Raw genomic sequence first — 121,896 nt, 5'->3', positions numbered from 1 at the left:
TGAGCAGTGCATGGGACATAGCAAAATAACACGCATCCTCTTATACAAAACTAAATAAAATCTAGAAAATGTATCTAAAGAGCCAAGTAATGCTTTTGTTATGAATATAAAAACTTAGAATTATATCACACACCCTTTGATAGTCATTTTTATGTTAATTTATCATTGCAAATGAGTTATTTATGTACAGGACACCAAAAGGCACCCTACAGTGATATTGACCCAGCTATAGTACACAAAATAAACAATTTAAAAGATGAATGCAAGTATTTCTAATATTATGGACCTTTTATTAAGAGTAACCCATATTTACCTGTTGAGGCGTGCCTTCACAAGTAACCGTAAGAGCTTTTGTGATGTTTGAGTCGACGGAGGCGCGACATTCGAAAGGTGCGTTTGCAAAATATGCTGTATTTTTGTAATCCGCTAGCTGCCGCTAGTGTCACAGAAACGTGATACTTCAGGACACAGATCCATGCAATAAGACCATTCGTAAAATTTCCTCACTACTAAATATTCCACGGTCAACTGTTAATGGTATCATAACAAAGTGGAAGCATTTGGGAACAACAGCAACTCAGCCACAAAGTGGTAGGCCACGTAAAATCACAGAGCGGGGTCAGCGCATGCTGAGGCACACAGGGCACAGAAGTCACCAACTTTCTGCACAGTCAATAGCTACAGACCTCCAAACTTCATGTGGCCTTCAGATTAGCTCAAGAACAGTGCATAGAGAGCTTCATGGAATGGGTTTCCATGGCCGAGCAGCTGCATCCAAGCCTTACATCACCAAGTGTAATGCAAAGCGTTGGATGCAGTGGTGTAAAGCACGCCACCACTGGACTCTAAAGCAGTGGAGACGTGTTCTCTGGAGTGACGAATCACGCTTCTCTGTCTGGCAATCCGATGGACGAGTATGAGTTTGGTGGTTGCCAGGAGAACGGTACTTGCTTGACTGCATTGTGCCAAGTGTGAAGTTTGGTGGAGGGGGGATTATGGTGGGGGGTTGTTTTTCAGGGGTTGGGCTTGGCCCCTTAGTTCCAGTTGAAGGAACTCTTAATGCTTCAGCATACCAAGACATTTTGGACAATTTCATGCTCCCAACTTTGTGGGAACAGTTTGGGGATGGCCCCTTCCTGCTCCAACATGACTGCACACCAGTGCACAAAGCAAGGTCCATAAAGACATGGATGAGCGAGTTTGGTGTGGAGGAACTTGACTGGCCTGCACAGAGTCCTGACCTCAACCCGACAGAACACCTTTGGGATGAATTAGAGCAGTTGACTGCGAGCCAGGCCTTCTCGCCAACATCACTGCCTGACCTCACAAATGCGCTTCTAGAAGAATGGTCAAAAATTCCCATAAACACACTCCTAAACCTTATGGAAAGCCTTCCCAGAAAAGTTGAAGCTGTTATAGCTGCAAAGGGTGGGCCAACTCCATATTAAACCCTACGGATTAAGAATGGGATGTCATTAAAGTTCATGTGCATGTAAAGGCAGGCGGCCCAAAACTTTTGGCAATATAGTGTAGAACTAAAATGTAAGACATTTGGGTTTATCCAGAGTTTAGTATCTGATAAAAAACAATCCAGTTTTTTTAATATCTTCATTTTAAGATGCTTGAAAGTTCCACATGCAGAGTTTTATTTGAATATATAGACTTTATATTTGAGACAAAGTTTTTTTTTTTTTTTTTGATGTCGTAAGGGGGTTAAAGTATTTGATGCCTAGAGATTTGTGTGCATGCTGAGAGTCTAATAATAATAAATCTAATAACAAACTCAGGAGATAAATAAATATAGATAGAGTTAATAAACGGAAAACAGAACAGATGTGTGGGACTAATTAACAACCAAGGAAACTAACTAGGGAACACAGACAAACTCAGGCAGACGGGAGCAGGGAAAACAGAACCAAAACACACTATACACGTGACAATAACTTAGTAAAGAAACTCGTGCAAATATGTAACATTTTTTAGCAATTACTGCAGCTACATTCTCTGTAAAATGAAGAAAAGTCCTAGTTTATTAAGCACAATGATAGATGCTAAGCTTAAATCATGCAGATAAAACCATGTTGAAAAACCAAGTTATAATTGACACATCATAAGTGGTAGTCAGAAGTTTGTCTGGTGAAGGAGACTAATAAGGCACATTAGAAGAGGATTCTAATGTTTTTTCATTCGGATCATAAACTGGTGCAGATGGAGTCGGATGGAAACCAGGCAGCATTGCATTTGGATCTGGATAAACCCCTGCAGCAGCTCCTGGATGGGGTAGAGCTGTAGATTGGGGTAAAGTTCTGCATATGGAGGTGGTTGTTCACCAGGATAGGGCACAACGTTAGGCTGAGGTAGCAGATATGACTGGAATCCTGCAGGTGGGCCTTGACAGGGAGGACATTGTTGGTCAGCTGGAAGAATTACCACAGGGAATCTGACTGCTGGATCTGAGGCGAAAGACACATCCAGATAGACCTGAAAGACAAAGCAAGTGAACTGGAAGCCAACATCTACTACAAGTACAAGTAACAAAAGAGACAAAACAGATCAAATGATTTATTTTTGGTTTACTCTTTTATAGGAAGCTCTTTTATTTTTAAGCTCTAAAATCATTGTTGACTTTTTACTGCAGAAACAAACATTTGAGAAATTTGTGAACATTAGTTCTCTCAAAACTGGAAATTCTGTCATCATTTACTCACCCTGGTGTTTTCTTAAAATGTTCTTTCTTCTAACACAAAAAATTTTGAAGAATGATTGAATGATTAATTCAATCCAAAACAACATGAATGGACCCAACTGACTTATATCGACGAAATAACACGGAGACATTTTTCAGAATACTTTTTGTCTACCATGAAAGACAGAAAGAAAGAAACAAACAAAGAAAGAGCCATACAGGTTTAGAAAGACATGCGGGTAAGAAAATTTTGCCAGAATTTTCATTTTTTTGGATGAAGATCCCTATCCCTTTAAATATGGCAATACTAAGGAAGACGAAATAGCACCTTGAGTTGGTACTGCACTTTTATAATTCTGCAGTTTTCAAAGGTGACAGTCAGGTCACGTAGAAGCTTCAGGTTCACTATGAAATTTTGCTTTTCTCCAGATGGGATGCGATCTTTAGTCTCTTGGACTATGTATCTTAATCTTCTTTTAGTTCTCCCACCAGCAATGAACTTCTGTTGCTGCATGAGGCTGTACTTTAACTTGATGTCACGAGATGAAGAGTTGTCAACATCAACAAAAAATGCGATTGTTTCACCTGCAGAAATAATAAGGAAAAACGGAGCAATTCCAATAGGGTCCTCACACCATTGGTGCTCGGTCCCTAATTAGAGACAATATATATTAGTAAAAAAAACAGAAAAAAATAGACAAACTGAGATTGGCATTATAGACTCTTCAGTTTAGGCAGCTTTGACTGAGGTGTTTGAGAGCTACACAGGTGATCACCTTGCATATAGCCAGATTTGTCTGTTGTTGCAGTCAGTGATATTTATCCTGAGCTGAATAGTTTAATCTTCTTGTCTTGCGTGCCACATTGTGGTTGCTGCATGAACAAAAAAAAAAATAAAAATCAAAACAAAACAATATGTATATATATATATATTTAAATCAAGTAAGCAGTTACATAATCTCTCTATTTATCAATAGATGAGTGCCAAAGAGTCAAACATGGAATTATAATTCATACCTGTAAATGATAATTGGTCCCATCATTCCTGGGCACAAAGGTTAATTCCCTTCCTCTAGTAGATGTTGGCTTCCAAGGCCTCTTCAGCTTTACCATCAAGATGTACCTAACCCAGCCATGAAATTCTTTGAAAGATGGAGGCATATATCTGAAATTAAGACAAAATAAAAATCTTTAGTTTCTTATAAATAACTGACAAGTATTATAGTGCATAATATGGTCATGCATATGCATTAGCAAGTAAATAAAACCATTGTCACTTGTAAAATAATAGGTTTTGAATTAGAAAAATAGTTGTTCATATTTTACTATTAGCACATACTATTAAAGCAAACATTCTAGAATAATAAGCAAATAATATGATTTTATTAAAGCAAATATTGTCTAATACTATGCGGTCAATATGACTAGCATCTGCTTTTTCAGAGGATTATGATTTGGGGGTTAGTTTTGCTCTTACTATCATAACATACTGATAGGGATTGTTTTCTGTACATTGTGTTTATGGGCTGTGAATCACACCTGGCAAATATTGTTTTTATTTCACTGTGCACATATTTACACAATAAATAACAACAACCATTGAAGTACCATTGAAGATCGTATTTTGTCACTCACTTTTGAGGCAGCTGAAATCTGAATGGAAAAACATGACATCCTGGTCTAATGACTGGTCCATCTGAGAAACATAAGGCTTAGTATGGGTTAAAAGAGAGGTGTGATATTGTGACTTTTTCAACTAGCATAATTAGTCTGTTGTCACTATACACTCTTTTCCGTTTTCATGCGACTTATGAATATAAAAATTATGAATATAAAAATTATAAATATAAAAATGTGACCAATGGAATATAAAAAAAGATTATATAAAAGATTTATAAAAATACCCATGTATGTGTGGACTAGGCCTTAGTTCAGTTCATGGAGCTCTTTCCTAACGATCATTGAAAGCTAGTGGTTGAAATGGGTACTGCAGTCGAAATTCAACATATTGAAGAGAGTTGTCCCCCGTTGTCAATTGAACTGAGTTTGCGTTTTCAATATTTATTTCCAACTCACACAGGAATGCCTATCCTTCCCCCACATTTCTATTTCATAGTTCTATATTCTTAACTTCATATTTGAAATATAAATTTAATGCAACTGTTATTCCTGTTTAAAACCACTTCTGTTATACTTTGTGTAACTACTCATTTCCATGGTATACAAGCTTCAGTATCACCTTTGTAAAGATGCCATAAGGAGAAAAAGCATAAATAATACTGACGTCATTATTATAGATGAGGTTGATTTTCATAATTTCACTTGCAGATTTATCTGCCGTGTAGACCTACAGTACATGTTGGTTCAATCTGTGAAAACTGATGCTCCACCCTGCGGCTGCAGGAACTCTTGCTTTCTTCTGTGTCTTGCTTTAATCGCTTGTGTGTGAACGAATTACGATGGGTTCTGCTGCCCTCTAGTGGTTTGTTGGAGAACAGTAATTCGAAACCAATTTCGAAACCAAAGATATAAACAATAGCCTCTAGTTATAATTTTCCTGGTCGGAGCTGAATTATATTGTTTACATTAACTTATTTTTTCTAAGAAGATCGTTTCAATGTGAGTCTGTGTAACCTATACAATACAAAGTCACATAGCATATGACAAGTAGCCTACCGGTCCCTGTGAAAAGTAAATTGCTAAAATGTTAACTTTAAACATTTTCACGTTAAACAACTAGCAACAAGTTTAGCAACTAACATTAATGTTAAAGTAGACTAAAAGTGCTTTAGACTCTGAAAATGTTTACCTGGTGTGTGCATGGTTGAAATATGGTTGAAAAACACAGCACAGTTTTCATAAATGAATTCAATAAACTAGAAGACATTGTTGAAATGGTCAGTAGAGAAAAGTAAACATGGGTTGGGCTGATCTGTCAGAGACTGTTGACATCAAGGAACTTTACTTTGTGTGCAAGTGTGTTGGGGGATGAGGATGTATGATCAAAATCTCATTTGAATTTACCTATGCATGGTGATATAGATGCATAATTACAACACAGAACTAAAACTTAAAATGTTTTGAGTTTATGTAGAGTGTAGTATCTGCTTCTTCTTTTTTTTTTTGATGAAAAACATTCCAATGTTTTTGATATCTTCATGTTAAGATGCATGAAAGTTTCAAGTGCAGAGATTTATTTTAATATTTAGACTTTATATGTGAGATAAATAATTTTTTTGACATAGGGGGTTAAAGTATTTGATGCCTAGAGATTTTTGTGTATGTTGAGAGTCTAATAATAATAAATCAGAACAGATGTGTGGGACTAATTAACAACCATGGAAACTAACTAGGGAACACAGGCAAACTCAGGTAGACAGAAACAGGAAAAACAGAAACAAAACACATGCACTATACACATGACAGTAACTTTGTAAAGAAACTAGTGCAAATATGTAAAGGTTTTTAGCAATTACAGTTCATAGATCATTTTAACATGAAGGGAGGTCAAAAGTGAAAATTTAGAACAACAACAGCAACAAAAAGCTGCAATATGTTCTAAAAAGAACAGCATGCAGTACTATCAGATTCAGCTAAATAAGTTTTAGTTGGAGTGGTTAGAGATAAAGTCCCAAGAACTGCAGCTAGATTCCCTGTAAAATGAAGAAAAGTCCTAGTTTATAAGGCACAATGAAAAATGCTGAGCTAAAATTATGCAGCTAAGACCATAAAGTTATAATTGACAAATCATAAGTGGTAGTCAGACGTTTGTCTGGTGAAGGAGACTAATAAGGCAAATTAGGATAGGATTCTAATGTTTTTTCATTTGGATCATAAACTGGTGCAGATGGAGTCGGATGGAAACCAGGCAGCATTGCATTTGGATCTGGATAAACCTCTGCAGCAGCTCCTGGATGGGGTAGAGCTGTAGGGTCATACAGATTGGGGTAAAGTTCTGAATATGAAGGTGGTTGTTCACCAGGACAGGGCACAAGGTTAGGCTGATGTGGCGGATATGGCTGGAATATAGCAGGTGGGCCTTGACAGGGAGGATATTGTTGGTCAGCTGGAAGAATAACCACAGGGAAAATAACTTCTGGATCTGAGGAAAAAGACACATCCAGAGACACCTGAAAGACAATAAGGGACAGAAGTCAAGTGAACTGGAAGCCAACACTGGAAGCCAACTACAAGTAACAAAAGAGCCTACAGATCATCCACTGGCTCTGCACCACTATACCTAAACCCACTACTTCAGACTTATGCGCCCTCCAGAAGCTTGCGTTCTGCAAGTGAATGGCGTCTTGTGGTGCCATCCCAAAGGGGCACAAAATCACTCTCACGGACCTTCTCCTGGTCTGTTCCTGGTTGGTGGAATGACCTACCACGCTCTATCCGAGCAGCCGAGTCTTTAGCTATTTTCAAAAAACTGCTAAAGACATATCTTTTTCGTCAACACTTGACCCAGTAATATAGCACTTTTTTAATTTATATTTTACTTTTCTTTTCTCAATTTTCTATTTTTTTCTACATCTATTTGCGTATATATTTATAAAAAAAAAACAAAAAAAAACAACAACAACCTTGCTACGAGCACTTTACTGATGAAACTGTGACATGACACAGCACTTACATACTGTTGTACTCATGTTGATTTGATTGCTTCTACTATTCTCATTTGTAAGTCGCTTTGGAGAAAAGCGTCTGCTAAATGACTAAATGTAAATGTAAATGTGAGAGAAAAGAGATCCAATTTTTTTTATTTTTGCTTTACTCTTTTAGGAAGTCATCTTTTTAAGCTCTAAAATCAATGTTGACTTTTACGGCATGAAGTAACAAACATTTGAGAAATTTGTGAACATTATTTCTCTCAAAACTGAAAATTCTGTCATCATTTACTCACCCTGGTGTTTTCTTAAAATGTTAAAATCGTCTAATACAAAAGATTTTGAAGAATTGTTGAATGATCAATTCAATCCAAAACAACATGAATGGACCCAGCTGACTTATATGTACAAAATAACACTGAGACATTTTTCAGGATACTATTTGTCTTCCACATAAGAAAGAAAGAAAGCCATACAGGTTTAGAAAGACATGAGGGGGAGTGAATGAAGAAAATTTTGCCAGAATTTTCATTTTTTGGATGAACTATTCCTTTAAATATGGCAATACAAAGGAAGACGAAATAGCACCTTGAGTTGGTACTGCACATTTATAATTCTGCAGTTTTCAAAGGTGACAGTCAGGTCACGTGGAAGCTTCAGGTTCACTATGAATTCTTGCTTTTCTCCAGATGGGATGCGATCTTTAGTCTCTTGGACTATGTATCTTAATCTTCTTTTAATTCTCATGCCAGCAATGAACGTCTGTTGCTGCACGAGGCTGTGCTTTAACTTGCCGTCACAAGATGAAAAGTTGTCAATATCAACAAAAAATATGATTGTTTCACCTACAGAAATAATAAGGAAATAGAGACAACATACATTAGTTTAAAAAAAAAAAAAAAAAACAGATTGGCATTATAGACTCTTCAGTTTAGGTAGCTTTGACTGAGACGCTTGAGAGCTACACAGGTGATTACCTTGCATATAGCCAGTTTTGCCTGTTGTCACTGTCATTGACATTTTTCCTGAGCCAAAAAGTTTAATTTTCTTGTCTTGTGTGCCATATTGTGGTTGCTGCATGAAAAAAAAAAAGGGGGAACATTTTTTTGAAATGATTAAACTAAAATTAGATTTCTTCTAAGCTCTAACTTTAATTTGAAAGCAAATGATTTAAATCACATTACTTGAGTTCTGATGACAGCATAAGCAGTTACATAATCTCTCTATTTATCAATAGATGAGCGCCAAAGAGTCAAACATGGAATTATAATTCATACCAGTAAATGATCATTGGTCCCATCATTCCTGGGCACAAAGGTTAATTCTGCACATGTTGCAGATGTTGGCTTCAAAGGCCTCTTCAGCTTGACTGTCATGACGTATCTAACCCAAGCATTAAATTCTTTGAAAGATGGAGGCATATTTCTGAAATTAAGGTAAAATAATAATCTTTGGTTACTCACAAATGACTGACAAACATTATGGTCATGCATGCAATTCATATGTGTTAGCAAGTAAATAAAACCATTGTCACTTGTGTGATAATAGGTTTTTAATTTAATAAGAATAACAGTTTGTTCATATTTTACTATTAGCACAAGTACAATATTATTAAAGCAAACATTCTAGACTAATATGCAAATAATATTATTTTATTAAAGCAAATATTGTCTAAAAATATGCAATCAATATGACTGGCATCTGCTGTTTGGGGGGTCTTATTGATTTGGGGGTCATTTAAGATCAAAACTTACTAATAGGGAATGTATTCTGTACATTTTGTTTATGTGATGTGATTCACACTTGCCGAACATTTTTCACACTGAACATATTTACACAATAAAGGAAAACTACCATTGAAGATGCATTTTGAAAGACACAGCAATTCTCACTTTTGAGGCAGCTGAAATCTGAATGGAAAAACAGAGTTGTGATATTGTTAGTATTTCAACAAGCTAGTCTACTGTCACTAAATGCTCTTTTCAAGTTTTGTGTAACACACACACACACACACATATATATATATATATATATATATATATATATATATATATGCATATGTCCTGCAATTTATTAAATTAATCAATAAATATAATGTACTAATTAGTGCAGAAATTGAAGTTATGAAAAACCTTACTTACAAGTTTCTCCACTTACAAGTGTGATATTCCTTTCTTGTCCTGTATAGATGTCACAGCCATGAAATACTAGTCAAATATTATTTCCATTCTTACTACATCATTTCTTTACTCTTTAATTTTTTTTTTTCAAAACATGATCTGTCCCTACTTTGGCTTGTAAGTTCACTATGAGGATTTATGATGTCCTGTTGTATGAATATACACATAATATTTTATGATAAATAATACACAACTAGAAGTACTACTATCAATGCTATTATATATATATATATATATATATAATATATATAATATATATATATATATATATATATATATGCGCAACTTCACCTTTCTTCGAGCTCTCTTGAATGAAGTATTGCTTTAGTTTGAAGTATCTCTCATGGTCACGGTAGGTTCTTTCGTTATCACCTGATTTTTCAGTCCAGCGCACGTTTGCATCTCCCTTCAGCTTCACAAAAAAAAAAAAAAAAAAAAAAGAAAAAAAAAAAAAAAAAAACTGTCCACATCTATTTCTTTGGTCACTTCCAAAACAACTTGATCCTCCACAATGTCCCCACTAGTAAAAGTATTGCTTTCATTAATCTTGTTGTAATGAAGACTGAGGACTTTGATGGATCCAGACATTTTTTGTTTCTATGTACGTAAACTAGACATTCAAAGACAGCTACACAGAATGTTTGCTCTTCCCGTTCTCGTGGACGAAGCAGGAGTGACAAAGTTCATGCTTCGGAAAAAATTAAAAAAAAAATGTTTTGAGGGTGTGGCACTTCCTACACCTGGTAAGCACATATCTTTTAGTTCAGAGTTCACTGTGATAGATGGAGACCAGATTGAATGGGGGACCTGATGGTTCATCTTCTGTTCTGGTAAACATTGTTTTTAATAAGGGTTACACCCCATCTAGGGGTAAAGGACGCAACAGGAAAAAAAGGAAAAGAACTTGATAATTGTTACAGAACACAGACTCACAACGAAGTTGTAATGAATAAGACAGTTTATTTTGTAGAAGCAGATAACGGACACAAGCAGGTGAATATGGTAATTCCAGCAGTGAATGCAATAATGATAGGAATACTGACAGTTCGTTTCTTTGTAGATGGTTGATGAGGTCGTGGATAAGAGCAGCTGAAGAACACACTTAGGCAAGGCTGGAGAATGGTCGGAGTCCAGAGGAGAAGACACTGGAGATACGGGAACACAGGACGACAATGGAGACACGGAGGAACAGGAGAGACGATGGCGGGATATAGCATACACAGTCCACAGGTAAGTGAAAAAAGGTGAGTCCTACTCAAAACGAGACCAGACAAAGTGCCAGAGTGAAGTGTGTGCTTATATGCTGCTGTTGTGATGAGGAGATGATGATCAGGTGCAGGTGATTAGTACTCTGGTGACAGTGATCTCTGTGATTGGGTGGTGATGGAGCCTTTTTGACCTCTGTCAATAATAAAACTGTAAATGTTTAAAATAATAATAATAATAATAATAATAATAATGATAAAGTCATAGAAATTGGGGTTTTGACTTGAGGAGCAGACAAGGCTAAAAACAAACAGAAAAGCTAAACAGCATTTCCCTTTATCCAAACTTCACAAAAGAAAATACAATTTCCTTAACTCCCTAAGCATAAACAATAAATAAAGTCAAAACAAAAATGGTGTCAGACTCCCTACTTCCTAAATCTTATGTAGCCTACAAATGGAATATTTACAAAGACAATACTAAAATCAAGGTCAGTAAACAGACAGTAGTTGTAATCACAAATATCCAAACTATTCAATCATGCAAACCATCTTTCAAACAAGCAATCACACAAAACACTCTCTCAAATCACTCAAAATGACTAAAACAAAATACTAACAAACGTAAATAAGAACAATGGCAACTGCAGCAAGCGAACAACAAGGCTGACAAGAGAAGTAAGGACAGGTTGTTTTATAGCAGTGCTTCTTAAACCTGTCCTGAGGACTCCCACCACTGTACTTTTTGAATGTCTCCCTCATCTAACACATCTGATTCAACTCATTAGTTCATTAGTAGAGACTGCAAGACTAAAATTGGGTGAGACCAATGAAGGAGATATAGGCTACAGCCTAGTTCGCTGGTTTATTTCACAGCACAGTGAGCAGGCATTTGTTCAGTATGGCACAGTGGGTATTGCATTCCTGCGCAGCGTCGAAGTTCCACTTTGAAGGATAACATCTTAGGTTACGTATGTAACCCAATTCCCTGAAAAGGGGAATAAGGCGCTGCATCATGTTTACATACTTCAAGGGTTAGCTCACCCAAAAATGAAATTTCTGTTATTATTTTCTCACCCTCATGTCATTCCAAACCTGTAAGACCTTCGTTCATCTTTGGAACACAAATTAAGATATTTTTGATGAGATCCGAGAAGTTTTTTTTTTTTTTTTTTAAATCCCCCATAGCAGTGGTTCCCAATCACGTTCCTGGAGGCCCCCCAACACTGCATATTTCGTATCTCTAGTTTGTCTGACACACCCATTTCATGTCTTGAAGTCTCTACTAATGAGCTGATGATCTGAATCAGAATTGTTTGATTAAAGAGACATGGAAAACATGCAGTGTTGGGGGGCCTCCAGGTTGTGGTTGGGAACCCCTGCCCCATAGAAAGCAACGTAATTACGGTCATTCGTAGTCCAGAAAAGTAGTAAAGACATCGTTAAAATAGTCCATTTGACTACAGTGGTTCAACCTTAATGTTATGAAGCAACGAGAATACAAATAAAACAAACCTCTTGGATTTCATCAAAAAAATATCTTAATTTGTGTTCTGAAGATGAATGAAGGTCTTACGGGTGTGAGAACACGTCTCCACTGCTCTAGAGTTCAGTGGCGGCGTGCTTTACACCACTGCGTCCGACGCTTTGCATTACACTTGGTGATGTAAGGCTTGGATGCAGCTGCTCGGCGTTGGAAACCCATTCCATGAAGCTCTCTATGCACTGTTCTTGAGCTAATCTGAAGGCCACACAAAGTTTGGAGGTCTGTAGCTATTGACTCTGCAGAAAGTTGGCGACTTCTGAGCACTGTGCGCCTCAGCATGCGCTGAATGATTTTACGTGGCGTACCACTTTGTGGCTGAGTTGCTGTTGTTCCCAATTGCTTCCACTTTGTTATAATACCACTAACAGTTGACCGTGGAATATTTAGTAGTGAGGAAATTTCACGAATGGACTTATTGCACAGGTGGCAACCTATCACGGTACCACACTTGAATTCACTCAGCTCCTTAGAGCGACCCATTCTTTCACAAATGTTTGTAGAAGCAGTCATGCCTAGGTGCTTGATTTTATACACCTGTGGCCATGGAAGTGATTGAAACACCTGAATTCAATGATTTGGAGGGGTGTCCCAATACTTTTGGCAATATAACGTACCTGTTGCTGTCTGTCATTAATGTTAATCAAAGAACAAAAGAAAATCATTTACTGATCTTGACTGAATACCTTTTGTAGCTTTAGCAAAAAAAATAAGTTATTGTAAAATAATCAAGGCTGAAATCAAGACTGAGAAGTAGTGACATGGATTAAAACAATTATTTTATCATAATTTCACATCGTAAGTCTGGTGAAGGAGACTAATAAGGCACATTAGAAGAGGATTCTTTAGTGCTTTGATTTGGATCATAAACTGGTGCAGATGGAGTCGGATGGAAACCGGGCAGCATGGCATTTGGATCTGGATAAACCTCTGCAGCAGCTCCTGGATGGGGTAGAGCTGTAGGGTCATACAGATTGGGGTAAAGTTCTGCATATGGAGGTGGTTGTCCAGCAGGACAGGGCACAAGGTTAGGCTGAGGTGGCAGATATGGCTGGAATCCTACAGGTGGGCCTTGACAGGGAGGACATTGTTGGTCAGCTGGAAGAATAACCACAGGAAATTTGACTGTTGGATCGAAGGCGAAAGACACATCCAGATAGACCTGAAAGACAATCAGGGACAGAATAGTTTAAGAGAACTGTGACACTATGTGTTGAAGTTACAAAGGAGAGAAAACAAATATTATTATTTTTTCTTTACTCTTTGTTAGAAAATCTTGTCTATGCTGTTAAATCAATGTTGTTATAGCCTCTTTTAGCTCACAAATTAAAAAGCATTTGAGAATTTGTGAAAATTAAAGGCATGGTTGCCTAATTTCTTTCATTTACTCGCCATTATGTTGTTTCAAACCTGTATGACTTTCTTTCTTCTGCAGAACACAAAAAAAGATATTCTGAAATTTAAAAAATGTTTCAGCTGTTTCAATTATTATTATTATTATTATTATTTTTTTTTTTTTTTTTAGTGTTCCAAAGAAGAAAGAAAGTCGTACAGGTTTGAAATGACATGAGGGCGAGTAAATTTTAATTTTGGGGTGAACTATCACTTTAAATATGGCAATACTAAAGAAGATGAAGTAGCACCTTGAGTTTATACTGCACTTTTATAATTCTGCAGTTTTCAATGGTGACAGTCAGGTCACGTGGAAGGTTCATGTCCACTATGAATTTTGTCTTTTCTCCAGATGGGATGCGATCTTTAGTTTCCTTGACTATATCCTTAAATTTTATTTTAGTTTTCCCTTCAGCCTTGAACTTCTGTTTCTGCTTGAGGCTGTACTTTAGCTTGACGTTACGAGATGAAGAGTTGTCAACATCAACAGAAACTCGGATTGTTTCACCTGCAGCAATTACAAGGAATTAGAGACAACATTTATCAATAATGGGAAAAAAAAGACAAAATGACTATAGCTGGGTTTTCCATCCAAGTTGCTAATTTAATTTAAGTAAAATCTATTTGCAGATAAAGCAGTGTTTCCATTCAGTGTGTTCAGGAGAACAAAGCAGTCACATTCAGAGAAATTGGAGTTAAATATCAATGGAAATGGAAGTCAAAAAAATTAGTTGTCAGCCTTTCACTTCAGTATTTCAGAATTACTATTTTTTAGATTTAAGATACTATGCAAAGTTATTGCTCTACTGTTGTCTGAATTATTTAGTCCCATGACTTTTCTGATGCATATCAAGGAATTTATTCAGTAAATTTGTTTTAATCACAGTTTATGCCCATGTCTTCTTACCTAATAAAAAATTTACCCACCTTCAGTGACTGTATATTTTTTTATGCAAATTTTATTTGTGACCGTACATGTTTTTATGCAAATTTGGGACATTTTATTTGTATGTTGCTGTCTACATCCAGGATTTTTATGCAATATCTCAAAATGTGTATACAACTATGTTGATGGAAACCCGGCTATTGGCATTACAGGCTAGTTTAGGCAGCTTTGACTGAGGTGTTTGAGAGCTACACAGGTGATCACCTTGCATATAGCCAGTTTTGTCTGTTCTTACTGTCATTGACATTTTTCCTGAGCCGAAAAGTTTCATCTTCTTATCTTCTGTGCCAGATAGTGGTTGCTGTATAACAACATATTGAAATGAGTAAACTAAAATCACATTACATTTCCTCTGAGCTCTAGGTCACAAGCAAATGGTTTAAATCACAGTTCTGATGATAGTATAAGCAGTTACATAATCTCTCTATTTATTAATAGATGAGTGCCAAAGAGTCAAACATGGTATTATAATTCATACCAGTAAATGATCATTGGTCCCATCATTCCTGGGCAAAAAGGATAATTCTGTACATGTAGTAGATGATGACTTCCATGGCCTCTTCAGCTTTACTGTTATGACGTACTTAACCGAGCCATGAAATCCTTTAAAAGATGAAGGCATATTTCTGAAATTAAGGTAAAATAAAAATATTTAGGTTCTCACAAATGACTGACAAGCATTATAGTGCATAATATTGTCATGTATGTATTAGCAAAAAGTATGTATGTATGTATGTATGTATATAATATTTTTTAGCCATTGCCACTGTATGATAATAGGTTTTTAATTTATTCCAAATAATTTGGAATAATTTAACATACCTGCATATACTTTATAACTTTTTTACGTCACAACACATGCAGAATATTATTAAATCAAATATTCTAGAATAATGAACAATGAATATGACTGACATTTGCTTTTTCAGAAGATGATGATGCAGTAGGTCATTGATAATACAATCAATGACCTACTGATTGAATTGGGTGGAAGTAGGATGCAGCAAAGGGAGTTTCCCCATCCAGGTAGTCAGCTTCGACGCAATGTCTCATTCCCTACTCTCTGGGAACCATTACATGAGTAACTCTTACTTATTCTTATTGTAAGCTCTTGCTTATTCACCCATTTGTTCTCTATATTGTGTTTATGGGTTGTGAATTACACATGCCAAATATCGTAATTATTTCACTGTGCACATATTTAAAAAATAAAGAACAACTACCATTGGAATACCATTGAAGACTGTATTTTATCACTCACTGTTGAGGCAGCTGAAATCTGAATGGAAAAACATGACTTCCTGGTCTAATCACTGGTCCATCTGAGAAGCATAATTGTTTGTATGGGTCAAAAGAGGGTTGTGTTCCTTTTTAAACAAGAATAATTAGTCTACTGTCAGCAAACAATCTTTTCAGGTTTCATGCAAGATTTTATGTCATTTAGTTTTATGTAATTTATTTATTAGTGCAAAGTATAAATGAAAACCCGTCACTTACAAGTCTCTCCAATTACAAGAGTGGTATTCTTTTCACTTTGTCCTGTAGACATCACAGTAAGAAATACAAGTAGTCAGTTAGGATTTCCCAATCTTATTACACACACACAACTTCTCTTTTTTTCCCCAAACATGATCAGTTCCTACTTTGAAAATTCACTATGAGCATTTATTTTATATATGTCCTGTAGTAGTACATGTGTGTATTATTTAATTATATAATAATTTAATATATTAAATAGTATGTAGTATACTACTACTACGATTTATAGGCCCGGTTTCACAGACAGGGCTTAGCCTAAACCAGGATTAAGTCTTAGTTCAATTAGGGCATTTAAGTAGCTTTTATAAACGTTCACTAGAAAAAAAAACAAAACAAAAAAAAAACACATTACTGGTGGTGTGCATCTTGAGACAAAACATGGTACAACAGTTCAAACATGCATTTTAATCTAGGACTAGCTTAAGCCTTGTCTGTGAAACCAGGGGTATAATCATTTAATATTTTGTGCAACTTACCTTTTTTCGAGCTCTCTTGAATGAAGTATTGCTTTAGTTTGAAGTATCTCTCATGGTCGCTGTAGGTTGTTTCGTCATCGCCTGATCCTTCAGTCCAGCTCACGTTCGCGTCTCCCGTCAGCTTCACAAAAAAACGATTCACCTTTATTTCTTTGGTCACTTCCAAAACAACTCGCCCCTCCACAATGTCCCCACTAGTAAAAATATTGCTTTCGTTAATGGGGTCATAATGGATATTAAGCTCTTTGATGGATCTTGACATTTTATGTACATATACACAATAGCTACACAGCACGCAGGCTCTTCTCGTTCTCGTAGGAGAAGCGGGACTGACATTCTATTTACAATAAAGCACAGGTTGAGGGAGTGGCACTTCCAATATAATTGCATAACTATATCTAACTATTACTACATTACACAGTGGTTTGTTATGTTCAGTGCAGTCTTATGGTTTAGTCTGCGTGGTGTCAACCAGAGCCGTTGAAAAACAGAGTTGCGACACTCCCATAGACTGCCATAAAAACTTTGGAATGCGGTAGTAACGCGTGTCGTGGAGCAGCCAATAGTTCCAAACACTGATAGTTCCAGCACTGAACTCCACACATTTTCGATGTTTCTGAAGTACGCTCGCTGGTAAGTTGATGAAATTACTGTATTTTCGATATTTGAACGCATTAGCCGACCTCTCATGAATCTAAATAATAGTTGTATTTTATGTAGCCAGCTTTAGTTAATGTTTATTGGAGGTAGGTAGACTCTTAATTGCTGCTAGCTTAAGTAATAATCTGATATTGGGCTACATTTACCTCAAATTTTCTTCAAGTTCGTTGGCATACAACGTTTATCGTCGGCTATATGATTTGTTGTTAAAGTGATTAACACTTGTTTGCGACCGTGTAAGTACACCTGATTACAATTAACTTTAGCTAGCTTAACTAGAATGTTTGTTTGAACATATACAGTATAATTCTAGAAATCTAGGTTATTGGAAACTAAATAATTCACTTTTGTACCATGAAGATTATGTGAAACAAATCCAATCATTAATAAATAAATACTGGAAACAGGCAAATATTAAAAAGGAATATGGCAGGGTATGGGAACTATTAAAATTTGAAGTAAGAAAATGTAGTATTCAATTTCGAAAAAAATTGGCTATGAAAAAAAGAACACGTATTCAAGACATAATTAAAGAGATTTCAAATTTAACTCAAACACCCCACCCACCCAATAATGATATTTTAGAAAATTTGCAGAAGGAACTAAACCATATTTATCGAGAAAAAGCCAAAGGTGCTTTTGTAAGATCTAGAAGAAAATGGATGGAAGAAGGTGAAAGAAACAGTAAATATTTTTTTAATCTTGAAAAAAGGAATGCAGAAATGTGTCTGATTAGAAAGTTAAAAATTAATGACATTGTTACTGAAGACCTAGTTATGATTTCTGAATTTGTTTCTAAATATTATACAGATATCTATTCATTAGAAGAAGATCAAGATAATTCCATTCTTTTTAAAACAATTAGAAATCCAAAAATACTATCTTTAGAAAGTCAAATTGAATGTTCCCAAAATCTTTCTCTAAATGAAATTGAGTTATCCATTAAAGCACTAAAAAATAACAAATCCCCTGGAAATGATGGCCTTACTTCAGAATTTTATAAAGCTTTTATAGACGATATATCTAAATTCCTCTTAGCGGTATATGAAGAAGCCATCAACAAGGGATCCTTACCTACATCACTTAGACAGAGCGTCATCACCTTGATCCCTAAACCTCAAAAAGATAAACTAATACTAGAAAATTGGCGACCTATCTCATTATTAAATAATGATTATAAAATAATGGCAGCAGTTTTTGCCAAACGTATGAAAAATGCTTTAAATAAGATAATTGATTAAACTCAATGTGGATTTATGAAAGGACTTCATATATCCTCTAATATTCGTTTAGTTATTGATTTAGTACAATATAGCAATTTAATAAATGGAGATCCTTTAATACTTTTTCTAGATTTTAGAAAAGCTTTTGATACAGTAAGCCATAAGTTTATATTTGATTCCCTAAAACTCTTTGGTTTTGGACAATATTTCATCAAAAGTGTAAAAACTATGTACTATGGTAGTAATAGCTCTATTAAACTTGCTAATGGAACATCTCCCAGATTTGAAATAAACCGAGGCATCCGCCAGGGATGTCCAATTTCTGCATTTCTTTTTTTAGTTGTAGCTCAAGTGTTAAGTAATATGATAAACCAACACCCCTTTAAAGGAATTGAAATTCACGAAAGACAAATTAAAATATCGCAACTTACTAATGACACAACAATTTTTCTTGGTGATAGTACTGATGTACCTTTGGCTCTGAATATAATTAATAGCTTCTCAAAATTCTCTGGTTTGAATTTAAATTTGTCTAAATGTGAGATCCTACAACTCAAAAACTACAACCTATCCAATGTGTGTAATATTCCTGTTAAAAGTATAGTAACCTATTTGGGAATTAAAATTTCTAAAAATACTGATGTAATGGTCAACTCTAACTTTATTCATGTTATTGAACAAATGCAAAAGAAATATAACTCATGGTTAACAAGAGATCTTTCTATTCAAGGGAGAATTCTATTGAGTAAGGCAGAAGGTCTCTCGAGAGCAGCATACCTTTTTTCTTCTCTTAGTGCTCCAAAGGATATATGCTCACAAATGGATAAATTACTCTTTAATTTCATCTGGAGAAATAAACCTCATAAAATTAAAAAAAAATATCCTTGTTAATAAATTATCTGATGGTGGGTTAAATGTTCTTAATTTTACTATTTTCAACCAAATTCTAAAAATGAATTGGCTTAAAAACTTTTTAAAAAATCAAACAAGTATTTTTAATATAGTCCCTTATTTTTTACTTGAAAAACTTGGGGGTTTAAATTTTTTGTTGCAATGTCCTTATATAACTTGTAAACTTCCTATTGCTTTGGCAAATTATCATAAACAAGCATTACTCTTCTGCTCACTTTTGTACAAACACAATTTTTTGTGCTTATATGGAACAATGGTAGTATCATTCATAATAAGAAGTCATTGTACATGGATAATTGGGTTCAACACAACATTTTAATTGTTAACCAGCTTATTGACAAAAATGGGCAATTATATACATACCCTAACTTTATTTCAAAATATGTTTTTTTTGTGAATGAAAAAGAATATAACAAAGTAATTAAGGCTATCCCCAATGGCATAATAATGTTAACCAAATTCTCAGACATAGATGTTAATAATACAACCTTACAAAATCCTCAACTTTTTGTAAATGGTCTATCCTTTTTTGATAAACATTTTAATAATAACTTTATAAGAAATTCCTTTAATGTTGGATCCATTCCTTCATGTCAATCAAAATGGCTTAAACCTCATAGTATATCTTGGCACAGCATTTGGACTTTACCATATAAATATATCATTTCTAATAAAGTAAAAGAAATAATTTACAAAATTATTCATAGATGTTATCCTGTAAATGCAGCTATTAGTAGATATATTCATACTGTCTGTGATAAATGTACTTTTTGTAACACATCATCTGAGGATATTGAACATTTATTTCTTTATTGCCCTTTTTCTATTTCTTTTTGGATTGACTTTAAAATAGACATGACAAAAAAAATAAACAGAACTCTTAATTTAGAACCCCATGACATTTTACTTTGTTTTCAAAACCCACATTTTTCTCAAAAACAAAATTATGTTATTAATCTTTTAATTATTTTGGCAAAGTTTTATATTCATAAGACAAAAATAACTCAAAAGAAACCCTCATATATTACTTTTTATAACACCGATCTCACAATATATTTTGAAACTCTAATGAGATCACAGAACAAAAAGCTTATAAAAACAATACAAATTCTAAAGCTTTTCAAATTCATGTAACTGCCCTATATGTAGCACTTTTTATCCTATTTTTTTTTATTATTGTTTATTTTTTTTTGTATACATTTTCTTTTTGTATTTTAGTTATTGTTTGTACTCTTTGTTTTATATGCTTATGCTCTGATATGTATTACAATGTCTTATATTTGTCTTGTAAAATAAAAAAAAAAGACCCCCGTTGTCAATTGAACTGAGTTTGCGTTTTCAATATTTATTTCCAACTCACACAGGAATGCCTATCCTTCCCCCACATTTCTATTTCATATTTCTATATTCTTAACTTCATATTTAAAATATAAATTTAATGCAACTGTTATTCCTGTTTAAAACCACTTCTGTTATACTTTGTGTAACTACTCATTTCCATGGTATACAAGCTTCAGTATCACCTTTGTAAAGATGCCATAAGGAGAAAAAGCATAAATAATACTGACGTCATTATTATAGATGAGGTTGATTTTCATAATTTCACTTGCAGATTTATCTGCTGTGTAGACCTACAGTACATGTTGGTTCAAGCTGTGAAAACTGATGCTCCACCCTGCGGCTGCAGAAACTCTTGCTTTCTTCTGTGTCTTGCTTTAATCGCTTGTGTGTGAACGAATTACGATGGGTTCTGCTGCCCTCTAGTGGTTTGTTGGAGAACAGTAATTCGAAACCAATTTCGAAACCAAAGATATAAACAATAGCCTCTAGTTATAATTTTCCTGGTCGGAGCATTAATGTTAAAGTAGACTAAAAGTGCTTTAGACTCTGAAAATGTTTACCTGGTGTGTGCATGGTTGAAATATGGTTGAAAAACACAGCACAGTTTTCATAAATGAATTCAATAAATTAGAAGACATTGTTGAAATGGTCAGTAGAGAAAAGTAAACATGGGTTGGGCTGATCTGTCAGAGACTGTTGACATCAAGGAACTTTACTTTGTGTGCAAGTGTGTTGGGGGATGAGGATGTATGATCAAAATCTCATTTGAATTTACCTACGCATGGTGATATAGATGCATAATTACAACATACAATGTAAGACGTTTTGAGTTTATGTAGAGTGTAGTATCTGCCTTTTTTTTTTTTGATGAAAAACATTCCAATGTTTTTGATATCTTCATGTTAAGATGCATGAAAGTTTCAAGTGCAGAGATTTATTTTAATATTTAGACTTTATATGTGAGATAAATAATTTTTTTGACATAGGGGGTTAAAGTATTTGATGCCTAGAGATTTTTGTGTATGTTGAGAGTCTAATAATAATAAATCAGAACAGATGTGTGGGACTAATTAACAACCATGGAAACTAACTAGGGAACACAGGCAAACTCAGGTAGACAGAAACAGGAAAAACAGAAACAAAACACATGCACTATACACATGACAGTAACTTTGTAAAGAAACTAGTGCAAATATGTAAAGGTCTTTAGCAATTACAGTTCATAGATCATTTTAACATGAAGGGAGGTCAAAAGTGAAAATTTAGAACAACAACAGCAACAAAAAGCTGCAATATGTTCTAAAAAGAACAGCATGCAGTACTATCAGATTCAGCTAAATAAGTTTTAGTTGGAGTGGTTAGAGATAAAGTCCCAAGAACTGCAGCTAGATTCCCTGTAAAATGAAGAAAAGTCCTAGTTTATAAGGCACAATGATAAATGCTGAGCTAAAATTATGCAGCTAAGACCATGAAGTTATAATTGACAAATCATAAGTGGTAGTCAGACATTTGTCTGGTGAAGGAGACTAATAAGGCAAATTAGGATAGGATTCTAATGTTTTTTCATTTGGATCATAAACTGGTGCAGATGGAGTCGGATGGAAACCAGGCAGCATTGCATTTGGATCTGGATAAACCTCTGCAGCAGCTCCTGGATGGGGTAGAGCTGTAGGGTCATACAGATTGGGGTAAAGTTCTGCATATGGAGGTGGTTGTTCACCAGGACAGGGCACAAGGTTAGGCTGAGGTGGCGGATATGGCTGGAATCCTACAGGTGGGCCTTGACAGGGAGGATATTGTTGGTCAGCTGGAAGAATAACCACAGGGAAAATAACTTCTGGATCTGAGGAAAAAGACACATCCAGAGACACCTGAAAGACAATAAGGGACAGAAGTCAAGTGAACTGGAAGCCAACACTGGAAGCCAACTACAAGTAACAAAAGAGCCTACAGATCATCCACTGGCTCTGCACCACTATACCTAAACCCACTACTTCAGACTTATGCGCCCTCCAGAAGCTTGCGTTCTGCAAGTGAACGGCGTCTTTTGGTGCCATCCCAAAGGGGCACAAACTCACTCTCACGGACCTTCTCCTGGTCTGTTCCTGGTTGGTGGAATGACCTACCACGCTCTATCCGAGCAGCCGAGTCTTTAGTTATTTTCAAAAAACTGCTAAAGACATATCTTTTTCGTCAACACTTGACCCAGTAATATAGCACTTTTTTAATTTATATTTTACTTTTCTTTTCTCGATTTTCTATTTTTTTCTACATCTATTTGCGTATATATTTATAAAAAAACAAAAAACAAAAAAAAAAACAACCTTGCTACGAGCACTTTACTGATGAAACTGTGACATGACACAGCACTTACATACTGTTGTACTCATGTTGATTTGATTGCTTCTACTATTCTCATTTGTAAGTCGCTTTGGAGAAAAGCGTCTGCTAAATGACTAAATGTAAATGTGAGAGAAAAGAGATCAAATTTTTTTATTTTTGCTTTACTCTTTTAGGGAGTCATCTTTTTAAGCTCTAAAATCAATGTTGACTTTTACGGCATGAAGTAACAAACATTTGAGAAATTTGTGAACATTATTTCTCTCAAAACTGAAAATTCTGTCATCATTTACTCACCCTGGTGTTTTCTTAAAATGTTAAAATTGTCTAATACAAAAGATTTTGAAGAATTACTGAATGATCAATTCAATCCAAAACAACATGAATGGACCCAGCTGACTTATATGTACAAAATAACACTGAGACATTTTTCAGGATACTATTTGTCTTCCAGATAAGAAAGAAAGAAAAAAAGCCATACAGGTTTAGAAAGACATGAGGGGGAGTAAATGATGCCAGAATTTTCATTTTTTGGATGAACTATTCCTTTAAATATGGCAATGCAAAGGAAGACGAATAGCACCTTGAGTTGGTACTGCACATTTATAATTCTGCAGTTTTCAAAGGTGACAGTCAGGTCACGTGGAAGCTTCAGGTTCACTATGAATTCTTGCTTTTCTCCAGATGGGATGCGATCTTTAGTCTCTTGGACTATGTATCTTAATCTTCTTTTAATTCTCATGCCAGCAATGAACGTCTGTTGCTGCACAAGGCTGTACTTTAACTTGCCGTCACGAGATGAAAAGTTGTCAATATCAACAAAAAATATGATTGTTTCACCTACAGAAATAATAAGGAAATAGAGACAACATATATTAGTTTAAAAAAAAAAAAAGAAAAACAGATTATAGATTATGGCATTATAGACTCTTCAGTTTAGGTAGCTTTGACTGAGACGCTTGAGAGCTACACAGGTGATTACCTTGCATATAGCCAGTTTTGCCTGTTGTCACTGTCATTGACATTTTTCCTGAGCCAAAAAGTTTAATTTTCTTGTCTTGTGTGCCATATTGTGGTTGCTGCATGAAAAAAAAAAGGGGGAACATTTTTTGAAACGATTAAACTAAAATTAGATTTCTTCTAAGCTCTAACTTTAAGTTGCAAGCAAATGATTTAAATCACTTTACTTGAGTTCTGATGACAGCATAAGCAGTTACATAATCTCTCTATTTATCAATAGATGAGCGCCAAAGAGTCAAACATGGAATTATAATTCGTACCAGTAAATGATCATTGGTCCCATCATTCCTGGGCACAAAGGTTAATTCTGCACATGTTGTAGATGTTGGCTTCAAAGGCCTCTTCAGCTTGACTGTCATGACGTATCTAACCCAAGCATTAAATTCTTTGAAAGATGGAGGCATATTTCTGAAATTAAGGTAAAATAATAATCTTTAGTTACTCACAAATGACTGACAAACATTATGGTCATGCATGCAATTCATATGTGTTAGCAAGTAAATAAAACCATTGTCACTTGTGTGATAATAGGTTTTTAATTTAATAAGAATAACAGTTGTATATTGTTCATATTTTACTATTAGCACAAGTACAATATTATTAAAGCAAACATTCTAGACTAATATGCAAATAATATTATTTTATTAAAGCAAGTATTGTCTAAAAATATGCAATCAATATGACTGGCATCTGCTGTTTGGGGGGTCTTATTGATTTGGGGGTCATTTAATATCAAAACTTACTAATAGGGAATGTATTCTGTACATTTTGTTTATGTGATGTGATTCACACTTGCCGAACATATACACACTAAACATATTTACACAATAAAGGAAAACTACCATTGAAGATGCATTTTGAAAGACACAGCAATTCTCACTTTTGAGGCAGCTGAAATCTGAATGGAAAAACATGACATCCTGGTCTAATCACTGGTCCATCTGAGAAACATAAGGCTTGTTAGAATGGGTTAAAAGAGAGTTGTGACATTGTTAATATTTCAACAAGCTAGTCTACTGTCACTAAATGCTCTTTTCAAGTTTTGTGTAACACACACACACACACACACACACATTATATATATATATATATATATATATATGTCCTGCAATTTATTAAATTAATCAATAAATATAATGTACTAATTAGTGCAGAAATTGTGGAAATCTGCCTGCAAGGTATATGTATGAAAAACCTTACTTACAAGTTTCTCCACTTACAAGTGTGATATTCCTTTCTTGTCCTGTATAGATGTCACAGCCATGAAATACTAGTCAAATATTATTTCCATTCTTACTACATCATTTCTTTACTCTTTAATTTTTTTTTTTTTTTTTTCAAAACATGATCTGTCCCTACTTTGGCTTGTAAGTTCACTATGAGGATTTATTATGTCCTGTTGTATGAATATACACATAATATTTTATGATAAATAATACACAACTAGAAGTACTACTATCAATGCTATTATATATATATATATATATATATATATATATATATGCAACTTCACCTTTCTTCGAGCTCTCTTGAATGAAGTATTGCTTTAGTTTGAAGTATCTCTCATGGTCACGGTAGGTTCTTTCGTTATCACCTGATTTTTCAGTCCAGTGCACGTTTGCATCTCCCTTCAGCTTCACAAAAAAACTGTCCACATCTATTTCTTTGGTCACTTCCAAAACAACTTGCCCCTCCACAATGTCCCCACTAGTAAAAGTATTGCTTTCATTAATCTTGTTGTAATGAAGACTGAGGACTTTGATGGATCTAGACATTTTTTTTTTCTATGTATGTAGACTAGACATTCAAAGACAGCTACACAGAATGTTTGCTCTTCCCGTTCTCGTGGACGAAGCAGGAGTGACAAAGTTCATGCTTCAAAAAAAAAAAAAAAAAAAAAAAACTTTTGAGGGTGTGGCACTTCCTACACCTGGTAAGCACATATCTTTCAGTTCAGAGTTCACTGTGATAGAAGGAGACCAGATTGAATGGGGGACCTGATTGTTTACCAGAACAGAAGATGAACCTTGTTTTTAAATAAGGGTTACACCCCATCTAGGGGTAAAAGACGCAACAGGAAAAAAAAAGGAAAAGAACTTGATAATTGTTACAGAACACCGACTCACAACGAAGTTGTAATGAATAAGACAGTTTATTTTGTAGAAGCAGGTAACGGACACAAGCAGGGGAGTATGGTAATTCCAGCAGTGAATGCAATAATGATAGGAATACTGACAGTTCGTTTCTTTGTAAGATGGTTGAGGAGGTTGTGGATGAGAGCAGCAGAAGCACACACTTTGGCAAGGCTGGAGAATGGTCAGAGTCTGGAGAAGACACTGGAGATACAGGAACACAGGACGACAATGGAAACACGGAGGAACAGGAGAGACGATGGCGGGATATAGCATACACAGTCCACAGGTAAGTGAAAAAAGGTGAGTCCTACTCAAAACGAGACCAGACAAAGTGCCAGAGTGAAGTGTGTGCTTATATGCTGCTGTTGTGATGAGGAGATGATGATCAGGTGCAGGTGATTAGTACTCTGGTGACAGTGATCTCTGTGATTGGGTGGTGATGGAGCCTTTTTGACCTCTGTCAATAATAAAACTGTAAATGTTTAAAACAATAATAATAATAATAATAATAATAATAATAATAATGAATGTTATAATTATATTGAGAAAGTCATAGAAATTGGGGTTTTGACTTGAGGAGCAGACAAGAAATTTCATTGTCTGACACACCCATTTCATGTCTTGAAGTCTCTACTAATGAGCTGATGATCTGAATCAGATGTGTTTGATTAAAGAGACATGGAAAACATGCAGTGTTGGGGGGGCCTCCAGGAATGTGGTTGGGAACCCCTGCCCCATAGAAAGCAACGTAATTACGGTCATTCGTAGTCCAGAAAAGTAGTCCATTTAGTCCATTTGACTACAGTGGTTCAACCTTAATGTTATGAAGCAACGAGAATACAAATAAAACAAACCTCTTGGATTTCATCAAAAAATATCTTAATTTGTGTTCTGAAGATGAATGAAGGTCTTACGGGTGTGAGAACATGTCTCCACTGCTCTAGAGTTCAGTGGCGGCGTGCTTTACACCACTGCGTCCAACGCTTTGCATTACACTTGGTGATGTAAGGCTTGGATGCAGCTGCTCGGCATTGGAAACCCATTCCATGAAGCTCTCTATGCACTGTTCTTGAGCTAATCTGAAGGCCACACAAAGTTTGGAGGTCTTTAGCTACTGACTCTGCAGAAAGTTGGCGACTTCTGCGCACTGTGCGCCTCAGCATGCGCTGACCCCGCTCTGTGATTTTACGTGGCGTACCACTTCGTGGCTGAGTTGCTGTTGTTCCCAATTGCTTCCACTTTGTTATAATACCACTAACAGTTGACCGTGGAATATTTAGTAGTGAGGAAATTTCACGAACGGACTTATTGCACAGGTGGCAACCTATCACAGTACCACACTTTAATTCACTGAGCTCCTGAGAGCGACCCATTCTTTCACAAATGTTTGTAGAAGCAGTCATGCCTAGGTGCTTGATTTTATACACCTGTGGCCATGGAAGTGATTGAAACACCTGAATTCAATGATTTGGAGGGGTGTCCCAATACTTTTGGCAATATAATGTACCTGTTGCTGTCTGTCATTAATGTTAATCAAAGAACAAAAGAAAATCATTTACTGATCTTGACTGAATACCTTTTGTAGCTTTAGCAAAAAAATAAGTTATTGTAAAATAATCAAGGCTGAAATCAAGACTGAGAAGTAATGACATGGATTAAAACAATTATTTTATCATAATTTCATAGTGTCTGTGTTGTTATACCTTTATTCGATACTTTGCATTTGACTCTTGAGTAACCAACATTTCATGCAATAATCATAACTTTGGTAAGAAACTCAAACAAGCATGTAACATTTTTGCAGCAATTATAATCTATAATTTCATGGAGGGAGGTCAAAACCGCAAATCTAGTACTAAGAAAAAGCTGCAATATCCTCTAATTTGAACACATTATCAATACAAGTGCAGTACTATCAGCAAAATAAGTTTCAGTAGGAGTGATCAGCTATATTTTTAAAAATGTTTTTGTATTGCAATAAAGGATAGAAAAGTTTTTAGACCTGTGATTTTGGAGCACAGGGGAAAAGGGGGAACTGAACAGTGAACTACAAAGGCCAAAAAAACCTTGACATCTCAAAAACTGAAGATTATACTGTACATTCCCTGTAAAATTAAAGGGTTAGTTCACGCAAAAATGAAAAATTCTTTCTTTAATTACTAACCCTCATGTCGTTCCAAACCCTAAGACCTTCGTTCATCTTCAGAACACAAATTAAGATATTTTTGATGAAATCCGAGAGCTTTCTGTCCCTCTATAGAGAACAAAGCAACTATTACTTTCAAGGCCCAGAAAGGTAGTAAAGACATCGTTAAAATAGTCCATGTGACTACAGTGGTTCAACCTTAATTTTATGAAGGTCTTACTGGGTTTGGAATGACATGAAGGTGAGTAATTAATGACAATGAACTAACCCTTTAAGAAAAGTGCTAAGTTTAAAAGGCACAGTAATAGGCACCAAGCTTGAATTCATGCAGATAAAACCATGAAGTTATAATTGACACATCATAAGTGGTAGTCAGAAGTTTGTCTGGTGAAGGAGACTAATAAGGCACATTAGGAAAGGATTCTTTAGTGCTTTGATTTGGATCATAAACTGGTGCAGATGGAGTCGGATGGAAACCAGGCAGCATGGCATTTGGATCTGGATAAACCCCTGCAGCAGCTCCTGGATGGGGTAGAGCTGTAGGGTCATACAGATTGGGGTAAAGTTCTGCACATGGAGGTGGTTGTCCAGCAGGACAGGGCACAAGGTTAGGCTGAGGTGGCAGATATGGCTGGAATCCTACAGGTGGGCCTTGACAGGGAGGACATTGTTGGTCAGCTGGAAGAATAACCACAGGAAATTTGACTGTTGGATCGAAGGCGAAAGACACATCCAGATAGACCTGAAAGACAATCAGGGACAGAATAGTTTAAGAGAACTGTGACACTATGTGTTGAAGTTACAAAGGAGAGAAAACAAATCATTTATTTATTTTTGCTTTACTCTTTGTTAGAAAATCTTGTCTATGCTGTTAAATCAATGTTGTTATATACTCTTTTAGCTCACAAATTAAAAAGCATTTGAGAATTTGTGAAAATTAAAGGCATAGTTGCCTAATTTCTTTCATTTACTCGCCATTATGTTGTTTCAAACCTGTATGACTTTCTTTCTTCTGCAGAACACAAAAGAAGATATTCTGAAATTTAAAAAAAATTTTCAGCTGTTTCAATTATTATTATTATTTTTTTTTTTTAGTGTTCCAAAGAAGAAAGAAAGTCGTACAGGTTTGAAATGACATGAGGGCGAGTAAATTTAAATTTTGGGGTGAACTGTCACTTTAAATATGGCAATACTAAAGAAGATGAAGTAGCACCTTGAGTTCATACTGCACTTTTATAATTCTGCAGTTTTCAATGGTGACAGTCAGGTCACGTGGAAGGTTCATGTCCACTATGAATTTTGTCTTTTTTCCAGATGGGATGCGATCTTTAGTTTCTTTGACTATATCCTTAAATGTATTATTAGTTCTCCCTTCAGCCTTGAACGTCTGTTTCTGCATGAGGCTGTACTTTAGCTTGACGTTACGAGATGAAGAGTTGTCAACATCAACAGAAACTCGGATTGTTTCACCTGCATCAATTACAAGGAATTAGAGACAACATTTATCAATAATGGAAAAAAAAGACAAAATGACTATAGCTGGGTTTTCCATCCAAGTTGCAAATTTAATTTAAGTAAAATCTATTTGCAGATAAAGCAGTGTTTCCATTCAGTGTGTTCAGGAGAACAAAGCAGTCACATTCAGAGAAATTGGAGTTAAATATCAGTGGAAATGGAAGTCAAAAAAATTAGTTGTCAGCCTTTCACTTCAGTATTTCAGAATGACTATTTTTAGAGATTTAAGATACTATGCAAAGTTATTGCTCTACTGTTGTCTGAATTATTTAGTCCCATGACTTTTCTGATGCATATCAAGGAATTTATTCAGTAAATTTGTTTCAATCACAGTTTATGCCCATGTCTTCTTACCTAATAAAAAATGTACCCACCTTCAGTGACTGTATATGTTTTTATGCAAATTTTATTTGTGACCGTACATGTTTTTATGCAAATTTGGGACATTTTATTTGTATGTTGCTGTCTACATCCAGGATTTTTATGCAATATCTCAAAATGTGCATACAACTATGTTGATGGAAACCCGGCTATTGGCATTACAGGCTAGTTTAGGTGTTTGAGAGCTACACAGGTGATCACCTTGCATATAGCCAGTTTTGTCTGTTGTCGCTGTCATTGACATTTTTCCTGAGCCAAAAAATGTCATCTTCTTTTCTTCTGTGCCAGATAGTGGTTGCTGTATAACAACATATTGAAATGAGTAAACTAAAATCACATTAAATTTCCTCTGAGCTCTAGGTCACAAGCAAATGGTTTAAATCACAATTCTGATGATAGTATAAGCAGTTACATAATCTCTCTATTTATCAATAGACGAGTGCCAAAGAGTCAAACATGTTATTATAATTCATACCAGTAAATGATCATTGGTCCCATCATTCCTGGGCAAAAAGGATAATTCTGTACATGTAGTAGATGATGACTTCCATGGCCTCTTCAGCTTTACTGTTATGACGTACTTAACCGAGCCATAATATCCTTTAAAAGATGAAGGCATATTTCTGAAATTAAGGTAAAATAAAAATATTTAGGTTCTCACAAATGACTGACAAGCATTATAGTGCATAATATTGTCATGTATGCATTAGCAAAAAGTATGTATGTTTGTATGTATGGTATGTATGTATATAATATTTTTTAGCCATTGCCACTGTATGATAATAGGTTTTTAATTTATTCCAAATAATTTGGAATAATTTAACATACCTGCATATACTTTATAACTTTTTTTTACTTCACAACACATGCAGAATATTATTAAATCAAATATTCTAGAATAATGAACAATGAATATGACTGACATCTGCTTTTTCAGAAGATGATGATGCAGTAGGTCATTGATAATACAATCAATGACCTACTGATTGAATTGGGTGGAAGTAGGATGCAGCAAAGGGAGTTTCCCCATCCAGGTAGTCAGCTTCGACGCAATGTCTCATTCCCTACTCTCTGGGAACCATTACATGAGTGACTCTTACTTATTCTTATTGTAAGCTCTTGCTTATTCACCCATTTGTTCTCTATATTGTGTTTATGGGTTGTGAATTACACATGCCAAATATCATTATTATTTCACTGTGCACATATTTAAAAAATAAAGAACAACTACCATTGGAATACCATTGAAGATTGTATTTTATCACTCACTGTTGAGGCAGCTGAAATCTGAATGGAAAAACATGACTTCCTGGTCTAATCACTGGTCCATCTGAGAAACATAATTGTTTGTATGGGTTAAAAGAGGGTTGTGTTCCTTTTTAAACAAGAATAATTAGTCTACTGTCAGCAAACAATCTTTTCAGGTTTCATGCAAGATTTTGTGTCATTTAGTTTTATGTAATTTATTTATTAGTGCAAGGTATAAATGAAAACCCGTCACTTACAAGTCTCTCCAATTACAAGAGTGGTATTCTTTTCACTTTGTCCTGTAGACATCACAGTAAGAAATACAAGTAGTCAGTTAGGATTTCCAAATCTTATTACACACACACAACTTCTTTTTTCCCCCAAACATGATCAGTTCCTACTTTGAAAATTCACTATGAGCATTTATTTTATATATGTCCTGTAGTAGTACATGTGTGTATTATTTAATTATATAATAATTTAATATATTAAATAGTATATAGTATACTACTACTACGACTTATAGGCCCGGTTTCACAGACAGGGCTTAGCCTAAACCAGGATTAAGTCTTAGTTCAATTAGGGCATTTAAGTAGCTTTTATAAACGTTCACTAGAGAAAAAAAAAAAAAAAAAAAAAAAAAAACACATTACTGGTGGTGTGCATCTTGAGACAAAACAATGGTACAACAGTTCAAACATGCATTTTAATCTAGGACTAGCTTAAGCCTTGTCTGTGAAACCAGGGGTATAATCATTTAATATTTTGTGCAACTTACCTTCTTTCGAGCTCTCTTGAATGAAGTATTGCTTTAGTTTGAAGTATCTCTCATGGTCGCTGTAGGTTTTTCGGTCATCGCCTGATCCTTCAGTCCAGCTCACGTTCGCGTCTCCCGTCAGCTTCACAAAAAAATGATCCACCTTTATTTCTTTGGTCACTTCCAAAACAACTCGCCCCTCCACAATGTCCCCACTACTAAAAATATTGCTTTCGTTAATGGGGTCATAATGGATATTAAGCTCTTTGATGGATCTTGACATTTTATGTACATATACACAATAGCTACACAGCACGCAGGCTCTTCTCGTTCTCGTAGGAGAAGCGGGACTGACATTCTATTTACAATAAAGCACAGGTTGAGGGAGTGGCACTTCCAATGAGATTGCATAACTATATCTAACTATTACTACATTACACAGTGGTTCGTTATGTTCAGTGCAGTCTTATGGTTTAGTCTGCGTTGGGTCAACCTACCGATTACATCACTTCCGTTTTTTTTGTTTTTTTTTTTCAAAATAAAACACTACTGTACCGTTAACATAGTTGCTCAGCTCTACACTCTTTTAATGATGTATACACATTGTTTATATTATTATTATTATTATTAACAATAAAAATATCAATAATAACAACAATAATGACATTTCTTTAAATCTTCTATCAGCAACAATGGGATAATTGTTTATATTGAATTTAATAAAATGTTTTCCAAATAGTTTATAGAAACTTGGATTTTTTACTTTAAACTCAGAATGATGTTGGAAGGATCATGACTCCTATGATTTCACCCCTAGCTCATTTCTAAAGTGACTATTTTCCTTATGTTTGTTTTTAATACCTTTTAAATCAAATAATATATATATATATATGTGGGGAAGATGTAATATATTCTTCCAGCAGTAGGGGGGAGCTGTGTTTCATTGTTTGATTGTGCCCTCTTTACATGGGTGGAGCTGTTGTTGGTCACAATGCTCTTCCTTTGTGACAAGGTAAGGAGGGTCTTCCCTGCTCTTTGTTATCTTATAAATGTATATGATTATTTTGACCATCCGTGTTATATAAAGAGATATATTGTTGTTAGAGAGGTTTACTAACGTATATGTGCAGTTATTTTTGATGGATGGTTTCGTATTTCTGATATTATTTCATATGTTGTAAATTCCATGTGGTGGAGTATATTTTTCCTTATATTGTATTGTGTTCAAGGTTTATTTGTGTATTTTGAGGTTTGTATCATTTGTATTTTGCATATATTTTACATCTATCTTTAGTTTTTTGTATGTTGTTGTTTATTTTTCCTTAGTTTGCAACCATGTGATTGGCTGCAGCTACAGCTATTTTGCTGCCTGTTGTAATTTGATATATAATGTTTTGATGTTAATTTGGAATTAACACAATGCTCTTCCTTTGTGACAAGTGGCTGATGTGTACGAGACCAATAAAAAGAAAGCTTCACTGCTGTGACACAACGACGGTCTTGGTGTCCTCCTCTTACACCCAGTATATCACACAACGCAGAGACATTTGGGGGAGCACACCAACGAAGAGGGTTACATCTTTGGTGCCGTGACCCGGATCGTTGGTTTCTACGGAAGTAAGCTTTCTGATAAATAAATATTGTGAGAAGAGTGGAATTAAAAAAGAGAAAAAAAAAAAAAAAAAAGCGAAAGAAAGAAAGAAGGAAGCTAAAGAAGAGAAAAAAAAAAAGCAAAAGAGAGAAAAAAGAAAGAAAAAAAAAACAGTATTCCACCTTTCTTTTGTCTTAAAGTGGCAGTGTTAAATATATTGTTGGACTGAACTGAGTTTTGCTTAAGTTTTTTTTTTTTTTTTCCCCTGTCTCTGAACTTTTGATATTGTTCTATAAGAGTGTTAATTTGTTGATTTGAGTTACAAATTTGTGATTTATAGTTTTATATACTATATCATTTTTTTTTTTGTGTGCAACTGATTATTTTTTGGGTGGATTTAAAGCTCTTAAAGTGGGCTAATTTTTTTTTATTTTTTATTTGCCTTCATTCTTGATAAAGTGCTTTGTGAATATAGGAAACATAAGAAATACACAACACATTTACTTACTGCGTTAACTTGCACTTTTCTACATTTTTCATATTTACATTTGCAAACACTACATATAGTGTATTGCACACTACATACACATTGTGTGCTGCACAGGCAAGAAGAGTCAAAGAAGTGGAAGAAAAATGCAGAGGCTCCCTGAAACCACCCCTCATCGACCACTTTCCCGTCCCCAAGTACCACTACGGCAGCCCTTCCAGGCCACCCCATGGTTATCAGTAAAGCAGGACAAAATCCAACAGTATGAAATAAGCATGCCTGTCGATGTGAGTATTGAAACTGCATCCCAGCCAGCTGATAACCCCCAAAAGTCTGTCAGGCCAAAGACGGCGCAGCTAATGACACACACAGAGAATGTGCCTCCCTCAGCAGTGAGCTGGCACCAGTCGGGCACCTGCTCCAGCGCTTCTGCGCAATATCAGCCCTCAGCTCATGCCCAAGCCCCAGATAACCCCTTCTATGGACTTCCAACCACCTTGCACCTGTCTATAGTTAACACACACCCATCTAATGTGCCGACTGTTTCATCCCGAACTAACGTGCATGACAATGTAACTACCATTCAGGCTTCACCAAACATGGCCAACAGAATGCCAACTGACATGTCTCCTTCTCCAAATGACCCATACCTGCCGCCACCATTGACTGTGCCATCTAAAGCTCACATTTCCGCTTATCCAGGTATGATCCAGGCATCCAGTATGTACACTTCTCCATGTGGCTTGCACTCTCCTGCTGCAATGGCTGTTTCACCCCAAGCCAACTTGCCTGGTCATCCAACGACCGTTCAAGTTCCTCCATCCTTCTGCTATGATGTGCCAGATGCCATGTACTCAAAGCCACCTGACTCACTCCTGCCCCCAGCACCTCCTGTCTTGTCTGGAACCAGCTATCCTCACAAAACAGACCCCATTCAAGTGCAACAAACTTCCAATGATCGGCAGCACAACTTACAATCGAACTGTGCCATTGTGTCATCCTCCTCTACTCCTGTGTATGCTACTATGACAATGCCAGTGCATCCTGGTTCACATATGTATGCACAACAACCCAGTTCAGTGCAACAATCCCAGACTGCACCTCCATATGTTGCTTATCAGAGAGATGCAAACATTCTTTCCTCTGCAATGACTACGCCACAACCCAGCTTTACACAGACACATCAAGTTCGAAATGTGCAAATGTTCAGTGGTGGTCCTGATTGCAGAATACTTATTGAAGACTGGATTCGAGACATGCAGTATCTCCTTGATGCTGGAGGAATGCCTGAAAATCTGTCCTTTGCTACTGTAGTGCGACATTTGAGTGGTGAAGCCAGGAGACTAGTTCTGAATCTCCCTCCTAATGAGCAGACTACTGGCAGAGCCTTTGAGGAACTACGAGCTGAATATAGTGATATGCAAACATCTCTGGACCCATTAGCTGATTTCTATGAGAGATACCAGCGCCCTGGCGAATCAGCATGTTCATATGCCATTGCTCTGGAGGCCAGTTTACGTTCAGTGGAAGAGGCGCAGTATGGAGGCCAACCTTTCCCAGACAGAGACAGTAAATTGACTCGTCAGTTCATTAGAGGTTTGAGTGACGAAGAGGTTTATCACAGAATAGCACCGATGAAGCCTAGACTTTTATGTTTTCGTGAACTTCAAACGGAGCTTCGTAACCTTGCAAGGGAGACAAGGAAGTTTCAGACACAGCCAAGGGCCAAAAAGACGTACGCCCAGGCTCAGTTTACGACAACGAGTGGCAATCAGACTGACGAAAAGCCGAGAACAGAGAAAGGAAATAGACAGAACACAGATCTTACTGAACTCACAGCCATGGTAAAGAAACTGGTGAGCAGCCAAGAGGATCAGATCAATAGGTTGACACAGCTGGAGGCTAGAGTTGGAGCATCACCACGGACTGTGCTTCCTCAGACCCAGAGATCTCAAGGGAGTAGTGATACTGCAGTAAGGGGCGTAGTGTGCTATCGCTGTGGAAAACCGGGACACATTGCACGTCTGTGTAGGACAATGATGACCGATGAGGCAGCCCAAGCTGAAAATGGAGCAGAGACCAGGCAGGATTTAAATGCGTAGGGCCTGTGGTTACCGGGGCAACCACAGGCATGCAACAGTGTCCCCAGCAACATGAAATGGCCAAGTCTAAACCAGCTGATACCCCACTGGTAGGTCCCTGTAGTGAAGGGGTGGTTGAAGTGAATGGAGAGATGTGTAAGGCTCTCATTGACTCTGGCTCTCAAGTAACCACAATTACTGATGAGTTCTGGCGACGACATCCTATCCTATGTACTCAGGAATTGCAGCCATCAGATATCCCCATTGAAGGTGCCGCTGGCCAACCTGTATCTCATGTTGGTGTGCTTTATATCAACCTCAAGTTTTTGGGAAGGGTCTACTCAAATGTTCCTGCTTTCGTTGTCCCTGGAACAGAGTACCGATCCTGTGTTCCATTGCTCATTGGGACTAATGTAATAAGGGTTTCCAGAAATGACCTCCAAGCGTCATACGGCAGAAAATATCTGGCCAAAGTAAAGTTGACTAATCCTGAGTGGCACTCCGCCCTAGTGGCTGTGAGTAAAAGTGAACCAGATGGGGCTAAAGGTAAAGTGGGTCATGTACAGTATGCTGGTCACAGAATAAGAATAGCAGCTGGCAAGGAGCAGGATGTTATTGGCAGAGTGATGGGTGGGCCAAAGAGAACACAGTACACAGTTCTGGTGGAGAGCCAGTCCTCCAAAAGGGTACCAGAAGGCCTTATGGTTGCCAAGCTGCTCGCTAATGTGGAAAAAGGCTGTGTTCCCGTCCGTCTCTTGAACCTGTCTGAGAAAGATGTGATTGTCCATCCAAGGGTCCTGCTTGCAGATGCTTTCCTGATCCAGAATGTTGTTGAAGAGGGAGACAAGTGCCAAATGCCATGCCAGAACCAGTTCATGCATCCGAATCAGTGCGGGAATTCAGTGATACCATCATGTCAAAGTCAACAGCAGACTACCAGTGTTGAGTCTGTTAATGGTATGACGTGTGGAGTTGACCTTAGTGCTGCAGTAGTGGAAGGTGAGGAGCAGTTGACGTTGCTCCGGGATTTGTTAAGGAGAAATGCTGATGTCTTCTCCAAACACTCCATGGACTATGGCCATACTAGCACCGTGCAACATGAGATACCTCTGGTAGACCCAAAACCTTTTCGCCTCCCTTATCGGAAAATACCCCCGTCTCAGTACCAGGATGTACGGAAGGCCTTATCCCAGATGGAAGAAGCTGGAGTTATTCGTCCAAGCAAAAGCTCTTATGCATCCCCCATCGTTGTTGTATCCAAAAAAGATGGTTCCTTGAGGATCTGCGTGGACTACAGGAAACTGAATTCCTGCAGCACCAGAGACGCTTTTCCGCTACCAAGAATAGAGGATGCATTGGAGGCATTGGGACAGGCAAGGTTCTTCTCTACTCTTGATCTTACATCTGGTTATTGGCAAGTTGAGGTGGCTGAACACGACAAGCCCAAGACCGCTTTCAGCACGCCCATGGGGTTATATGAGGCCAACAGGATGCCGTTTGGTCTGCAGAATGCCCCATCGACCTTCCAAAGATTGATGACCTGTTGCTTTGGTGATCTGAACTTTGAGAGCCTCCTTATCTACCTTGACGACATAATTATCTTCTCTAGGACTTTTGAAGAGCACCTTGAGCGGTTGGAAGTGGTGTTCAGCCGGCTCCGTAAACATGGTTTGAAGCTGAAGCCTCAAAAGTGCAGGCTACTGAGGAAAGAAGTTCAATACCTGGGCCACGTGGTGTCCTCGGAAGGTATTCATACAGATCCTGAGAAGATAAGCTTAGTCAGAGATTGGAAGCGGCCGTCGAGTGCAAAGGAAGTGTTGAAGTTTCTTGGCTTTACGGGGTACTATAGGCGTTTCATCGAGGGCTATGCATCACTGGCAGCACCTCTGTATCAGCTTACCTCTGGAGACCCTAAGAAAAAGAAAAGAGGTGTAAAAGGAACATCTGGACCTGCAAAGCCTTTTGAGTGGTCAGATGAATGTGAGAAGGCATTTGAAGCACTGAAGGAGAGATTGACTACAGCGCCAATCCTGGGCTACCCCAACTTCAACTTACCATTTGTACTGCAAACGGATGCTTCTGGTGAGGGTCTTGGAGCGGTCCTTGCGCAAGTTCAAGATGGTGTGGAAAAAGTAATTGCTTATGCAAGCCGAGGTTTGAGACCACCTGAAACCCGTTACCCCGCACACAAGTTAGAGTTTTTGGCTCTAAAGTGGGCTGTTACGGATAAATTCTATGACCACCTCTATGGGCATAAGTTTTCTGTGCTGACTGACAACAACCCACTTAAATATGTGATGAGTACCGCAAAGTTGGATGCCACAGGTCAGCGTTGGGTGTCACAGCTTGCCATGTTTGACTTCGACATCGAGTATAGGCAAGGGAAATCCAACTCTAATGCCGACGCACTCTCAAGGATGTCGAGTCAAGAGGTCACAAAAACTCTTCAGTCTTGCCCACAGTGGATTTCTCCCACAAAGCGAGACCAGTACTGTGAAGTTGAGTCAGGAAGGAAGGAAGTAGATGTTAGTGATCCAGGGAAGAGAACTGTTGAATGCAAAGAGGGAGAGTTTCTGGACCGGGTTGAAAAGTCAGCCGATCCATTTGATGGAGCAGGTACTGATGCGCTGCCTGCAATGACAAAGCTGGAGATCAGAGGATGCCAAAAAGAGGACCCTGTCATTGGGCCAGTTATGCACTACAAGACACTAAACAGAAAGCCAAGACGTGGAGAAAGGTTGGAGAAAGGAAAAGATGCTCTGCTTCTCTTAAAAGAGTGGAGGAGGCTGGTGGTTAAAGACGGAATTCTTTACAGGCATGTTAAGGATGTTCTGGGACGGTCCATTGCTCAGCTGGTCTTGCCAGAGAAAATGCGACTTCTGGCTAAAACAAGTCTTCATGACAACTCTGGTCATTTGGGATTTGAGCGTACCTTGAATCTGTTCCGGGAACGATTCTTTTGGCCAAGAATGCATTGTGAAATAAAGTCCTGGTGCGAGCAGTGTGAAAGATGTTGTCTGAGAAAAACTCCAACAGCTGGAAATAGAGCTCCTCTGGTGAGCATTCACACTAATGCCCCTATGGAACTCATCTGCATGGATTTCCTTGTCCTGGAGAAGTCTAAGGGAGGAATAGAGAATGTCCTGGTGGTCACTGATCATTTCTCAAGATTCGCCCAGGCTTACCCCACAAAAGACCAGAAGGCCGTCACTGTGGCAAAGGTGCTGTGGAAGAATTTCTTCTGTCGGTTTGGGTTCCCAGCAAGACTCCATGCAGATCAGGGCAGAAATTTCGAGAGTACAGTGGTGAAGGAGTTGTGTAAGCTGACAGGAATCACAAGAACTCATACCAGCCCCTACCACCCACAGGGCAATGGGACCACAGAGAGATTTAACAGGACTCTAATGAATATGTTGGGTACTCTTGATCCTGATCAGAAGCCCAGGTGGCATGAATACATCGACGCACTGACACATGCTTACAACTGCACTCAACACGATTCGACTGGTTTCTCCCCATACTTCTTGATGTATGGCAGACATCCACGACTACCTGTTGATCTCCTTTTTGGCCTGTCAACAGCAAAGGAGCCATGTGAGTACAGTGAATATGTGCAGACGCTGCGTGAGTGCTTGACCTATGCTTATGATGAAGCAGACAGAATGTCGAGGCATGCTAAAGACCTTCAGAAAAAGCACTATGACAAGAAAGCCAAAAGCCACATGTTCCAACCTGGTGACAGAGTGATGGTGAAAGTTTGTTATGTCGAGGGGAAACAGAAGCTGGCTGATAGGTGGGAACCATGTCCATATGTGGTGGTAAAGAAACAGGCAGGAATTCCAGTGTATGTGGTTCGTCCGGAAGATGGTGGCAGGGAAAGAGTCATCCACCGCAATCTTCTGTCCCAGTGTATGTTTTTCCCGGTGGGTTCCAGGTACCTAGGCCGAGAAGAGTCAGACATGGAGGAAGTGTCCAAAATGGACTCAAGTGTTTCTGAGGGAGAAGAGGAAGTGAGAGTGGAGACAAGTGAGAGTGGGGACAGTGGCACTATAACACAGTGTACGAGTGTGGAATTGCCAGATGTTGTGGGCAAAGAGTGTGAACTGGATGAGAGTCAGTTGAAAGAGAATGTGAGTGAAAAGGAAGTGGATAAGGAGCAAACACAGTTGGAAGTCTCAAATCTTGACCAGCCAAAGAGGAGATATCCTGAGCGGAAAAGGCGCCCACCAGATAGACTCTCCTTGGAGATACATGTCGTCCAAAGTGAAAGTGACAAGGAGAAGGTAGAGAGAGGAAGGGAAGTGTGGGAAAAGGCTAAAGCGAAGAAGAAGTTCTGCCTGAGCAATGCATTTAAACACACACACCCCACACAAACACTTCAAAGAGAATCTTAAGATTTAAATTGATTTAATGTTGTTGGTTTTGTGATGACTGGGACGGCATCATTTAAAGAGGGGGTGGATGTGGGGAAGATGTAATATATTCTTCCAGCAGTAGGGGGGAGCTGTGTTTCATTGTTTGATTGTGCCCTCTTTACATGGGTGGAGCTGTTGTTGGTCACAATGCTCTTCCTTTGTGACAAGGTAAGGAGGGTCTTCCCTGCTCTTTGTTATCTTATAAATGTATATGATTATTTTGACCATCCGTGTTATATAAAGAGATATATTGTTGTTAGAGAGGTTTACTAACGTATATGTGCAGTTATTTTTGATGGATGGTTTCGTATTTCTGATATTATTTCATATGTTGTAAATTCCATGTGGTGGAGTATATTTTTCCTTATATTGTATTGTGTTCAAGGTTTATTTGTGTATTTTGAGGTTTGTATCATTTGTATTTTGCATATATTTTACATCTATCTTTAGTTTTTTGTATGTTGTTGTTTATTTTTCCTTAGTTTGCAACCATGTGATTGGCTGCAGCTACAGCTATTTTGCTGCCTGTTGTAATTTGATATATAATGTTTTGATGTTAATTTGGAATTAACACAATGCTCTTCCTTTGTGACAAGTGGCTGATGTGTACGAGACCAATAAAAAGAAAGCTTCACTGCTGTGACACAACGACGGTCTTGGTGTCCTCCTCTTACACCCAGTATATCACACAACGCAGAGACATTTGGGGGAGCACACCAACGAAGAGGGTTACATATATATATATATATATATTATTTTTTTTACATGTATTAGGCCTATTAATTCTTATGCATATGTTATAATTGTTTTATGATTTCATTTAAAAAAAAAAAAAAATCCCTTGTTTGTAAAACAATTTAAATTGCTGAATGAAATGTGCTATATACTATATAAACCAGTGGTGTAGTCTACGTGATACGCAGGTATACACCGTATACCCACTAGGAAAGGTCAAGGATTTCCGTATACCCACTTAAAAAAGCGCGAGGATACGTAACCATCCAATAAATCACAATAAGATTTGTTGTTTTGTTGCTTTTGACATGAAACAAAGTCTCATATTTCAAATTCTGCCCATTTTACTACGAAATAAAAAAACCTAAATACCGTTTCGGCGCTCTTCAATGTGTCGTGACCGCTGTAGCGCCTCATCAGTTCAAGAGAAGTGGCAGCGTGACGCGCACGTGAACTGATCCTCTCCTCCGCTTTAATACCAGTTACAGCGCGAAATAAACATGAATGAACTTCTGAAGGTATGTTAAAAGATACAGTACAACTTAACGAAATCCGTATCATGTCTCGTGTATTCGTGTAATCAGTGTTTCAACCACGGAAAGACGTTAATAAAATAGCTTGTAAACAATGTCACGTAACGTCACATTTAGGCTAACATTACCTCAGAACAAACAGTGACCATAAACTCGTTAGTCAGCTAGAAAAATGAACTCTAGAGAGGAGCATTTAGCTAAATATATGCACCATATTACAAATTAATTATATTTTTTATAGTGTTCTTCAATAGCCTATATAATGCATGTTTGAATATATCTGTCAAGTTGACAGCCACCATTTAAATGTTTATATTTCAAAAAACGAATTGGAGTAGAAATAATTTTAAAGTTAGTAGGCCTATTATAACTTTATTATTACAAAAATTTCCTTAAGTGTAGTTTAAGTTCGTATGCAAATCAGTTCATTTTAACCTTAAATATTAACTGATTCCCATGTATATTTTACAGTATTAGTTGAGAGATTTTTTTTCTTGAGAAAATTTGCCATGTACTGTACCTGATAGACAGTATATCCAAAATAACTGATATTGAATTGAATTTCAAGTTAGTGAATTGAAATGCATAACTATGATGACAGACTGGCAGGAAATGGTGCAAAACAGAAAAAGTCCAAACGGGGTGATATTGTGACATGCTGTTAATCCTCATCTTTCCATTATTGTTACACTCTAAAAAATGCTGGGTTAAAAACAACCCAAGTTGGGTTGAAAATGGACAAACCCAGCACTTGGGTTAAATGTTTGCCCAACCTGCTGGGTAGTTTTATTTAACTCAACTATTGTTTAAAAATGATTATGTGGCTGGCCAAAATGAACCCAAAATAGGTTGGAAATTAAAAATCAGACACATAATTACTATAGAAGCAACAATAATAATCAAAAGGTGATCATTTATTAATAAACAATTTAATAAATGTTTATTGTTTAATTATTATATTTAATATTAATAAATGTTAATTTCCAACATATTTTGGGTTCATTTTAAGCAAGCAATACAGCAATTTTTACACAATAGTTGGATTAAATAAAACTACCCAGCACGTTGGGCAAACATTTAACCCAACCGCTGGGTTAAAATAACTCAATCACTGGGTTTGTCCATTTTCAACCCAACTTGGGTTGTTTTTAACCCAGCATTTTGTAATAATAGTTGCAACTTGCACTGTTAAATGTGCATTGAAACTGATAAAACCTATGATCCAGAGACCATATTCATATAACATCTAAGGCTAAATGTAGATCTTAACTGGCTGCGGTAGATGGTGATTGACACTGAACAGTAGAAAATCAGTCCAGAGTCTCTTCAGCTGTAAATGTCATTGGATGTTAAAGTCTTGTGTTGCTTATAATAAATTGACATGTTGATAAAACACACATAAGCAGTCTTTCAGAATGCTCTCAATTACATGTAGCCTAGATCAGATACATACTATACGCATTAGCAAGTGTGGTGGTGCTTATGGGGTGTTGCTCTGGGACGGGTGAGTATGAGGCTGGGAGGGAAAAATCACAGTATACTCACTACAAAAAACTAGACTACACCACTGATATAAACGTATGCTGCAATTATACAATCTGGCTGTAAGAAAGATTGGATGAGCTTGAACTCTCAGCCACTATGTGGTGCCATTCTTAGTTAGTCAGGCATACAATTTTGCATTTGTGGCCTTGTTTGTTGGGCTCTTTAAGTCTTGAATTTACTTACCATAAGATTTTTGTTATGAAAAAAAAAAAAAGAAAAACATTTATCAGCTATTGAATCCAGAGCATCTGAATTTGAGTCTAATAGAGGTCTACTAGAGATCGGATGCCATCAGAGTTCAAGCCTTGTTAGATGGTTACTGATTGTACGTCTGGGTGAGACATAACTAATATGCCATCATAAATTTGCAGTGCCACTATGTAAGACAGAAAATATGACTGAAATTAATTAAAAATCTTTTCAGCAAGACATTAATCATGTTATTAAAAAAATCTATTTAAAATTTAAACGAATGCTGTTGTTTTGAACTTTCTATTTATTAAAGTATCCTATGAAAAAGTATCCTGGTTTTACAAAAAAAAAAAAAAATTAAACATGCAGCACAATTATCTCCAACATCTTACAGATGTGGAACCACATGAGGGTGAGTAATCAATGACAGAAATGTAATTTTTGGGTGAACTAACCCTTTCAGGCATACCTGCACATCTTCCTTCAGACAATCTGAGGCCCCGTACAAAATTTGTGCGTATACACAGAAACGCGTCTCCGTGTGGACGGGGCCTGAAGCTGATGACATGTTTTTTAGGCGCCCTTTTATAGCCTGTTGGCACGCCTGTGACGTCACCTGACTGCCGTAGTCAATCATTTTATGGAACAGTTGGTTATGTCTTAAGTGAATTTAAATAGTTGGGAAATAATTTGTATGTGTGTCAATATACTGGATCTGTGCATTAGTTGAAGTGAGAGTTAATAATTAATGAAGTGAGAGTTGATAATTTTATCATGGACGGAGGTGCAAATCTAGTACTCAGAAAAAGCTGCAATATGATGATAATATGAACATATATTATTAATACAACTGCAGTACTGTCAGCAAAATAATTTTTAGTAGGAGTGATCAGCTATATTTTTTTAAAATGTTTTTTTTTTAACTGCAAAATGGATAGAGAAGTTTTTTTAGACCTGTGATTTTGGAGCACAGGGTAAAAGGGGGAACTGAACAGTGAACTACAAAGGCCAAAAAAACCCTGACATCTCAAAAACTGAAGATTATACTGTATATTCCCTGTAAAATTAGAGGGTAAAAAAAAAAAAAAAAATTAAAAAACACCGAAAAATTAAAAATTATTTCTTTAATTACTAACCCTCATGTCGTTCCAAACCTTCATTCATCTTCAGAACACAAATTAAGATGTTTTTGATGAAATCCAAGAGCTTTCTGTCCCAACATAGACAGCAAAGCAACTACTACTTTCAAGGCCCAGAAAGGTAGTAAAGACATTGTTAAAATAGTCCATGTGACTACAGTGGTTCAACCTTAATTTTATGAAAGTCTTACTGGGTTTGGAATGACATGAAGGTAAGTAATTAATGACATATTTCATTTTTGGGTAAACTAACCCTTTAAGAAAAGTGCTAAGTTTAAAAGGCACAATAATAGGCACAAGATTGAATTCATGCAGATAAAACCATGCAGTTATAATTGACACATCATAAGTGGTAGTCAGAAGTTTGTCTGGTGAAGGAGACTAATAAGGCACATTAGGAAAGGATTCTTTAGTGCTTTGATTTGGACCATAAACTGGTGCAGATGGAGCCGGATGGAAACCAGGCAGCATGGCATTTGGATCTGGATAAACCTCTGCAGCAGCTCCTGGATGGGGTAGAGCTGTAGGGTCATACAGATTGGGGTAAAGTTCTGCATATGGAGGTGGTTGTTCTCTAGGACAGAGCAGAGGTGGCAGGTGGCAGATATGGCTGGAATCCTGCAGGTGGGCCTTGACAGGTAGGACACTGTTGGTCAGCTGGAAGAATAACCACAGGAAATTTGACTGCTGGATCTGAGGCGAAAGTCACATCCAGATAGACCTGAAAGACAATCAGGGACAGAATAGTTTAATAGAACTGTGACACTATGTGTTGAAGTTACAAAGGAGAGAAAACAAATAAATTATTAATTTTTGCTTTACTCTTTGTTAGAAAGTCTTGTATACACTGTAAATTTAATGTTGATATAGACTCTTTTAGTACACAAATTAAAAATCATTTGAGAAATTTGTGAAAATGGAATAGTTTAGGATAATTTAATAAAGGAATAATTTAATAAAGGAATATTTTAGTAGTAAAAGTAATTTCTTTCATTTACTCGCCATTATGTTGTTTCAAACCTGTATGACTTTTTTTCTTCTGCAGAACACAAAGGAAGATATTCTGAAATTTAAATAATGTTTCAACTGTTTCAATTGTTTTTTTTTGTTTTTTGTTTTTTCCCAAAGAAGAAAGAAAGTCATACAGGTTTGAAATGACATGAGGGCAAGTAAATTTAAATTTTGGGGTGAACTGTCACTTTAAATATGGCAATACTAAAGAAGATGAAGTAGCACCTTGAGTTCATACTGCACTTTTATAATTCTGCAGTTTTCAATGGTGACAGTCAGGTCACGTGGAAGGTTCATGTCCACTATGAATTTTGTCTTTTCTCCAGATGGGATGTGATCTTTAGTTTCCTTGACTATATCCTTAAATTTTATTTTAGTTCTCCCTTCAGCCTTGAACGTCTGTTTCTGCTTGAGGCTGTACTTTAGCTTGACGTTACGAGATGAAGAGTTGTCAACATCAACAGAAACTCGGATTGCTTCACCTGCAGCAATTACAAGGAATTACAAGGAATTAGAGACAACATTTCTAAATAATGGGGGAAAAAAAAGACAAAATGACTATAGCCAGGTTTTCCATTCAAGTTGCAAATTTAATTTAAGTAAAACCTATTTGCAGATAAAGCAGTGTTTCCATTCAGTGTGTTCAGGAGAACAAAGCAGTCACATTCAGAGAAACTGGAGTCAAATATCAATAGAAATGCAAATCAATTAAACTTCTTGTCAGCCTTTCACATCAGTATTTCAGAATGACTATTTTTAGAGATTTAAGAGACTGTTATTGCTCTACTGTTGTCTGAATTATTTAGTCCCATGACTTTTTTTTTGATGCAGATCAAGGAATTTATTCAGTAAATTTGTTTCTATCATACTTTATGCCCATATCTTCTTATCTAATAAAAAAGGACCCACCTCAAGAGACTGTATATGTTTTTATGCAAATTTGGGAATTTTATTTACATGTTGCTGTTTACATCCAGGATTTATATGCAATATCTCAAAATGTGCATAAAAATATGTTGATGGCAGCTTTGTTGATAGGCAGCTTTGACTGAGGTGTTTGAGAGCTACACAGGTGATCACCTTGCATATAGCCAGTTTTGTCTGTTGTTACTGTCATTGACATTTTTCCTGAGCCAAAAAGTTTCATCTTCTTGTCTTGTGTGCCAGATGATGGTTGCTGTATAACAAAATATTGAAATGAGTGAACTAAAATTTAGGTCGCAAAGCAAAAAAATCTAGGTCACAAGCAAATGGTTTAAATCACAATTCTGATGACAGTATAACCAGTTACATAATCTCTCTATTTATCAATAGATGAGTGCCAAAGAGTCAAACATGGTATTATACTTCATACCAGTAAATGATCATTGGTTCCATCATTCCTGGGTAAAAAGGTTAATTCTGTACATGTAGTAGATGATGACTTCCAAGGTCTCTTTAGCTGTACTGTTATGACGTATTTAACCGAGCCATAATATCCTTTAAAAGATGGAGGCATATTTCTGAAATTAAGGTAAAATAAAAAATCTTTAGGTTCTCACAAATGACTGACAAGCATTATAGTGCATAATATGGTCATTTATACAACAGTTCTTTCTGGTTCTCGCATCTGATATTCTCCCAGTATCAGCACTATAGTACCATTGTTAAATCGTTGGTATCACTCTGCTTGCGGCAACTGTCGTGGCGGTCAAGCAAATCCACCATATTCTTTTTATAAATACTACTGTTGTTATGCCACGAAACATAGTTTTTTAGGCGAGAATTTAGTTATGTACTAAATTATGCTCATGTACTCGCAGGGAACAGCTTCATCTCGACCAGTCCTTCGGGAATTTGCCGCTGGCTCTTAGATAGTGGTTAAATGAGATATAATTAATTTGGGGTATTTCAAATAGGCAATCTTTGATCTTATTAATCTATTACTTGTTCCAGAGTAGTGTTGTCAAAAGTACCGGTACTTCGGTACTGAAATTTTGAAAATGTGACGATCAGCATTTCTGTAGTACCGGGAGTACCGAGTATCCGGGTATATTCGGTACCCACTGATAGGGCTGTGCCAGTATGTTACATGAATATGACAGGAGTGAAGCACAAAGTTTTGTTTACAGAAGAAATCGTCTCAGGTTACGTATGTAACCATAGTTCCCTGAGAAAGGGAACGAGACGCTGCGTCCGATAGGATCGCTTTGGGAACGCCCTCAGCGTGATAGCGTCTGATGCACGTCTGTCAACTAGTCCAATGGCGAGAGTGAACGTCACGGGCGGATGACGTCACGACCAGGAATGGATAAATACACATCCGGCGAGACCGGCTTCAGCTCAAACTGCCGAAGCAAAACGATCACAGGGATGCAGGGAGTATGGCAACGTGATGCAGCGTCTCGTTCCCTTTCTCAGGGAACTATGGTTACATACGTAACCTGAGACGTTCCCTTTCGAGGGAACTCGCGCTGCGTCCGATAGGATCGCTTTGGGAACGATATACCAAAACGCCATAATCACAAATACCTGTCTGTGTGAAACTGTGGCACACTTAGGACAGTAACACAGATGATCCTGGAGCTGCGTCCAGGTCAAGGTCATAGTACCTCACAAAAGTGAGAGGCGAGGACCAACCGGCCGCATCGCAAATTTCTTTGAGGGAAACCCCCGAAATTAAGGCCTTGGAGGCCGCCATACTCCTAGTTGAATGCGCTCTGACAGCTAAAGGACACTGCTGGCCAGAGACTTCATAAGCGAGCGAAATAGCCTCAACTATCCACTTGCTTACAGTGTGTTTAGAGGCAGGACGACCCCTGTTATGTGGTCCAAAGCACACAAATAACTGGTCTGCTTTCCTCCACAGGGCAGCTCTGTGGACATATGTGTCCAGTGCTCGCACTGGACACAGCAGATTCAGTTTCTCCTGGTCTGGGGTAACAAACGGAGGAGGACAAAAAGCTTGCAGCACAATAGGCCTTGGAACATTAGTCAAAACCTTAGGGATATACCCAGGTTTGGGGTAGAGGAAGGCTTTGACCATCCCCGGCGCAAACTCAAGACAAGTTGGGGACACTGAAAGGGCCTGAAGGTCTCCTACTCTCTTAAGGGACGATATAGCAAGAAAGAAGACAGTCTTAAGTGTCAGGAACTTATCTGAGACTGACTCAAGTGGCTCAAATGGAGCTGTAGATAGGCCTTCCAACACAATGGCCAAATCCCAAGCAGGGACCCTCGTGCGCATCGCAGGCCTCAGCCTCTGGGTGCCACGGAGGAAACGAATAACCAACGGGTTCTTCCCGACAGTAGTACCATCCACATGGGCATGGTAAGCAGATATAGTTGAAACATATACTTTAAGTGTAGATGGGGTTAACCCAGATGAGAAGCGGCACTGTAGGAACTCAAGTACTGAACCTATCGGGCAGTAGACTGGATCCAACTGCCGTTCTTGGCACCAGGAAGTGAAAAGTTTCCACTTCAAAGCGTATAGTTTCCTCGTGGAAGGAGCTCTGGATTGAAGAATGGTCTCTACAACCTCAGTTGAGAGACCAGCCTCTATGAGTTTGGCCCCCTCAGAGGCCAAACCCACAGATTCCACATTTCTGGACGGGGATGGAGAATTGTGCCCCCCGCCTGAGACAGGAGATCCCTCCTGATCGGAATCTTCCAAGGTGAGCCATCGAGAAGAGCTATCAGGTCCGAAAACCATATGCGGCTCGGCCAGTGAGGTGCTACTAACAGTAGACTTATCCCTTCCCGGCGAATCTTCTCCAGAACTTCTGGGAGCAGAACAACTGGGGGAAATGCATACAGACGCAGCCTCGGCCACGCCTGTACCATAGCATCCAGTCCCAGAGGAGCTGGATGTGTGCGGGAGAACCAAAGTGGACAGTGCGTCGTATCCTGAGACGCAAACAGATCCACTTCCGCTTGGCCATAAATCTCCCATATGAGCTTCACCACCTCCGGGTGAAGTCTCCATTCCCCTGACCTCAGCCCCTGCCTCGACAGGATGTCTGCTCCAATATTCTGAGTCCCTGGAATGTAGATAGCTCTCAAGGAGAGCATCTTCCCCAGAGACCACAGGAGGATCTGTTGCGCCAGTTTGTATAATGGGCGCGACCGCAGACCCCCCTGTCGATTTATATACGAGACCACCGATGTGTTGTCCGTCTTGACCAGCACATGATGGCCCCTCAGGTCTGGAAGGAAGAACTTCAACGCATTGAAGACCGCCATCATCTCCAGGCAATTTATGTGCCATGAGAGCTGATGAGTCTTCCACAGACCCTGAGCTGAGCGGCCTTCCATTACCGCTCCCCAGCCTGTGAGAGAAGCGTCCGTCGTCAGAGTGACACGGCGACATCGAGCTCCTAACACAGGGCCCTGGGACAGGAACCAATTTTTCTTCCATATGATCAAGGCGTGGAGACAGCGCCGCGTAATCTTGATCATACGAAGTGGGTTGCCCCTCGGGGAGAACCCTTTGGTCCTGAGCCACCACTGTAAGGGTCTCATGTACAGCAGGCCAAAAGGTATCACGTTGGACGCTGCTGCCATCAGACCCAGCAGTCTCTGAAACTGCTTTACAGTGCGTGACTGGCCTAGCTTCAATTCTTTCATGGCTGATAGAATGGCAGTGATGCGAACTGGAGAGAGACATGCTCGCATTATCACTGAATCCCACACCACACCAAGAAAAGTGGTCCTCTGTCGTGGAGTAAGCACGCTTTTCTTTGCATTCAGTCTCAACCCCAATTTCTGAATATGCGCGAGAACGACATCTCGATGCCGAACCGCCATCTCCTCTGACTGTGCTAAAATCAACCAGTCGTCGATATAATTCAGGATGCGTATGCCCTGCAGCCTGAGCGGGGCCAGTGCTGCATCTACGCATTTCGTGAATGTGCGGGGTGAGAGAGCTAGGCCGAACGGAAGAACCCGAAATTGGTACGCCTCGCCCCCGAAAGCGAACCTCAGGAACTTCCTGTGCTGTGGAAGGATGGAGATATGGAAGTATGCGTCCTTGAGATCTATTGTGACAAACCAATCCTCGGATTTGATTTGAGTCACGATTTGACTTATCGTCAGCATCTTGAATTTTAGCTTTCGTACTGCTCGATTCAGATGTCTTAGATCTAAAATAGGGCGCAACCCCCCATCCTTTTTTGGAACCAGGAAATACCGGCTGTAAAATCCCGACTCCCTGTCGGCAACCGGAACCCTCTCTATAGCCTCCTTTGCTAATAGGGTTCTTATTTCTTGCTCCAACACCAGAGCCTGCTGAGGAAGCACTGACGTATGCAGCACTCCTTTGAACAGAGGTGGATGGCACCAAAACTGGATTTTGTAACCTTTGTCTACAATCTGCAGGACCCAACGTGAGATATTTTGAAGAGATTTCCACTCTACCAGAAAATCTACTAAGGGAACCAGCCTCTCGAGGCTGGCCTCTGGTGTTTTGTTCACAGCACATTTTTGATGTAAATTTATCCTCCTCAGAGGATGTGACGCAGCGTTGTGTTGTTGTGAACACTGCGTCACTAATTCGGTGGGAACCGCTGCGCCCCGAATCACCAAAGGTGGCGGGGTTGGCAGAACGGCCTCCTGAGGGCCACGAGGTGGAACGGGCACCGTATACTGAGGTGTGTACCGCCCCACCCCGTGCGGGGCTGCCCTCAGAAGCCTGACACCCCTGGCGTCAGGACTTCTTCTGCCCAGCCTTCTTCGCCTGAAGCAAAACCCTCAGGTCTGTCTTCGGCTTAGAAGGCTTGGGCTGAGAGTGCCGTCCCGGCCCTACCGTGTCTTTGAGGTGGAGCACGAGAAGCGACACTCTCTTTCTGCTGCGCTCGGTATGAGGAGCTATACGGCTGGGGCTGCTCACAGCCCAGCAGCCCCAGAGGATGGATGGCGGCGTGGTAAATATTTCTTGAACGCCTCCGCTTGCTTTTTAGCTTCCTGGAACCTGTCGACGACTAATGTAACCGCGTCGCCGAACAGGCCAGAAGGCACAAGTGGGGCGTCGAGGAGAAAGGCCCTGTCTTTATCTTTTAATTCAGACAGATTGAGCCACAGGTGCCTCTCTGTCGCCACCAAGGCTGCCATAGACCGCCCAACAGCTCTGGCGGTCTCCTTGGTGGCCCTAAGAGACAGATCTGTGGCTCGACGCAGTTCTCGAACTGCGTCTGGGCCAATCCCCTCCCCGCCATCCAGATCCTTCAGCAGGTCTGCCTGGTATGCTTGCAGAACAGCCATAGTGTGCAAGCACGCACCAGCCTGACCTGCTGCCGTATACGCTTTTCCCACTAACCCTGATGTAGCTTTAAGTGGTTTTGTGGGAAGCGTGGGGGCCTTCAGGGACAACGCTGAACCCGGGGACAGATAGCTCGCAAGCGTCTGTTCAACCCGGGGCATCGTCCCATAACCATATTCTTTCAGCCCTCTTATGTTAGAATAGTGCTTGACATGAGGGCTGAACAAGCGTGATGAATATGGTTTCTTCCATGATCTCGTTAGCTCATCATGCAGATCATGGAAGAATGGCAGACCCCGTGGTGGAAGTGCTTTATTTGATGACAAAAAGCGCTCGTCCAGTTTGCTTTTCGGACGAGCGCCCTGATTCTCGGCTGGCCAATCAATGCTTAGCTTAGACACAGCGCGAGAAAGCACATCCACCAGCTCCTCATACTCAGGGGAAAGTGATGGCGAGTCATCTTCCCCCATATCGACGCTCAGCACATCCAATTCCTCAGAACTAGAGTGCTGACGCGACGAGCCCTCTCCCTGGGCGGAAGAAGCCGCGGGGCGGGCTTCCGACACCAGCGAGGGGGCGAGGGATCTGCCAGGTGAAGGCTGAGAAAGAGCACTCATGCCCGTCTCAAGCCCCGCTGACAGATCCATCTGCGAACCCCACGACATCTTTCTCCGCGCCGCCTCGGCAGACGCGGGCCCAGAGCCGTGGGGAACGCTTGCCTGCGCACTTTCCTCGAAAAGTGCGAGGCGGGAGCGGAGCGTCCTTAAAGGAAGCTTTTCACAATGCTCGCATTCAGCCCCCTCGAAGGCTGAAAGAGCATGCTCCGCTCCCAAACACATCACGCACAAATCGTGTGTATCCCCACCCGTCAGGAAACGAGGGCAGGGAGGAGTACACGGTTTAAATGCCTGTGTGTTCGCCATAACTGTATATATTGAGCTGCACTATATCGGGACAGACAACAATAAATAGACAAAGACAGTTTCACATAGAGCGCTTAGCTGAGGCAAAAAAGCTGAAGCCGGTCTCGCCGGATGTGTATTTATCCATTCCTGGTCGTGACGTCATCCGCCCGTGACGTTCACTCTCGCCATTGGACTAGTTGACAGACGTGCATCAGACGCTATCACGCTGAGGGCGTTCCCAAAGCGATCCTATCGGACGCAGCGCGAGTTCCCTCGAAAGGGAAAGGCTAATAGGTTAGCAATTGAATGTGACATTGCAGCCATGGAAACATTTTGGTTCATGCCGAGAGAGGTACATGAGTCCAAAAATTTAGGGTCGGCTTTGTATTCTTTCGAATCGCGATCTGGTCACCCGATTATCAGAGAATTTAACAATATTCCATTAGTTATTCCACTGAACATGGAATCTGTTTCTTTTCCCAAATCTTCACTCACGCAGGTGATCATAAACGTTTCTTCCTTTCGTTCGTTTTTAATTAGGCCTGTTATATTCGCATTCTTTACTGTGGTAAAGTAGAAAAAACACTGTAGGACAGAAACGTACTCGGTTACTAACGTAACCTCGGTTCCCTGAGATACGGAACGAGTACTGCGTATGGGGAAGGTCTCCTTTTTCCCCGTTACTGAAGCCTTTTTCAATAACGCAGTGTAACTGCATCGTCATTGGTTCACTCATGGAAAGTTGTTGAACCAATGACGGCGCGGCATAGCTGCGCGGCCTATGGCGACAAAGCGCGCGAAGAAGCCGCCAAAAAAGGCGGGGCTTACGGCTATATAAGCAGGCATTTCGCCATAGGATTTCAGGTCATACGACTGAAGCGACGACACTGAGGCCGCAGCCTCGTGGCACGGCATGTAACGCAGTACTCGTTCCGTATCTCAGGGAACCGAGGTTACGTTAGTAACCGAGTACGTTCCCTTTCGATACTTCACTCGTACTGCGTATGGGGAACGAATTCAACCGCGCCGTGCCACGGCAGGGAACGACTGAACTTGTCTTGGACACCGTGAGGGAACCAGTGGACAAGTGAGAGGGCCGGAGCCGTCGAACCCATGTGTTACACTTGCAAGAGGGGAGCTAACTCCCGGGGTGGCATGAGGCGGAGCTCGATAGAGGCCGCCGTATCATACCGAGAGGACCCGAGCTTGTAAGGTCGGGATATCCAAGTTATAAAATCTGACAAAAGTGGACGGTGAGGACCAGCCGGCCGCCTCACAGATGTCTTTAATAGGAACTCCACTGGACCATGCCCAAGAGGAAGCCATTCCTCTAGTGGAGTGGGCTCTAACTCCTATGGGGCAGTTGAGGCCCATAGAGGAGTAGCAAAGAGCAATAGCGTCGACTATCCAACGCGAAAGACGTTGCTTTGAGACCGAAGACCCTTTGGTGCGCCCGCCAAAGCAGATAAAGAGCTGATCGGATTGCCGGAAAGGCTGTGATCGCTCAACATAGGTCCTCAATGCCCTGACAGGGCAGAGTAATTCCAGCTCTCGCTCGTCCGACGACGGAGGAAGCGCTGAGAGGGAAATGACCTGTGCTCTGAATGGAGTCGAGAGCACCTTCGGAACGTAGCCATGCCTAGGTTTCAGAACGACTTTGGAGTCGTTGGGCCCGAACTCAAGGCATGCAGGGCTCACAGAGAGGGCCTGCAAGTCGCCGACTCGTTTGACCGATGCTAGTGCAAGCAGCAGAGCGGTTTTGAGTGTCAGGGGCCTGAGGTCAGCTGAACACAGTGGCTCAAAGGGGGGCCCTTTGAGAGCTCTGAGGACCAAAGAGAGGTCCCAGGTGGGAACAGTGAGAGGACGAGGTGGATTCAATCGCCTAGAACCTCTCAAGAAACTCGCCACAAGGCTGTTTCGTCCCACTGACTGGCCAGCGATAGGAGCGTGAAACGCTGCGATGGCTGCTACGTAAACCTTGAGCTTTGAAGGGGTGCGACCCATATCTAAACGCTCCTGGAGGAATGACAGTATCGGTGATATGCCACACTCCACAGGGTCTATGCTGCGTGCAGAGCACCAGTCAACAAAGACCGACCATTTCTGGGCGTAGAGGCGTCTCGTGGACGGGGCTCTCGCCTGAGAGATGGTATCTAGCACGTCCCCTGGGAGGTTTGGAGGCTCCCATCGAGGGACCAGAGGTGCAGAGCCCAGAGTTCTGGCTGGGGATGCCAGATCGTCCTGTTCGCCTGAGACAGGAGGTCCTGTCTCAGGGGGATCGGCCACGGGGCTTCCGTGGAAAGCCTGAACAGTTCTGAGGACCAGATTTGGCTCCTCCAGAGCGGGGTCACTAGGAGGGCTCTGTGCTTGTCTTCCCTGACTCGTCTGATAACCTGAGGGATCAGAGCGATCGGGGGAAAAGCGTAAAGGAGGGTGCAGGGCCAGTCGTGGGCCAGAGCATCTTCCTCCTTCGAGAAATAAATTGGGCAGTGAGAGTTGTGTTCTGAGGCGAAGAGGTCTATCTCTGCCCTCCCGAAGAACTCCCAGATCGTGAGAACCGTCTGCGGGTGGAGCATCCACTCGTCTGAGGGGACGTTGCTCCGAGATAGCATATCTGCTCCCAAGTTTGTTCTCCCGGGTATGTGAGTCGCTTTGAGCGACTGTAACCTCGGAAATGCCCACTCCAGAAGACGTTTCGCCAGTGCGCATAAGCGGCTGGACGAAAGGCCGCCCTGGTGATTTATATATGACACCACTGTCATGCTGTCCGACTGGACTAGGACGTGGCGTCCCGTCAGGTATGCCTGAAACGCCTGAAGGGCTCGGAACACTGCCAACATCTCGAGGCAGTTGATATGCAGATGGCTTTCTTCGCGAGACCACGAGCCGAAGGCCGGTCTGCCCTCGCAAAGAGCGCCCCAACCCATGTTGGACGCATCTGTCGAGAGCACTGTCCTTCTGGACACCGCCTGTAGGGGTACTACAAGACTGAACCATACAGGGTTCGTCCAGGGTTTCAGAGCTGTCAAACAGGCCTGATTGACCCTGAGACGCAGGCGGCCGTGCCGCCAGACGTGAGGAGGGACCCGAAACTTCAACCAGTATTGCAGAGGCCGCATCCGGAGAAGGCCGAGCTGCAGAACCGGGAAGGCGGAAGCCATCAGCCCTAGCATCCTCTGGAAGAACTTCAGAGGGAGGTAGGCTCTGTTTCTGATTGAAGCCGCGAGCTGCTGAATGGCCAGGGCGCGCTCTGGCGAGACTACCGCCGTCATACGGACTGAGTCGAAAACTGCACCCAGGAACGTGATGTGTTGGCTGGGAAGCAGCGAGCTCTTGGCAAAATTGACCCTGAGTCCTAGACACTCCAAGTGGCTGAGGAGCACGGATCTGTGGAGTTCTAGCTCGGCTCTCGACTGGGCCAGAATGAGCCAGTCGTCGAGATAATTCAGAACACGGATTCCCATCTGTCTCAGTGGGGAAAGCGCCGCGTTCATGCACTTGGTAAAAGTGCGAGGAGCTAGGGACAGCCCGAAGGGAAGGACTGTATATTGGTAAGCCACTCCCTCGAATGCGAATCTCAAGAATCGTCTGTGACGAGGGGCTATCTGGATGTGAAAGTAAGCATCTTTCAGGTCCAGCGAGCAGAACCAGTCCCCGGGGCAAATCTGCGCGAGGATCTGTTTCAGCGTTAACATCTTGAACTTCCGTCTCATGAGGGAGAGGTTCAAGACTCTGAGATCTAAGATGGGTCTGAGACCGCCATCTTTCTTGGGAACCAGGAAATAATGACTGTAGAACCCCGATACGCTCTCTGAGGGGGAGACTATTTCTATAGCTCCTTTCTTCAGTAGAGTCATGACTTCGGCTCGGAGGACATGAGCGTCATCCGTGTTTACTGAAGTCTGAAACACCCCGTTGAAGCGCGGGGGCCTTCGGGCGAACTGAAGCGAGTAGCCCCGACTTATGGTTCCCAGGACCCAACTTGACACCCCGGGAATGGCTTGCCAGGCCTCGGCCCGCGTGACAAGGGGTTGTATGGCATCGGATGACGGACCGCTGGTCGGGGGCCCGTACACCGGAAAGAGTGGAAGAGGAAGTTTGCTCATTTTTTGAGGAGGTAAAAAATTTATAGTGTTCGCCATGAGAACGGCGTTTTGCATGGGCGCAACATTTTTGGGCCCAGTTAGCGCAACACTGAACATATCTCCCACGCCCGGAACTAAACGGGGCGGAGGGGAGACTGAACGAAGGAGCTTTTGGGGTGGTCTTCCTTCCTGGCAGATCAGGAAGACTTAGGAGGCATCGGGTCCAGCGAAATCTTAGGCCGGGGTCCCTGACGTCTCGGGAAGGAGGAGCGCTTTGCGGGGCGTGAGCGCTGGCGCTGTTCCTTGGGAGGTGCTGCCTGAGAGGTGGAGGGGGCAGTCTTGCTCTGCTGAGCCGGCGCAGGCCTGGGGCGGCTGGAAGCAGAAGCAGAGCTGGAGCGCTTGGGCAGGAAGTGTCGCATTGCTTGGGACGACTTCTGTGCTGCGGTGAAGCGTTCCGTGAAGCCCTCTACCGCTGGCCCAAAGAGACCGGAGGGAGAGACCGGGGCGTCCAAGAAGGCCGTCTTGTCCAGGTCCTTTATCTCGGTCAGGTTGAGCCACAAATGGCGCTCGAGCACGACCAGGCTGGCCATGGATCGTCCAATGGCCTGGGCTGTGGCCTTTGTGGCACGCAGGGCTAAGTCAGTGGCGCTGCGGAGATCACGAAAGGCAGGTGCATCAATGCCGGACTCGTCCAGAGAGCGGAGGAGCTTCGCTTGGAACACCTGGAAGATCGCCATGGTGTGCAGCGCTAAGGCAGCCTGGCCTGCGGACGCATAGGCTCTGCCAGCCAGGGCAGAGATGGTCCTGCAGGGCTTGGATGGAAGGGCCCTCTTCGTCTTCCAACCCACAGCCGCGGGGGGACAGAGGTGAGCTGCCACTGCTTCATCCAGGGGCGGTAGGTGCTCATAGCCCTTCTCTTCAGAGCCGTCCACAGTGGTGAGAGCTGAATGGTGCGTAGTGCGTAGGCGGGCAGAATAGGGAGCGCGCCACGACTTCGTCAGCTCGTCGTGCACCTCTGGGAAAAACGGGGCGGAGCGTTGGCGAGGGGCCTGGCGACGGCCCGGCAGGAACCACTCATCAAGCCTGCTCCGCGATGGCTCTTCTGGCGGGGCCCATTCGAGGTCCAGTTCCTCCACTGCCTTTGAGAGGACGCGGAAAAGCTCGGCGTCCATGCCCGGCTTGCAGTCAATGGGCTCCAGCGAGGGTAGGTGGGCGGGGTCCTCCGAGTCACCGGCCCATCCCTCTGTTTCAGAGGCCGCGAGAGACATGGAGTCGTCGAGCGGCTCTTCATCCGATCCGCCAAATGAGACGAGGTCGCTCGCATCTGCAGAGGGACGCAGCTCAGGGCGTGAGAACAAGACGGGGGATTGCTCTCTAGTGGGAGAGGGCGAGGCACGCGGGGGCTGAGCCGGCGTGAGCTCGCACAACTCCGGGCGCTGATCCACTCTACCCCGCTGTCTCTTCCTAGCCGGCTCGCGGGAGGAAGAAAACGGGAGGGCGCGAGCGGCGGGACCACTTTCAGAGAAGAAAGCAATCCGCGAGCGCAGAGAGGCTAGACTCATGCTCTCGCAGTGAGAGCATGAGGTCCCAGTGAGCGCAGCCTCTGCGTGGGACTTGCCCAGGCAGCCGACGCACTCACCGTGCCCGTCATCGTCATGCAGAGGGACTCTGCATGTGCCACAAGAGTGGCGCGGCATTTGCAGCAACGCCGCCGCCGTGAAAACGGCGTTTGAGGGGCTCTTTTAGAGCGGCGAGGGCCGCTGAAAGCTCTTTTAGAGCGGCAAGAGCTGCGAGAAAAAGCTCTTTTAGAGCGGCGAAAAACCGCGGGAAAAAGCTCTAATAGTCGCGCCGGATAGCGGCAGGAGACGCGCTGAGAGGCGGCCGGAAGCGGGAAGCGGGCGGCTCGAGAGCGGCGCTCGAGGCGGCAGTCTGCGAGGGCGCCGGCGCTGTCTTCGTCCGGCGAGCTCAGCTCAGTCTGCTGCGAGAGCCTGTTCGACGGCGGCGAGAGCTTCAGCTCGGAGATCAGCAAAGAATGCGTCGTCGTCGCTGAAGGAGAGAGAACTGAAATCCTATGGCGAAATGCCTGCTTATATAGCCGTAAGCCCCGCCTTTTTTGGCGGGCTTCTTCGCGCGCTTTGTCGCCATAGGCCGCGCAGCTATGCTGCGCCGTCATTGGTTCAACAACTTTCCATGAGTGAACCAATGACGATGCAGTTACACTGCGTTATTGAAAAAGGCTTCAGTAACGGGGAAAAAGGAGACCTTCCCCATACGCAGTACGAGTGAAGTATCGAAAGGGAACCTTTTTGCTTGCACGTCATTTTCTATTTAACACAGTTTGTGCTTGTTATTAAACTTGATAAGGTGCGTCAAGTTTATTTGTATAGCGCGTTTCTGGTGATTTTTAGTTTTGCTTTCTCTAGCAGCGCAAAATCAAACATAGCCTGAATGTCTGAAGATAAAACTAGCTCTTCAGACCTTTTACAACAAGTGTCAGTTGCTTGTAACATTGGGAGATAACATAAAGATATTATTAAAGAGATATGGTCTCTTTCCTGCACGTGTCCCACATCCCTCTCAAAGCACAGAGCGGCAGGCTATATGATGCATCTTTGTGTGGAAATAAAAAAAGAATGTATTTTAGAATAATATTTAACTTTCTTATTTTTTAGGTTACCATTATTTACTGATATTTATTTCATAGTTTTACAGGCTGTAGTGTCGTTTCACTGAAGGAATAGCTAAAATAAACACGCACGTCTGTTTCAAAATGGATGTTTGAGCATTTGTTTATTTATTTTTTTATATTTCAAAATTTATTTCATTGAGGTATATATACACACACAAACATACACACACATGCTCCAAATATTTATATGTATGATTACCATCATATTTAATATGTTTTTAAAAATAGGCTAGTTAAATAAAATAGTAAAACAGTTCCAACAGGTTCCCTTTCATGGGAACTCGAGCTGCGTCGAGATGCAGTGGGAATGCCTCTGCATGATTGCGTGGTGAAACACATGTGTAAACTGTCCAATAGCGTGACGGAACGTCATAGGCGGGTGACGTCACAGACCAGGAAACTATAAAGCATACCCAGAACAAAAAACGCTCTGTGTATCTGTCTCCGTCATATTTATTGTTGTCTGTCCATACAATATATATATATATATATATATGATCATGGCAAGCAAACAACAGTTCAGACCGTGTGTTTCTCCCTGCCCTCGTTACATCACGGGTGGGGATACACACGAGCTCTGCATTGTTTGTTTGGGAGCGGATCATGAGGGGGCTGCTTGTGAGCATTGCGACAAGTTTAATGTTAGAACTCTCTGCTCCCGCCGGGCACTCTTCAAGCAGGGCGCCTCGGCTCACGTTCCTTGTGGTTCGGGTCCTGCTTCTGCTGAGGCAAAGCAGTGGCTCAGATCATGGGGTTCGCAGATGGATCTGGCAGAGGGGCTAGAGACGGGCGCCGCCCTTTCTCTGCCCTCACCTGCCAGGTCCAGTGCCTTTTCCCAGGTGGAAGCACGCTCTGCGGTTTCTTCCCCCCGGGGTGAGGCACCAGTACTTCACATGTCTAGCTCTGAGGAGGTGGATATTGTGAGTATCGATCCTAAGGACTTGCCACCTCACACACCTGCATATGAGGAGCTTATGGAGGTTGCCAAATTGAATATCGACTGGCCAGCCGAGAAACAGGAGGAGAAATCTAAGGGTTTGCTGGATGAAAGTTTTCTACCATCCAGATCACAGCCTCCACGTCGGGGATTGCCATTATTTCCTGACCTCCACACTGAGGTGTCGAGGTCGTGGAATAAACCAGCTTCGTATCATGTTTTCAGCCCTCATGCTTCCAAATATACTAACATCCTGGGGCTGAAACACTATGGCTATGCGGCAATGCCCAGGGTTGAAGAGACGCTCGCGAGCTATCTCTCCCCTGAGGCTGCATTGTCGCTTAAATCCCCGACATTGCCCACCAAGCCTCTAAAGACTTTAGCGTTGGTGGGCAAAGCGTACTCTGCATCAGGTCAAGCAGCGGCAGGTTTGCACAACATGGCTATCATGCAAGCATACCAGGCTGACCTGCTTAAAGAGATTGATGAGGGTGGGGAAGTAACTGCTGACGCACTTCGAGAACTGCGTCGAGCCACAGATCTGTCTCTCAGGGCCACTAAGAGGCACTTATGGCTCAGTCTTTCTGGGATTAAGGAGAAATATAAGAGCTTCCTTTTAAATGACCCGCTTTTTTTCCTTCTGGCCTGTTCAGTGACGCTGTCACAACTGTTGTCGACAGGTTTCAGGAGGTGAAGAAGCAAGTGGCGGTGTTCCAGAAAATTCTTCCCCGCCGATCTCACGTCTCTGAAGCTGCTGGGTGGGAGCAGCTTCAGCCGAGTACCAGCTCCTCTCACAGAGCTCAACAAAAGCTCAGCGTCGCCACTCGGGCTCCGCCACAAAAGCAAGGTGGTTTTGGGTCTGGGTGGCGATCGCTGCCGAAGGCTCCGGAGAAAAAGGCAGATCTGAGGACTGTCATTATCTCCAGGAAGTCTTCGGCGAAGAAGTCCTGACGCCAGTGGTGTCAGGCCTCTGAGGGTGGTCCCCTCCGGAAAGAAACGGAGTTCACCTCTTTACACGGTGCCCGCTTCTCTTCTGCGCCATCAGGGGGCTGTTCTGCCAACCCTGCCACCGTGCATGCTTCAGGGCACAGAGCCCTCCGGCGATCCTCCGAGGAGGGTCGTGGAGCGGTCAGTTCAGTCGCTTCCTGCCGGTTCGCCGTTTCAGGGCACTGGTCTGATCGCACAACCAACACCAGAGGCCAGTCTCGAGAGACTGGTTCCCTTAGTAGATTTTCTGGTGGAATGGAAATGTCTGCCCAACATATCTCAATGGGTGCTGCATATTATAGAAAGGGGTTACAGTATACAGTTCAGGCTCCGGCCACCCAGGTTCAACGGGGTTTTGTCTACTGTAGTAAACCCAGAGCAGTCTCTGGTTATGGAACAAGAAGTTCTGACTCTCTTAAAAAAAGGGGCTATAGAACAGGTGTCCCCACCCAACAAGCTGTCAGGGTTTTACAGCCAATACCTCATTGTTCCAATAAGGATGGAGGATTGCGTCCCATCTTAGATCTGCGTGTTCTGAATCGCACAGTGCAGAAATTGAAGGTCAAGATGCTTACACTCAAACAGATTGTGTCACAAATCCAGTCCGAGGATTGGTTTGTGACGATCGATCTCAAGGACGCGTACTTCCATGTATCTATCCATCCTCAACGCAGGAAGTTCCTGAGGTTTGCTTTCAGGGGCGAAGCATACCAATATCGGGTTCTTCCGTTCAGCCTAGGTTTATCTCCCTGCACCTTCACGAAGTGCATGGATGCAGTGCTGGCTCCTCTGAGACTCCAGGGCATTCGCGTACTAAATTATATCGACGATTGGTTGATTCTAGCTCAATCAGAGAGCATGGCGGTTTAACATTGAGATGTTGTTCTCACCCATATGAGAAGGTTGGGGTTCAGGCTCAACGCCAAAAAGAGTGTGCTCGTTCCATCTCAGACGACCACTTTTCTAGGCGTGGTGTGGGACTCGAAGAACATGCGGGCTCAGCTTTCACCTGCCCATATTGCTTCAGTTCTCTCAGCTGTGAATGCGGTAAAACTAGGCCAGTCACTCACTGTAAAACAGTTTCAGAGACTGTTAGGTCTCATGGCAGCAGAGTCCAGCGTGATACCTTTTGGCCAACTGTACATGAGACCTTTACAGTGGTGGCTCAGGACCAAGGGGTTCTCCCCGAGGGGAAATCCTTTTCACATGATCAAGGTCTTTTATCAACCATCAGGGGGGTCTGAGGTCACGTCACCTATGCAAGCTGGCCCATCAGATCCTCCTGTGGGCCCAGGGGAAGCTTCTCTCTCTGAGGGCAGCTTACATTCCTGGGTCTCAGAATCAGGGAGCAGACGTCCTGTCGAGGCAGTTGGCCGAGACCCGGGGAGAGGAGATTCCACCCCGAGGTGGTGGAGCTTCATTGGGAAAATTTCAGTCGTGCAGAAGTAGACCTGTTTGCATCTCGGGAAATGACTCACTGTCAGTTATGGTTCTCCCTCACTCATCCAGCTCTGCTGGGGCTGGATGCTATGGTACAGACGTGGCCGAGGCGGTGTCTGTACGCATTTCCCCCAATTGCTCTGCTCCCAGGAGTTCTGGAGAGGGTTCGCTGGGATTGGGTTCGGCTGTTGCTGATAGCCCCATTCTGGCCGACCAGAATATGGTTCTCAGATCTGGTGTCCCTTCTAGACGGTCCCCCTATGGAGATTCCAGTCAGACAAAACCTCCTGTCACAGGCAGGAGGTACGATATTGCACCCTCACCCCGAGTTGTGGAAGCTGTGGGCATGGCCCCTGAGGGGGCTCAGCTCATAGATTTTGGTCTCTCCACTGAGGTGGTGGAGACCATTCTCCAATCCAGAGCTCCTTCCACAAGGAGATTGTACGCCATTAAGTGGAGGCTATTTTCTTCTTAGTGTGAAGAACAACATTTAGACCCAGCTGTTTGCACTGTGGGTCCTATTCTTGAGTTCTTGCAAGAACACTTCTCCACTGGATTATCCCCTTCAACTCTAAAAGTGTATGTTGCAGCTATTTCTGCTTATCATCTACCCATTGATGTTACATCTGTTGGGAGGAATCCGTTGGTTACACGATTTCTTCGTGGCACGTTGAGGCTGAGGCCTGCTCAGCGCATGAGAACACTGGCTTGGGACCTAGCCATTGTACTAGAGGGTCTGACCCTGGCTCCCTTTGAACCCTTGGAAGAGGTTCCTGAAAAGTTCCTCACTCTAAAAACCATCTTTCTTCTGGCCAATTGTGTCTCTTAAGAGAATTGGAGACTTACAGGCCCTTTCGGTTGCTCCATCATGTCTGGAATTTGCTCCAGGCATGGTTAAAGCCTTTCTTCACCCAAGACCGGGTTACGTGCCCAAGGTTCCTACTAATATTGCAGGTCCTACTATGCTGCAGGCTTTTTGCCCTCTACTTTTATCTACCGTAAGACTGATCAACTGTTCGTCTGTTTCGGGTCACCCAGGAGAGGGTGTCCTGCATCTAAGCAGAGAATGAGCAAGTGGGTGGTCGAGGCCATCTCACTTGCTTATGAGTCCTCCGGACAGCCTTCTGTCATTCAACTAGGAGTATCACTGCTTCTAAAGCTTTGATGTCTGGGATCTCCCTGCAGGACATTTGCAATGCAGCAGGGTGGTCCTCACCTCACACCGTCGTCACGGTCCTATAACCTGGATCTTGGCTCCACTCCAGGGTCTTCTGTTCTCTTGCCTTGATACACTCAGGCATTTGAGATTATGGCGTAGTGGGTAAGGTGTTCCCACCGCGTCTCGACGCAGCTCAAGTTCCCATGAAAGGAAACGTCTCTGGTTACGTCTGTAACCCTGGTTCCCTGAATAGGGAACGAGACGCTGCATCGCCCTGCCATACTCCTGGCATGCCTGAGAGCGCCTTGCTTCATCCAATCAGAAGCTAGTGTTCTTTGTTCTAGGTATGCTTTATTGTTTCCTGGTCTGTGATGTCACCCGCCTATGATGTTCCATCACGCTATTGGACAGTTTACACATGTGCTTCACGACGCAATCACGCAGAGGCGTTCCCACCACGTCTCGACGCAGCGCGTTGTTCCCTATTCAGGGAACCAGGGTTACAGACGTAACCCACAACGTTTTCCTGTGGTACCGAAATTGGTACTGAGAACTGTAAAATTTTACTGGTATTGGTACCTGTCACGATCACTGTCTGTTCCTGTCAGTTCCTGGACTCCACTTCCCATAATCCTCCCTTCCAATCACATGCACCAATCACCAATTGCCACACACACCTGCAGATCATTACCTGGACTATTTAAGACACACACACACACACATCCTTTGCGAAGTCTTGATTTGCCCCGGTGATCACTTCTGAGCGTTTTCTTGTGGATTGTATTTCTGTTGCCATTGGACTGTTTATTGGACTGTGTTTGTTTGCCGCCTGCCCTGATCCTTGCCTGTTATTTGGACTGTGTTTGTTTGCCGCCTGCCCTGACCATTGCCTGTGACTTTACTCTGCTTGTCTGCCGCCTGCCTCGACCATTGCCTGTCCCTGTTTGTGTCTCTGCCTTTGCCCCTGTCTGCTTTGGTGTTTATCGTAATAAAGCTGCAAATGGATCCTCACGCATTCGACCCATCATTACAGAAGACTTCGCCATCAAACGATCCAGCAGCTTCTACGAGCGCTTCCAGCCTTAGCATGGACCCAGCAATACGTCTCGTCCGCCTTCGGCAAGGTAATTGTACACTCGAGGACCACATTCAGAAGTTTTTAGACATTGCCTATTTCTCTGACCTGCCTGACTGTGCCCTCATTGACTTCTTTGGCTATGGATTAAACGAACCATTGAAGGACTACTTACTTATTAATGGTCCCCGAGGGTCGTTCGTGGAATTTCTGGACTTTGCCCTGCTTACTGTTGGTTCACTTTTTACTGTGGGTGTCGCGGAGGAACGCGACACCTCGTCCCCCCATGTAATGGCTGCCTCTAAAGAGAGCCTGCACAAAATGGCGGCCACAACATCATCACATCATGTCTCCGCTGATCTTCCAGAGCCAAGTCAAGTCTCCGTTGATCCTCTAGAATTACATCACGTCTCTGGATCTGTTTGGGAGCGGAGTGGGTTGCGTTCCAGTGTGGCTGATCCAGCGCTGACTTCAGTACGAGCGGCTGGCATTCCTAAGCCTCCGCCGGCCGCTTCACACTCAAGCTCGCCGGTTGCCGCTTCACACTCAAGCTCGCCGGTTGCCGCTTCACACTCAAGCTCGCCGGTTGCCGCTTCACACTCAAGCTCGCCGGTTGCCACGCACTCAAGCTCGCCGGTTGCCACGCACTCTCTGGATGCTATGGACAAGATGGCCGCTTTGCCAGTGCCCACGGGCAAGATGGCCGCCCCGCCAGTGTCTGGGAACATAGGGGTCGTTCCAGCCAGTGAGTCCACTCCAGAACCAGCTCCAGTCCGCGAGTCCGCTCCAACCCGTGAGCCCGCTGCAGCGCCCTCAGAGGAGGTAGGCATAGAGCCACCGCCTCAACCATGTAAACGGAGGAGGAGGAGGAAGAAGGCTTCCTCCATCCCTCAAGGCCCGGAGGCCTTCCCAGAGCCCTCTGTAGGCCCGGAGGCCGTCCCAGAGCCCGTTGTAAGCCCGGAGGCCATCCCAGAGCAGTCCGCTGCCGTCCCAGAGCAGCCCGCTCTTCCTGATACGGCCACGGAGGCCGTCGCCGAGCTCCTCGCCCTGCCGGCGCCACCCGAGCTCCTCGCCCTGCCGGCGCCACCCGAGCTCCTTACCCACGAAACCGCCACGGCCTCCGTTGAATTCCCCAAGAACTTTTTTGGGGGGGGCCATATACCTGAGGGTGGGGAGCTTGTGGGTGGGGACCCTGCACGGCCGCGATCATCAGCGGCCTCTGAATTGCTTGAGCTTGCGGGTGGGGACCTTACACGCCCACGGTCTTCAACCGCCTGTGAACTGCTGTGGCCGGCTACGGACCCTGACCTGCCGTGGGCGCCCAAGCTACCTGACCTACCGTGGCCGCCTAAGCCACCTGACCTGCCGTGGGTGCCCAAGCCACCTGACCCGCCGTGGTTGCCCAAGCCACCTGACCCGCCGTGGTTGCCCAAGGCACCTGACCCGCCGTGGCTGCCCGTGGCACCTGACCCGCCGTGGCTGCCCGTGGCACCTGACCCGCCGTGGCTGCCCGTGGCACCTGACCCCCCGTGGCTGCCCGAGTTCCTGGACCTGCATTGGAGACCCCGTTCCCGTCTGCCAACAGGTCTCCAATGTACCCCCCCCCCCCCCCCCCCCCCCCCCATCTGTGCCATTTACGCTGCGAGGACGCGCCTTCCGGAAGGGGGGCGTTATGTCACGATCACTGTCTGTTCCTGTCAGTTCCTGGACTCCACTTCCCATAATCCTCCCTTCCAATCACATGCACCAATCACCAATTGCCACACACACCTGCAGATCATTACCTGGACTATTTAAGACACACACACACACACACCCTTTGCGAAGTCTTGATTTGCCCCGGTGATCACTTCTGAGCGTTTTCTTGTGGATTGTATTTCTGTTGCCATTGGACTGTTTATTGGACTGTGTTTGTTTGCCGCCTGCCCTGATCCTTGCCTGTTATTTGGACTGTGTTTGTTTGCCGCCTGCCCTGACCATTGCCTGTGACTTTACTCTGCTTGTCTGCCGCCTGCCTCGACCATTGCCTGTCCCTGTTTGTGTCTCTGCCTTTGCCCCTGTCTGCTTTGGTGTTTATCGTAATAAAGCTGCAAATGGATCCTCACGCATTCGACCCATCATTACAGTATCGACTACTGGAATTTTGGTACCGTGACAACACTATTCCACAGCAAAATGATTTGGGTTAAGGGGTAAAGTAAGTTTCATAACTATATATTTAAGCTATATTTAACTTCATTCCTGTACTAGAGCACTACTTTTGTATGTTTGACTGAACTGTTGCTTGTATTTTTTATTTATTTGATTGTGTTTATCGTTTGCTTGTGTTTATGTCTTTTATAATGGCTATTGTTGTTAATTTAAATATTGTTCAATAAATATTATTTTATATAAATAATATGCCATATTTGGTATTGAAAAAGGGTCCATCAATAGTATCAGTGAAAATTACATTATTATGCTATTAGATGGGGGCAAAGACTCTTGAACGGGTCAGAACAAGGAAGTTGTTTTAGCACTGTGAGAAATCCTCTTAATTTTTAAAAGATATCACTTTCCTCAGCGGACATTCAAACAGATTTTTTTTATAATGGATATAATATTATGGACATCGACCTGAAGAATGAATGCCATATCAGATGCAGGTAATACAGAAAATAAGAAAATAATTATTTGATCCCCTGCTGATGTTGTAAGTTACAAAGAAGCAAAGTGTCTATAATTTTTATGGTAGGTTTATTTTAACTGATAGAGACAAAATATCTACCAAAAAATCCAGAAAAAAACACATTATATAAAGGTTATATTTTGATTAGCATTAGATCAAGTGAAATAAGTGTTTGATCCCCTACCAACCAGCAAGAATTCTGCCTCCGACAGATTGGTTATGCGCCCATGTGGAACACAGATTAGTCCTGTCACTTTAAGAAAGAACTCCTGATGTCAGCTTGTTATTTGTATAAAAGACCCATCCACAGAATCTGTATCTTCCATTCCAACCTCTCCACCACCATGGGCAAGACCAAAGAGCTGTTGAAGGACGTCAGGGACAAGATTGTAGACCTGCACAAGGCTGGAATGGGCTACAAGACCATGAGCAAGAAGCTTGGTGAGAAGGACACAACTGTTTGTGTGATTATTCGGAAATGGAAGACATGCAATATAACCATCAATCACCCTTGGTCTGGAGCTCCATGCAAGATCTCGCCTCATGGGGTAAGGATGATCATGAGAAAGGTAAGGGATCAGCCCAGAACTACACGGGGGGAGCTTATTAACAGTCACCAAGCAAACCATTGGTAACACTACGCCGCAATGGATTGAAATCCTGCAGTGCCCTCAAGGTCCCCCTGCTCAAGAAGGCACATGTATAGGCCATCTGAAGTTTGCCAGTGAACATCTAAATGATTCAGAGAAGGCTTGGGAGAAAGTGCTGTGGTCAGATGAGACCAAAATTGAGCTCTTTGGCATCAACTCAACTCGCCGTGTTTGGAGGGAGAGAAATGCTGACTGTGACTCCAAGAACACTATCCCTACAGTCAAGCATGGAGGTGAAAACATTATGCTTTGAGGCTGTTTCTCTGCTAAAGGTACAGGACGACTTCACCACACTGAAGGGCCAATGGACGGGGCATGTACCGTAAAATCATGAACGAGAACCTCCTTCCCTCAGCCAGAACACTGAAGATGGGTCATGAATGGGTCTTCCAGCATGACAATGACCAAAAACATTCCGCCAAGGCAACAAAGGAGTGGCTCAAGAAGAAGCACATTAAGGTCATGGAGTGGTCGAGCCAGTCTCCAGACCTTAATTCTATAGAAAATCAGTGGAGGGAGCTGAAAATTCGAGTTGCCAAGTGACAGCCAAGAAACCTTAAGGATTTAGAGAGGACCAAAATCCCTCCTGAGATTTGTGCAAACCTGCTTGCCAAAATGGGTTTCTCCACCAAGTACGAAGTCATGTTTTGATTGGGGATCAAATACTTATTTCTCTCACTGAAATGAAAATCAATTTATAACCTTTATATAATGTGTTTTTTCTGGATTTTTTGGTTGATATTCTGTCTCTATCTGTTAAAATAAAACTACCATAAAAATTATAGACCTTTCGTTTCTTTGTAAGTGGGCAAACTTACAAAATCAACAGGGGATCAAATAATTATTTATATCAGGATTTTGTCCTTAAAACACTCTTGTATGTGGGACTAATTTCTTACGCATCTCATCCCAAGCCTCCGTTGCTAATTCCAAAACACATTTTAGAGCTAATAACGGAGACTTCAGCCATTGATAGCAAACTAATACAGATATTAACGCAGTTATGAGAGAGAGAGAAAGAGAATAAGCATATGTGAATTAGCCTGATCGTCTGTGCGTCACTCAACAGTGTTCGACAGCACAGTCTCTACTAGCGAAACTGTAAGTTTATCTAACCTCAAGAAGGTTATCTACCACCGCTATTACCTCGCTGGTGAGAAATGTCATGCAGCTTTTAAGTTGCTAATCTATTTTACTGATTAATTCGTCAGAGCAGCACTGACAACACGTTTCTGTGCGAGTGTGTGTCCGTAGTGTATTGTGTGTGCGTTTGAGTGAGAGAGCGGGAGAGAGTATGACCTTTCAGGACATAATAAAACGTATTTTGTGACAATAATTTGCCATTTTTATCCTATTGTTTACTATATTTATTTGCTTGGTCAGTGTCATTGTGGGGTTTGTTTCTTTTGCTGGTAAGGACCTTTTGAAATAACTGAAATCATTTGATGAAGTGATATGGAACTGTAATGCGGTCAAGACCTGCCTGGAACTACGTTAGCCGTGTGTTTTCTCTGAAAATAATTGCACACTTTAGAACGTTCGTCAACCAATCAGATTTGAGCATTCAACAGCCCTGTAGTATAAACTCTTTTAGTCGATCTCTCTCATAGTACCACAATAATCTACAAATACAATAAGCTTCAATAAACCGACTAAACGTTCCTTCATTACTAGTTCTAAAGTGACGTTTTAGAATTAGTTTCGGAGGCTTGGTTTCACTCAACTGTTAAACTGTCAATTTGGCGGAAGGAAGTAGTTCTGTAGTTTTTAAAGACACTCCGTTGTTGTTGTTTTATTTATTTATACACTTGTGCCGTCAAACTGTTGTATAAATGCAATATCACACTCGTAGCCATGTTATATGGCTATATATCAGCACGCTGTGATTACCTATACGGCACAAGGCCGCACTGCCGAATCATAGCCGTGCTGATACAGCCATATAGCACTGTTACTGTTGTGATATTGCTCATGTATGCATTAGCAAAAAGTATATACTGTATATGTATGTATATTAGCCATTGACACTGTATAATAACATACACAATAAAGAACAACTACCATTGAAGTACCAAGATTGTATTTTATCACTTACTGTTGGGGCAGCTGAAATCTGAATGGAAAAACATGACTTCCTGGTCTAATCACTGGTCCATCTGAGAAACATAATTGTTTGTATGGGTTAAAAGAGGGTTGTGTTTCCTTTTCAACAAGCATAAATAGTCTACTGTCAGCAAACAATCTTTTCAGGTTTCATGCAAGATTTTATGTAATTTAGTTTTATGTAATTTATTTATTAGTACAATGTATAAATGAAAACCCGTCACTTACAAGTCTCTCCACTTACAAGAGTGGTATTCTTTTCACTTTGTCCTGTAGACATCACAGTAAGAAATACAAGTAGTCAGTTAGTATTTTCCAATCTTACACACAAACACACGTTTGGTTAGTCTTTCTGGGGACTCTCCACAGACATAACGTTTTTTAAACTGTACAAACTGTATGTTATATGTATATTACATTATATGTATATTACAGTATATTATATTGCCTTACACTAACCCTACCCCTAAACATACCCCTAAACTAAATCACAGAAAACTTTATGCATAATAAAAAAGATAAATAAATAAATAAAAAAACTCATTCTGTATAATTTATAAGCTTGTTTACTCATGGGGACCTTAACTTAGGTTCCCACGATGACACGAGTCCCCATGAGTCAGTATGTATTCAGATTGTCCCCACCGGGATAGAAAAACAAAGACAGACACACACACACAACATGACTTTGATTTGTAAGGTCACTATATGAGCATTTATTTTGCATATGTCCTGTAGTAGTACATGTGTGTATTATTTAATTATTTAATAATTTAATAGTAAACTACTACTACGACTTATAATCATTTAATATTTTGTGCAACTTACCTTTTTTCCAGCTCTCATGAATGAAGTATTGCTTTAGTTTGAAGTATCTCTCATGGTCTTTGTAGGTTTTTTCATCATTGCTTGATCCTTCAGTCCAGCTCACGTTCGCATCTCCTTTTAGCTTCACAAAAAAACTATCCACCTTTATTTCTTTGGTCACTTCCAAAACAACTCGCCCCTCCACAATGTCCCCACTAGTAAAAATATTGCTTTCGTTAATGGGTTCGTAATGGATATTAAGCTCTTTGATGGATTTTGACATTTTATGTATGCATGTATGTACACTATAGCTACACAGCAAGTGGGCTCTTCTTGTTCTCGTAGGAGAAGCGGGACTGACATTCTTTTGACATAAGGGTTGAGGGTGTGACACATCCTAAAACTGCCTGATTAGCAATGAGATTGCATAACTATATCTGACTGTTATGTTCAGTGCAGTCTGGCCTGTGTCTCAGTGTGCATACTATTCATCCTAAATAGTATGTGACATTAGTAATATTCAATGCTATTTAGGACAGATATGGTGAATAGTAGGCACATTAGGATGCAGGGCCGGTTTAGTCTGTGTAGTTAGTCTGGAGTATAGCAACAACATCATTTTTTTTTTTTTTTTTTTTCAAAATAAAAAATCCAGCTACTGTACTGTTAACATAGTTGCTAATGATGTCAATATATACACAATGATGTTTATATTATTATTATTAATAACATTAATAATATCAATAACAACAATAATTACATTTCTTTAAATCTACTATCAGCAACAATGGGATAATTGTTTATTAAAGCAATAAGCCCCAAGAAGCCATGGTTTACAGTGAATTTATAACAGCTAAGGGGTGTTGTTTAAACCCCCTTAGCTGTTATTGTCACGAATGTGGCTCTCGTGCCTCCTCCTCCGCACCACCGGAGGGAGCCGTCACCTGAATATTGACTGGTTTACATTCGGACTACGTTTCCCATAGGCCCTCATTCCTGGGACTGATTGCGCACACACCTGCACCTCATTACACTCACGCTATTTATAAATTCACTGTAAACCACGGCTTCACAGGGCTTATTGCTTTTATAAAACGGTTACCACACAATACAAATATTAAAGCCAAAAAATATGTATCAATTAGGGGTGGAACGGTACACCAAACTGACGGTTCGGTATGTACCTCGGTTTTGAAGTCATGGTTCGGTACAGGTTAAATATAAAATAGATTTTTTTTATTAAACAGTGGTTTATAGAACAAACTCTGTCTCTGTCTTTAAATAAATTAAATTATAACTAAAAGTTTAAGGATAAAAAAACAATTATGTCTGCGAATGCTGTAAACTATATAGGGAGCCCTTACTTGAACATTACTATAATATTAAAGGTTAACAACAGAGCCCAAACTATAGCCTAAATTCAAATGCTATTTATTTTTAGATACAATAATCATCACTCAAATAACAAATTGTATGCAAACATGTAAGCTGCACATAAGCCAGTGTCTGCATTAACTGCTAAATCTAATTATAAAGTTATGTTTTTACTCCAATTCGTTGTTGAAATATAATCATTTAAGCTATAGCTACACAGTGGCTGTCATTTTCATGACAGATTTATTTAAACATACATATAATTATTACATCACTAACAGGTTAAGTAAAATATATTGAATATATATGCTATATAGTGCATATATTTAGCGAAAGAGCTAATCTCTCTTAGTAACTAACAAGCTGTGGACACTGAATGGCTTTTCTGAGGTAAATGTTACATGACAAATTGTATACAAGTTGTTTTATTGACGTCTTTCCGCTGTTATAACACTGATTGAGCGATTACACAAGATATTATAAGTGTCAGTAAGTTGTACTGTATCTTTAAACATACCTTTGAATGTTCATTCATGTTTATTCTGTAACTAGTAATACAGAGGAAGAGATGATCGAGTTCACTCGTGCTCCGCGCTGCTGCTTGAACGCCGCTCGTGGAGCCTATACAGAGATCTGTCACGCCACATTAAAGAGCGTCAGAACGGCATTTTTCTGTTTGACACTTTGTTTCTTGTCGAAAGTAACAGAGCTTATTTTAAACTGAAGTGTTCCCAAACAGGAGACCTTAATGTTGCAATGTAATGCATTCGGTACACATGTGCACCGTACCGTAAGTCCTGTACCGAAACGGTTCGGTACGAATACGTGTACTGTTACAACCCTAGTATCAATGCAACTTTCATGAAGTAAAATCATTAAAAGCCTTCCTTCTGCTGGAAAATAGTCCCTAACTGTGAACAGCAACAGAAGTTACATTTATTACGCCGTTAGATGGCGGCAAAAATTGTCTTTATGAGTGAGTCACTCAGTTGAAAGGCTTTTATATTGAAACTTGTTTTGAACGCGGAACAAGACACAAATGACAAATGCTTTGACTATAGCGCTGTCAGTGTCAGCAGGGCACGGGAAAACCTATTAAATGTTAAAAGGACAGGATCGCAGCAGACATTCAAATGGATTTTTTTATTATGAACATAGGACTGACCTGAAGGAAAATGCTAAATCTAAATGCAGGTAATACACTCGGTCACTCGATATCTCTCTCACAATACTCTTCATAATGCAGTGCTTCATTAATTGAGAAAAACTCCACAACAGTGTTTTCACAACTTTCAAAAAGAGGGAAAAAATAGAGAGCAATTGATAACGGCAGTCAGAAGAGAGAAAGATGTAATTTTTACAGTCACTCCCATAGCCGCTGTATTATAAACAACCTTACAGCAGCGTTAACTAGTTTTTTGTAATTTGATGCAAAGGTAATAATACTAAGTAGCCTATAGTGTTATAAATGTACATATATATATTTTTTAAAATGAAAATCTAAAAAACTTTTTTTTAGATTTATAATTTATGGATTTATGATATTTATGACCATTACAGAATTTAATCAAATGAATTTAATAAAATGTTTTCAAAATAGTTTATAGAAATTTACTTCTACTTTAAACTCAGGATGATGTCGGAAGGATCATGACTCCTATGATTTCACCCCTAGCTCATTTCTAATTAAAGTGACTTTTTTCCTTATATTTGTCCATATATATATATATATATATATATATATATATATATATATATATCAAATGGTATATATTTTTAATTTTTACATTTATTATTTTTCTTTCTTATGCATATGTTAAGATTGTTTTATGATTCCATTGAGAAAAAAAAATATTATGTAAAACTATTTGAATTACCGCTGTGAATGAAATGTGCTATATAACTGTATACTGCAGTTAATATACAATCTGGTTGTAAGAAAGATTGGATGAGCTTTAACTCTCAGCCACTAGGTGGTGCCATTTGTGCCTGAGTCATCCTTTTTGGACAATTTTGTTTTTCATATTTCTCAAATGTTAGTCAGGCATAACATTTGCATTTGTGGCCTTGTTTGTTGGGCTGTTTAAGTCTTGAATTTACTTACCATTGTAATAAAAAAAAGAAAAAAAAAAAAGAAAAGAGAGAGATTGGATGTCTTGTTAGGTTGTTACTGATTGTACAAAAGTCTAGGTGAGACTAATATGCCATCATAAATTTGCAGTGCCACTATGCAAGACAGAAAATATGACTGAATTAGCTGTAGAGATATAACTAAAAGGACCATTATTTACTCTTTTTAATTAAAAATCTTTTCAGCAAGACAATAATAATATTAATAAAAATTCTATTTCAAACTTCAACTTTTTTTTAACTTTCTATTTATTAAAGTATCTTAAGAAAAAGTACCCTGGTATCCACAAAAAAAAAAAAAAAAAAAAAAAAATTAAACATGGAGCACATGTTACGGAACACAGACTCACAACAAGGTTAGAATGAATATGAGTGTTTATTAAATGGGGTAGATGAAGCAAACAGGCAGGTGGGTATGGTAGTCAAAGAAGGAATGCAATAATGAATGGTAATACTGATAGTTCTTTGTATTGCAGGTGAGTTGAGGAGGTCATGGACGAGAGTAGCTGAGCCGCACTTAGGTGAGGAGAGTGGAGTTTGGAAGGGGTCTGGAGAACAGAGTCTGATGAGGAAGCCGTTGGAGACACAAAGTGAGTCCTTCTACAAAGGAGACCAGACAAAATGCTAAGGTGAAGTGTGTGCATTTATGCTGCTGTGGTGATGAGGTGATGAGGATCAGGTGCGGGTGATTGTTGAGCGTGAGCAGGTGAGCAACAGGAGGGATGATGGGAAATGGAGTTCATGGAAGGTGAGAGAAATGGTGACCGTGACAGCACAACTGTCTCCAACAATTATAATGGTAAGAAATGTTTTTTGAGCACCAACTCAGCATATTAGAACGATTTCTAAAAGATCATGTGACACTGAAGACTGGAGTAATGATGCTAAAAAAGCAGCTCTGTCATTCACAATAATTCACATTTTATATATACACTTCCGTTCAAAAGTTTGGGGTCAGTAGGAATAGGATTTATGTTTTTGAAAGTCTCTTATGCTCACCAAGACTGCATTTATTGGATTAAAAATACAATAAAAACAGTAATATTGAGAAATATTATTACAGTTAAAAATAACTTTTATATCTGAATATATTTAAAGATGCATTGGTAACTCTTTGTTTTAGTGTCCTTGTTACACATTACATGTTATTATAGTAATAACTATATAAATTATGCATAATTACATGCAACTAACCCTAAACCCTAACTTAGTAAGTACATGTTAATTAATACTCAGTATGTAAAATGTATAATTACTCTGAAACAAGGCGGTAGGACCTTTTTTTTTAAGGTGTCTTTGTTACAGTGTAATTATGCATTTAAGTACTATTAAGTAACTATGTGTACTTACTATAGGTTTAGGATTAGGGTTTGGTTTGGTTTAGGGTTAGTTGCATTTAATTATGCATCATTTTTAGTTATTACTATAGTAACTACATGTAACATATGTAACAATGACACTGTAAAATAAAGTGTTACCCACTTTGTTTTCCCTAATGAGGCAAGAGTGAAGCTGAGAGAGAATTCATATGCAAACACTACTACAAACACAGGGAATCCAGGGCAAACAATGAAGCTCAAGACAGGAGCACGTTACAGCAAACAAAGACTGACAAACCACAAGACAAACACAAGGGCAATTTATACACAGGCTAAAAAGGTAACAAGGGGGCATGGTAAATTGTCATGGGAACACACATGGGTAACCAAGGGAACTAACAAGACACACCTGGGGAGACTAATCAACATGAAAAACTACAAAGAACTACAAAACATGGCACAAGACAGGAAATAACACATTTTAATAATAATAATAATAATAATAATAACAATAATAATAAATGCCAGACTATTGAAAATTCAGCTTTGCCATCACGGGAATGCATTACCCTAAAAATATATATTTATATAGAAAATAGTTGTTTAAAATAATAATAGTTCACAATATTACTGTTTTTACTGTATTTTTGATCAAATAAATACAGCCATGGTGTTGGTGAGCATAAGAGACTTCTAACATTCTTTCAAAAAAAAAAAAAAAAAAATCTTACAGACCTCAAACTTTAACAAAGTAGTATATGTGATATTGTATACAAGTTTAGGTTATGACCAAGTCACAGGTCATAATGCAGTTTTGCTTCTAGATGCCAGGAAAATGTTGTGTATAATATTTGTTCTTCTACATGAATTGCATCCTTGCCCAGAGCAAAGAGAGACAGATCCGGTCTTGAGCAATCTTTATTAAGATAAATGAACAGTTTGGCATTTTTAGTCCTCTTCATGGAATCGATGAATGTAATACTCACCGAGCCAATGGGGAGCAGACACACACACACACACACACACACACACACACACACACACACACACACTATGAGTTACCAGAGGGTGCGCGTTAAATGTCCAAGCAGTAATCAATGCAGAGAAATTAGCTATTGATTGTGTATAGTTTTGTAATAGGTTACCTATGGGTTGCTCTTTTAGAAAATTCCAATATTCCTCTCCCTGGGAATAAAGGCATAATAACTTTGTTTAGCCTTGACTGAGAGTGTGAAGGCAGAAGTGAGTCAGCTTTTCAGGGTCAAACTCTAATTAGTATAAAGGTCAAATGGGAAATAAACATGGTGATAAAAAATAATGATGAACTTGGCATCAGAAGCAAAGTTCATTAAGAGCTGTGTGGGAATGGTGCTTCTGTATTGGCTTTTCCATGAATGTGATCTACATTAGATTCTCTATTTTAAAACCCAGCTGACGTGGTGGGTAACCTGACATCAACATTATTACTCTGTGTCCGAGATTTAGAAGGCAAAAGGTACTGTAATGAGATTTAATAAAGTAGGTACAGATTGTGACATTTAACTGGAGAAATTCACCACAAACAAAACAACAAAAAAACTATAACTTTTTACTTGTGGTTGTCATCACAGTTTAGTCATTTGTTTTATACAGATCTGTTCATTTAAAAATACATTAAAATACAATTCATACATATAATGATGTGAATACACATTCTATGCATGTTTTTAATTTTCAATTTTACATGAATTTTGATATTTTTTTTGACATTTTAAAAAATTCAATTCAATTCAGTTTCACTCAAACCATCCTTGTTCACATTACTTAAAAACGTATGTAACCACATGAACTTAATTTAACTGAGTTGTTTCTACTAAAAATGAGTATTGTCAGCTTTACTTAAGTGTTTGTTCAGTCAACTTAACTTTGCTGAGTGAAACGCACAAATTAATCCCAGCATGCTTTGCAATATATATATATATCCTGCTTGGAGGGGGGGGGGGGGCTATCACACACAGTTTCTGCCAATCTCATGTTAATCTTGAGTATTCTTCATATCTCCGAAAAGTCTTTAGTTTTATCATATTTATAAAAGATAGATACGCTATACCGAGTCTTTCCGAAAAAAGCAGAGCTCCTGGAGGCTAAAGAGTCACAAGTGCACACAGCTTTTGCGTAGAGATTGTCTGCAAACTGTGACATCCTTATAAATAAAAAGTGAACAAAAACGTTTGTGTTGTTTACATTTTATGCACTTGCGCGCCGATTGCCAACAAAACACAGACATCTGATACATCAAGGATGTCTTATTTAAGAAAAGTAACCGTAATAAAATTGACTGATATTCATTGTGAGGTGTAAAATACTGTAATTTCTTTCTTACTTTGCAATCTAATGGTTATTTTTCTTAAATGAGACTGCCTCGATGATGTATGCTGACTTCGAAGGGTGCAGCCCCTGAACTGGGACACAGCCATTGTTGAAAAATCTCTCAGCTTCCATATCCCAAACGAAGCACGTTGATGGGCGTGCTCTTGCTCTTGCTCTGGGTGATGTGTGTGTGCACGCTTATCAGGGAGAAGTGCCCATACAAGGAATTCCACCCTTTATTACATGATAAAGGGCTATACCCAAAAAAAAAACTCTGCGAGACATGTCCACAACCGGAAGTAGTATATTTGGCACAGAAATACTCTGTCATACGTCCAACTTGTGTTTTGAAACTTTGGCCATGTTTAGCATGAGAATGCAACTGTAAATAAGTGTAAATAAGTCAAAATGCATGAAATAGCATTACACCTTCCCTTTAATATTTTAACTTTTTGTCCGCCATATGTACGTTTTTCAAGATACAAAGATTCCAAGAAGATCAATACAAAGAGATTATAAAAAGTTGTTACATTTGCTTTAAATGTTAATGTTTTTTAAAAGATTTTTCCTTTTCTTTCTTGTAGACGCTTTTATTTGTCATTTTGAGTCAATTTGTCATCATGAGTCAATTTGTTTTTTTCAGAAGAATTTTACAAATGAGAAAAAATCGAAACTGCTTTTGTAGGAAATTCAATTCAAGTTTATTTGTATAGCACTTTTCACAATATATTGTTTCAAATCAGCTTTACAGAAAATGCAAGTTTCCATGCTACAGTCAGTAAGTATTATGTTATCAAATGTCAGAGATGAGTGTGTCAAAGTAATGTCCATATGCATACAGCTGGTCAGTATGTCATTTGTGCATGTGTGCTTGTTGAGTTTTTCATTACAGAACAGTCTGTGTTGGAGGTAAGGAGTGGCATTTCCATTTGGCCTAGAGGAATTACTTCATAACTTACTGGTCCATTTGATAAAAATGCTGTTCTTCCGGAAGACTGAGTCCCCAGTACAAAGTCTGTGAGGATTGTCATAAATCAAGCAATAGATAAGTCTCTCCACATCCCCTTAATGCTGAGTCCCTAGCATAAGATCATTATAGTAAAAAAATGACAAATTTGATTGATTAAAATGGCACCGGGCGACTTCGGCTAAACCACGCTAAGTGATGTGACACTGCAGTTTCCGCATCATATTTCTGTCAAGACAATGATGGTAAAAAGCATTGTTGGCATGTGATATCTGACAACACAAGCCATCTGCCTGGATATGAGGCTAGATTTATGACAGGGTTTTAGTGGGCTGCGAAGGAGCAGTGAGAGAAAAGTAGCCGTTTTTGAGCATTGTCACTTTTCAAATGACCGTAAATTCTGTTAAGGGGACACTTATGCGGCTTGACAAACTGCAAGTCGTAAAGGTATGTACCATGCTAGTTAGCTCTGGCCCTCATGCCTGACACAGTCTCTTAAATGTTTATGTTCTGTGCAGTTAAATGATGCACTAGCTTTGCCGTATGATAATACAGAATACATTGACTTTATCCTCTGTTTATTACCACCAAAATAAAGAATGATATACAAACTACAGCTGACAAATCAAATCCTCCCTATTGATCAAGACGGTTAAAATAATAAAATACTTCAGGTCATGTAATGAAAAGAAAAATGGAATCTTGCACATATAATGTAATTTTTTTTTATTTCTTTTACATTTAAAAATATAAGCCACTCTAGATGTTGTAGTAGTAGTGGTAATAATAATAATAATTAGTATTATTGTTGTTGTTACTGTTGGTAACTTTTGTTAATGTACCATTGAACACACAATTTTAATATAAAACTACTTGTAAAATAAAAATATTGTTATTTTTTTAAAACAAGAAAAAGCAAAAAGTCAGCTGCCTCTGTTAACAAGCATATGCAGTGCATTTTGTTCATATCCATTTTGTTAATGGATAATTAAATAATTAAAATGTAATCTGTTCAGCTGTTCGTTATTGTAACACTGTAGTGTGTATACTTTTACAAAGCATGATAATCTTTATTTATTTTATTTATTATGCACATCATTATTTTAGCAAATTTATTTATGGAATTGCTAAAGATTTAACAGATGAAACCACCACATGGCTCTATTGTAGCACAGCTTTTGTCATTATTCTTCTATTCTAATTCATTCATTTCATTGAGTGCAAGCAACAACTGCGTCTGATTGTCTATCAAACGAATCCCCATATTCACAGGAGCACAGAGGATTGAGTACACTTACAGAAACCCATTAGCCTAGTTTCTCAGACTCATAGTAGAAAAAAAATCAAGCCAATCATCAAGCACAGACCACACATGTCCACAAGAAATGTCTTTTGCCACTCACATCACCATCAGAAGGATAATGATTCTCAATCCATCATTAAAATTTGCCTGGGGGCTTTTGTCGCATCAGTCTCACACTCGTCTCTTGAGGCAGGTTGAGTCTTGCTTGACACATTATTGTTTACCCACTAAACCACACAAAAGTGTGTGTGTTTGTAGTCCTGAATCTGTATAATCAGCTATTTTGATTGATGTATGTCTGACGTTATTAAAACTTGCAAAATGGATCACAATCACACTTACAGCTTACATAGAAAGAGAACACGTTGATTTTGGTATGTAGACTGGGGCTAGTTGTCACAAAGTTTTGACTAACAGTGGTTTTGTTAATTAAGTTAAACTATTGTAAACCATGCCCTCAAAAGTAAAATTCCATTTGTGTGTATATATATAATTTGTTTTTTGAAACAAATGAAATTTTACTTTTGAGGGCATGGTTTACAATAGTTTATCTCTTTTTGTTCTAACAATTATGGAAATGTTCAATAACTTTTTTTCTAAGTCAAGTCAAAACATTTATTTGTATAGCGCTTTCACAATATTGTTTCAAAGTATAGAAAACCGTAATGTTAAAGGGTTAGTTCACCCAAAAATTCATGTTTCACATTTCTCTCAAGATCCATTAATGTACTAAAAATATATTTAAATCAGTTCATGTGAGTACAGTGGTTCAATATTAATATTATAAAGCGACAAAAATATTTTTGGTGCGCCAAAAAAACAAAATAACAACTTATACAGTGATGGCCGATTTCAAAACACTGCTTCATGAAGCTTCGGAGCATTTTGAATCAGCGTGTCGAATCAGCGGTTCGGAGCGCCAAAGTCATGTGATTTCAGCAGTTTGGCGGTTTGACACGTGATCCGAATCATGATTCGACACAAAAGATTCATAACGCTCCGAAGCTTAAAGTCCCTGTGAACCGGAAGTTGCAAACGACTTTTCTCCAGTGTTATGACATATCTCCAAGTGAAACGGAATATTGAATAGAGGGCAGGATTTTACCTTAGCGCTTCTCCTCTCCATCTCTCGCTCATAGCAGACTAACCGTTGGAGGGGAGTAGTTTAAGCATTTTCAACCCAATCCGTCAAACTGACGTCATCAAAGAATGAACGCCATTCCAGACCGGAAGTAACTTTTCAGATTTTGATTAAAGATTACCACGACAAACAATTTTTTTTCTGTGTATAAACTTGCACGGATTAATTGTTCAATGCAAGACTAGTAATATCAAAGACTATAGAATAATAACACTCTTAAAGGGACTTTGGTAATATGCACTAACAAAGTAAATAGGTTCAATTTTGATTTCATGACGACTTTAATGAAGCAGTGTTTTGAAATCGGCCATTACTATATAAGTTGTTATTTTTTTAATTTTTTTTTTTTGGCGCACCAAAAATATTCTCTCGCTATAATATTAATATTGAACCGCTGTACTCACATGAACTGATTTAAATATGTTTTTAGTACATTAATGGATCTTGAGAGAGGAAATGTCATTGCTGGCTATGGCGGCCTCACTGAGCCATCGGATTTCAACAAAAATATCTTAATTTGTGTTCCGAAGATGAACGAAGGTCTTACGGGTGTAGAACGACATGAGGGTAAGTAATTAATGACATGAACTAACCCTTTAATATTTAAAATATCTTAATAATTTCATGTCTTATAGTCAAATTTAGCATATTAAAGCTATGGGTGATAATAGTTTACATTGTTCAACAATACAAGCAATCAAGCAGTTATATATATATATATATATATATATATATATATATATATGCAGTGCTAAGTAGTAACTGATTATATGTAATCTGGATTACATAATCAGATTACAAAAATTACATACTTGTAATTAGAATATATTACATTTTAAAATACTCATAATCAGATTACAGTTACTTTTATATTGATTACATGATTACTTAATATTCACAAAATGGCAGTAAATTATTCAAAATTCATTGATTCTCCCTAATTATCCTTTTTTTGTCTTTTTAAAAAAGGCCAATTGCTTATATATCTAGAAAGTCTTCCAGTTTTGTGGAATTGCACTAGTCAGGTGACTATAATTAATTGAAAAATTGAGAAGCAACACAGCATAAACAAATAAAATATTTCATATTTTTGTTTGTTAGTTAGTGTTAGCGTAATGCAGCCTAATGTTTAATGCACTTCATGTTGTTGATAACAAAAAAAAGAAGAAGAATTTTTGTTTCTCTTCGTATTTTTTTTTTTTTTATCAGTATGGTACTTCATCAATATAATAAGATTATAGTATTCAAATCAATGTTATAAACAAGTTAGGTCAAAAGTAATCTAAAAATAATCAAAAAGTAGTCGGATTATAAAGTGTAATGCAATAGATTACATTACTGACTACAGTTTTTATCATGTAATTTTTACCCAGTAATAGACTACAATTTGTAAGTAATCTACCCAGCACTGTATATATACATTTCAGGCATATTCAGGCAATAGTGATCAAATAAGTAGCCCAGTGTAGAATATTAGTCTTTTATGCCATGCAGCAGCATTTATCACCCTAAACACTAGATGGCACTGTTTGACCAGCAATGCTATGGTTTAGGCCAGTGTTTTTCGAGGAACTCTTCTCCTCACAGTGCAGACAGAGTTATCATTTACTAGTTGAGTGGGATCTGCCATTGCTGTTATCTTTTAATAGATTTGTACGGAGAGAAAAGCAGGTGCCTCTTGTTAATGTGTCCAATTGCCCAAGTTGCCTACTGAATGTGGTGCATCCATCATTGTCTGCTGCCGTGACACCCTGTCATCCGCCCTCAGTGGCACAAGCCATGCAGACGCGCCGTAACAGATGAGCTTCCTCATGGGCACCGTGCACGCTCAACACAATCAGCACAAACACTCCCACCCACACACTCACACACACACACACCATACTCTACTCCTAAACTCTTGCTGTGTCTACACTGCTGGTGAAAAGGAATATTCTGTGTTCATCAACAAAGTTGAATACAACAAAATTGTATAAACCAGTAATCCCCAAACAGGGTTATTCAAATTTGTTCCGGGGTAATTGGAAAGATTTTAATTTTGCATTGAATGATGACCTTTATTGTTATTATTGGTCTATTTTTAGGTTAAAATATTAACGTAATTAATAATTTCAATAAAATGTTATTTTTTATTACCTTTTTATTTTATTTTAAATTGTATCTTCTTTTCTTTTTTTCTTTTCTTTTCTTATTAATGCCATTGCACTTTCTATCTATCTATCTATCTATCTATGAACACATTTCTGGCTAGTGTCAGTAAAGGGGTGCTTGAGCTGTATGTATGGGGTATATAAGGCTGTATATAAGGTATATAAGGGTATATGTCATGGCCTAATGGTTAGAGAGTCAGACTGGTAACCTGAAGGTTGTAGGTTCGGTTTTTAGTACCGGCAGGAAATGACTGAGGTGCCCTTGAGCAAGGCACCTAACCCCCAATCACTCCATGGGTGCCACAACAAAATGGCTGCCCACTGCTCCAGGTGCGTTTGTGTTCACTGCTCACTACTCCTAATGTGTGGGCACTTACTTGGATGTGGTAAATGCAGAGGACAAATTCCAAGTGTGGGTTAACATACTTGGCCTATACACACCACACACACACACACACACACACAGATAAAAAAGGTTGAGACACACTAGTTTACATGTGGATTTTTCTCAGTGTAGATGGATTATTACAGAGTGGAGGATATATGAAATCATGCTGTAATGATAATATTGACATTATTTTTTGTTTTATCTAGATGGATAGATCACATTTCTGCAAAACGGTACAATCAGAGCAACCTGTGATGATTTATCCTATTCTTCATTGATGTAGCCACAGATAAACTGTGTGAAGAAAGCTTGTGGTGCCTCTGGGTATGCTATGATTTGTTATTTAGCTTTGCATTAATGTAGTAAAGATGCACAACACGAATGGGCCTGAGGCAAGCTTTATTAATAAACTTCACATTATGAACATGTATGCTTCCATATGGCCCACATAAGTGGAAAGGCATTTTACAATCAGTAACACTTTGAGCTTGATTCTCTAAACACTACATGTGTAAATATGTTCATGGTTTGTGACTCTATATAGTAGCTGTGGACGGTTCTTTGAGGTTGGGACATGCCTTTTGCAGCTGCACCTCCTCTGAGGGAAGCATTACTATGTTAATACCTTGTTAGGGCTCTTGCGATGGCTGGGTCTTAGAGAGGTCGATGTCAGTACCACTTTAGCAAAAACCTGTGATGCAGCAGGCCAGAGTTTTAGACATGTGCAACCTCCACATTCCCATCACTCCCAAGAGTCCTTCCAGTCTTCCTCTCCCTCTCCGCTTAAAAAGATTTTGGACGTATCATAAATATGGTCCTGGTCACATCTTGTCCTTTTTAATAGAAGAGGGCAATAGGGTTTATTTCTTTCTTTCTTTCTTTCTTCTTTCTTTCTTCCTTTGGTTTCTTTTTTTCTTTGGTTTTTATTTCTTTTTCTTCAGCCTGAGGCTCTTCAGCTGAAGTTTTAGTTTTTTCTGTTGTTGGAAAGCAGTAAAGACCACAAGGTCAAAGTTCCTGACCTCAGTTTTCACGGCATGCAGGTAATTATAACCACGGTTCCTTGTTTTCAGGTTTCAGCTCAAAAATAATTGCCCTGCTGGTATCGTTAAAATCTGCTCAGTTCATTTGTATAGCACCCTTACATGATTTGAGCCAACTTTGTAATACTACCATTGAGTAAAATGAATTAGATTATTTTTTCTATAATAGTTTGTATTAACAGGGATACATTTATTGATTATATATTGATTCACCTTTTCGAGGTCTAATTTTGTAACACCAAAAACAGTCAGAGTTACATTTTTCATGACTGGTGTCATTTAATTAAATAGACACTTTTTGTTGCTGTGAATTTACGTCTTAAATCTCTTCTTTGCTATGCAGAGCTGTAGGTGCTACACACAGGCAGAAACAACACAAGGTGTGACAAACTTTCCCACATTTATTCCTCACTCTTAAAAATAAAGGTTCCAAAAGGGGGGTTTTCCAGTGATGCCATAGAAGAACCATTTTGGGTTCCCCAAAGAACCTTTCAGTAAACAGTTCTTAAAAGAACCATTTTTCATAGTGTAAAGAACCCTTTAATGATCTAAAGAAACCTTTTTTTCCACTATAAAGGAACTTCTTTTTAAAATGGAAAGGTTCCATGGATTTTAAAGGAACTTCATGGAACAAACCTTTATTTTTAAGAAATCTTTTGGTATAACAAATGACCCTTGTGTCATTAAATGATGAAATATCATCAAAATGTCCATCGTAAATCAAGATCCCTGTAACTTGTGTCAGGGAAAATAGAAAAATCAAAGATTGTAAAGATTTTCACATTAAATGTAACCATGCAAATTCAGGGCTAATCGAATTTGTTTTAAATCCAAAATGTAAATTTGAGATGATAAGATGTACATACTAGACTAACCATAACACATGAACTTTCTTATTTTTGATTTTGATCCCATGCCGAGACTTTATTCAAGGTTTACCCAATTTGAAATGTCTCTTAAGGCTGCTTTGAGTGGTAACCAAGCCAATTTATGCAACAGATTCAATGGGCCATTGCAGCCTGCAGTCAAGCTCAAATGGAAACTGTAATAGTGGTTCACCATTTGGCTATGTTATTGTTTTCTTTAGCATTACCCAGTTGGGAAAAGTCAATGGCAGAGTGGAGAGGTCCTCTCTTCCATCTCTAGAGCTAATTTGGTTGTGCAGTTTGAGTGCTTAATTTTGCACTCGGCCGCTTTCTAAGGTTAATCGCGGGACAGCAGTGTTTATGTTGCAGTAATACGGGCCCAACTCCCCTGCTAAATCTTGTAGGCTCAGAAATATGCATCCTCCACCCCCATCTGCCCCCTGTTCAGTGGAGGAAAAAAAAGAAGAAAGACAAATGTGACGTTGAACAAAAGACAGAGGAAAGTCGTTCCAATTAGCCGCTAATGAGACAAGCTCATGAGGATTTCCAACTCCGCAACGTGTTAGCATTTACCGTGCCCCTCGCCGAAGCCCCGCGCAGCGCGACAAGGGAAATGCGGCGAGAGAACATATCTGTCATGATTGCCTACACATGGCTGCGGGGCTTGCTCTTTGAGATGTGAGCAGGAAGGAACGCCTCACTTATGGTCAATGTAAAAACACCAAATTGACATGCTGAGACCATTTTTCTGTGTTTATCTATCCTGCTACAGCACCCAACCCTTCACCCCCTCTCTCAAAATGGATCCTCAAAGAACAAGGAACAAAGTTGCACACCATACGTTCTCAATTTTCTCAATGTGGTGAAAGGGGGAAAATTCATATAATAACTGAAAAATAATATGTCAAGAGAATAACCAGCACTCCCTGTAGCCTCTGAGATACTTTTATCAGAAATGTCTGGCTGAAAAAGGGAAAAGAAATATGTTTTTGTAATGTGCCTCCACTGAAAGCCTGGGGTGATCTTTTTCTAGCTGCTAAAATGCCACATGTTGGGTTACAGTGAACTGTAATGTGATGCTACATCGTTTAGGAACCAGTATTAGCATTAACGTCAAGTTTTGTGTTTTGTATACGTCACATGCTAACGGTGGTGACTGGGCTTCTTCAAACCACAATAGCTGTAGACAGGTTTGTTTACCCCTGAAACTATAAAGATGGAGCTGAATTGAATTGGACAGGAAACACACACTGTAATTTTATTGGGTGTCCTAGAACTATGTGTGCGTGCATGCTAACTAACTGCGCCACCGGACCCGCCAGAGCTGCCAGCGTCTCGCACCAGGATTTCTAGCATTAATTTAAGTCTGAACACATCCATAAATAAATAATGAAGGAAATAATGAAAATAATATTACGTTTGGCAGAAGGCTTGTTTCACATTTCCTCTTAGCCCACGTACCGCACTAGCTAATTAGCTTTCTAAGGAGTTGTCCTCCTTTCTGTAAATTGAGTTCCTGAGTAAAAAAGGCTCTCCAAAAGCTGTATTCTGATGAAAGACAAAAACATCACAAAAGGCAAACAAAACAGTCAAATACATATAAAGGTCTCAGAAAAGGCTACTGGAAATTTTGTACTCGTTGCTTATTAATAATAACTCATCACAGAACTTTTCAGAATGTTTTGTTAATGTTCCCATTAAGTTATAAAAAGATCATTTTTGAGCGTTCAAAACATCCAGCTTTTTCAAACGTTTTAAAAAAAGCTTTTTTTCTTGGTTATGCAAACTTTAAGGGAAAATTCCTTTTTATCATTTTGCAAACATTATGGGTACATTACTTTTGAATGTTCTCTAAAAAACATTTAAAAACGTTAGATGAATGTTCAAAAAACGTTCCATGAACGAACAATGTATAAATAACATTTTTGTATTAACGTTTTGAGAACATTATTATAAACATGATAACTTTGAATGAACATTCTATTAATGTTACTGGTAGAATATTTGTTCATAATTTTGAGAGAACCTTGCCAGAACGTTGTGAGATCAAAGTTGTGAGATTGTTCTCTGTTAGATGGGATGTGGATGCATGTCATAAGAGGACTGTAGAAGCCAATCCTGATCAGCTTCTGCCCAATTTTTGGGCATTTCATTGACCTTGCAGTTACTAAACCAGCGTTCAGGCCTTTAACTTCCCCCCTGCCTACTTGCACACTCTTAACACTCCCGCTTTAGGATCTTACCTGCTCCACCTTGTGCCCTCCAAAGCTGCTCATAAAAAAGCTTATGTGCAGGGACAGAAGCTGTGGCTCAAGGTAGCCTCTACTTTTTATTTGAGTCTTAAAGAAGACCGTAAACCTTTAGCTCCAGAAACAACCTCCGGCACCCAGAGCTTGCGTGCTCTCTTTCCTCATTAGACCCCAGTCAAAAAAAGAAAAAGAAAAAACACGTTCAAACGACTTCTTCCTCGCAATGCGTTTACTGCTAATTAGTTTGCTTTGTAAGGTTAGATGTGTGGACGGAGCAACTTTGAAAGCGTTTGGCGGCCATCTGTGTGAGCACAGCGATAACTATGTACAGATGGCCCGCACTAGAGACAGGTTGCTTCAGAGAGGAAAAAAGCAATGAGACATTTTTAGTTTATGTTAATAAGATTTATGGCCACACTCACAGGTAACCTATTTGGCAGTAATGGTGACTGTTAGTCATTCGAGGAGAAAAAAAAAAAAGATAAAAAGTTTTGAAGAAGAAAAGTCATTGAAGCGAATTAATATAGACCAAATAAAAGGCGTGTTCCAGCATTAAACATTTTTCTGTGATCTACTAACTGGATTAGGTGGAGTGATATAGTGCTTCTTATCATTTTTCTACTACTATGTTTCTACATTGTTTCTACTCTGCCACATATTGAATCAATTGGTTGTCAGCTACTTGAGAAAAATACTTAATTTAACAAAGTTAAATTGCCATTACTTACTCAGTGAACCAGGTAACTCAAGAAAAAGGTAATATTGCCTGGTAATTGTTGGACACGGTCACAAAATTCGCAAATATAATCAAATAAGGGAAGTGACATTTGTAATTTATGCCTTTACATCTGACACAGGTGTTTACATACTGCTGTTTTTCTGCCATTTTTCATATTTTCTAATAACTTTGTGTGAAATTTGTCCTAGTCAGTTCACTGCTTTAGTGCCCCCTTTTCTTGACAATATATAAACTCTTCTAACTTTATTTTTTTAAGTTGCGCTGAATTACTGCTGGCCCATGACCAGGTACCTCATCTGGTGTAATATTTAAGAGATATTCTGTATGAATGCCCAATAGGATGCCCTTCACAGTCACATGTCTTCATGCTAGCCTGATTTTATTTTATCAAATATATCATCCTCCTTAATTAACAAACTTCTTTTTGGATCATGGGAGAGGATTTGCACTAATTCAGTGTTTACTTTACAGACATAGTGAAATTAACTTCATCTTGTTGCCTTTGAGCGGCTAACTCTGCTAATTGCTTCCACAAGTAAACACTCAGTTAGCATGGCCCATCACAACACACATCAGCTTAGCTGTAATGGAGTCCGAAGCTTTTGGGAGGTTAAGAGTGTTTTTATAACTTAAGAGGACTTGATAAGAGAAAGCTATATTTACAGTGGATCAGTTTGACAGCTTTTCAAAGAGCGCTATCTATAAGTGGCTATTTTTGAGCCAGAGAGAGACTGTCCTCTTAGCTGAAGTCCTCATTAGGGAAGGAAAGCAAGAGGATGTTGAGAACAGAGAAAGAGTGAGATAAAAATATGTTCAAATAAAATCTTTGTAATGTCAGTGCACATTTTTACTTCTGTGCTTGCATATGCATCTTCATACTGTTAAAAATGGTTCAGTTATTGTTTGCACTGTATCTGCTAGCAGTGTCTTTAGCTGTTGTCTTTTCAGTCACAATACTGAATGGCGTATCATGACTTGAGTAGGCATATGTTTTGTTTTCTTCTATGTCTTCCATTTTCCTTTACATAATCTCTTATTACATATCTCATACTATACCATCTGTTTTTGTTAAACATTTATTCATTCCTCATCTGATTCGTAAGATGAACCAATCAAGAGTACAGACACTAGTAAAGCACCTCCTCTTCCCTCTCCTTCTTTTTTCCTGAGGTTTTATTAGGAAATGGATCCCAGGTGTTCGATAAGCCTGTAGTGGACATGACAGCAGTGCAATCAAGTGTATAAATTTAATTGCAGGCTCATTTGGGGCCGTTTATTAGCCGGTTAGGGGCACCCTGCTCCACTTGAACCCTGTTATTGTGAGGCAGAACATCTGTTTGGCTCTTTTTAACTATTTGTTTCATTGCATAGTTTCACAAATGCACAGTTTTAATGGATACAGGATTATGGTTAACTGGCATTGTGGGCTTGAATGTTGCAGTTGTGTTTCATGGAGCAATTTATGTTGTTTAAGGATTGATTTGTAGTTTGTAGTCTAAATTATAAAAGTAAAAGGAATCCCCAGGACATAAATTAAAGTAATCGTTTCATTTTGTGAAGCATCATTGACTGGACCTTTTTAAAGGGCCAAACACAACAAAAAAGAATTTAGAACTTATTTTCTTTCTTTTAATCATATGAAATATGTTTTGATTTCTTACTTTGTTAATGATGTTAGAGATTGTTATAGTTTAAACTCCAAAACTAATGCAAATTTTGATGCATTGATTGTGCCATTGTAATTTTATTTTATTTAAATAAAATAAAAATGTTCCTTCTAAAGAACTTTTCCCAACAAGTCTGATGCGACAAAACTACATGAAAGCATTTTTTTTTTTTTTTTTTTTTTTTCAATATTGGCACCAAATTACACTGTAAAAAAGAATTGTTGGTTTAACTTAAAAAAGTAAGTTACCTGGTTGCCTTCAAATTTTGAGTTCATTGAAATTAAAAATTTGAGTTAATACAATGAAGGTGATTGGTTTAATCAACAGAAACTCAAAATATTATGTTATCTGAACCACATTAATTATCAAAGTTGATTCGACAAAAGAAAAAATGTTGAGATAACAAATCATGAAAATATTTTTTTTACAGTGTACATATCCAGTCTGATCACACGGCAATTCGTAAGTATTTTACAAGGTGGCTAATTCGTATGAATTTATACGACCTCACTCATACAAATTTGTACATTTTTTGCTAAATCGTACTTATTATACGAGTTGCCAAATTCGTCTGAATTCGTACGAATGACCTACCCCTAACCCCGCCCCTAAACCTACCAATCACTGGGGTTTAGACAAATTGTATGAATTCGTACGAGTGAGGTTGTACGAGTTCATACGAATTAGCCACCTTATAAAATATGTACGAATTGGTCCTGAGATAGGGTTGACATATCAAGTCCAATGCTGAATAAATAAACAGACATTTCCTCATCCTTCATATGTATTTCTCATGGTAAATTTATATATTAATCACCTGTATTGTCAGAACTGTGAATTTTATAATAACATGCGTGTCATAAAGCTAAAATTAAAAGCGTATTTGTTTTGTAAAATGATTTGCTCATGCTGTGCAGTCTAACATCCACATGATGTCCTCTGTAATTTGAATATTTCTATGTTAGTCGAGCATGACAACAAAATAAACAAATACATGCACTTGCTCTGGTGGCACCTAACAGCATTTTCTCGAGTGTGCAACAAGGGCTAAATATGTCTTAGCAAAGGTCAGGCTATGATTTGTTATGAGAGCACTCGTGGGGATTTCTGATGCGCGCTGATCAATCCCACACCCCTTGACATGCACATAAATCAATGCTGTATCAAGAAAAGCCCTCCCACTGTACAAGACGAGAGCAGGGCGACGTGATAAATCCCGTACTCGCCATTTTCTGCCCCCTCCTCCACCTCTTAGATCCCGGCCCGCTGATAGATCGCAATACTCCGGCCTTGCTGTTCTGTTTGGTGGCATGAAAAAAAGAAAATCCCCTATGCGCTAACACTCTTTGGCGTTGATGGCTTATTACCAGGCGCTGTGATTTGACGGGATGTGTTCAAGGATCTCCTGTGCGGAGGAAAAGGTCAGCAGCTTTTAGCTGCGGCTCCGCTGGAATACTAATACTGTCCTTATTCAAATGATCCGCTACAGCGCTTATTAAATGGGCTCCGGTGCTTTAATTTAATAGTGCGGGAGCCGGGGCGAATGAGAAGCCTGTGCCAGGTCTGAATGAGACGCTTCTAAAGGCAGAGATCAGAAGGGGGTGGGGGCGGATTTCAGGAAATGCAGTGTTACCGTGTACATTGGCGAACACACAAGAATGTGTATTTTTGCACAGGATGGACACACGTACTGTCAAGTACATTTGCTTTACAACTCATAATTGGAGAATGTCCTCTCTCACTTTCGTTCCCGCTCCACCTCTCCTGCTTCTCCTTCCACACGGCTCTACGCAAATAGAAAGAGTTGATCCATTAAGTGCTTGGCTAGGCTATTAATGTTGTTTAATGTATGTGTTCTCGTTAAATCCGGTTTGTGGATTTGAACCTCATTTGTCGGACAGTGTTGTGCTTGTTTCTCATAAAGGTTGTGTTTATTGGATGGTCCAGTCTTAGAAATCTCTTTTGATTAATCTGCAAGATGGGCCTCTTGTCTAGAGTAGTCTCAGACTCAGACATCACGCCCATGGACCGTTAGCTGAATGTCTGATGCATATGGCACACTTAACTGGAAACACTTCAGGATTTTAGAAGTCGTCATCTGGTTGGTTGAATTTTACAGGATGTCTGGGAGACGTTCTTTCGCAGTCTGCTGGAAAACAAATGCCGTGACACCAAACCCCCTTGTGGAAGAAGAACGCTGTCGTGTTTACAACTGTGACAATGAGCGCTTACCAGGATCAACTAAACGTAGGATTTTTAAAAGTATGTGAAGTTAGGAGATATTTCAATTTGCTCATACTTCTCATCATTCCTAGATTTACATGACATTACTCTGCCTTTGCCACCTACATCATTTGTAAAACTGAATAATAAATGTGCACAAATTTTTGTTACGCCGTCCATTATGGATTGGTCACCTTGGATTTATACTGACGCCTAGTGGCATGGATCATGGCATCATGCATTTAGGCTATAGGGCCCCATCATACACTTGGCACAATGCGACGCCAGGCACGACGCAAGTGTTTTTTGCTAGTTTCAGCCTGACGCAAATATTATTTTCACATCCAGCGCCATGTTGTTTAAATAGCAAATGCATTCACGGCCATCTGTTCGCCCATTGGCGTGCTGGTCTGAAAATGAGGTGTGTTCAGGTGCATTGTTGACGTGTTGCTATTTTGAGGCAACTGAAAACGACTGCAGATTGCAGACTGCGGAAATGACTCCGTTTTTTTTTTTTATTATTATTTAAAGGGCGCGTTGGTAATATGCACCTATAGGTAGATGCACAAAGCGTGTACACTCTGCTTGTTACACACATAGGGATGCACAGCACACAAACATTTTTTAAATATTAAAAATAAAAGGATTCCTCTCTGGAGAAGCATTCAGTCTTTCCACTTGCAAATTCCGCAATGTAAATAGCGAATCCGCCATGGCGGGAGCGCAACTGGCTTTTAAAGGGAATGGGAGATGACACTCTGATTGGTTTATTGCATGTTACGCCCAAAACACACCCATGACTCATTAAGAGACTAGGTACAACCGTTTTGCACCATGCGCCTGGCACGCCGACCATTTTTTCCATCGTTAAACTAGCAAAAGTAGCTTCGGACATGCCCCAAGTGCATCTGCGCCATGCGCCTTAGACCATGCGTTTAGATTGTTAAAATAGTTTTTGTTTACCAATGCCATTGTACAAATGTAGAATTCACAGTTAGTTATGAATTACTCTGTGACTGAAAGTGTCTGACAGTTTTTGGCTGTTCATGTAATCCCAACATGTCTGACCCCATATAGACCACCCGCCCCATGTAAAATAAAACAGCTTTTTTATTTAAGCTGCAGTCCGTAATTTTGCCTCTTTGTCGCCATCTCTGTTTGAAACCTGCAATTGCAGTTGTTTGCAGAATTATTATCTATACGTGTGTTGTGCCTCGGCATGGCTCCTCATCGAGGATGAATCTAATGTTTGCTGTCAATCACCACATCGGTGTGGATACTGTACTTCAGAATCACAGATTCTACGTCTTGGAAGTATGACCAAAATAAGAATTTTCACCGGAGAATGTCATCTGAACAAGTAAGTAACATGTCAGCCTCTTTTGTTCTGACTAACTGAGGGGAAAAAAGCATTACAGTAAATCGTGCTGCCAGGTGATTAAATCTAACGATCGCTTAGCTCATATCACGTCAAAACGTGAAAATTATTATTAATGTTATACTTTGTTCTCAAATTGTTAATGTTAACAACATCAGCATTGCGTCACTGTGTATTTAGTGTGTATTAGCGTTACCTGTAGATTTCAATTTCTGTACAGTCTAATCATAACTAATGTTAATTTGTCATACCATACAATCCGCCATCAAAATGATGTTTAATTATTGCAGCTGCTGTGAGAAAAGGATATAAATGATCCGCCTCACATGCGATATAGCCTACTAGCTGGGACTCCTTCTTTATGTATACAGACGTGACGCAATGACGCAAAGACAAAAGGCGACATGCTCAAATTTCCCGCGGAAATCCACCAGTACCACCCGAATTATAAAACATTATTACAAGTAGGGATGCATCATTTTAAATATATTTTAAAAGTATTAATTTCTTCATGGGTAAAATAAAGAAAAAATACAGCATAGCTGTACGTACAAGAGAGAAAATCATATAAAAGATTCTTAACAGCCATCAGCATTTATTCTGACATAAGACTGACACATTTTTTGTGTCGTTGAGTGGCTGGATATGAATGATAAAGCAGGTACGCTTTAGCTTGAGTAAGTAAAGACATCTTTCTTCAGGGTGCACATCACACTCAAGATCTATTCTGCACTACACTCAAATCATTAAATGTTATTATTAGCCTATACGTTTCTTCTATGTATTATACATCTATGAAATAATACATAGTTTTTTTTTTTTGTTTGTTTGTTTGTTTTTTTTCTGAGAAGATAAACTCTAGGGATCTGACAGTCATGGCAAACCTGGATATTGTAAGAATAAATAAGTTTGTATTCATAAAATGTCCATAAAAAATATGAAAACGATATAATTGAAGCTTAATTTGGTATTAATGTGGCACAAACCACAAAACAAGCACTTCCTGTGAAAGATAACAAATAAAAAAGTGAGTGTGGGTGAAACAGAGACAATGGAATTAATGTGTCCTCTTATCACAGATGAGCCATTACGTATAGCCTCACTATTCTGAACACACTTGCACGTCAATACCCCAAACAATAAATAATCAGTCCAATAGAATACACTCTCTCAACTTCCACTGGAAATCTCCCTATCATTATCACAGGGTGGGAACTGAAAACAATTAATAATCCCACAATCAGCCTTTCAGACCGCATCCATCTTGTTTTTCATTAGGTTCCCCTCTCTCTCTCTCATGTGGAATTGAAATCCTAACTTGCATCTGATCAGTAGTCTACTCTGCAGCTTCTTAGTTTTAAAGGCCTATAACAGACAACTGTTTTCCGAGATTGCATTTACATTTATTCGCTTGGGAGATGCTTTTTACAGTGTATTCATGGTGTTTTATCAGTATGTGTGGTGGGAATCAATCCCACAGTTTTGATGCTCTCCATATTCTACCAGTCAAGTTACAGGTGGAGAGTGTGACTCTTTCTCTATTACAGACAGTCTGGTTCATATTCATTATTAACTATCATTTTAACTATCATTACCATCCTGTGGGCATCTTTAAAGGTGGCCCAAAATCTCATGATTCAGCATCCAGAGACAAATAAAATCTCATTAGCTTTTCTCACATTTTCTTCAACATTAAAATCTGTCCCACTTCCTGCGACGACTGCAGGTCTAGGATTCCCACACCTTTTGAGCAATGAATTTCCTTGACTTTTCCAGTCATTTGTGATTAATTGTTTTCTAATATGATGTTTTAAAACATAATTTATTACCGTGCTAGCAAAACTGAATTTTCAGCAGCCATTACTCCAGTTTTCAGTGTCACATGATCCTTTCAGAAATCATTATGCCTATTTGGTGCTAAGGGAACATTTCTTATTATTATCAATAACAGGTGTGATGCTTAATATTTACATGTGTTATGCTTTAATATATATATATATATATATATATATATATATTTGTATTACTTTAATATTTTTTTTCAGGATTCTTTAATGAATGAAAAGTTCAAAAGAACAACATCTATTTGAAAGAGAAATCTTTTTTAACATTCTAAATATCTTTACTTTAATTTAATGCATCCTTGTTGAATAAAAGTATTAATTTCTTAAAAAAAAAACAACCCCAAACTTTTGAATGGTAGTTTAAGTGGACAGAGATGAGGGACAGCCATGGTCACCATTCACTTTCATTGTATGGAAAAGAGCAGCTGGGCAAGATAAACATCAGCTTTTGTGTTACACAAAGTCCGACATGAGGGTGAGTAAATGATGACAGAATTGAACTATCCATGGAATGAATTTCCACAAAGATTAAAGGTGTGTGGGAGGTGTCTAGTTTTTGTCTTTTGGTATTTGCTATTCTTTTGTTGTGTTTTTGTGACATCATTATCATAAGATAACAGTGTGATTCTCTCCCAGCACCTCCACCTCCTTCAGGCCATAAATCAGAGTGACTATGTCATCATTGTGGGATGTGGTGGAGCTCAGTGTCGAGGCGGTTGGCGTCTCGGGTGTGAAATCACTTGACCCTTTAGCATTAACCTTTCCTCCACTGGTCCACAGGTCTCTCCCTGAGCCTGAGAACAAAAGAGGAACACTCCTGATTAAACACAAGAGTCTGCACTTGATATTAAAGCCTAGCTTAGTTGCCCATGTCCCCACTAAGTGTGTGTGTGTGTGTGTGTGTGTGTGTGTGTGTGTGTGTGTGTGTGTGTGCATGTTTTTGTGACATATCAGGACACAAATTTGTATAATGACATGGGTATGACATGGGTATTACAAGGAGAGGGTGACTTGTGAGGACATTACCCCATGTCCCCATTTTTCAAGAGGCTTATAAATCATACAGAATGAGTTTTTTTGAGAAAGTAAAAATGTGCAGTTTCCTGTGATAGGTAGGTTTACTGGTAGGGTTGGTGTAGGGCGATGGAAAATACGGTTTGTATAAAAACCATTACGCCTATGGAATGTCCCCACAATTCACAAAAACAAATGTGTGTGTGTGTGTGTGTGTGTGTGCTGGGGAGGAGGCAGACAGACCAGCGTCCCGGTGGGAACAGTGTTTTGTCGTCCCAAGCAATGTTTACTTTCACTCCCCCTAACACACACACATAGATCTCTGTCTCTGTGGTTTGGATCGATAGGCAGAGCTGAGATGCGCTTGAGAGGTCTGAACTCTGGAGGAACACTTGTGTGTCTGCTTCGGTTTATGCTGCATACATCACAAAAACATTTTGAGAATGTGATTCTTCATTTACTTTACCTTCCCCCCTTTCCATTATTATTATTATTATTATTATTATTATTTTATCTATTACATTTATTAATTATTACATTAACTTTGGTTATAATTCTTGCATGATTAAACTACAATGATTTTTAAATGATTTTTATCTTATTTTTTTATTTAAAAAATAAGAATGCACACACACACACACACACGCACGCACACACACACACACACACACACACACACACACACACGCACACACACACACACACACACGTTGGGTTTCCATGTTTTATGGGGACTTTCCATAGACATAATGATTTTTATACTGTACAAACTGTATATTTTATCCCCTAAACCTAACCTTACCCCAAACCTACCCATCAAAGAAAACTGTCCGCATTTTTACATTTTCAAAAAACATCATTCTGTATGATTTATAAGCTGTTTTCCTCATGGGGACCAAAAAATGCCCCTATAAGGACAAGGATTTTGAATATTGCCATCTTTGTGGGGATAACGTGGGGTTTACCTGAACCACACACACACACACAAACATCGTTTCTAGATATTTAAGTATGGTATGCTGTCTTATAATTCCATATATTTTCCCATTTCCCTGTTTTATGAGTTTTCATTTTTTATATTTCTATTATGGATCTAGACTACAGATTATGCAATGAAAATTTTATATTTTCACACTATTTTTTTACTACAGTAAAGTAATAAAACTACTAAACTGAGAATGTGATTTGCAATAGTTGTCTATTATATATATATATATATATATATATATGTGAAATTTGAGATTACCTTATTATTAATATAATTTTAAGTTAATCTAAAAGTAAATAAATAATGCCAACAATATAACTAGCAATGTAACTTACTAGTATCACTACTTGTCTTTAATTACCTCTAATTTTACTAACAATATAATATGAGGTATAATTTTGTCAAAAGTGTGAAAGTTTATCTGTGCAAGAGTAAGGAAAGTCTTTAACGTTTCCTAGCCACACATTAAATTGTAAAAGCTCTTTGTGTCCCGTCCCAGAGGCCAGAGAAATAATGTGTGAGAGAGTCCCCGTTCTTTCATTTCACCCCCCTCATACTTATCTCTCTGCCCTGTCATGTTCCTTACATCAGGAGAAAATAATTAATTACTCAGTCCACTCATGATTTATGATATTACTGACATAATTAATGAAACACATCAATTTTCCTGTTTAATTGAAGGGGGCCGCAGTGCACGTCTGGCACAGTTAAAGGATTCACATGACAGAACAGGGCAAAATAGACACCTTCCCATTTTTTTATTTTTTTTCTTTATTTTATCCTCTCCCTCAATATTTCTCTCTCTCTCTTAGTAGCCTGTTATTAACAAAAGTGTATGACAACTTAGCAATATCTGCAACATTAGATGGTGGGTAGTAAATAGAGTTAAACACCCAAGCAGTTGTTTTATTGTGCATATTTACACAGATGCAGACATGCTGTACATTAATGTATATGTCTATAGTGTATATATGATTTATGAGGCGGCATTTCTAGACGTGTACAGCTCTCCCACTAGCCTGAAGACAATAGACAGCTAGGTAAGCCATGAATATTTAATTTCCAAGCAGAAGGTATAGAATATGCTCTTGTGCTGCATCTAAAACAGTCACGTCTGACAGAGCCAAGAAGTCTAGGAGATTTTACTGTATATTGATTTTATATAATTTATTTTACTTGATTTTTATTTTTTTTTTTTTTATGCATTTCCGTGGCGTGTTAACTCTTTTTGGCAAAAAAGAGTTATCTGTCCTCTTATCTACCTCTTATCTATCTATCTATCTATCTATATATATATATATATATGCCTTTTTTAAAATAATTACACATTACTAATGTAAAAAAAAGTGACACAAACTAATTTTCAGTTATTCTAAAAAAAAAATAAAAAATAAAAAAAAAGTTATTAGAAATCATCTTTGAGCTCAAAACAATCTACACTTTTTAAAAAAATATATATTTTCATGATTTGTTTTCACAACATTTTTTCTTTTGTCAAATCAACTCCAATAAAAATGTGGTTCAGATAACATAATATTTTGAGTTTCTGTTGATTAAACCAATCGCCTTCATTGTATTAACTCAAATTTTTAATTTCAATGAACTCAAAATTTTAAGGCAACTAGGTAACTTACTTTTTTAAGTTAAACCAACAATTCTTTTTTAACAGTGTAAATGTCTCAGACAAGTCAGCAAAAGTTTAGAGAGAAAGCAAGGCGGCAAATAACAAAAAGTAAAATTCAACAATTTCAGCCATGCATTAAATTCCAATAAGGCACATCGGCAAAGAGGGAAAAAAAAAAAAAAAAAAAGAAAATACATTTTAAAATAATAAATCCAACTCACCAGGACCATTTCATGTGCTTGTGATTAGCTACTTTGAATTGACCTAGCCAACTGCGGGAATGTGCCGGGCTGGGTGTGAGTGTGCATGTAACTGTGCTGGGGGGAGATTAGTGGCCATGGAAACACCCAGTCATCCCTGTTTTTAGAAAGACAAACTCTACATGTGAGAGTGATTGACATGTCTTTCCCTCTCCAGCTGACCCATAGAAATTAGCAAGTTAGAGTTATTCTGCTGCAGAGCTTTGAAAGAGGGTGGGGTGGGGGGATACTTTAAAGTGGCTCTCGAAAATGCTCCTCTGTCATTTGCATGTGAAACATTGCTGTGTTTTATATTGTGGTGTGTTTTAGGAGGACGAAGCATAGCTGTGGCTTCACAGCATTCTCTGTGATTGGGCTGTCTCGACAGTGACAAACTTTATTTCCAGTCTGTGTGTGAGTGTGTTTGCATTTGTTTGGTGCTCATCTGCTTTATTGCTCTTAGACTTGATGTATTGATTTGATTGGTTGATTAAAACTGCTCTAAATGTCAGTGTGACAGTCAGATACACTGAGCAGCCAGTGACTGGTGTCAATATGGTTGAGTTATTCTTCTGAGACTCTCCAACCATGTGGGATGTGTTCTGTCATGTGATTTAAAATTAAAAAAGGGGTCCTTATTTATTATGACATATGAAGTTTAATGTATGCTGAAATTTATTCTTTCTATTTATCATTTAACCATCAATGTAAGTGTTTTGGTAATATTTGAAGTGTTAATGCCAGGCTTCACCACATTTAGGCTATATGTTTTTATAAATCATTTATTTAGAATAACAAGATTGTTTTTTGCTGTTGTTGTTGTTGTTGTTTTGTCAATCCTGTGGAATATCTGATAAAAAATGAAGCCAGAGACACCTGTACTTTTACATTTAACGTCTTTTTACCACTTAAACAAAGGCTAAGAACTTTTCATATTTGAGCAGAAGGGGGCAGCGTTGTTCTACCAAACTCGGTCTCACTGCATTTGTTTATAGTGTGGGTGAAATTCAGAAGCAGGATCGTACTGTCTTCCTTCGAAGAAAGTTAATCAAAAACATTATAGGAATCCTTAATATCCGTAATATTTATAGCCAGACATTCTTAATTGACTTTTAAAAAATATGTAAATATAATTAGCTTACCTAATATAGGAATATATAAACAGAAACTGTAGCCTATGTGACCATTTTTTAAATCTCCTAATTTTCATGTTTACAATGTCAACATTGACAATCGTAAAATCATAAAATATTGTACCAGCAAAACTAAGTCATAAAATCCATGCCAATATACTAATTCTTGTTAACTAATGCAATGCAGGTTATATATTTGTCGATAATACAGTCATTTAGTGATAATGCTGAAAACTGTAAGTTTTATAACTTGCCAACATGTACGTTTTGATTTACCTACCTTGTAAATAAATCTGTCTGAACGTAACATACAGTATTTGTTTTCATTACGATATCAGTGAATACTAAAGGTGCTTTGTGTCCATCATGTCTTTTGTGATGTTGCAGACAGGGCATGAGACATGACATAAAGCAGACAGGAGAAGACTAAAGGCTTTTGTGTCAAAATCCCTCTGTGTGTATGTAAGGACTTAAGGATTATGTATCACTTAGTGGCCCAAGTTCTTTCTTTCCGTAGTCTGTGTACTTCCCGACACATATACACATGTCCCTCACTACCCCCAGCCTCTTAACCTGTTCCCCTTTCCTTCCTTGCTTTTTTCTCTCTCACACCTCTAACCCTGGCTTATAGCAGCTGGACTGTGGTGCTGGTCAGCATATTGTCACCTGGGTCCCATTAAGAACATTCACATCTTAGCATTGCCAGATCAGGCTATCTGCAGTCCATTTCTGTCCACTCCACTCATCTTCCTTTAGAAATAACAACAAAACAGATCTTCTAGATCTCTCAAATGGAGCCTCTCGGAGGTCAGAGGAAGTTGGGGAGACAATATTAGTCGTCTGAATAAGCAGGTTTTGGGTCTACGAGCCTCAGGACGAGGGGTGGCCTTAAGATGAGGTTCTTCTGTCTCTGAAGGGTCTTGTAGTGTAAAGCCTTCAGGCTCCAGAGATGAACGCTTAACGGCACAATGACAATCTGGTCTGGGTTAAAACAAAAAGGGAGGCGTTATTTTGGATTTTTTGTGGCGAGGCACATTCCGGGGATTGGAAGGTCACAGACAGTACATGGTCAGAGGAGTTTTGTGGGGTTGCATTTTGCAGTGAGCTTTGGTTTTGTTTCAGGACAGTTTGATGGTGTATAAAGAGGAACAGGAGGATGAATCTACATTTTTGGGGGTGTTTATCTGCACAGCATTTGGTTAAAACTGAATGCACTTTAACACTCATGTTCAGACTTTTCTCTAATGATAGCGTTAAAAAGTCAAACAAAATTTTGACTTGATAACATGATTCAAACGTCCTCCATGAAAAGTGTTAAGTTACTTGTGCTTGATTAATAAATACATATATTGTTTATTAAATTCTCTGACGCTGATGTACAAATAGATACCTTCCAATTGGACAATTATTTTATTTTATTTTATTTTTCTACAATTTGCTGAAATCAAATTGACACAAAACAGAAACACTAATGTCACTAGAATGGAAATCAGTCACATTTTTGAAAAGCTCATCTACTGTGTGGTAAAACAGAAACATAAATCTTTTATGCATATTAAAGCTTCAATGTATACTGGGTTTAATTAGTTTGATTAGGGAAAGGAGGTTTATTTCCGAAATGACTTACAGAATACTACAGAATTAGTATAAAATATAATATATATATATATATATATATATATATATAAGTCTGTTTCTACAGGATATGAGGGTTAAATTGATTCAACTATTGAATGATTGAACTAGTGAATTGTATATAATGTGCTTTTACTGATAAAGTTTAATTTTTTAATTCTATAAATAATCTTGTTTTTCCAATAAAAGTCCTGTGATATAGCGCAGATCATTATAAGTTTCTCTCCACCCTGTTTTCAATGCATCTGGCGTAGCTTGACTCTGTGTGAGTGCGCGTCAGCTGTTGTGTGAATCAAAAGCTCGACAGCACTGTTTCATTGCGATGACCCTTACACCTCCCAGCTTGCTCTGGTTTTCCGAAGCCCGCAGACCTTGCCAGGGATGTCAAACAACAAAATACTGGTCTGCAAAAGCCAATATCCTGTGTCTGTTAGCGGTACAGCCGGAGCCAAGCCGCATCTAATAATCCTGGTGAAATATTCATTTTCACGTCCATATTAACTCTCACGTAAAGATGCAATCATTTGCCTTAGTCTCTCTCCTGTCGTTCTCACTCATATCATCGGTGTCACCCTAGGTGTGAATTCTCACGAGAGTATTTTGTTGTATATTCTTGAATCAAGAATATTCTGGAGATGACAGAACGTATTCCAGGTGACAGTCGTGCAGCTGGTGGAGTTTGGGTCGTCTGTCACTCATTCGGTTCTCGGCAAAGCAAATGATGGCGTTATTGTAAAGTCAGTCACTTCTTATTAAGCCCCACCGAATTGAAACGGTGCTAGACGATGATTCGTCCGTCAGGAGATGCGTACGGTTTGTCTGGATCTATTAACCACTCTCCTCTCACCAGATCTCAGTGTCATTGTTCTGTGAGGAGCAGGGCCTGCCGCCCCCCTTCCCTCGAATATGACACGCGCACTGCGGGACATGGCAGCTTCCTTAGAAAAGGCCTCCGCGCAATCATTTACATGCTGTAACCTTACGCCTGCTATTGTCCGTGCCTCAGTCGACATTCATTTGTGTCCTCCGGCAGCTTTGACCAGCGAACAATCCCCGGACCAGGCAGGAGGGAAAAATGGGCCTACGTTTCACTGATTAAAGAGATGTGGTGTCAGCACTCGGCCGCTGTCAGCACTCTGTTAGTGACTTTTTATAAAGCTAGGCAGCTATGCTAATTACCTTTAAGTTAGTAGTGTCACCTGAAACCCATCTCTGAACCACTTTTTATAGGCTACTTATTAAATATGCAGTCAGATAAATATAAAGGCTAAATGTGAAATCACGTATACCATTGTTAGGAAAATCTAGTCATTTCGATAGGAATCCACGCAATTTCCCCATGCAGATTTCACATCAGGTTCAAGTTTGTCATACAAATTCACTTTGCTGACCAACAGAAGCAGCTTGTTTTGAAAGTGACTTTCGTGCTTCATACTGTACATCACTACACTATTGATAATAGACAATGGACCTTTTTTGGCTGCAAAATCTCGCTAATGTGACCACACATTATGAGTCATGATTTTTGCTGTTTTGAATTGTTGAACATGTTAAATGCACTTTAATCATCATGTTCATACCATACTCTAATTATAGCATTATAAACTTGAAAACTGAAACATCCTCCATGAAAGGTGTTCACTTGTGCTTGATATAGTACATTAATACATTTATTTACTTTTCAATAAGATTCTCTGACTAATGTACAAATACACTCCTGACATTTTATTTTATTTTATTTTATTTTATTTTATTTTATTTTATTTTATTTCTACATGAAGCTTTGTGATTTTTGCCATTTTGAAATGTTGAACAGGTTAAAGGCAGATAGTTGTGTGATACAAGAACAAAACTTGCATGTTGTGAATTCACAAAGCAGTGAAATATTGTTTGGCAGGATGTTTGAAAGCCCAGCAGAGTGTGAGGTGTTATTTCAAGGAAAGAGATGCCATGAGATCAAACTCTGCCTGCTGCCAGTTGGCTGGACCTTATTTTGCTTCTAGTAGCTGCCTATGTTTGCGTTTAATTCAACTGTAAAATTAGATGGAACATGCCTCCGGTAAATCAGAAAATAGCACACTATAGGCTACCACTCTTTTCCCTGTGCTGGAAAAGAACAAAGTGGTTAGGATCTTTCCAGATGTCGATGGAAGAAGTGTCCCATATCATTCTTTCTACAATTGTAAGCCAATACCGTAAAAGTGAAGATGACAATGCATATGGTTTCTTACAGTAGTGCTGATCTTGAAGGACTGGATGTTAAATGAAAAAGTTCAGATCTCTGTCATGATGTGTCATATTTTGTGTCAGTTTGTTATAGTCTTGATGAGAGGTGTAAAACCAGTGTTGGGAAGTGACTAAAAGTACACTACATACCCAAATAAGTTGGTAATCAGTTACATCATTTTTTTTTGAGTTATGTTGTTTCCAATTTTAACTAAGCAGAACTATCAAGTTTTGAGTTTGTAGTACTCATACATGTTAATTGCTCCTAACTTGAAGTACTGAGTTAGAGTACTTTTGATACATACATTTTGATAGCAATTAACATAAAAGATTTAGTTAATTAACTTTTTTATTTTGAGTTCTTGCAAATCAAATGAGTTATTTGTAAACCCTAATACATTGTCAGAACTCAAAAAAGTTGAACGAGAATTTTTTTAAGGTAAGAAACACATACATTTTTATTGTTTCTAACTTGAAATATTTGAGTACACTAATTCATACATTTAACTTAAAATTATCAGGTTGTCTTAAATATTTTGCTAGCTATAACAAACTAATTTAGAACATGCCAACTTGCTAATTTTCTAACATGTTAACAGTAGCATGGTATAGCACTTACTGAATGAGTACAGCAACATAAAACATGTTAATTACCTGCTCTCAAACCAAGCAGCATGCGCCACTTGTCACCATGATGGTACTCTCCAAAATCCCACATTAACAGAAACTCTTCTAAATTAGCATAACAAAACATTAATCACTACTAAATCTGCCTTACCATTAATCTTGCACAAAAATTTAATTTTAGCATTTACTCTCCCTTTTGAGTGCCATGGGCAAAGCATGCTGGGAAATAAAAAATCCCAGCCCAGTTTCAGTTAAACTTAAGTTAGTCTAAATTAAAAGAAATGAGTTCATACTACTCAAAACAATGAAACAGTTCAGTTTACTTAAAATATATCAGTTCTGTGAACTCAAAAGAAAAAGAAAGTTCTAAATACTCATAACAGTTAATTTAACTGAACTATTTTGTTTAAAGTTTTAAATTTAAGTTTGTTCTACTCAAACCAATTAAGTATTTTGAGCGTTAGGGTTTATAGTGTACTAACTGCATTTATCATTTTTACATTTATTCTGAATAGAATAGAACAGAACATTAGCAGCATTTTATATGTATTTAAAGAACTATCTTTCTTCTGTGGAACATAAAAAAGAGATGTTTTTAAGAATGTCTGAGCTGCTCTTTTGCGCACAATGACAGTGATGAGAACTGTCGAGATGCTCAAGAACTGAAAACAACCACGCAGCACTTTAACGCAGTGTGTGAGCTAGTGTGTTAGCATGTTAATGTCGTGAAAGATCTAGTGCCGCTCTCCATGACCTCTTTTCATTCTCTTAGCCCAGCACTTGGCAGGTTCCCTCATCTGATTGCCTGCCAGAAATATGCTGCTCTAGCCGCGGTGGGGTTCACAACCTCTGTAATGGCGAGCAACGAATTCACAACATTCGGCGAGAACGCTTTGTCATTCTCCTTTCCTCATTCCTTCGCTCGTCTGTTTTTAATAGCAGGTTGTATTGTCTAGCTCCTTAGCTACAACAAAGGGATAAATACAAAGCGTACTGTAGGTGCTTGTGCTAAAGGCCTTGGACATGACATGTGACAGCCGATGATAAATTGGTTCAGTGTCTGTTCAATTTCAAATGCAAAGCTCTGGAGAGGAGGAGAAGGAGAGGGAGAGGTGAAATGAAACATTTCTGGAACGGGGTGAGTGGGAAGTTTCAGATGATGTGCGGCTGTGTGTGGACCAGATAAGCCTCTGCAGAAGTTCTAGTGCAGGTTACTGACTTCCTGTCGTTCACAAGTGCATCCTGGCATCCAGTCTGGTAAGGAGAGGGAGAGAAAGGAGTGTGTAGATTAATAGCATTACACAATTGGAGATGACAGCAGTCCATTCATCCTATAAAAAAAAATCTAACCCGTAAGTACATACACACCTTGTACACACTCACATAAGTTTCTAGCTCAACGATTCATAAAAAGGGGTTTGTGAATATTATAGGGTATAAGGTCCAGGGGATATTTAAAAATTAGTGAAAATAATAATCATTCGCTGTACACTGCAGTCTAAAAGTTTGGAGTCTGTAAGATTTATTTTAATGTTTTTGAAAGAAGTCTCTTTTGCTCACCAAGGCTGCATTGATTTGATTCAAAATACAATAAAAAAACAATTTAAAGTATCTGTTTTTTATGTTAATATGTTTTCAAATGTACTTTATTTCTCTGATGGCAAGCTAAATTTTCATCATCATTACTCCATTTCAGTGTCACATGACCATTCAGAAATCATTCTAATATGCTAATTTGGCGCTCAAACATTTCTTTTTATTATATTGAAAATAGTTGTGCTGCTTAATATTTTATTTTATTAAAAAAAATAAATAAATAAATAAATAATGTTTATTTTTATTTATTTATTTGGAAAATGTGATTTTGTTCCAGGATTTTTTGATGAAGAGAAAGTTCAAAAGAAAAGCATTTATTTGAAATACAAATCTTTTGTAACAATGCAAAAGTATTTACTGTTACTTTTGATCGATTTAATGCATCCTTGCTTAATAAAAGGATTCATTTCTTTTAAAAAATAATTAAAACAGATAAAGAAAATAATAATAAAAAAACTTACTGAACCCAAACTTTTGAATAGTAAAGTAATAGTAAATAACTTTGTTGTTGTTGTTGTTAAAATAAATGTTGATTTAAAAAAAAAAAAAAAAAAAAAAATCACTTTTATAATAAACAACAATCAATAAAAATTGGTAACTTAAGACTTTAACCAATAATAAGACTATTAATGAGACTGTAACTATAAAAAAGGACTGAGTAACTCACTGATGAGGAATGTTGTATTTGTTGCTTCCAGTTTTACAATGTAATTATATAAACCAGTCTGGTGTGTGCTTATTGAGAATACTGACCAGGGGTCGGTTGCATAAACTGCTAAGACTATACTTACAAGTTAGTCATCAATTATTTTTCTTTAAGAATGTTCATAACTTTTTTAAGTCAGTTACATAAAAACGTAGATTGGTCTAATTCGATACCGAAAAGTAAGATTGATTGTCCCCAACTAACTGCTAGGTGGTCATACTAGTTCATAAGACACAGTTTTAACATAATGGCTACGTATATGCAACTGGCAGTTTTCTTTTCTTTTCCAGCAAGAATACAAAGTGACTTATTATGACTTTTTTTTTTTTTTTTACTGTAAATTTCTTCTGCCACATCAAACAAATAACAACATCAGTGAAATACTACAAGAAAAGCTTAAAGTGAGCATTTCCTAGTAAATTCCTAGTGTTTATTAATTGCTAAAGCATTGCACAAACTAAACAGCAAAAAGCTGATTTGTTGCAGAAAATTATATGTGCAACTCTTAAAACAGCTGATGCATTGATACATAAACCATTTTCACAATCAATTTATTTTTAACTTCAATGGAGATAACTGTCAATAAATAAACCTTGATAACTATATAAGAAAATGATTTGTACTTCAGTAAATTAATAATGTTAAAACTCCTTTGGAAGGTGGCAGGGAATTGAAAACACATGCACACTTATAGCATATAGCTGCGATGACCACATTGTGAATTAAGTTATTGTAATTGTAAATGAGGTTTTATTTTATTCTGGTTCTCCTCCTGATCATGGAGTGAATCAGTTGAGCTGGAAGGATTGAGTGCCTGGCACATGCTCTATATGAACCAGAAAACCAGCCAAATCCAGCTTGTATCTTACAAGGCAAACAGGAGGATGTGTGTGACTGTGCATTTGTGTGTGTGTGTGTGTGTGTGTGTGTGTGAGTGTGTGTGTGTGAGAGAGAGAGAGAGAGAGAGAGAGAGAGAGAGTAAGAAAAACAGCTTCTGTATTAGTGTGGCTGTAAAGAAAAGCAAAGCGCCTTCTGAATTGTCGTATAAATGGCCAAATTATATCTTATGGTAAATGCTGTATAATCCTAAAATGCCCAAGAAAAGTCCAAAAGCTTTGAGATGCTGTATCATCTTAAAGCTCTAGATATGATAATAATATAAAGGATTATATACCTGATACATTTTACTGTGCATGTACAGCTTTGAGATTTGTTTTATTGTACAGAGTTTACATCTTTGTATTAATTTATGTAAATGTAATTCTATATTAATAACCTTTTAATGCATCTTAATTAATTGGTAACACTTTTAAAATAAGTTTCCATTAGTTAACTTGAACTAACAATGAAAAATACATCTAAAGCATTTATTATGGTTAACGTTTAGTAATACAGTATTAAAATCAAAAGTTGTATCTGTTAAAATTATGTATTGGACCTGAACTGAAATGAACTAACAATACACAGTTCTTTTTTTATCAACTAACCATAACAAAGACAAATAAATACATTACATTTTTTTCCATTTAGCAGATATTGTAACAAATGTATTGCTCATTGTTAGTAACTGAATTAACTAACATGGACTAATGGAAACTTATTGTAAATTTTTCCATTTAATTGTATTTTATTAATCTAGATATTTTCTCTGTGAACAGGCTGAAGTTGTCCATGACCAATTGTGGAAAAAGGATTTATCCAGTCCTGCTTTTATCTACACATGCGCACAAACTCATTCACTTGAATTCCCAAATTCACTTTTGGTGCACACGCTCCTGAGTATCCACAGCTGAACCTCTTGACACCTCATCTGTGGTCCTGCATTGCTTGCCTGGGCTTTAATTGAAGACAGTTTGTCTCTGCTGCGTAGCATCATCTCTCCCATCCGCCCCTCTCCTCCATGGGTCACTGAGATCCAGCGGATTCCTCCACTCCTGCTCCGGCCCGATGCCTTATTGCTATTTGCCTCCTGCCGTCCTGGGAGAATATGTTAGATTGAAGTTATTTTATGCTTGGCTTAACACTCTCACTTTCACTCTTCTGCATCATGTCTCTTTGGCTTTCCTTTCTTGTCCTGTTCTTGTCTGGCCTGTTTTGGTGTTTCCCCCATTCAAGAAACACTTGATGCAGAGAGAGAGAGAGAGAGAGAGAGAGAGAGAGAGAGAGAGAGAGAAAGAGAGAGAGACGGAGACAGAGAGGAGCAGAAGGATGAGAGGTTTCAGAGGTTTCAGTACTAGGATAAAAACGAGTGAGTGAGCAATTTGATATATATTTGATATAAAGCAACAATCCTCTGGGGGTTTGAACCTTAGGAGGCAGGTTTTTGAAAGAGGTGGTCTCAGGGTCTTTCTCTAGTACAGTCATTTCTGTTACACAATCGACTGCAGCTTCTCTGTGAGGACGGAGTTGAACATGTTGATTTACTAAAGCACTTAGTATACAAAAATGTGTTGCTATTAGCTTACTTAAGTAGTACATGTTCAATGTGATGAATGATATATATATATATATATATATATATATATCATAACTTATAGCAGGTATTTTCTAAATTACCTAGGTGAATACATTTTTTTTAGGTACATAAAATATATATATATATATATATATATATATATATATATATATATATATATATATATATATATATTGTTTTAGTTATATAGTGGAATATACAATCATATAATCTAACAAAAACATCCATTAGGGTGACAGCATTAAATTTGAACAGTTAAACTGACACAGAGTAGGCCTACACTATTAAAGTAATAAAATCTGAAATTATATAAAAAGAAATATCATCATTTATATAACTAAGCTAAGAAATGTGACTCAAATGAATCAGTGAATCGTTTTTGACGCAGTTCATTTGTCATCTGAAGTAACCGATTCAGTAAAACGCTGTGATGAGAGAATACATTGTAGGTAAGTTATTGATTGCTGTTTGACTATTGCCTTAGTTTGCGTGAATGTAAAATTGTATGTTCAGTAACATTTGCCAATAAATAGCCTTATAGCGGTTTGTCACTGTTAGCGTTTGTTACTTGAAGAAGTACGTTATTATGAAAACAAGTATGTCACGCGACGCGCGGTACAAAAAATGTACCACAACCTTTTTGAAAAACAACCTTTTTGATATTTTGGTCCATCAGTTGATGTAAAACGGCAGAATAGCGTAGCTAATTGCACGCAGATATGAAAAACATGCCTGTCGTGTGTGACTTCGTTAACGGATGCAGTTCTAACTTCTAGCAGACGTTTGTTGTTTTGTTCGAAGTTTCTCTCTTGGCGCGAGCTTGTTATTCGCATTAGGAGGATGAGGGTAATGAAGTGAAAGGCTGCTGTGTGAATGTGTTAGTAGTGACCCTGTATCTCTTGCTTATTGCCAGCAATGTCCTTCTGATTCTTTCCATTCCTCATCATCTTGTCCCAGTATGACATTTGTCGGCTTGTGCAAACACACAACTACACGCTGTTTATTCACAAACATGGACATTTAAATACACACATACATGTTTGTTTTGACACTTTCTTTTGACTTCTGTTGTTTTTAGCACGAGGTAATGCTATTTTCTGTCCCTTGACCCTAATTCTAACCATCAGAGAAACATTTTAATGTTTACTTTTTCATTAAGATATTATTTAGTCGCACAAATCGTCCCCTCATGTTCTCATAGTTTACATACATTAGCATGTAGTGCTCAAACGCAGTACATTGAGGTGCAGTATCCTCTGACAAATGAACTCCACCGCAGTGAAAGTGACAGCCACATGTTTGACGTGATCCTGCATCTGGATTTGTTTTCATGTTTTGTCAAGCATCAGACCAACATGAACTCTGAAGGCTTTGTGGGGCGCCTAGACGGGAAACAATCCTAAAACGTGCTTGCGAAAAGCAAACCGACACTGCCCACAGAGTTCAGACCAGTAATGGGCTTGAGGTGAAAGCTATCCTTCAAATAGCACACTGAAGATTTTTCCAAGCGATACTGAATACACCACAGAACAGTCAAAGTTATGTTACAGAACAGAGACGTTGTGGTGAAATTTGATGAATGGACAGGCAAATGCATCCTGATATTTGCCTAAATTGCTTGGCTCGGTTCGCCATCTTAATTTATTCATTTCCTCATCGCCTATGCAAGTTCTTGGTAAAGCAAAGGACATTCTTGGTAATGTATGGTAAATAATGCATAAGACTTCACCTGTTCACTCCATGCGTCCTCATAGACTAACTCGGGACGGCTCACCCCGCCCTCCTCCCCCAACCGTCATCATACACCTCTCTATATGTTAGCTAGCGGCTAGACTGTAAGGAAAAGCCTTTACAGAGGTTTGCACATATCTTTTTATTGCAGCATACATCAAGTGTGTTGAGACATTCGAAAGAGACTGCGAGATCCACGCTGATCCATTAATCATCATTCATTGTATGTTAATAAATTCCGAATTTCCCCATTTACCATGCGGGGCCATCCGTGCACGCTGGTAACGCAACCTTTTCAGAGACCATAAATCACAGAGCCTGACTCATCTGACAGAGAGGCCTAAACACAGGCGCACAGTCAGTCCTGCGGGCACAAACACACAATCTAATGTACTCACGTCAGAACTGGGAATCAACGGCGTAGTCTGGCATGTGGCAGAGCTGCTGGAGACGGCCGCGCTGGTGGCAGCGGTGGGATCAGTATAAGCCAGAGGCCTCATTTCCTCTGCAGCATCGTAGAAGCTTTTCCAGTCACCACGCGCAAAGACAAGTGTTGGCAGGCAAATAGTACTTAGTGGAAACCACACTAGCTATTATGGGACAATGCTGCCTTCCAGGAGTGTTGTGTACCTGTCCAACTAATGGGAGGGTGTTAATAAAAGTAATCAGAGGTGGGGTTCGGTTTGGTCGTATACAGTGCCTTTCAAAACACTTCAAATTTGTTGGACTGGGAAAAAGCGTCAAATGTTAATTATGGCTGACAGCTAATTATTGCTTGAATTTCAGAGGGAGCACACTAAATAAGAGTCCAAAAATAACTTTGTATAATTTACAAAGTTTTGTATTTTTTGTTATTTATATAATTGTAATTGTTCTTATGATTTTTTGTGTGTGTGATTGAAAAAGTATATATTTTCAATGTAATTATTTAGCAGTTTTTTTCCCCTTATTTATTTGTAACAGTTATGAAACCATGATGAATCAATCTTTACCTTTTTCTTCCCAAACCTGCCAACAGAAGGTGATATATATATATATACAGGTGCTGGTCATATAATTAGAATATCGTGAAAAAGTTCATTTTTTTATTGTAAATTATTTTAAAAAATGAAACTTTCATATATTCTAGATTCCCTACATGTAAAGTAAAACATTTCAAAAGTTTTTTTTTGTAAATTTGTTGATTAGAGCGTACAGCTAATGAAAGTCCAAAATCCAGTATCTCAAAATATTAGAATATTTACATTTGAGTTTCATTAAATGACCATCCCTACAGTATAAAATCCGGGTATCTTTTGTTTTTTGAAACCACACTAATGGGGAAGACTGCTGACTTGGCAATGGTCCAGGAGACAATCACTGACACCCTCCACAAAGAGAGTAAGTCACAGAAGGTCATTACTGAATGGGGTGGCTGTTTACAGAGTGAAATATCAAAGCATATTAAATGCAAAGTTGACTGGAAGGAAGAAATTGGGTAGGCAAAGGTGCACAAGCAACAGGGATGACCGCAAGCTTGACAATACTGTCAAGTAAAGCCGATTCAAACACTTGGGAGAGCTTCACAATGAGTAGAATGAAGCCGGAGTCAGCACATCAAGAGTCACCACACTCAGACATCTTCAGGAAAAGGACTACCAAGCCACTTCTGAACCAGAGACAATGTCAGAAGCATCTTACCTGGGCTAAGGAGAAAAAGAACTGGACAGTGAACAGTGGTCGAAAGTCCTCTTTTCAGATAAAAGTAAATTTTGCATTTCATGTTGAAATCATGGTCCCAGAGTCTGAAGGAAGACTGGAGAGGCACAGAATCCAAGCTGCTTGAAGTCTAGTATGAAGTTTCTGAAGTCAATAATGATTTGGGGGGGGGCGTGACGTCTGCTGGTGTTGGTCCATTGTGTTTTATCAAGTGCAAAGTCAATGCAGCCATCTTCCAGGAGATTTTGAAGCACTTTATGCTTCCATCTGCTGACAAGCTTTATGGAGATGCTGATTTCCTTTTCCAGCAGGACTTTAGCACCTGCCCACAGTGCAAAAACCACTTCCAAGTGGTTTGCTGACCATGATATTACTGTGCTTTATTGGCCAGCCAATATGCCTGACCTGAATCTATGGGATATTTTCAAGAGAAAGATGAGAAACAGTCGATCCAACAATATACAGATGATCTGAAGGCTCAATAGTGCCTCAGCAGTGCCACAGGCTGATCACTTCCATGCCACACTTCACTGATGCAGTAATTTGTGCTAGGAGCAAGTCATTTGCTGTAATACGTCCTGCCGATCAAGTATTGAGTGCACAAAAGAACATACTTTAAAGAACTTTAACTTTTCTGTTTTGCAAATCCATTTTTTGATTGATTTTAGGAAATATTCTAATATTTTGAAATACTGGATTTTGGACTTTCATGAGCTGTACGCTCTAATCATCAAAATTAAAAAAAAAAACTTTTGAAATGTTTTACTTTACATGTAGGGAATCTAGAATATATGAAAGTTTCATTTTTAAAAATAATTTATAATAAAAAAATGAACTTTTTGATGATATTCTAATTATATGACCAGCACCTGTATATATATATATATATATATATATATATATATATATATATATATATATATATATATATATATATATGCTGATTTGCTGCTCAAGAAACATTTATTGTGTACAACTGTACAAAATGTTTGTGTACAATATTTGTTTCAGGATTCTTTGATAATTAGAAAGTTCAAAAGAACAGTGTTTATTTGAAATATAATATTTTGTAACATTATAAATGTATTTACTATCACTTTTGATCGATTTAATGCATCCTTGCTGAATAAAAGTATTAATTTCTTTAATTTCTTTTCAAAAAAATAAAAATAAAAATTCTTACTGACCCCAAACTTTTGAACGGTAGTGTATAATGTTACAAAAGCTTTGTATTTCAGATAAATGCTGTTTTTTTAAACTTTCTGTTCATCAAGGAATCCTGAAAAAAAAAAAGTACACAACTGTTTTCAACATTGATAATAATCATAAATGTTTCTTGAGCAGCAAATCAGCATATTAGAATGATTTCTGAAGGATCATGTGACACTGAAGACTGGAGTAATGATGCTGAAAATTCAGCTTTGCCATCACAGGAATAAATTACTTTGTAAAATATATTCAAATAGAAAACAGTTATTTTAAATTGTAATAATATTTCACAATATTACTGTTTTTACTGTATTTTTAAGTAGATAAATGAAGCCTTGGTAAGCAGACGAAACTTCTTTTAAAAACATTAAAAAATGTACCGATCCCAAACTTTTGAATGGTAGTGTGTGTATATATATATATATATATATATATATATAATCCCAATAACTTTCTTTTTTCCCCTTATTTGTGACAAACAGTGATGAAACCACTGTTTTGGGAAAACTGCAACTGTCACAAAAACATAAATATCCATAGTGATTATGTTCTTTATTCCCATTTTGTTGGCTTAATGGCAGGGCATATTCATTTTTAACCATAAACCTATGATGGTAAATTTCCCTCTGAGGTAAAAGTAGAAGACGCACTGCACTAACTGTTTTATTTATTCATCAAAGCCAATTTTTCTGGCTGATGATAATGAATATTTCACCTAAGGGTGGCAAAAACATTTAGAATGCTTTATTTCATGAATTGTGATTATTGTAATTGTATAATATTAATAATAATAATAATAATACAACTGCGTTGTAGAAAGTTTTTTGTGAAATAGTATAATGTCTTAAGCCAGATTCCCTCTCATAATGTGTTTTCTGACAAGCGCTGTGTGTTCTGCAGTGTGCATCCCTGACAGTCCACACAATATCGACATTGTCTTACTGAACCTGAGCCAACCAGTAATCAAGTGTAATTGTAGTTCACAAACATTTATCGGATTAGGCTACATTATTTTTAGCCTTGGGGAACAGTTTTCATTGTCCTCGCATTTACCCCTCAATATTTACAATACCTCACCCCCTCCAGAAGTCACATGACAAACCTAGCATTGCTGTGTGCAGCAGATTAAAAGATTATAGAGGCTTTTTGTGCAGAGAGTGCTTATAAAACTATTATTGTCAACAGGACCTCGGATTCTTGTTGGGATGCATGTTTTCAACTCTAACCAAGCATCTGAGTTACTGAAGGTCTTTGCTTGAAAATTACAGACAGGTGTTCAGCATGATCTAGTTGGCACCCAAAGATCTTATTATCAGATTTACTTTCATATCAAGGTATACGTCAGACACTTTCTGCTTCCCGTAGTGATGCTGATGCGGTGTCTGCATGCTTCATCACAGAAGCAGATTAGATACAATATTTGTCAAATACACAGACGCTTCAACAAAAAAGCAACAAAACAACTTTTTATTCAATACTTTACAAGAATAAAGCTCAACATACAGTAAGCCTATACTATTTAAATACCAATAAAGTAGGGTCTATATATTTTCAGCAGTTTTATTTTGATAAATATGACAAAATATAAACATGACTTAATAAACATAACTGTTATAAAACCACAGATTTGTGAAATGAAGGTGTCAGAATAAACATGTAACCCACATCTCCGTTGTCAGTGGTGAATCTGGCCAATCGTGAAACAGCTGTGTCGTCATTAGAGCTTGTGCAGCCACTTTTGAGAAACCACGCGGAATGAGCCAGCCGACTGCTCTCAATTTACTCTTGGGGTATTTTGATGGTATACGTCACAGTGATGTGGCGTCAGCTCCGTGTTAAGTCAGACAAAAATTCGAACAGGCTTGCACTACTTTAAGTCTTATGCTGATTAGTCTGCGCTGCGCCACATGAAGTCGAACACACCTCTTGTCTTTGGGATGGTGCACTTGGTCCAGGTCCAGTAGCCTAATGAGGTGGTTTTGATTGGCCTTGTCCCATAGGATCCAGAATCTCTCTTTTTCGCTCTCTCTCACTCACTCAGAAACACACCTCCATACTTCATCGAGGCACTCTCTAAATGACTTAATTGATCTAATCACTCACTCTATTGGTCAGAGCCATGCATCTTTTTCATGGCCAACCCTCTAGACGATGACATTGTCTTCTGTTCCTGTGAGTCCAGCCTTCTGGGGTACTGTGACAAAAGTGGCCCAGGGGCTTGGCAGGGCTGCCTCTACTCTCGGCCTCTTAACCTTGAGACTTTTCACTGTCTACAATAGCAGAAACTTGATGTCAGTGTTGTCAATGAAGTCAATGTTGACTTGGTTTAGAGTAGTAATGAACTAGATTAATGCATTTGTGAAGCTTGTTCTGGACCATTAATGACTATGCTGAGAAATGGAAACCACAGCATTTTCAAAGAGGAATAGTTGAACTTGGTTTTTAGAAAAATGTTGCATTCAGATCTATTTTTACTTTTTGTCTTTGAATAGTCGTAAGTTGTACAATCCCAGAGACAAATATTATTGCTCAGAGGTTGCTCAAGTTTTATTTCAAATGTCAACAGATTTTTTTTTCTCCTAAATTCTTTAGTCACAAATTAGACAGTTATTGACAAAGCATAGAGCTGTAAAATGTACAGTCAAGTGTATGTGGATAAAATATTTAAAAGGATTTATTCTTGTCAATTTAATGAGAAATGAATATTGAGTTAATAAACATTGTCATATATAATAAATGAATATTTTCAATTTTAATATTGAAATCTATGATGATTGATTGCAGTAGAGTTGTCAAAAGTACCGACTTCAGTACCAATCGGTACTGAAATTTTAAAAACGTGACGCTTTGAGTGCTGTTGAGCAGATTCGTAAACACCTCTGATTGGCCATCATGTTCACGGCTCATCAGATATATCTGTGATTGGCTACAATGATCAACGCACAGGAGCATTTGAAAGCACACAGTAGTGTTTGAACTTGAAAGCGGGAGCGGGAGTGTTTGAAAGCAAACATCTATCAGCAGACTGGTCCACGATAGACACCTGCTTTCAAACGCTTCCGTGTGTATCTGTGTAAGCGCTCGGTGAAGAATGTCATTGATGACTATTTACAACGTTTTTGAGGCGTTGATCATTGTAGCCAATCACAGACATATCCGACGAGTGCGTCAACACAATGGCCAATCAGAGGTGTTTACGAATCCACTCAACAGCGCTCAAAGCATCACATTTTTAAAATTTCAGTACCGACCTTCGGCAACTCTAGATTGCAGACTTTGGTATCTTGGCAAGTTTGATCAAAGCTTAAAACACTTCTTCTGAAACTCTAGAAGAGATACACACTAGATTATTGGAATCTTTTTCTCACAAAGAAGCAGGAGTCTCCATTTATTTTCACTGATGACTTGGAAAGATCTCATTTGTGAACTTTAATTCAAATGGGATGTGTTTTTTAACTAGTTCTTAGAGTAGAATCCAAAATGATTACATAATAGCAGTGATGCAGAGTAAAACCTCCTGGATCATACAAACCTGTTAACTTGAGAACACCCAAAATCTTGTGATTTAGTTAGTCTGTAGATTTTAGTCTCTCATTGTTTTGCATACCGTTTCCTAATCTTAGTAAGACAAATACGCGCGACACCTATGAATTGTCTTTCGGGAGACTGAATTCCCCTGAGAAGATACATGGATGTGCACCTAAATGCCATTGGAGAGATGATCAACTACAGACACCCTCTGCATCCCCGCCTCATTATACTTCTATACTATGAGCCTCTTTAATACCCAGCCGTCCTAAAGAGCAGGTAATGGCAGAGCGGGCTAAAGGGATGCGGAATTAAGCCGTTTTACACCAAAGGGTAATTTGGTTTGATAAATGTTCCGTCATGGCTAACTAATAATACATATTTTAAGGGGGGTAGGGTGGGGTGCTTCGTCGCACTAGGAAAAAGGTGGCAGCGTTATTAATGGCACCGACCACGCTATGTCTCACGCAGGGTTACGGCACAAGGTCAAAGCGCGTTTCACTGAATTAAAAGCCATTTTGAGCTATGGCACTCCTAATCAGCTCAGACCTAGAGGTGCATAGCTCAGGTATAATGAGGCACCAATGAATTTAAATAAACAGGGTGAATATGGTGATTTATAAAGGCAATGTGCTATCCTTATAGCTCATTAGCAATGACGGATACTTCTTATTCTTTCAAGCTCTTTTACCCATAGGACTTGAGCTTTTAACCAAGTAATATCCGCCTCTATTGTCAAGAGTGTGCATTCCAGGCAAGACATTTATCCTAGTCATTATGAAGAGTGGGGACACAATGCAAGAGTAATGGTAATGTATGCCATCTAAATAAACGATTTTTCCTCCTTTTCTAATCTTTTTTTTCTGTCTGTGTAGGACTAACGCTTCTTTTTTGCGGCACGTGAATTCATCTTCATATTTTATTCCAGCTTTTTTTTTTTTTTTTTACCAATGAAAAGAGGAATAATCCTTGATTCAGAAACGTTTTGCATTTCAAGGAACGTTTTTTTTTCTTTTCCCAGCTAGTCACGGTAGTGGCGGGGGTCCTCCTCATTCGATCGCTTCTATAAATTATAATATTTTTGCTGCAGAAAGTTGCTAGGGCTTAATTTAAAACCTGATATAAAGTACATTCAGCGGAGTGTTAACACGCTGATTAGGAACTTTCTCGGAATAATGATGTTTGATGCTCGCTCACTCTCCGGCTTCGAGAGGGAATTAATTCTAACGTTCCATGCGTCTGACAGCGAGGGTGGGGGCTTCTTTACCCCTCTTAACTTTCTCTCTCCTTTAACAAGTATTGATCTAGCTGAGTGCAATTACCAAGGTCCTCTTAGCTCTGCGTGTTAAATAGCGTAGCTTAGGCTAATGACCCTGCTAGCTTAGCCGCGGGCATTAGCAATGTAGTGCGCTGAGGCGTGCCAGCGGTCGTGACCACCCACCGCTCGGGTTGGGACACGCCAGCGTATTACCGACTTCATCAGGCCCTTTGTTAGGTACCCCGCTTTTTGTGTTGCCCTTGAAGAAGAGACAGGCAGAATGTGGCAGAACGTCTTGATGTTATTATTCACAGGGCTGACTGTGGATCAGTGGTCTTGCAAAGCCAGCTTTTAATGTATTCTTCCCAGCCCAATCGCTCTCTCTGCTCCAATAGGGAAGGAGCAGAAGTCTTTCATCACAGAACTTTCATCTCTGTTTTCAATCAGGTATATTAAGGGAGTATTGCTGTGAATGTATCATGACTTTGAGAATCTTAGGGAGCTGTAGAAATGATTTGTACTGGAAAGGGTCCTTTCAAAGCTCGAGAACATACCCCATTTCAGTCCTCTGTAAAATGTCAACGGGCGTCAATCCCCACATTCAGCCTTGCGCAAATCCAGCCTCTAAGTGCTTCAAACCTATCATTTATCACGGTGGTGTAGGACACACACTCATTTCAAACAGACACTTGACGGCGGTCTGTTGAGACATTCGAGTTCTCACAGAGAGTGAATGTCAAAATGAGCAGCACATCATCTCTAATTACATTACGTCAGGAAGTTTTATCATTCTTTTGAAGAGAAACAATGGATAAAGCGCCCTAAAGCATATGCAGGCACGTAGTGGCCTTGCTCGGATATAATTCAGCACGTGCCCTGAAGGGTGTACGTCTGTAAGGGTTTAGGAAAATGCTGTTCTGACAGGGGTTTGTCAAACAGCGGTGAAGAACTCCTCACAGTCATCACTGCTTCAACCAGGGCCGATTCCAGGATTTTTACCTCAGCGGGACCAAGTTCTTCAGAATTATGAGAAATATTAGTCAGTTTCTTGCTTTTAAGTGTAATAATGATTATAAACATATTATTTTGATTGCATTTTAATGCCATTTTTCATGACTGGAGATCAGTGTTGTCAAAAGTATCAACTTCAGTACCAAGTTGGTACTGAAATTTTAAAAATGTGACGATACCAGCATTTCCCCTCTAGAATTTGAACGCTGTTGAGTGGATTCTTCAACACCTCTGATTGGCCATTGTTTTCACGCGCTCAACAGATATGTCTGTGATTGGCTACAATGACCAACGCTTCAAAAACATGTTATAAATAGACATCTGTGACGCTCTTCACTGAGCGCTT

General features: G+C 39.2%; 3 protein-coding genes and 2 pseudogenes across 3 annotated transcripts; all 5 read right to left on the bottom strand.

Moving 5' to 3' along the window:
• Window positions 1–2,487: 2,487 nt before the first annotated feature.
• On the bottom strand, window positions 2,488–12,704 carry LOC127512873 (arrestin domain-containing protein 4-like; annotated as a pseudogene).
• Window positions 12,705–12,983: 279 nt separating this feature from the next.
• LOC127513579 (arrestin domain-containing protein 3-like) lies at window positions 12,984–17,041 on the bottom strand. Its single transcript, XM_051895481.1, has 7 exons — window positions 16,575–17,041; window positions 16,057–16,098; window positions 15,821–15,881; window positions 15,038–15,185; window positions 14,764–14,860; window positions 13,865–14,121; window positions 12,984–13,383 (listed from the first exon to the last, which is right to left on the bottom strand). The coding sequence occupies exons 1-7, from the start codon at window positions 16,834–16,836 to the stop codon at window positions 13,039–13,041; spliced, it is 1,212 nt and encodes a 403-aa protein (XP_051751441.1). The 5' UTR covers window positions 16,837–17,041; the 3' UTR covers window positions 12,984–13,038.
• A 4,351-nt stretch (window positions 17,042–21,392) lies between these two features.
• Window positions 21,393–25,845, bottom strand: LOC127513581 (arrestin domain-containing protein 3-like). The gene is made up of 7 exons (XM_051895483.1): window positions 25,584–25,845; window positions 25,275–25,313; window positions 24,951–25,011; window positions 24,331–24,478; window positions 24,033–24,129; window positions 23,634–23,890; window positions 21,393–22,581 (listed from the first exon to the last, which is right to left on the bottom strand). The coding sequence occupies exons 1-7, from the start codon at window positions 25,843–25,845 to the stop codon at window positions 22,237–22,239; spliced, it is 1,209 nt and encodes a 402-aa protein (XP_051751443.1). The 3' UTR covers window positions 21,393–22,236.
• A 2,048-nt stretch (window positions 25,846–27,893) lies between these two features.
• Window positions 27,894–32,727, bottom strand: LOC127513578 (arrestin domain-containing protein 3-like). Its single transcript, XM_051895480.1, has 7 exons — window positions 32,274–32,727; window positions 31,753–31,794; window positions 31,517–31,577; window positions 30,723–30,870; window positions 30,449–30,545; window positions 29,565–29,821; window positions 27,894–29,093 (listed from the first exon to the last, which is right to left on the bottom strand). Exons 1-7 carry the CDS (start codon window positions 32,533–32,535, stop codon window positions 28,749–28,751), a joined length of 1,212 nt encoding a protein of 403 aa, XP_051751440.1. The 5' UTR covers window positions 32,536–32,727; the 3' UTR covers window positions 27,894–28,748.
• Window positions 32,728–43,180: 10,453 nt separating this feature from the next.
• On the bottom strand, window positions 43,181–72,086 carry LOC127513580 (arrestin domain-containing protein 3-like; annotated as a pseudogene).
• Window positions 72,087–121,896: the final 49,810 nt, after the last annotated feature.

The sequence above is a fragment of the Ctenopharyngodon idella genome, chromosome 5 (genome assembly GCF_019924925.1).
Source record: "Ctenopharyngodon idella isolate HZGC_01 chromosome 5, HZGC01, whole genome shotgun sequence".
In the NCBI taxonomy this organism is placed as follows: domain Eukaryota; kingdom Metazoa; phylum Chordata; class Actinopteri; order Cypriniformes; family Xenocyprididae; genus Ctenopharyngodon; species Ctenopharyngodon idella.
This window is presented reverse-complemented; position numbering and strand designations above follow the sequence as displayed.

What these genes read in the sequence shown, in the direction of transcription:
- LOC127513579 (XM_051895481.1), bottom strand. Translation starts at nt 16,836, where the DNA reads ATGTCAAGATCCATCAAAGAGCTTAATATCCATTATGACCCCATTAAC. An exon ending in TCTTGTAATTGGAGAGACTT is followed by an intron (nt 15,882 to 16,056) that starts GTAAGTGACGGG and finishes TATGCTTCTCAG; the next exon opens with ATGGACCAGTGATTAGACCA. An exon ending in CAAAACTGGCTATATGCAAG is followed by an intron (nt 14,122 to 14,763) that starts GTGATCACCTGT and finishes TAATTGCTGCAG; the next exon opens with GTGAAACAATCCGAGTTTCT.
- LOC127513581 (XM_051895483.1), bottom strand. Translation starts at nt 25,845, where the DNA reads ATGTCTAGATCCATCAAAGTCCTCAGTCTTCATTACAACAAGATTAAT. An exon ending in AGATTTCAGCTGCCTCAAAA is followed by an intron (nt 24,479 to 24,950) that starts GTGAGAATTGCT and finishes CCTTAATTTCAG; the next exon opens with AAATATGCCTCCATCTTTCA. An exon ending in ATGTGCAGTACCAACTCAAG is followed by an intron (nt 22,582 to 23,633) that starts GTGCTATTCGTC and finishes ATTGTCTTTCAG; the next exon opens with GTGTCTCTGGATGTGTCTTT.
- LOC127513578 (XM_051895480.1), bottom strand. Translation starts at nt 32,535, where the DNA reads ATGTCAAGATCCATCAAAGAGCTTAATATCCATTATGACCCCATTAAC. An exon ending in GGACCAATGATCATTTACTG is followed by an intron (nt 30,546 to 30,722) that starts GTATGAATTATA and finishes GTTGTTATACAG; the next exon opens with CAACCACTATCTGGCACAGA. An exon ending in CAAAACTGGCTATATGCAAG is followed by an intron (nt 29,822 to 30,448) that starts GTGATCACCTGT and finishes TAATTGATGCAG; the next exon opens with GTGAAACAATCCGAGTTTCT.